We start from the raw sequence: 144179 nt of genomic DNA on the forward strand, positions 1-144179 counted from the left end.
TGTGGAGAGAGGGTGTGGATGCACATGCAATTACAGAATGTGACAACATTGACCTCATTTCCTTTGCAAACAAGGGTAATACAGCAAAGGTGGAGTTTCTTCACACTATACATTCAAGACATATATCTACAGTCTTCAGATTAGATTGAGTCTGACTGTAGAGGCCCTGGCAGCCTTATCTAATTCTTCCCTAAGGGGACAGGGATGCTAGAGGCACATGGGTAACTGCTCCATGCTGTGGTGAATTACAACCCTACCTCAAGTATCTCTTCAGAGATTACTATGATAGATCTTTGTTCCAGTTCTCCTCAGTGTATGTAGATGAGCTTAGGAAGAGACTGTATGCTTTTAAAGGAACAGAATACTGGAATCAGGATTTAAGAGTATATTGTCTTAATGAAGAAACAGTCTGCTCAAATTAGTTTGAATCAGCCTAGACCTTCAAGAAGCTCCCTTTTCTTCATCTCTAATGCTGTAATTTTTTTCTGATGACATTACAGAGGAACTCAGAGCCCTATTAACAGAAAAATCCAAGTTTTATGGCTCCAGCGAGGGGATTTATTGCAGCCAACACATCTCTCTCCCTTGCTCCTTACAGCTCCATGTGGCCCTTCTGCCTGCTTCCCTCCTGTTCATTACAGTCTCCTTTGGCCCTTGAGAGCAGCTGCCAGTGCTCCCTTGGCCTCACGCTGGGGTGACACAAGCAATAACGCCGGCAGAAGCCAGAGTGGCACTGGGCATACTTGTCCGCATTCAGCAGCTGTCAGCGGCAGCTATTTGAAAGATGGATGGGGGTTTATATGGCTTTGTTTGTGCACGTGTGCCTCAGAATACGGCGCTGAACTAGAAGGAACATAATTCCACGAGCTTCACTGGGACTATTTGTATCCTTAATGCTATGCTCATGTTTTAGGGACTTCGCTGAATTGGGACCCGAATTTGGGAAATTTGTGTTGTGTGCACATTTGCCTGGAGTTCTCTGTGCTGCAGCTACCCATGCATGCTGTCGTTTCAGCTACTCCAGAGCTTGGTAGTACTATGTAACAGGAGGTACATTTCACACAGTCTGTTTTCAACTGATTTAAAGTGTAAGAAGAAAAAAAAGTTCATTAAAAATTGGTCTATAAAAAGATAACTGGGCAATTTTTTTTCAAGTGCTTTTCTCTGTGAAGCTCTATGAGGACACAATTAAGGTTTGAATTAGTTTTTCCAGATATTTATACTTTTGCTTATTGTTACACATGTAGGTGATGTATAAAAATAGATCTGGTGGAAGTCTTCAGAAAAAATTGTTAGCTCAGCCAAGGCAATGTGTTGGGGGGCAGCACTGCAGGTGCTGACAGTCCAAGTCAGGCTGGTCATGTAGGGCTGAAAGGTTTTTCTTTGATGCTGCAGTAGCAATGCTATAACTGTTTGAGCAGACAGGTACTGCTAAGTTCTTGCTTTCAAGATCTAACACCTACCTGAAAAGTTACCTTTTAGAAAGAAATTCAAGCATTTCTTCTCAGCCTAAGCCAGTTTAGAATGGACAGAATATAGAAAACAAGTGATTTTCACCCTAAAATTCTTTTTACAAGCAAACCCATTGTATATCCTGGATCCAGGATGTGAACATACATGTTGCACCAGATAATGTTTTTAAGAAAAATCTTATAGAAAAGATGAGCTAAAGATATGGGGTTCTTTCTTTCATATTTCATACCAATGAAAACTAACTTTATATAAGCAAATAAAAAATGTCACAGGTATGCTTGATTTTTAGGTATTAAAAAAACTCCAAAACCTCTCTGGGGATAAAAATATCTTATGCACTCTGCTCCTGATTTAAGAAAAATCTTCCCAAGCACAGAACAAACATGCCATAGGAGGTGCTCAACAGCGTTACAACTGAGTGCCCTGGGTGGTTACCCGCACAGGCGGATAGAAAAAGTTATTTAGAAACCAGGCCCTCACTTCAGTCCCTCTAATATGAAATTGAGCAGTGAATTGACTACCCTCCATAATGCACCCTGCAGCAAGAATCTAGGGTGTTTGACTAATCAGAACCAAAGGTATTGTCCTTCAGGAGTTTTTCTTCTTTGAGGATTTTTGATTCTCTACCGGTTGTGAGAATCACATCCTTACACACTTACAAAACAAAGCAGGATCACTGAACAGGCAATTTGTGAACTCTGCCCATCTAGGTTAGGAGCTGAATCCAAATCTGAACTAGATCCAGATGAAATATTTATGAGTATGCATAGATAGATATTTACAGAGAGAGACATGGATATAGACAAATTCAGATTATCTGTTTTTCTCCTGCATGATCAGACTGTTACTGGATAGCTTGCTTAGATATATTTTAAATGGCTTGCATTTATATTCATGGTGTTGCACATATCTGTGTTCTTGCTGTTTTAGATAGATTTTAAAATATCATACTGAAAGTTTATGGAGCCTGATAAAGTTGGATAGCAAACTTTCCTAAACAGAATAAAATTGGACTATCTAACATCATACCAGGTTATCCAAGATACTCTTTAGCTCCTTTAAATACAACATAGAGCATGCAGTTCTTTTTCTTTGACATTTTTTGAGCAATTTCTCTTCAAAAACCTCCATCATTTTTATCTGCAACTCAAGAATACATGCAATATTTCTTTCCAGCCTTGTTAATCAAGAGAATCTCAAGCAGGGGAAGCTATGGTGAGCCAAATTTTCCTGTGGTTTACATGGGGAAACTCACTGACCTCATGGAGACTCTTGTGATTTATACTACTCGAGCATGACTCCTCTGGTGTATCCACATGATGGAGATTAACAAAATGGACTTAAATTTTCAGCTGAGTATGTACTGTGGTACCATCAGCGTGAAAAACATTTTGCACTAGGAAAAAAAGGCTGAATTTTTTTGGTGACATTTTTACTCCATTGACTCCTGCATTCAGATAGGTAAATGTAGTAGTCTCTGGCTTTTTCCTTGCTTCTATTTCAGAGCCATTCATGGAAGAGAAATCCACCAATGGCTGTTGAAAACCAAACACTCTCTCTGGTTCAGAAAGTCTCTGAGATGACAATTTGTGGTTGCTAGGAGAGTATTTTTGGGAAATATCACTATGTGTTTTATTTATTCTCATACTTTTCTGTAGCCATCTGCCCTCCAATCTGCTGAAAAAAGTGTCTTGGGCTAGATGGCCCTTATATTGATTAGATTCAAAGAAGGTAGAAGCAAACCAGGTAAAATTCTCAAAGTGTCCTGTAAGCAGGAATGTCTGCTGATTCTCAGAGTGCTTTAGATTCTGATGATGACATTTTGCTCTTTTCTAATGATCAGGTTGGTCAAGCATAATTTATCTTTAGTGAATTCATTCTGTGCACAGATTTTCTGCTGTAACTCTGGAAGACAGAAGTGGGGAGCTTAAAGTGGTGACAGCAGCAAGGGGAAAAGAGTTTTATTCCTTTGAGAGCACTAAACATTAAATAAGAAACTAGAACTGTGTCTTTCTTTTTAATATATATATATATAATGTATGGTGGCTTTTCATAGCAGATGAAGTGAAGAAGAGCTTCTCCAGTGGATGCATAACAGGACTGAGATTCAGGACATGCAGCTTCAGTTTCCACTCTGTCCCAGCAACTTCTTGCATTTCTATAGGAGTCAATCTGTACTACTAAATGAATGAAGAACAAAGAAATGCACTCTTGGCCCCAGTTATGCATTCACTATATTGCCTTCCCACTGCTGGCTTTGCTTGGGATCACTGCAGGCAAGTCATTCACAGACAAGGCAGAGGTAGCTTCCTGGTTGGATTCACCCTCAGGTCTATTTCTGAAAGGCAGGATGGAGGATTTTGCACTCAGTTTTATAAAAACACTGCTCTAGTGAGCTGCAGCACAAGTTTCATATTAATCTAGTAGTTCAAACTGAAGAAATACACAGAGGAAGTCACGACTAAATCTAAGATTTGCAAAGATGCTACTTGGCCCTGAAGACACCCAGGTGCTGTGTGGCTGATCCGGAGAGAGATGAAAGGAGTATTTCTCCCTGAGAAATCTGAGTCAGCAGCCGTCTTTAACAAGATTTTTTAAGCAGCTAGATTAACACCTGGAAACTCTAAGCACTACTGTAAGCTTAGTAAATAATAAAAATGAGGCTAGCTTTTTGATAAAGTAGTTCTGGTAGGAAGGAACAAGATTTTCCATTATACTTCCTGAATGCGATGCCTTTGAAGGATGGCTCATCAGAAATGTATATAGCAATCCTGTTTCAAGACATTCTCAAGAATTCCCTTAATTAGCCATCCATGCTTGCTGTACTTATCCATCATAATATGTGCAGTGTTATATTTGCTATCTGTAATCTCTTTGTTGGTTTTGATTCTTCTGAAATGCCTTTTTACCCCTCCAATGAAAAATACCAAGAGAGCTTTCATTCAAGAAAATATGCTTGGCATCTGAAAGTTTGGGATCTGTAGGAGTCACATCCTTTTTGTACAGTTTCATTTAGTACAGTGGGCGTTTAACTCCTTGCTGTCTCTGTTAAAATGAAGTCAAGCTTAGGGAACTTGCAGTGTAAATGTTCAGTGCAGGGGGATCGTTTCAAGGGAAAGTCCAGCAGCAGCTGCTCTCCTGGAAAGAGGGCAGATGAAAGGGAAAGGGAAGAAGCTCTATTTGTGCTCACAGTGCTGTGTCCCAGAAAGGCAGAGCACCACTCCTACCACTGCAAAACAGCTGTACAGCAGCTATAATTTTGGTGCTGGATGGGGAAGACTCCCTGGAAGCACTTACCTTTCTGAGGCTGGAGGGCTCTGCAGGCTTAATAGGCTGCATGTTCAGTTGTTATAGATCTAAAGCCTAAGGCATGATATCTCCATGTTAAGTTTTTTGCACAGCTCCTCTTTTATTTTCCAGTACTCCTCTGACTCCATAGGTTAAAAGCTGTAAAAGCTGATGAGGAAGTATTGGGTATTTGGACTGGAATGAAAATAAATAACGTGATTTTGTTACCTTCTTAATTTTGGTCGATCTGGGTGCCACAGGGGCTCCTCCACTCCCTGCCATCTGTAGCTGTTCTGCTTTGACAACCTTGTGTTCTGGCTATGGTCTGTGCCACTACACACACTTTGCACATTAAACACATTTTCTCCCACTCACAAGCCACCATCTCCCTCTCTTCACTATATTTGTTCATCTGAGACTATATGGCGCCCAGTAAAAATGTAGGAAATGTTGATTCTGTGGCATGAGAAAACTGGCTTAGCATCCCACCAAGGTCTGGACTGCACATGAGCAAGAAAGCTATAATGTTCTCTAGTAGGGCCTCCGAGAACACTTGCCCTGTGGCAAAGACACAGCCATAGGGCTGATTTACTCTTTCTGCACCTGGGGAATTGCCAGAGATCTTTACAAGAGGGATATAAGAGAAGGCAGGATCTGGCTCACTGACAAAGAGATTTCAGGCCAAATGACTCACTTCTGGAGGAGTCAGACAGTTTTTCAGAGGACATGACTTACAAGGAAATTCAGTAGCTGAGATTTATTTATTTTTCAGGGCCTGTTGAGCTTTTTTTAGGTCTTAAACAGTAGATGTGCATACACAAAGAACACAGACTTCAGAGTCATGAGGTTTGAGGACAAACTTCATAAATGATCACTTGTTGTGACTCACCCACAAAGGCAGAGAAAGCAGGTTTTTAGCATCTTATTGTAGCCCAGATCATAAGACCCTGATGCTTGTTTATGTGAAGATGGCAAGCTGAGCATTTGCCGCTGGTTATAAACACATCATTTGTGAAAGCATCCATCCTGAAAGATAGAATTTTGCTTCTTATGAGAATTGTCTCTTTTTCCCCCTCAGGTCTCATTGAAGCTTTGCCAAAGAGTTCAAGTAGAGAGCAGTCTCACAAAATTGAGAGTCACCTAATGTACTGTAGTGTATTCCTTACTCTGACAGTTTCTAAATATACTGCCAGAGAAGGGCCAGGGTGTTCAGGAAAAGACCACACTGACAAAAGTATGAACATCCAGTACAAACAGCCAGACACAGACTAAGGTGTAATACAGTGGACTATCTGGAACATAACTCTATAAAGTTGCATTACCTTGAAATTCTTCATATTCTGTGCAATAGTTTATACCTTAAGTAGTTTTAGCATTTACTGCAGTATGAACTATGTGTGTCACATTAAACTCCCAACTTACTCTGGATATCACCAAAAACTAATTTTGTTAATTACGTTTGTTTGCCTGTCTGAAACTGGGAATATTATAATATGTGATAGTTCTAATGAAAAGTTTACTTTTGCCATAATAACTGGAAGTGATTATACTACACAATTCTCAAGAAGAACCTCACCAGTGAAATAAAAGGATAGGAAATGGCTTAAAATAAATTGATATTTATTTCCATTTGAGAAGTCATATAAAAATGTTGGTAGGCATTTTGTTATGTAACATTTCCATCTTCAGAACAACCACTCTTACATGGGACAGAAAATTATTTGATACCTTCTCATGATAAAATTAGGGTCTGCTTCACTAAAATATGACTTGAAAGTCTGAATTAAACTCTAAAAACAACAGTTCCAGATTGATAGCTTTTGGCTACTTTGCAAATCCATTTTTGATTGACCAATTTTGCTATAGATAACCGCAAACAAAACACATTTACAGAAAGCTTTTTGTGTGGTAGAATTTTAAATCTACCAGTTAAAACCTTGCCACAGCAGTGGATTAAAAAAAAAAAAAAGTGGCATTTTTTCTGTTACAGATATTAATTGGGGTTTCCTTGTCACAATGAAGGGTTATACAGAAGGCCATCTAAAGAATCTTCTTATCATACACCATCCCAGTGCTTACAGATGGCACTGATTTACTCATTTCACTAGGCTTGCTTAATATTACTATGTTTCTCTGGTGTAAAAGTGAACAACAGTCAGACATAATGTAGGAAGTCTCCTAATTAGAAAGAAAAACATAAGTAAGAGATTAAAAAAATATTTTACTAATGAACTGCAGCTGCATTTTACAATTACAAGGTATTGCAATGCCTTGATGAGATAAATCATGTAGCTTGTCTAAGCACAACAAAGTGAGCTGGAAAAATAAAATACAACCTCTTTCTGTAAATAGTTCTTGTACTGGGGCCAGATTTTGTACTCTACTACCAGGTAAAAATGGGAGCAGCAGTGGAGGTTTACTGGAGAGATGTGAGGAAGGTGCCACATTCCCAAGAAACTGAGGAATACACAAATGGTCCCTTTCCTGCCAGCAGCAGCATGCAGCATTTAAGCAGGCACCTATTCTGCCTGTGTCTAAAACCAACTCTACTCAGGGTGCTACAGCTTTGTCACAGCTAGAATTTCCAGCATTTATGGATTTGTAGACCTGAGGAAGGATTAAGATACCTTTTTTTAGAGTTGCAGACATGAGTTTTAGTGGTATTTTGCTTGCACTAAGCCTCCAGCTGCTGTTCCAGAAGTGTGGAAATTGTTCATAGACCTCTGCAGATGCCTTAGATTCCACAGAATATTTCAAATAGCACGAAGTGCCTATATTTAGGTAACTAAACTGGGACTTATGTGTCCACATGGAGATCACTAAAGGTGAACAAGATATCTAATCTTCCTTTGTAGCCTGTGGAGTTCTATTCTTTAAGGTCAACAGAGACCTGACTTTGTTCTCTGTGGTCCTTTGACAGTATTGACTAGGTCTCAAGTTACTGAGATGAGAGCTTACATACCTGCCTCCTACGCACCTTTATTTGGAGCTCAATCCCACTCTAAATTCTGGTTTAAATTCTGGTGTTTTTTTGTTCTCATTGAAACTGGACATTTTTTTATTGCTGTTTAAATTGTGATGATGTCTAAGACGTCTGCAGTCTGAGATTGAATAGGTCATTAATTAAGTCAACTTTAAAGTCTAGCTTGGTGGTGACAGAAGCAGCACATTCACCTGTGCCACACTGGCAGGATGGTAACAGTGTGAACAATTTACTACAGAAGACTACAGAGAGTAGGCTGTGAGGTAAATATGAGCATGCAGGTTCTCTTCCTGCTGATGTCTTCAGGGGACTGCTCTGGAGAGCAGCAAGTGTTTACTCTTCTTCATTGCAAGAGAGCAAGCTCCTCTCAGTCTAAAAGAAGACGGGACTACCAGAAGGTGTAGAAAATGTTATTTGCACTCAGTCATCTGTAAACAGCTCCAGCCAATTCTGTTTGTTCCTTAGCTCTATCAACACCAAAATGGACTAGAATTTTTTTAAAAAACCCTACATATCTGTCAAAAGTGAATTATTAAGGGATTTCTTAATTTCCTTCTGATGTCACACCTGAGAAGTCAAAAAGGAGGATGAGAAATAGTCTATTTCATCTAGATACTGACTATAGATTAGAGAAACAGCAGGAGGAAATAAAAAATAACTGAACTAGACTGAACGTAAGTGGTCTTGGCTGGATGAAGAAGAAATGTCCATGAACAAACTTGGAAAGCTCAAAGATGGTGTTCAATTTATCTAAGTAACTTTGTTCACTTGGATTTAGCTCACAAAGCTTGGTGCTTAAATAGGATATATAGTCTCAAATTTGGGTGCTGTAATGGGCAATTACCCTTGGGTGAATAAAAATGAAGCAGATTTTTTTCATCCTATTGTAAATACCTAAGTATGAAAAGTTGAGTTCTAAATATTTGCCTTCCTGACTCAGGACAACTATTAGACATTATATCTTAGGGATTGTGCTTTATGGCTTGCAAATAACAGTCATGTGTTTTAATGTATTTAATTTTACTGGCCTGACTTTCACATATTTTAAGAGCTCTCTACCTCTCCTTGGCAGCAGAAGAAATTTATCTTGCCAGAGGAATATAAAGGGCCTGTAAATGGAAATCAGGGCTCAGTTATTCTATTTCTGAACATCAAGGTCTCAGGTATTAGGCTGTTTGAGATTATTGTTACCTACCCAACCATAATGTGAAAGTGAAATCATGCAATGAAGAATGTTCTAGGATGAGTAAAATATTTCCCCCTTCTGTTGTTCTATTTTGTTTCTTTACAGTTAAGAGAAGCATAAAATGTGCAATTGAATCCTGTTTGCTTGATATTAAGATAATAATTTCATGCACATACCCACACAAACAATGCTGCAATGAAAACTGAATACATTCCTGCAGCCTATGAAAACCTGTAGTAAATGGCCTTACTCTAAATTAACTAATAAAACTTTCCTAATTATGCATAGTAAAAGGGTAAAGGAGAATGATAGCAGGAAATTCCTTTTGCCTCATGCTACGGGTTTGGAAATGCAGTGACATCATTCCTATTGCCAGGCACTGGAGGAGATCATAATGGGGTATAATTGTTGCTTGCTCATTTGATTGAACTCCAAAACTATATCAAATAACACTTAATTATGCAGTAGAATACCATTACAGAAGAGAACTCAGAATTGAGGGCTCAGTGCAAGCAGAAGCATTTAATAATTACACAACTCCTGTAGAAGCAAAGGGATAACTTGCTGCTAATTAGTCTGGAATTTTACGCTCACAATATCCTAAGTAAATCTAGTGAAAATTAGTTGGGAGCCTGAACATACAGTTTTACTATAGCTCCATCTGGTACATGCCCTCCAATTACCCAGCACGTTGGCTGGTTGTTTGAGGGACACATTTGATATCTGGCCAAGTTTAAAGGTCTGCTGGAGGTAAAACAATGCCCACCCTTTTACAAGGGGATCATTGTTGCTCAACAATAATGCTCTCTGGCTTATTTGAATGTCAACAATTCAGAAAAGTTGATGTTTGGAGCCATCAAATAAAATGTTTTTGTGAAACAGTTTATTATTTCAGTGGTAATTATTTGAATCATTCATGGTAAAGGATGTTTGCTAATGAGAGCTTGGCTGCTGTAAATTCCAGGGAGACTGAATGCTCTTTGTGCTGACAAAAAGGCCCAAATCACTGGAGAGCGACTGACTGGACAAATCATTCATCTATGCAAATGCCAGCCGAAATGGTCAGATGCATTTATTACCCTGCTCATTATAGTAAACAAGGCAGAAATCGTGACTGGCAGTTATCAACTTGCCCTGAAGTGTGATTTGTTCTCCTACCACTATTTAAATGAGAGGAAGAAAGGCATGCCACCAGGGACTTTGTCGGTTTATAAAAGAGTAAATGTCACATAGCCCAGTGCTTAAAGACTTTTGATTGACAAATGTTTTATTTGACATATCAAACAATAATGGTTTTTATACCAAATAGTCCATATTTGTTAGCACAAATTTAACCCCTGGAAGAGTGAGAACTGATTTTTCAGAATGCTCTGAATCCAGATGGAAAGTTAGAAGTAAAAAACAACTCTCTAACTGGGTGGACTGGAATGAGAGTAGTGTGGAAAGATGTTTTTCACTCAGACTTCAAACGAACTGCTGTCTCAGTTGCTTCAAGAAAGCATCTCACATTGGCAAGGCTAATAGCACGTAACAGAAGGAAATAAAAAAGTGATTTATTGCTTTTTTTCTTAAAGGAAATACAAGAGCCATTTGGGAGTTCTAAACAGGACCTGCCTCATCCTCAAACTATGTTCCTAGAGCACTTATGCTTGTAATAGGATGGGATATAGCCTGACTTGTTTGAAGAATGTATGGGTTTGATAACCAGAAATTTTACTGGAAAAAATAAAAACAAACAAAACAGAAGGAGATGAACATAGATCGGAATTCTTATTTGTATTATGAGTGTGTGATTGCTGCTACCTTTTATTTTAACAAGCACAGGCTTGCACAGGTGAGCTGTCATTATTGAATATGAACCAACTTTGATACAGGTGGTTCTAAGACCCTGTAAAAATATTTACAAAATTCTAAGTCCCCCGGTAAAAAACAAGAACGAAATGACACATGATGCTTCATATCATTTGCTGATGATGTATTTTCATGTTTGTTAGCCAGTGCAAGGGTCACATGGAAAAGCATACATACTCTATCCAAATGTGGACTTACACTGTTTGAGAACGACCTCTTTCAGATTTATAGGAGGACAAATTCTGAGCCAGATTCTTGAAACACTTTCCATCCAGAAAAGTAAACTGGATCTCAAGAATGAGATCCTGAAACTGAAGAAAAATCAGGGATCATTAGGTACTGTAAGAGGAGAATAAAGCCCTTTGATTGTGACTCTCAGAGAAAGGGGGGATGGGGACACACACACGATCCTACCTGCCTGTATCTTCTAACCAATGCATATTGTTGAGCTGAGATTCTGCAACCCAGGTAGCCTGAAAGAGAAATGCTAAGTGGAAAAGAAGCAAGAAAAAGGGTATCAGAAAGATGCTTTGGGTTATCTGGGAAATATAATGTGATTTTAATAATAGTATGAATATGAAAAATACTACCTATTAGCCAGAATGATAGACGGAGGAATTAAAAACAGTGTCTATATAATGCTTTACGGCTCTTGTGAATCAAACATTAACCAATTCATTCTCTCATTAGCTCTGTGAAGTAACATCATTAATCCTCCTTTGTGAAGGGGGAGCATCTGCATACATAGATAAGTGATAGATATTTAAGGTCACTCAGCTGGCTGCAGAGCTGGGTAACACCTGGGTGTTACTACCTAGAGCATTTGATTTCCACGTGCGTGCCTAGCTATGACTGTAAGCAGGAGTTTGTAAGGGACATTTCCTATGTGCTGAAAATGGGTCACACAGCATTAACTTGCACTGCACACCTCTGCTATCAACATTTAAAGGTTCCTGCTTTCTAACATCAAAAAAAAAACACTTATCGTGGTTATCACTACTGTCATTAGAAACACAGGATTTTTCATGCCAACCTGAAATACTGATTTTTATTCCCAGTATCCAGTGTGTGTGGAGGTAGGCTGGCCTGGTGCTTGACAGTAATACCCTTGGCTAGTCAGGCTGTGATGCCTTGCACATGGAAGGAAAAATCATCCATAGATATCCTGAAACCACAAGGACATCTGTTGAGATATACCTTGCAGACAGAGGACTACAAAGAGTCTTGCTGATCACAATCCAAGAGCAGTATTTGATTTTGAAACATCATGCAAAGATGACTGTCAGAAGATAATTATTGCAAATACAGGGAAGAAAATATTCCAATTTTTTTTCTAACATGGCTTCTATTATTAGGGCTAAGTGTTCTCTCTCACTCTGATTGTAATACATTCTGGACACACATATTAAAAAATTAAAAGTAATTTGTTACCAGCATCTGCTTTGCAGGCATTTTGTCATTACCCTCCTGTCTTGGGATACATCCAGCTCTTATTCATGGGAGCCCCTGCTCCTCCTCCCTCCTGTGCCTTCATGTTCCCTTTTGATCATCCTCATTCCCCTGATTTCTGACTTAGTCTCTCAGAAGCTGCTGTGTTTAAATGCTCCCATTGGTCCCCCATTCCAGCTGCCATCCATCTCCTTCAGACCTGCCACGTCATTCCAGAGTCGTTGCTTCTGCTTGTCTTGAGGGTGCTGTCACAAGGGGCTGATTTAACACAGTGCAAGAGGCAGACAAATGGTTAGCTGCAGACATAGGACAGGCCAAGGGAGCTTTTCAAAAGCAATAAATAGCCTTCTTCGGTTTGAGGATTTTGCAGCTGAAGAAGGCAAGGTGCTAATAAGGCAGGGAGGAGCACCTGCTCTTCCATGACATTGCTGCTTCCACCTTCTCCACTGGAGAAAAAGTTAAAGGAGTTGATTAATATAGTTCAGGAAGGTTTCAGGATTAATTTTCAGGAATGTGAAGTAATCAACATTTTTCTCAAGCAGTTAGTAGGTTCAGTCAATAACAATGCCACTGTCAGAACTAACTATGTGCCCAGAATAAGTGATTATCAGGAAGCCAGGGACAGGACAACACTCAAAGGGTTATAATAATAGAAGAGGAAAGAATTTCATAAACAATGCTAAATATGTTTCATTAATGAGAACTGGAAGCTAACAGCAGGCGGCAAAAAAAACCCCGTTTAATTTTGCTGGTTATTCCAAATAACTTCTTGTCCTCTGTGTGGAGGTGAGTGGGCTGCTTGCACATAAGCAGTTTTCTGTGCATCCCAAACCTGTGCAGGAGCTGCAGATGTCATTGCAGCTTCAGGCTTGGACTGATGATCCCTAGCTATGTTCTCCAAACAGTAAGGAAACCTTTTGATGCAGGAACAGAGAAATCAACAGATTAAAAAAAAACCCAAACCAACAGATTCAAACCAAACACCACTCTGGTAAAAACTAAGAATAAAATCACTCTGCCCTGAAAAACATATTCCACTGTTCTTAGCAACTGCACATTGTTACCCTGTTTTTGGATAAACTAATTAATTGCATTACCAGTAACTCACTGACAAATTTCATGATGTGCTGGAGGAAAAACCTCCAGGAAGAACTGACCTACCTAAGATCTTCCTTATGCTATTTTATAATGGGTTAATTCCAGTCACTTCAAAGTGTAAAAATCAGTACAGAAGCAGGCCAACTCTTTTATATACACTTGTAGTCAAAAACTATAGAACAGTCATAATTAGGTGAAGTCATTGGCACATGTCCCTAATAGCCTGAAACTGAAGGGACAATGGGACAATTAAAAGAGTGAAGACATTTCTACATTAAAAAATTATTCCTTACACAGTCTGAGCTGTGTCCAATAGAAAGCTATTAATATCAGTCTTTTCATTATTCAGAATTCTTTCAACAATTGCATCCAAATTAACATAACCATCTATTTCCATGAGAGCACAAATTCATGCTAATTGTATATTAATTCCCAGGATGAATAATTGAAGTATCAGATGCAACAGCTCAAAAAACTATATCTTATTTAGTGCTTAAGTTACAAGTTATAAGCCTTACGTTGATCAAGAAAATTGTACCTAGATCTTCATTAACATACCAGGAATCAACCTACAGCTGACAAAATCAGAGACCATGTAGGTTTAACAGTGTGTGACTCTGCTGTGTTTGACTCAGCCTGAACATACCTGAGTCTTTAAAGTTTGTCAGTGCAGGTAATTTTATAGCCAGGAACCATCACCTCCCATTACTCCATAAGACCTCTCCAAAGCAATAACACTGTGTGCATGTAGAAAAGGAATTATTTGAAAATGATGCCTAGTTTTTCTTGCTTGGGATCAGCTAGCATTTACTCCCACTTTCCAGCATTTCTCTCAGGCAATGCTGATCGGAGAACTTATATGTAGATGTTCTGCCCATTACGATTCCTCTGTGTACTAATAGGACACTGCGTTGCTTGATATTGCCTCCCATTAACCTTCTCTTTATAAATATTACCTAGATCATGAACCTACTTTATTAATTAGGGAAACCAGCCAAATTCTTGCAAGAAAATATGACAATTTCAAAAGCTAAAATGTTGCAAAATAGAAGGAGATAGCTAAATAAACTAAGACAATTTACTAACAACTAACAGCTTGCTTCTTTCTGAATAGCTGTAAAACAGAAATAGAGCATCCAGCTCACTAAGGTAGAAAATTCCAGTATAATTATTAGCCAAGAATGAGAAAACCCCAGACCCACGGCTTTTATATTCTGGTCATTTGAATGCCAACATGGTACCATGCATATTTCAGAAGTGACTTAGTCCAGTTGTTTCTATTGCTGTAGGAAGTTCATTACTAAGCAGAGAATGCTTGGGTCAGACATCTGACTGTGCTATTTTATATTTGTACCATATCCATACTTCAGGGACTTTCACAAATTAAGGAGTTCAGAAGTGTTTCCTGAGTGTGTGTGTCTATGCATATGGAATTTACAAGCACACATACACAGTGTACCTTTTAGCTGTTGGTATAGCAGGGAAAAGAAGGTGGATACAAGCTTCTAGTTAGAAGCTGAAGCTCATTAAGTCTTTCCTGAAATTGGCTGCTAAAAGCTTATCTATTTAGGGAAGTGTCAGTTTCTTTACTTACACATTATCTGCTCAAAACAAAAAGGACAAAGATCAAAACTAGAGAAATCTTGCCAGCTTTAAACACCTGCCCTAGCAACATGAGCCCTCTTTCTCAATCCATTTCCCTAGTTTGCTCTACAGTCTGGAAGAATGCTTGAATGACAAGCTCAGATGGACAACCAGAAACCATTTATCCTCAACTCTGAGAGGACTGAATTTCTGCTGGCAAACTGACCCTATCTCTTTGAGAAGATAGCTTCCGTTTTTGTGCCCTTGCTTGCTGAAGAGGACTCATTAGGTTAACCAAGAGGTCATGAGGTCATTAACTGCCCAAGTTGTGGTAGATTTCCCATGACTTTTTAAAGCTTGCATACATTTAGAGCGTCCAGACTTTCCTTCACTAAAATTCAGGAATAATTTTGTTTTAGAAGAAGGCAACAAAATAGGATGCTGAATTCTAATATATATTCTGAAATATTCCATCACAAAAGAAGCTTTTCAAAGTGCTTTGTATATTTCTGCTCCTCCTTTTTTTAACAAAACACAGCAAGCACTATAACATCCTTAACTTTTTATAGATATATTTTCTTATTTTGCCTTTTAATATATCAATTTTACTTTTCATACTTGTGTGATATCTCTAGCAATGGAGAAAGGTACTAAATAAGCATATGGTTTTACTGTTGGCATATTTATATGGCTGAAAACAGCTTTGCTGCATCAGTGGATGCACATGCTATTTCTGAAAGAAAACTTTTGCCCATCTGATCTATCATATCGGAAGCCTAAGACATCATCTGAAAAGCACCACCACCAGCTTCTCCACTCAGTGCTGCTGATAACAATGCTAACATTGATCCAGTTGGAACAGCAGTAAGAACTTCACGTACTTTTCAATGCTTTCCAGGTTTCTAAGCCCTGGGTGGAATCATCTCACTGTTTAGCATCTGTAACTCTTCAGTTCTGCTGAGTTCTGATTTGACTGATCATGTCATTGTGAAAGGTGGCAGCAGTGGATGAGCCACAGTCCATTTTGTAGCCATGGAACACAGCTGACCTACAAAAATATCTCTGGTCATATGAAGGTATTGTATAGAGTTTAAAATAGTTATGTGATGCTTGATGAGAGGATGACAATGTCTTTTTGTGAGGCTAAATGACATATCTCTATTGAGATCAATATGGCTCAGATGTGCAAACACTGAAGTCCTACACTGCAGCTGTATCTATTCCCCTGGTTTTTGTCCTAAAAAACTCACAGTATGGACATTATACACATCTATCTCAAAACTACCCATCCCCTGCTCCTTGTTGCCAGACATTTCATACAGCCATTCCACATTAAAATATGAAAACACTGATAAATTTCTAAAGAAAAAGTAATGGCATGATAAATGACACTTGAGCTGATTAACAGTTATTCCCAATCAATATCATAAGTCTGATAAAACACTAATTGTCCTTCTAACTGTTAGAACTTTCTTTTCATTGTCATTTTCATGAAATTACAATGAGACCTTGTTTAAATGTGTGTTACAGCTCTCTTGCTATAAAGAGGGAATCAGTTGTCCCTGTTCCTTCAGTGTACCTGCCTGTGATATCTCTCTGCACTCCTAGCAGGCTGCAAGGAAAGCCTAGACTAGAAACAGCCAAGCACTGCATCAGGAGCACTTAGTTTTAGAAATCTGACATTCAGAAGGTTAAAGCAGCAGGTCTGGTTTGAAGAAAGTAGGTGCTTTGCCAGAATTGCCTCTGGGAAAATTTTTATGGCACAGACACCTAGGGCATTTACTTGTCTGCTGGAAGAGAAAAATGGTGGTAGCCCAAGGGCTGAGGGAATTTCCTACTTATTCTTTCAATTGTTATTCAGGTTTCAATGTTACTGTATATCTTACTAAAATGTTATATAGGTTTTACAGTCCTGCTCTTAAATTTCAATAGAATGCCGTAACAAGCTGTGCAGTGTCAACACAAAAGCTTAATAAGATTGTATCTATCGCTGTCTCTTTAGATCCCTATATGAAGCCTATTGCTGGTTAAAATTAGCACATTATCCTTACTGGATCCTACTGTTGCTGACAAAGGATTCTGGTCTAAAACTTGTCTGAAGATTCTTGCACAACAACCTCCTTGTATACGGTAGATTTTCCTATCTCAGATTCCCTAATCCTCATCAAAAATCTCACAAAGACTTCAGTCAGCACATCCTTTCCAGGCTTCAGGATTACTGCTCATATTTCTGCAGAAAGACAAAAAGGAAAGAAGAAAGATGTTTAACCATGACATGTCCAGGTAATACTGTATTTTCATAAATCAGGATTTTCTCACTCTTTATGCTTTTTTTTTAAGCTTAATTACATATCATGCGGAGTGTTTACACAGTACAGGCAGTGCTTAGCCATTCAAATGCTGAATCTGTTACTCTCATATAATTTATAAATTATATATATATGAAATCATGTATACTAGGGATTTTACAGAAGGCAAAGGAAGACATCACCCTTGCTCTATGAGTCTATAGCCTAAATTTTATGTGATCTACCAAGAACTAGTAACAAGAAGCAGAGACACAGATGAAACACAGCAGTTGTTTAATAGCATATAAAATTTAAGCACATACTTGTACTGTGGCACATTCTTCTCTTTTATCTTTTGATAAAAATAAAAGAAAATAAAGATAAAATGCAGTAAATATGATCAACCACACAATACAGAATTTTCATAAAGCATAGCAGAGATAGAGAGAATGCTACACAAAATATTGTTACATGGGAAAAAACCTCACAGGGAATAAAAAATTTCCTTTCGAAAAGATTTCAAGCTAACATAAAAGCCAAAGAATTGTTAGGCCTGGCTCATGGAAACACCTACAAACTTACTCAGTCTCATTGACTTAGTATACTTTCTCTTCCATTTCAAAGAACATATGTAATTTCACATATCAAAAAGCAGTAATGCCGGTCCAAAAGGCAGTGAGATGTTTTCCATGCTGGGTTAATATCCTGGGATGCAGAGGAAGCCAGAAAGAACAACTCACACCAGTGGCAATGGTGTTATGCATACGCACTCAGAGCTGCTTTGCAGTTAGCAGTTGGCTAAGTTTGTTGTATTAAAAATAACTCACTGATTAAAATGATTTCATTATTTTTAGGGTTCGATATAACACTTTAACATACAAAGATTTGCGAAGTGGTAATAAAATTCAGATTAGTTTCCTGCTGGGAGCAGGACCTGGTGACTTAAAAGTCAGCTAGTTTCCTGCATGAATTGTTTACTTACAAAACATTTTCTCAAACGATAAGTTAGAAATAGCAACACAAGCCTCCTTTGTTTGCAAACTTAACTAAAGTGTTATCCTATTTTCAGTAGGAGCTGTCTCTTAAGGCTTTACACAAGGCTCAGGCAAGCCTCACTGCTTCATCAGGAGATCCTTTGTCCTCACTATAAATCCCTTTGCTACATATACTTTCAACAATCACTTTGCCTGGTAAAGTGGATCTGGATATCTTTTGTGAGTGCAGAATATAAATGAGCCTTGGACTTCCAACAGCCAATAGCTGATGTGTGGGATCTTTACCTCCTCCTGTGGAAAGTTTCTCTCTTGACATTTTCATCGGTTGTAGCAATGGTGCCTTGGGATGAGTTAAAGTACCTGACTGTGGACCCAAGACCTAGTGACCTGTCTTGGGTGTCAAAAGTAATTGAAATATCACCTGCCATATCACTCCTTTATGTGCCTTTGGTATAGACACAGACATAACTTACTCGCATTTATCTGTGCCACTTACATGGCCTTTCCATGCTCTATACCTATTTTTGAAATAACAATATTCCTATTGCCTGCAGTAAGATTTCCCCTCATGAGCAAGACATACCACTGCTTATAATAATGAGCAAAACCTGAAGGAGAAGCAGGATGCAATTAAGACATGAATTTGGTGATTACAAAGTTTGATTAACACACAGAACCCAAGTTTCATTCTTATTTTACAAACAGAAGGTTTCCTGTACTGCTCTACCAGTGTATTTCCTTTCAACACAGTGGACTATTTCTGGGACATATTCTATGCCTAATTTTACTGCTGATGTGGATATAGAAATATGTATAAAGTGTTCATGTGCCATAGCTCACTGGAAATTATCTGTCGGCTCCAGATGTGGATAACTGTTGAATAAAAACAGATCATCAATTGATTTTTGCAAAGGCTGTGGAATGACAATTTGACAGTAATTTAGAGCACATATTGAATGCACATAGCGTGACTTTGAGACAGCAGCCTAGACAAAAAGGACACTGTCACCCAATGTCCCCTATCCCCTTCAATAAATACTAGTCTCTCTGCAGTTTTAAAATACTACATGCCATTGGGCAGCCTCTGTGAATAATGATGGCGTTGGTTTTGTAATTTCTCTAGCTTGTTAAGGATGTGTTCACACAGCACATGCTATTTGCTGTCTGAAAGCTTGAGGATGGTCTGCTCTAAGTGAAGAGAGATGTACTCCAGTGACACCTTCCGTGCCCTTAGACACCTACCATAGGAATGGGATTTGCTGGATCACCTGGAGGTATCCATGTCTCCCCATGATTTACAGAATAAGCCCAGCAGACTAGACCAAATATAGAACTTTGACAATGGTAATTTTAAAAGCAATCTGTTCCAGACTCTGTGAGCTGGTAGATGAATGAACTGTGAGAAAAACTTTTCTTATCCATCTACCTTTTGCACTGATAGAGAATTCAACCTCCATACAGTATTAAAATAAACACAGGATAGGAATGATTTGGCCAAACATAGACCTCTGTACAAATGTATTGTCTCTTGCTTTCTCTTTATAGCAGACAATAGACAGAAATAGAAACTTTTGGGTTCTTGTTCTTAGGCGATAGATTGAATGCTAATATAGAAGTCTTAAATGGGTTAGATAAATTGTGCCTTCCAAGTATTCCCTCTCTCTTCATTTAATTTGAAAAGGGAGGATAGCATGAAAGGTATAAAACCTGAAATGAAAACAATAACATAAACAAAATAAACTACAAAAATTCATCTTCATGCCTAACCTATTTTCTGACTCATCAAACTTATTCATAGTCTTGTTTCCAATTTAATTTTGTACAGAAAATTCAAACTTTGAGCTGGACACTTCCTGGGAAGGTGGTTCTTGAAAGCACCTTTATAAATACTCTAGTAGCTTGCATCCAATTGTAGGACTGAGGTGAGGATAAATGATGCCAAAAGGCACTTTATACTGCTGTCACTGAAACCTGAAGAGTCTAGCTTCCTCTTCCATAGAAGCAGTGCCTTAAAATTTGGGGCTCAAATTGTTATTTTAAAAATAGTACAGTGGTGTCTGAGGCACATAAAACATGTGTGTATATATGTGCATTTCTGCATGTGTGCACACAGGTGCATGCAGGTGTATGAATCACCCATAAGCTGGTCATCCTGGCATGTCTCTTGTGGAAAGCAGGGTTATGTGGTGGCTTGTCTGCCACTGCGGTTAGCAACCGAGAGGTACTCTATACTAAACTTATAGATTTCTATATCTGCAATTCATTATAAATGCATAGAATTTATATTAAAGCATTATACAAAAAGCACCTTAGATAGCAAGCATTTGCATATTTTCTGGGTTTTTAGATTTGTATTTGACCACCTAATACAAGTCAGCAACTCTATTTTCTACTGTAACTGAATGATCCCAGGTACCATCTAACACAAAGCATTGCTGGAGACCTGAGGAGACCAGATGTAGTAACAGCAATTTTGGCAATCATTGCCGAAGCTCTGACTGGAAGGGGTGTTTGGGAGAGAAAGCACAAGTGCTTGGACACACGTACCAAATTAAATTGTATGGACACAAACCATGACACTTCCTTTGCAATACACCAGGTAAGTACCCAACAGGCACTGCAGTATGCTGGAGCAAGCATTAAGATCACTTAAAAACAGGGCTGCCCTTATGGCATGCTGGGGACTCAAACATGACTTTGAAAGCATAACCCCATTGGGCTGAGGCTGGGACAAGACTTACATGCTGCCTGGTAAAAAGTGCTGGGACAAACCAAACTGGGGCATGTCACGGGCAGGTGGGCTCATGGCACCCACCTCACCACAGCCTTTGTGTCTGCAGAGGCAACACGACACAAGGCAGAGCAGGCCTGAGTCACAAACCACAACACAGCAATAACTTGGCACCCTGGAGGGAAGGGATGTCATCCAGAGGGACCCTGACATGCTTGAGAGGTGGGCCTCTGTGAAGCTCATGAAGATCAATGGACTCAAGTCCAAGGTCCTGCACTTGGATTGTGGCAATCTGCAAATTGTAGGGACACACCTACATGGTGGGTGGAGAAGAGACAGAACCACACTGTGGAGAAAGACTTGGGTGTGATGGCTGATGAAAAACTCAACATGAGCTGGCAATGTGCTCTCACAACCCAGAAAACCAATGGAGTCCTGGGCTGCATCACAAGCAGTGTGGCCAGCAGAGTGAGGGAGGTGATTCTCCCCCTCTACTCTGCTCTGGTGAGATCCCACCTGGAGTTCTGTGTACAGTTCTGGTGTCCCCAGCATAAGGCGGACATGAAAGTATTGGTGCAAGTCCAGGCTAGAGCACCTCCCCTACGAATGCTGAGCAAGTTGGGGCTGTTCAGCACGGACGACAGAAGGTGGCGTGGACACCTCATGGCATCCTTCCAGTATCTGAAGGGGCCTACTGGGAAGCTGGAGAGGGACTCGCATCACGAACTGTAGTGATAGGACAAGAAGTAATGGGTACAAACGGAAAGAGGGGAAATTTATGTTAGACATTAGGAAGAAATTCTTAACCATGAGGATGGTGAGACACAGGAACAGATCACCCAAAGAAATCGTGGATGCCCCATCCCTGGCATTGTTCAAGGCCAGGTTGGATGGAGCTTTGAGCAACTTGGTCCAGTGGAAGGTGTCCCTACCCATGGCAGTGGGGTCGGGGCTAGATGCTCTTTAAGGGCCCTTCCAACCCGTATAATTCCGTGAGTCTGCTATCCCATAACCAACCCTCCGCGCCCGCCGCCCGCCGGGACCGCGCGGGCCCGCCCCGCGCCGGGGCTCGGGCAGGCGCAGCCGGCGGCCCCGCCCCCGCCGCGCCGCTTCCCCCGGTTCCCGCCCCCGCCGCCCTCCGTGCGCGGCGCTTCCGGCGGCGCCCGGCGCGGCGGCGGCTCCGGCGGCCCGGGCGGCTCCGCCCTCCGGACGGGGTAGGGTGGCGGCTCCGGCGGCGGCGGCGGCGCCGGGCGGGCGCGGGGGGGCCGCAGTGCCGGGCCCTGAAGCAGCCCCGGTGCGGGGCCGGCCCTGGGCGGCCGGTGCGGGCGGCCGCGGGTGTGCGCTCCCTGCCCGCCCGCCCGCGGGAGGCTGCGGGGCCGGGCCGGGCCCGGCTGGGCTGGTGGTGCTGTCGGGGAAGGGACGCGGAAGGCAGCGGCGGCACTGGGCAGTCCTGCCTGTCTCTGCTCGCCGCTGCCCCTGGGCCTCGGCAGGAGCTGCCCCCGGGCAGGGGAACTGCCCCTGTCGGTAGAGAGCGCGGGCGCCCAGGGAGTGGGAAGTGGTAGGGATGGGATATGGGATGGAGCAGGGAGGGGAAGCAGTGCTGGGACCAGACAAAGCGGGCAGGGCTGGGCACGGGTTGTACTCCTCTCTCCTGCGGGTCCTCCGCAGCTGCTCGGTCCCTGCGGTGTTACACACTTACACGGCTTCACCCAGTTGCCCGATCACAACACAACAGAAAGCAAGACAGGAGTTGAACTAGCGATTTTATTTTATTTTATTTTATTTTATTTTATTTTATTTTATTTTATTTTATTTTATTTTATTTTATTTTATTTTATTTTTTGGGTGTGTACTTTGGGGTGCTTCACTTCTTGTGGATTGTTGTTTGCTACCAGTGTAGTCCGACAAATGGACATCAATTGGATGTGAATGGGCATGATTAGGACGAGAGAACACAATCTTAAGTTGTGCCAGGGAATATTTAGGTTGGCCATGAGGAAGAATTTCTTCACAGAAGGGGTGATTAGATATTGGAATGGGCTGCCCGGGGAGGTGATGGAGTCACTGTCCTTGGAGGTGTTTAAGGAAACATGGCACTTAGTGCCGTGGTCTAGATGACATGGTGGTTTTAGGTCCTAGGTTGGACTTGATTATCTCAGAGGCCTTTTCCAACCCAATTGATTCAGTGATTCTGTGACAGTGGAAGGTAACAACTACATGGCCTAGTAGCTGCAATCCGTGCAGTGAGGAAGCAGCTGACCAACAAGTAAATGCTATACAGAGTATGCCTGCATGGAGAGGCAGTATGATATCTCAAGAGAAAAGTGAAAAGACGAGTCAGACAAATGCATGCAAATTCCCTTTTAAAAGTACTACAGTGAATTTAAAAAATTATTTTTGACATGAAGAGGAGAGTTTCACCACACCTGGAAGACTATTAATGCTGGTAACTTTAGACTTTGAATAGAAGGGGCTACCTGATGATTTACCCATGTTGAGAAACAATTTCTTTTGTCTGGGAAAGCCGCCTCCATAAGACAGGGTGGCCACTTGGAACGTGTAATAGATACCAAAGTAACTTTTGTCTCCATTATATCTCAATGGTAAACCACATGATGAGTCTGGTCCTGGCAGGAAGGCAGTCAGTGAAGTGGTCTGAAATTCTTGTATTTTGCATGTTTTGGTGCTCATGAAGGCAACACAAGATTTTTAGATAGATAAAATTGCCATATATGCCAATTTTTTTCAAACAGTAAAATTATAAGTTAGAAACGTATAAAATGACTCATTTTAGTGCCAGAATATATTGTGGGAAGAAAGACAGCAAATGAGGCCTGAGTTTAAAGTATACTGTAAGATCTTATTAATTTCTAATTAATAATAGTTTCTAGTTTCAACAAGTTGAGTGTAGATGTTGGTATAATCTAGGTAATTAACAGCAAGAGTTGCTAACCTGTGGTAAAAGTACTCTGAGACTGTAATGTAAGGATCCAGTATTCCCGCTGTGCATTCATGTACAAAGATAATTAAGAGGTTTCCCATTTACCATCTTTTATCTAAGACACACATATTAAATAGCATTAATCTTTCTTGAGAGATAGGACAATCCATTGTTTTTGTCATTTATACATTCTTTGTAATTTGTCAATGTTGCTGTTTCTTTTATAGTCAAATGAAAGAAAACCCTGCTCAGTGCTCCCAAATGTGAGATTAGCCAAGCTGGTGTAAACAGGAATTATTACTTCACTGGCTTTAAAAATCAAACCTGGTGAATGCATGACTTGCATGTACAACATTTGCTTCTCTTGAAATAGTACAAACTCTTGCCTATCATGTGCTTTTCCAGGGATGGCTCAGGGATGAAATGTGCCATATTTCTTTTTTTTTTTTTTTTTTCTAAATCTAGTATCTGTTACTTGTTATGTTTTCACACACATCCTTCATTTCACAGCCCGTTGAAATCTCAAGTATTTTTCTGTGTATTTCCCACCTTTCCTCAGCAGTCTGGTTGGTGAATAACTCTGTCCTGTTTCTGCTTGTATGGGATAAAATTGTGATTATTGAGGAGTTGTATTTGCCAAAACAACCAAAATGAAGAGGTAGAACCATAGAATATCCTGAGTTGGAAGGGACCCTTTGGAATCATACGGTCCAACTCCTGGCCCTGCACAGGACACTTCAACAATCACACCATGTGCCTGAGAGCATTGTGCAAATGCCTCTTGAACTCAGACAGGATTGGTGTTGTCACCACTTCTCTGGGGAGCCTGTTCCAGTGCCCAGCCACCCTCTGGGTGGAAAACATTTTCCTCATATCCAGCTTAAACCTGCCCTGACTTAGCTTCATGCTGTTTTTTCAAGTACAATAATCATTAATTGGATGGGTTGCTTCAAAGCTGGAAAATAGATTTGTATACAAAAACTCCTTGTAAAAAGAGGCAAAATAGACTGAAGAGATCTAGTGCTTTTGAATGCTTTAACTTAATTAGTGTGTTTTCCCTTGAAATCTCTACAGAAACTGTAAGACATTTTACTTTATCAAGGTTTGCTGTGCTTGGAAGAAGGAAATAGTGAATTACAGTCTTGGAAACCTTTCTGTATGTATAGCACAAAGAGAAGAAGGGTTATTTGGAGAATAGAGAAAGGGAGTTTGCCCATATAATTGAAATAGTCAATTAAATAATAGTCTGGGTAGGAGACACTGTAAATAATATGATGGACTCTAATGTATTTTGAAAGAAAATATCTCTTAAAAAAATTTTATTCCAGGTCTAGTCCCAGGTGGTTTCCTGGAGTTTTGTCTAACGTGTAAAAGTAAAGATAACATTTTGGTAGCCCTCTGAGCCGGTCTGACTTGGGGACTGTGCACTCTTTCCCCCCCCTCAAGCCAGCACTAACTTCTTGTGTTGGTTTGGGGAGAAGAACAGACTGAAAACTACACTTGCTTGCAGGAGTGTTTCATGTCTGGCTGGGCAAGCCCTAAGGCTTATCTCTCTGGCCCTCCAGCAGTGCCGGCTGGAAAGGTGGCTGTGAAGCAGAGAGGGGTGGGCTGCGTGGTGCACGGGATGGGAGGACAGGGCTCATGCAGCCCCAGAGAGAGGCTGGGAATTGGATTCAGCCTCAAAGGCAAGATGGACACGTAGGCACAGGATAGTAGTTCACAATGTCACTGTGTGTTCATAGCGTATTGTTTTTTGTTTCTAACCAAATTGTTGGTACCTTCTGTGCTAGTCTCTGGTGGCTGCTGAAGGTTCTGGTATTTAATAGCACAGTTTCAGTCCATTTAATGGAATAGACAGAAAAAATCATGATATGAAAGAAACAAAAGATGTAGAAGGCTGCTGCTTGGGAGGAGGATAAAAAGACACACTTATATGAAACCTTTATTAGGCTTTACTTTGGCATAATTATGCCTGTACAAAAAAAAATTAATAATATACAACAGGCCAAAGACACAGCCAGAGATTGAAAGGCATAGTTGCATCGGCCTAAGTGGATCTTTTAAAAATAATCAAGGAGTTGGAGGGAGGGGGGAGTTTTTGACATAAACTTTGCATGTACATGAACTCCAGACCTGTTTATCTTGATGCTTTGCATAGACCTGAGTCTGCAGTTTTAATTTTTTTTTGCAAAGTTAAATCTTTTTAATTAGAAATCAGCTTGACTTCTGGTCGTTCCTGAAAAAATCTCTTTGTATCATCTGGCCCTACTGATCTGTATTTAATGTAATTCTTGCACTAGCTTATTATCCTTTAACCTCTGGAGCAATTTTTCATTCGTCTTTTTAACTCCACACAATTCTTTTTAAATGCCAGAAGAAGAATTCCTATTTGTATTTAGTCCTAACACTTATTTAATCCTTCTTTTATAATAGTTTTCTGTTTTGTCTTACTTGTAATAAACTACTAAATCCGATATTGTTCTGAACTCTTTAAAACAAATTTGCCTCCACTTGTATTGTTTAGACTAATATATTTTCATGAAAGCTTTCTTTGCCTGCTTACTTACTTTTGACCCTGTTGACCAATGCCAGCCAAAATTGACAAAATTGTGTCAGTGTAAAGGATATGAAATTTTTAAAGGTTTTGTGAAATCATCAAGTTGCTAGAGGGGGAATGACCCAAATTAACATTACTGCTAATGGAAAATCTTCAGCATGATTTCAGGTTATTTCCTCTGTTAGACCTGGCTTGAACTGGCCAGCTACCTGATGTACAGCTCTGAACCACTGGATGGTTTTGCTGGTCTTGGACAAGCTTAGATAAGGAGCACTGCTGGGTTTTACAGCAGCACCACAAGAGCTGCAGGCTGTGGCCAGAGGAGACCTGGAGTTTGCAGTGCAGATGTGAAGTTGTGTAGGTTGCATATGTGAGATAAGTGATTCCCACCTCACCTTGAAGTACCACAGCTGATTGATTCTTAAAATTGAGATCTGTAAAGCCGTAATTTCCATGGAGCAGGCTTCAAATCATGTTAATCAGTAAAATTTTGAATTTGAAGGTGGTGTATATGCTGATCTACCCATGATTCCAGGGCTTGATAGCAGTACATTTGTTGAAGTTTAATGTCTGTTGGCATATTCTTTAAATAGATCTTTCTTTCTAAGAGGGGAAAAATCCAGAAGGAGAATGTTTTTGTAATCTTTACTTACATCTTATAGCATCTCTGCTTTGAAAAAATAAAATAATGATTTTCAGACTGGAGTTGTTTATTTTTAAATTTTTTTTATTTTGAGGAGAGGTTCAGGGTTGTGCTACGTTTTTTACCAGTGTCTTTTCTAAAAGGTGGCTCAGGTTGTTTGGGGGAAATGTGACATTACTGGTTGTTGGCATTCTAGGGGATCTGGTAGTAAATCAAGCATATTGTCTTATACATTCCCTTCTGCACTGAGTATCAGGAGTAATTCATGTTGTTGACAGCTGCATCACGTGAAACTAAACAAAAAGCCAATAATAGAAGAGGCAAGAAAGTGAGAATTGAGCACCTCGTTAGTAAACTTTCTTTCTGTCATGATAAGAGGGGCAAATAGTGCAGCCTGTCCTTATCTGTTACCACAAGTGCCTTCTTGCTGAAAACGTTGAGGCGAAAGAGAGCTGTTTGTACATATGTGTGTTTGTGAATATGGGAGCAAGTGACTGACCCAAAAATCATACACTGTGGATTTGTGTAGAGACTTTAAAAAGTTTCCATTTGTTTAATTAGTTGCCCTACTTTAAGCTTATGCTTCCAAAAATGCTATAATATGGTCTCACTTGTACCCACTGCAAACATTAAATACATGGTTTGTCTGCCTAGAAGTGTGAGACATTGTGTTAGTTGTTACTTGAGGTGTCTTCTGCAATAGAAGGGTCACATCTGTTGATTCAGAGATTACCACAGTGTGTATCCTGCGGTAAACTAAGCAGCAGCTCCAGCACGGGCTGTTGAAGAAACATTTATTCTATTTTGAGACATTCTTAGTCATCCCTGTTTTGGTCTCTAACGGGTTACAGGCATTACTCCTTATTCTAGTCTAGTAAAGCTGATGGACAAGTTAATGAGAAGGCCACTTTGTCAGGAACAGTTTGTGGTGCTGGAGGATGTGAATTCATAGCCCGAGTGTGTTGTAGTGCCAGCGGAAATTGGAGAATATGCTCCACATTTTGTTGTGTGTTGGTAAAACTCACAGTTTACATCACACAGGTATGGAGCAGCTGCTCAATATGGGACAAGCATATGTAAGAGGATCTTTATTAGTAGGGAATATGATACAGCCCTCCTGTGTCCTGTAGAGAACATTCAGCTATAAATGTTTCTTCACTGTTGTAAATAGAAAACTTTAGTAAAGTAACTTAGCTTTAATTTAGCTTTTTCTAACTGTTAAACCTGCTTATTTGATTGTTTTACTTGTGTTGGTGTAGGCTGTGTGAAACACAAAGATATCCTTAATTAATAGGATATTTTGTCTTGGGTTTTTTAGGTATGCAGGTCTAGTACATTTTGTGTTTAACTGACTTGTTACTTCAATGAAAATATTTTCTCTTGTTCAGAATTAAAATGCTTTCTGTGGGGACTTCTGATGCCAGGACTCTTTTGAAGACCTTGTTTGTTGCATGGTTTAAAGGAAGATGATGATGTTAGTGAATTTGGAGCATCCTTCAGGAGGCTGGTGACCCTTCTGTCAGTGTGTGTGCTGTCATGGACAACTTCAAAAGGTAAAGGCGGTATTTTTGTGACTCTTTCAAATTAGCACTCTCATGGAAGAAGCACTGGGTTAAGTTCAGATTAACACTCCGAAAGCTCATTCTTTTCACTCTTAAAACCATTTACAATATTATTTTAAGAAAGTAAAACCATTTAGAACGGTTTTAAGAAGCTGTATCTTCACAGTGGGAGGGTGTATCTTCAGATATGCTTTCAAAGTTGTTTACAGCAAGAGCCAAATTTCATTTCATACTTGAATTCATTTCCCTGAGTCAGTGCAATTTTTTTTTCTCTTAATAAATCTCTGAAGATAATGCTTATTTTGACCATTAGTTTTTTTGTTGCTTGAGGGCTGGTTTTGGCTAATATTTCTTCATAGTCTTCTCTTTTTTTAAACAAAAAATAAAGGGGAAGTAAGGTGAAAAGTAAGTGCGAAGCCATGCTTAGTAGCTTCCAACTAAACAATTGTCTTACAATAAAATACAATAATTTATTAATATTTTAGTAGCAGTACTTTGTTTAAGAGGATATTTAAAAGTGCACAATTTGCTTTCTAAGAATGCTGTATCTGCTCATCTGTGTTTATTCATTCTGTTTTATCAGCTCTTTTTCAAAACACCACAGGCAGTTAATGCACCTTATAAAGGACTCCTGACTTTTTACATCTTCCTAAGTCCTATCTAGATGTCACCAGTGTTTCCCATGTTAACAGTTCTGAGCATGTTTTACTACATGTGCCTTCGGCGCCGAGCTAGGACAGCGACAAGAGGAGAAATGAACAGTCGGAGGGCTATTGAATCGAACACCCGAGCCTTACCTATCAATGTTGAAATAGTTCAGTATGCCAAAGAAGTGTTGGATTTCAGCTCTCACTATGGCAGTGAAAACAGCATGTCGTATACCATGTGGAATTTAGCAGGTATTCCCAACGTGTACCCTAGTTCTGGTGACTTTACCCAGACTGCTGTCTTTCGAACTTACGGGACCTGGTGGGATCATTGCCCAAGCGCTCGGCTGCCTTTCAAGAGGACACCGTCCACCTTCTGTAGCCAAGACTATGTGGAACTTGCTTTTGAAGAACCAGTTTATCCCACTGCAGTGCACATTCTGGAAACCTATCATCCTGGAGCTGTAGTCAGGATTTTGGCATGCTCTGCAAATCCCTACTCACAAAATCCACCAGCTGAAGTAAGGTAATTTTTTTCTCCTTTATGCTTTCCTGTAAGATGTTAAATGCCACAAATAGGGCTGTTTAGTGAACCTTACTTCCTAGTATTTATCATAGTTTTGTATCTGACCCACTAAAATTTTCTTTATTTTTTCATGTTTTTAGAACTGTGGTGGCTCGTTTTGATAGCAACTTCAGAGATGTGGATGTTTTGTAGGAATTAATGCATCCCCTAATATCAAATTTAATTTGTGTAATGATAGTTTTGGTGTTGGAATTTTTATGGGCAATAATTACTATGTCTGTATAAAGCACTACTTTTGAAATGGTAGGTCTGAGCTCTTCCTCCAGTACGAAGAGGAAATTGTGTAAAAGAGGCTGAGGATTTATGGTTGCTGTATCATCCTGCTTCAAGTAGCCATAGACTCTTTCTTCTCTGCATGCTTTACCTTGCATGTATAGTACAATCAGGCACTGTAACTATTTGTATGGAAATGAAGCTGAAACCAGAAGCACAGAACACTCAGACAAAAGGTGCCATTTGTCTGATCTTTATTTTTTGGTCTGATCAAAGGGTGTGAGCTGCACTTTCTTTTTACACTCACTTCAGCTAAAAGAAGCAGATTTGATGCTCTTGGTTTTCCTTATACTAGGAAGTCTTGATGAAATTCCAGTTGCAGGATCAGGAGTGTGGTAACCTGGGGAATGGTAAGATAGTAAAGAAAAAACACTGTGTATGAGGTAAGAAGCTCTTAGTGTGGAGGTGATGAAATAGAAATGGAAGGAGAAAGAGAGCAGGTCAAAGCACATGGCGGGGAAAACTGGGAAAAACTGCCAGTGTATGCAACTGAAATATTCCATATCAAAAAGAGATTAAATGATACCAAAGATATAAAGGAAGGCAGAGCTGATAGAAGAAATACTTAACAAAATGTATCCTGCAAAAATTAGTATGCGAACAAATACTATATTGCTATGATATACACACTTTGGTGGTATAAACAGTGCTAGTATGGATGTTGGGTGATTTTTTTTTTTCCAGACTTACCTTTGACAGATGCAGCTAAAAAAGTGTATTTTTGAGTCTAACTTAGTATCCCTTTCTTCCTAATACTAGGCCATTGATGTTCATTCAAAAACCCTTGGAAAATCAGGTGTCATGGTTTATTTTCAAAATTCCCGACTAATATATTTTGTATGATTCTGTCATCTACTGTGGTTCAGTGCAGTTGCTTGTTTTACAGGTCAAATGAGAATATGTTGTATAGCTCTAAAGTAAACATCTGAATTCAAGGAACAGTGATAGGTCAAAGTAATAATGATAGGCCACCTAACTTTAGAAGTATGAGAGTATTTGGCACTGTAATACAGAACTTATTTACAGAATGGTATGTGGTGAAGGCAGCTTTAGGACTTTTAAATTCAAAACCTAATGTGAATTGACTTTTGGGCAATTACTCTGTGAACTTTCATTTTTCTTTTTTATTTTATCATATAGATTTTACTTCTTTATGATGGAGCACAGAAAGGAGCAAAGGTCAAGAAATGTTAAGTGAAGGACCTATTTAAATAAGTGCACAAAAAAAGTTGTTCAGAGAATTAAAAGGAGATGAAGTGAAAATACTAATATAAAACTTTGGGGTATGTGCTTTATGACTTCTCTTGGGGTGTGGTCTGAGTGAAAGCTCAGATGCCCTTCCTCGTAATAGAAGATTAAGTTTCTGTAGAATATGGCTTTTTAGTTTGCAGGCAAGAATCCCTTCTGTCCTGCCTACATAGGTTAACAGCATTTCTGGTTAGAAAAAGGTTGTCTCAGGCATCCTTGGAAACAGTTGTCTGTGCTGCCTCTTCCGTACTTATTAGTCTTGATGCTAGAGAAGTGTTAGAGCGACCTGTTTTTTTTCTGTTGGCTTACCTTTCCTCAGCAAGACTTGTCTGTTAAGAGCTGCACATTTGGTTTGTTTCCTTTCTTCTAAAGGAGGCAAATGTCTTATGTATGGTGTCTTGAAGGGAAGATGTAGGAAGCCTTTCTCCACATGAGCTACACAATATTTTTTCTCTGTTCATTTGCTCACCTTTATAGGGGAATCTGAAGAGTTGCAGGAGTGCAGTCTCTTTTCTGCTTTTGTTCGTGGTCCCTTGTTTTGACTTGCAAAAATTCTCTGAGATACCAGCCAAGAATTCTTTTTTTAAAGATGAAATGCTGTTATAATCTCAGGTGATTCCTCGTTTAACTGATGTTTTGGTCTTGAAGCACTGCCATGCTATTTTCTTCTGTTAAAAAAGGCCATGACCTACTTACTGAAAAGGCACTTAGAACCTTGTTTTTCTCTTCTGACTATTTTGATACTTGGTTTTCAATCACCTTATTACCAAAGAAACCTTTCAGTGCTGCTTTGTTTTATCAGCTGTATCTGTTTCTGAACACCAGTGTAGAAAGGGCAGGTCGTCAGCAAAGTTCTTTTTCACCAGTTCTTACTTTTGATATACAAAGAAGGCCAAACTAGCAGTGAAGTCAAAACTGTTAAGAGGAAAAAGTCTGTTCAGACTTGCTTAAATGTTATGTTTAGTTGATTATATTGCTCCAACTAGGTAATTTTTTTTTTTTTGGCTAGTATTTAAAACAGCTCATTCAAAACTTTGCTGTGTGCAAAAACTTCTAGGCTACAAGAGTCTCTGTAAGGAGCCTAGTGTATCAGAGTTCTTGCTCAAGAGAATTTTATGTATTCTTAAAAAATGGCTAACATTCACATATTTAGTCAATATATTACTCACTTTATGCTTCAGTTGCATGAAAGAACAACTCATGCAGGTGTTCAGAAAATGGTCTTTGGTCATGTTCCTTCGTTGCTGGTGCACGGAGTACTGCTGTCAGCTTTGTATGATGCTGGTGATCTTTATTCAGAGTGTCTTTAGAGGTGGGGTCAGATCTTCATGGAATGGGAATAAGCATTTACTTCTCAGAGGGCATGTGATTGTTTCTAAGTAATCCTAATGCTTAGAACACAACAGTTAGTTTGAAAGTTTTTTTCCTTATGGTTTAACCAGCATCCAGCAACTGGAGGATCCTCTGTTCTCTCATATCTTTTGCTGCTTTAAACACAGAAGGCATTATATCACTTTTCTCCACATTAAACAATTTTTAAAAATCATAAATATCAGAGAAACTGCTGTTCTACAGCACATGGAAATCTTTTGTGGTTTTGTGCCTGTCATACCTTGGCTGGTGAGAAGTGTTGGTAATTCCTTAAACTATACTAACATTCCATGTACAGATCTGTTGCATGAATTACCTGAGTGCAGAAAACCCAAGAAAAAATTAATAGTCTGAGATTAAGGAAATATTGTAACATAAAGTCTCAGTTTTTATATGGTGAAGAAATCAATCCCTATTCTTGATTGTGTTGTGTTATGATTATTATACTAGTGTGGCCCTGGGACTTTGTACTGTAGTGCACATTCTGTGTTTGTAGGGTTTGGTGACAATGCTGAGTTGTCACCAAGCTTCAGCCACTGGAAGAGGCAGAGCTCTACACACATGTGGTGGGGACAAATGCAGCTGATAGTTCAGCATGAGCTGAACCCAACCAAGAGAGTTTTCTTTGTTTCTCATAGTGTCTTAAATTGATGGGTAAGATACAGCTAGCTTCTGTGTTGAGAAAAATGTTTGCTTTCCTTTTTTTCCCCCCTTTTTTACCTAGAAGTCTTACTCTTGGTGATTCCCTAATGGCTTCTTCGGTGTCAGCCCTTTTGAAAACATTTTGATATTCTTAATAGTTAGCTGTTGTTAGTCTTTGTTTAAATGGGAGTCACCAAGTAAAAAATAATTTTTTCAGAAGTTTTTCAACTTTTTCCTTTTATAAAAATAACTCTGGTTTTTAAGTTTGGAATAGGAAAGAAAAAAATGGTCCCTATTGTCCTGTTGTGGTCTTTTTAAACTTAATTTGATAGTTGTTTTTAAATCATATTAGTCATAGTGACACTGTATATTCATGTGCTTTTACAAAGGCTCAAAATCAGAGATTCCTAACTAGTCTGGAATATGTGGCTATACTTGGGGTGGTATTTCATAGCATATGTCCATACTGCTGTGCAATGATTGCTTCTTCAATAATTAAAGATTATCTTGTGATTAATTTTTTTTGTTTTCTACAGATAAAGTGTGACACTGATTAGGTTTTTTCTCACGGGTGAGATACCATGATCATTTGTCTGGGACCACTTCCATTGTGCCTTGTGTATTCCTGTTGTTTATTTCTATTTAATTTGTTTAGAATCATGTCATTTAGAATTTTGCTAGAAAATTAAGCGTGGCTCAGTATTTCCAAGCTTTGCTGTGTTTGCTGTGTACAAAGTTTCTTTCTGTTTCTGAAAGTCTTAAATCCTGTAGAGGCAGAAGCTGCTACAAACCAGAGGATCAGGCTAATGAAGATGACAAAATAAAATGCTCCCTCTCCTTCCAATGGGAAGATTATTGTATTTAAGCAGCCAGGAGGGATCAAAATGTTGATTAAAAAAAAAAAATCCCCCTTTTAAAAAAAGGGAGTGAAACCAGAAAGGCAGTGTGCTGAATGTAAAATATCATGAGTTCTTGTAGAGAGTGGCATTCAGATGGTTCTTTCACTCTACCTTTTATTCCCTGTGAATCTCAGATGAAAACACCCAAAACACTGCTGATACCATCAACACATTCGAGTGTGATAAGGAACCTTCAGGCCTGTATCTCACCTATGTGTAACACGCAAGTTCTAGACATTTGCATCCTTACTTAAAACTTGTTTTGACATCTTCAGGCAAGCAGCTTTTTCTTGTTCTGATGTCCGTCACAGAAAAATGAATTCTGGATTCATGGAATACAGTCATTTTTGAGAAATGCCTAAAAAGCTCATGTAGACAGAACAGTTACTTGAAGTCCATTCTTCTATTTTAAGTGTCCTGAGCATTCTTGGAGTCCTGTCTGCTGTCTCTGGTATTTCAGAATTGATCTCTTGGTAGAAATTAAAATTTGCTGTGTATTTTCCCACAATAATTAGACTGCCGTGAGCTCTGCTTATTAGCTTAATCTGAATGATTCTTAAATTGTGCTTATGATCTTCCCAGTCTTCCCTGCCTTTATGAGCTCACAGCTGAGGTCAGTGGTACACTTTCCAGGTTGGGTTGAACTAGTGTGCTGAAGCATCCCTGGCGTGTTTGCAGGCAGGAGATGTTTTCCTGTAGGTAATCTACAGATTGTTGCTCTTTGCAGTGCAGTTGCTTGGCTAAGAGCAGCATATAATTGTTGCAGAAGCTGCATTTTCATCAAAGGTGCTGCATTTTCATCAAGGTGCATTTCCATCAAATATTCTCTGAGCTTCCTTATGTTCTCCTTGTTTGTCTATCTGGAACTCTCCCTTCTTTTGGCTTTTAACTCAGCTATTAGTGTCTTGAGACAAGGCATTTATTGAATTCCTTGCAGTGTTTTTTTTTACTTTCTACACCTATCTTGATTTGACAATACAAGAAACCTCAGCAATTGCAAGCAAAGTTTAATCTTGTATTGCTGGAGAGAAATCTGATTACTTTTCCTAGAAGCCCTTTTTCCAAAGACTGTCTTATTACATATATTTCTTCAGAAGTAACCAGGTCTTCATCTTAGCCATTAAAAACCTTTCCAACAGCATTAGGTCAAAAAAAAAAATTAAGCAAGCATTAACTATATGCTCTCGTTTGACACAGACCTTACCAGTATGATTCTCAGCCTAGAAATCACTAGACTGTATTTTCTTTCATGGTGAAGGAAAGGAAATGGGATTTTTTTTTTTTTTAACCACATAGGTGTACGGAGTCTTTAGTATCAGAGAAAATTGAGTTTCTGTCTGTCTTCATGAGACAGAAATTTAATAGGAAAACTGAGTCCATTAAGGCTGAATGGAGAAACTCACTTAATGTCCTCTTTTTCTTCAATGACTAGAGAAAATAATGCAGGCATTGCTGACTCTTATTCAGGCTTTGCCTGGCACTCCTTGTTGGAAATACTGAGGCTTTCTAGCACATTGCTGATGAAACCTTCTTAGCAAAGTGTTCTCATTGTGACATCTTTGATCAGCTGTTACTGTATATCTGCAAGACTGGAGGACAAATAATGTACAACCTGCATTCATTTGATTCTACTTGATTTTTTGAGAGCTACCTAATTAACTTGGGATATGGGGCAGGCAGAAACCTTTTGACTTCTTTAAAGGTTTATTAGGGTTCAGTTTCTCTTTGTTTTGGGTTAAATAGTTTATTGGGCATCGTAAGCTTGGAACAAATGGCAGGCAACCTTATTTGGGAAACTGATTTTGATATATATCCCCAAACCAGGACTGACTGCAATAATGCCTTTCTTAGGAAAGATTTTTAAATGGATTACCGTAATAAAAGAATGTTCCAGAACAGAATGAAGTTCCTGCTGAAGCCTCTTGGAAATTTAGACTTTTTAGATCCCATTGTGAATTCTTCACTCCCATTCAGATTACATGCAGCCCATTTAAGTATCACAGTGGTGATCGTAGAGGAGGAGATGACTTCCATTTGCAGCTATGGGTTAAGAGCAAGCCTACACATGGGAAGGATTTACCAGCCCTGACACAGAGCAATTGCTATTGTCTGTTCTTGTGTGTGGTGCCACCACAGCAGAGAACGTCATCAAATCAACCTGGCAGACTTGAGGTTTTCCAGACAAACCAAGAGCTAATTCCTTTGAAGTTTGGTGGGCTGTTGATAAAAAATAGACAGTATGACAGGGACAGTGGAAAATTGTCACCAATTTTGTTGTTCATCAGCATTTGGTATGTAATGTGGAGTTTCACAAGATTGTGAAGTCATGCTCCATGTCTTCCAGTTTCTCTAGTTCATTACAAAGACTGGAAACTGGATACTGCTTGCTAGAGTTGGTTGTTGCACTGCAATTGGATGAACCCAGATCTCCAGATGCATTATTTTTTTCCAGAGCTCTGCTGCTGCTAGATAATCCTCTCTCCAGGGTACAAAAGGAGAAGTCAATAACAGACACATTCTGCTAGAAGTTGATGGTCCAATATGTGTCAGATTAATGATAAAATAGCCTTGAGTTCCCTAAGGATACTTGAGCGGGTATATGGAAGTGTCTAAGCAAAATGTCAGATGGTGATCTGGATGTGTTCAAGGAAGGTCATGTGCATTGCCAGCATTAAGTATTTGCTTAGAGAATCGACCTATGTGAGAGGGTGTGACAGTGGGACTACAGCTGTTACTTTGCCATGAGTTGGCATTCATTTTGTAAATTAATGAAATCTTTCCTTAATATTATGTCTCTCTTATGAAAACTGTTAATTTTAGGCTAGAGCTGTCCACTCTCCTACGTTAGTACTTTGATATGCCATATGCCCACTAGTCTTGTATGTTTGTTTTTAGTTCATTACTTTTTTTTTTCTCCTTTGGACATAAGAGTTCTGCAAGTCTCCCATTCCACTATAAGGTACTTGGAGAGCAGCATGATGTAGGATAGGAAAATTTATCTGTGCATACCTGAAAATGTCTGTTGTGAAATGGAAGTTTCAGCCTATATGGATTAATTTTCTTGATTTTCCTACTAGCAAATATCAAACTTCTCAACCTTACTTATGCTGTGTGCAGTGTTTTAATGAAAATCCCTACATTTGTTTTACTTTCTGTTATGATGGAAAAAGTTTAAGCATTTGGTTCTGAAAGTAAAGCATGACTGATTTTATTTTTTTATTAATATTTCCCCTCTTATCCCCACAAGTGTTCTGCAGTAGGTACCAGTGTCGAGCAATACTTGTAAGTTCAAAGTAGTGGTATCTAGTAGGGAAAGCCAAGATGCTGAGGTACTGAGGAGCAGATAGAGTGCTTCTGAGATTCATGTGACAGGACAAGTACTCTGAGAGAAAACCTTGAAGCTGGGACTAGGGTGATCAGAAGGAGATGGAGCACATGTGGAAGTATCTGGATTAGTATTGAGGTAAGCATATTGCCAAAGGGAATAGCAGTAGTAACTGCTGGAGGCTTTCTTCCTTAAGAATTAACTGGACTTGAAGGAGGAAAAATATGGGCATCAGTGACAGAGGGATCTCCATTCACTGCATGAGGACCCATGCAGATGTAAACAGCATGTTTCTGTTTTGAGGCCTTTAGGCAGGTTTGGGAGTGCTGAAGATCTAAGGAATGTAAGATTTGGTTCTTCCAGATTACTCAGTTGGCAGCAAGTTTCCCTGTCACTTACTGGAGGAGATTTGAGGTGTGTCTGTGAAAGTAAGGATGTACATATGGTAGTTCTGTGCATGCCCTGGACTTCTGTCACTGGACCAAAGAGGAGAAAGTTTGGAAATTCTGATGTCTTTTGCGAAGGACCCTTTCAAAAATGACTTGAAGATTCTACTTTCTTTGCTAATTTGTCAGTGAATGACTTGTAAAAGGAACATTTTGCTTCCCATGACAGATAAGCAAAGTAAAATTTAATTTTTTTTTAGTGACTTGTAATACTGTAATTTGGACAGGCTTGATGTTAAAGAGTCTGAGCAGTGGGGTTTTTCTCTTTTGTTTTGTAGGAAATGAGAGGTCAGATGACTCTGTTTGGGTTACATGGCAAGACTGTTCCTTGTGTACTTAAACTAACATTGTGAAGACATCAGTAATCCATTTGTTTCGATTACCTTACCTGTGAGATGTGAGAAAAGCTTGAGCACAGATAACACTAACACAAGTGACTATGAGTCTACAGCTTGTTTTGTTATTTAACAATGCGAAGAAAATATGCTAAGGTCATGAATTAGTGTGTCCTGTTAAATTCATCCCTAAATTCATCCATTTATCAAATCTAGGGAAAACACAGATTTCATAAATCATCTTTTCAGCCATGTTTCTTGCCCGTTAAATACTTCTGACAGAAGATGCTGCTGTCTTACTGTGCTCAGGAATTGCTTTAGTAACTTGATTTTAATTCCTGTACTGTATGTGTGTCCTTTTTTTTTTCACAGATGGGAAATACTTTGGTCTGAGGCACCTACAAAGGTGAATGGTCCTCAGGCTCGGCAGTTCACACCTTGTATCAAACAGATAAACTTTCCCACAAACTTAATCCGACTGGAAGTGAACAGCTCTCTTCTGGACTATTACACTGAATTGGATGCAGTAGTACTACATGGTGTGAAAGAGAGGCCTGTGCTTTCACTTAAGACTTCAATGATTGATATGAATGATATAGATGAAGATGAGGATGAAGAAAAGTTTGGCTGTGGAATGGACACCCTTAATAAACAGTTCAGCATTGTTACCCTCAGGGAATGGCCAACTAATGGATATTTTGATAAACTGCCTTATGAGGTAAGAAAAGGATGTTTATGCTCATTAATTGTAATTGTCAAAATTACAAAATGTAATCACAATTGTCTTGATCATTAAGGGTGCAAAGGTGCTTTACAGGGTTTTGGTCAGGATAGTTGCTTTTTCTCAGTTCCTTGCATTCCTTGTGAATCTCCTGCACTTACTGTTTAGGTATGCCTGAATTCTGTAAGTCTGTTTGCTTACGTGGGTGGATGTTAGGTATTTGCATAGTTATTGCACTCTTCTCAAGAATCTGTGCATTCACACACAGTTTTTACACCAGTTATTCTAGCTCTTGAACTTAGAAGCTTTTAGCAGTTTCCCGATAGGATTTTAGTCCTCATGCTTGACAAAGAAAATATACAGAAGATATATGAAAAGATTCAGTCAACACCTGGAAGTGGAAATAGTTTGTAATAGGCTAAAAGTTTGTTTTCCTGTTCCCTGTCTTACAAAACTTACAGAGCTTTGTTCTTGAAAGTTCCATAATATTTTTATATTATTATTAAATGAGCCTTTTCCATCCAGCTAAGTTGTGAACTGTGGTGCAGGTAAAGTATCGTATAGCTGGACTTCTGCACACTGTCTTCTTTTTATGCTTGCTACTTTCTGTTCTATCATTAGCAGAGAAAACAGTTGTGAATAAACTCCTTTCAGATCCCCTGACAGTTGCAAGTGTGCTCAGAGTCTGTAGATCAGTATTTTCTTTCCTCTAATTTCCAGTATAATGAAGTTGTGGAATATGATTGTTGAATACCATGTGCCAGCCAGGCAATTCTCAGTGGGCTGTAGCTGTTTATGGAGGCTGGTACCTTGATTGGAGTAAGAATTGAGAGATGAAACAATTACCTTCACCTCTCCTGAAACAAACTGCTGGCACATAGTAGAAAGGAGCCTTTACTTACTGGTCAGACCTTTGGACTTGGTCAGAGACAAGATTGTTCCTGCTCTTCAGTGTGCTGCAGTCTGGCAGAGGCAGCAAGTGTTCATTTCCTGTGGTAACTCAGCAAATATTCAGAGTGCTTGTGGCTTTAACCAGACTTGCTTTGGAAAGGGAAGGGAGTGTGGTGAGGTGCTGCCACTGATGGAAGGGTGCCTGCAGAAATACCTGATCTAATCAAATAGTATTTTGGTCTTACCACATCTTTTGACTCAAGTACCCCAGTTTGACACATGAAGGCCATGGCTGGGTGACCATGTACCCTAGTAGCCTGCAGAAATTTTCTGTGCTTGTAAAGAGGAAAGAGTGAGGAAGAGAATGTAACATTTCTTACCTGTCTTCTCTTGAAACTTCTCTTGAAACCAAACCTCTTGAGTTTGGTTTGGGATTTTTTTGTTGTTGATGCAGTGGAATAATAAATGAGGTAGTGGTGGGGTGTTTTTGTTTGTTTGGTTGGTTTTTTTGGGTTTTTTTGATTGTTTGTTTGGTTTTTCCCTGGAGTCCACATAGTGTTTAATATATTTTACTGTTGGTGCTTACATAGCAGTACTGAAGTAAAGAAAGTACTTTGCATATTTGTTTGAAAGTTTGAAAACATGTTGGTCTAAGTAATTCAAAGAAATTATTGTAGATAAAGCTTTATTTAAATACAGGAATTTTTCTTGTTTGAAAAGGCCGGATAAATTGACTTCTAGTATAGTAGAATATCAGGGGGATTAATCAATCTCTTTTCTGTTCCATGTGATCACAGAATCATGAAGGTTGGAAAAGACCTCCAAGATCATTGAATCCAACCATAAATGGTTGATTACACATACTAAAATTTTAATTTAGAAAGTATTTGTGTAGTCTTGTTATTCCTATGAACTTCTGTCTCCATGTACTTTATTGTGTTTTTCTGCTCTCCTGTTTGTCTACCAGCTTCCTTTTTTATCCATTTTTTAGCATGTTTGGGTTCATGAATAAATTTACATGGTCTGTCAATACCAAGAACATTTTTTTTCTTCTGCTTTGATTTAAAGAAACTAAAAATATGGGTGGAATATTCATCAGAGAACTATAAAAGACTATTTCTGGACTGGTTTTGTGACAGCAGAAGTCCCAGTTTCCTACTTTGTAGTCCAGCTGGAAGGGTTGGGCATCAGAACAACAAAAATGTTTTCCTTGGTACTGTGACAGTTTTTTATCACACTGGATATGGGAGCAGTACTCTGCATGCTGTATTTAAGGCTGACAAATGTCAGATTTTTATGGGAAGTGTTCAAACTATGGATGAAGTAAGGCGATTGCCGACTCCTTCCAGTTTTGATTGATATATTACATGAAAAATTGTATCTTTTCTGTAGGTGTATATTGATTGTCAATGTGTAACTGTCCTAAGTCTTCGTGCACATGCCTATTCCTTATTTGAGCTGTTTGAAGCTTTTTCATACTACCCTCTGTAATTCACAAAATACACAAGCTGAATTGGTTGTGCTAAGTAGACAGTAGTTCCTCCAGCCTTTTTTTTTTGCCATTGTTGTCTTTCTGAAACTTCCATAGACTATCCTTTCATAGAGTCTAATGTTCTTGAAAATGGCATTAGGAATGGCTTGCTGCATTCTGAGCTCTAAAGACATTGTAAAATTGCTTCTGTCTAAAAAAGAGAAAAATGCTCAACTTCCCAGGGTACAGACTTCTGTAGAAGAAAGTGTAAATTTTTGAATGACCTAGGTGAGAGAGTTTTCCTTCCCTAATCTTGGATGGTGTTAACCAGCCCTTAGTAGCCGTGAAGTACTTGTACTATCTCTTCTCCAGAACTACCTTAAAACTGAGGAAGGATTTTAGAGGAGACACTTCATGTCCTTGTCTTTCTTCCCAGTTCATTGACTAGCTCGTGCTGCTTGTAAAGTGGTAGGAGTAAGGCCTTAGTCTTAGTTGGCTTTGCAGGAATACTTGAGGCCTGAAGAAATTCAAAGCTTTTGGGAAAGCTGAGGAATACCTGCCACAGCATACATGTTGTGCAGTTTGAGACTCACCAAGATGTGCTGGCTACTAAAAACCCAGCTTATTTTTCTCCAGAAAGGAGAGTCAGGACACTCTGCATGCTCCAGTCCAAAGTATAGATTTTATAAAAAATTTGGTATAGAAAGATATGAATGACATCTTTGTCATTCCTTGAAGCTGATTTTTCAAAAACTGCCTACAAGATTTATGAGCTGTTGGTGTCTACTGGTGTTCACATGCACTATCAAATGTGTGTGCATTTGCTGGTGCAAGTCACGCTGTTGTAGAACCAGAGATGTGTGTTTTCTTAAACTATGGTGAGAAATGTCAAAAGCCCTAGAATACCTTCTTTCTGCCTTCTCTCTTTGCCTCTTTGTGCACATATCCTTCGTCCTTTACCTGAGCATGTTTTAATATCAGTTCTAATTAAATGGATTCTAAGCTGTAGCTCCTCTAGCTGCAGAGTAAAAAAATTGCAAGTCGTTCATTTGTTTGTTTCTGAATGAGTGGTTTGCATAGGCCAGTGTATTTTTTTATTGGAAAACAATTTCATCTTCATGTGCAAGAACTGAAAAAGGGAATTTGTAGAAAGTACAGCTATTGTAGGTTTGACCAGCATCCACGCATTCTTTTCTGAGCAAACCAAGTTGTGCATTATTGTGCTCTACCATAAGTAGTGTTTTATTAGGTACAAATGGTTGTTCCTTGCTGTTACTCAGCAAAAAAGCTTAAAAAAGTTAGATAAACTTTTGGTTCAATAAGTATTATTAGAAACTACACCATTGGTAAAGTTTTGCCCCCTCTACTGAAGAGTGGAAATTCTTTCTGGTCTTATAAGCAAACTTTGCAGTGGGTGAGATGCTTTTTGTTTGTTTGTTTGTTTTTTCTTTTTTTTAAGATGTTATATTTTTTAGTTGTTAGTTCAAAAAATATGCATGTATGTGAGATGCTGTAATCAGGGACTACCATGATCTTAAAAATATGGACTGGGTATGAATCAGGATCCTTTTTGTGCTCAGCGCACAATGATTTTGTGTACTATTGCTTGTTGAGTTGTGGGGAATTATGATTTGGAAACCTTTGGTTTTGGAGGTGTTCATTGCAGTTGGCATTGATCTTGCCACATGTTTAAGGCTGGCATGTGCCATGTTTGCCCTGGAAATGGGAGAGGGAGTACTTTTGTACTTTTAGTCCATCATAGCCTAAAAAGGCAATCAGTGTTGTAAATTATATTTTGTTTTCCTCTTTCTATTGGTTTTTCTAATTAACTTTGTTTTTACTGATTGATTTATAAGAAAGTGTGAAATAATAATGATTGTCATAATTTTTCATAAAAGCACAGTAAAAACTGTTGTTTGTGAGAAACTGCATAATGAAATTAGCTTTCAAAGAGGATACTCAGTTCTGTAGCATTCTTGGAATCACCACAAGCACAGCATAGCTGTGTACAGCACATCATGTCACATACTCATTATGGTGTCAAATTGTACTTTATGCTAGGATACATAGACATAAAAAGCATGTTCCTGACAGACACCACACTCCAGGCTAATGGTGATTAATGGTTATTAGCCTGCATGTTTTGAACTTGTTATTTTTGTTTAACCAAAAGCCAGGAAAAAAGCACTTTATAATACAATGTCATAGGAGTGACATTTTGTTGTGTGTTTTCATTCTAGGTATTATGAAGTAATATAATTTCAGTAAAAAATAAAGATGGATTTTTTTGATTGAGACATAAGAGATTTCACCTCAGGTGTGGAAAGACATCCTGCGTGTTACAAAACACTCACTGAAGTCATCAATTAGTGTAAAGGCACATTGTTCAGTCATTTATAGTTTCATTCACCATTCTCTGTATTGCTCAGAAGTTACAAAATAACTTTTTTCTCATTGAAAGAAATTTGTGTTACTTTGCTTTTATCAGATGTTATTATGTTACATTAATTGTAGACATAAATTCTGCTGATTGTGCAGCCTCTGCTGAGCTTTCAGCTCTAGAAAGCTTAGTAAGTAACCATGGGAGAAAAATCGGAGGGAAAAGGCATTAATAAATTAGATATTTAGCTGACTTATGTAGTGTGGATTAGCTGAAAGTTTGCAAAATAGTTTGAAGCTGTCTTTCAGAATATCGAAAATTATTTCAAGTGGACTCAGATACAGAAATGGCCTCAGAAAAATAGGTATATGTTTAGGTATCTGCTATTAGAATGACAAACAAAACTGTTTTAGACAAGTTTAAAGCTTAATTATGGGACTGAGCTGAGCAAAAATCAAGCTACTAACTTGGGATTATGTCTTTGTTAGCTCCTAGTTATTTTGGATATTCTAGGTTCCAAAATGTCAACAAGTTCTTAAATGTCAGTTGGGTGCAAACTTTTCTGATTATAATATAACTGCAGTTATTATATTTGTGCGTGTGTATATATATATAATTATATAATGCTGTTACATTGAAATGTCTGTGCAGGTCCTCTGCATCAATCTGAGTAAGAGTTCCAGACACCTGCAGAGACAAAAGCCTGGGCTATTTTTAGGGAAAAGGACAAGCAAGAAGAGGAGAACACGAAAGGCTTGAAATCAAGCAGGAAAAAAGCTGGAGTGTATCAAACACTGTATTTTTGCATTGCAGTTGAACTAAAAGTTTTTAAGAGACGTAGATCTTGTTGGAAATCTAAATACTAAATCTGGAGCTGAGTAGGAAGTAACATTCTCCATTTTGCAGGAAGTTGAATTGTTTTGTTGTTCCAAAAATGAAGGGGGGAGGTGGAAAGTAGCTGCATAATAAACTGGTGCATTGGAAGTACAATCTGTTTGGATCTCAAAAAAGCTCCATTTTCATTTTACGTCACAGATTTTATTCTGATTTTTGGCGGATTTGTCTTATGAATCCTTCTAAGACATTAAAATGAAACATGTTGGTATTTGTGAAGGTCCACAGGATTCTCTTCAGTTTAAGTTGATTTGTGAGTTGTTGTGGTTTTGTAATTTACACTGATTGATTTCAGCGAGTTACTGTTTCCCACTCTGCTTGAAAACAGTCAATTTTAGTTATATAACTTGAGTGCAGGTACTTATATCTGCTAGAGACAGCTCTGGTAAAGTAAACATTAATTTTTAGATTTCACTTTTCGTGTGCATTTTCTCTCAGTTCCTAAGCCAAAGGAAATTTATTTATTTTGTTGGGCATTTTTGTTATTTCCTAAAGCGAGTATTTATGTCTGTGTGCATGTTGATCTTTCCTTAGAAAGGAAAACAGAGTGTGATAGGAAGGAAGGAATATTTCTTACCTTCAGAGTGTGACATAAGTCATTACAAAAGCATTTACAGTGATGGCAGTCAGAAAGGCTGGTGATTATTCTGAAGCTGAGATGATTCAACTGATACAGTTAAAAAGGGGTTTTTGCCTTTCAGATTTGACTCTGGTGTAGAACAAAAATGCTCTCGAGGTATTACAGCAATGAAGAGGTTGTAAAAGGAGATCTCATCATGTTGAATTTTTTACCTGGTTGCATAGTCCAGAGGAGAGGATATAATATGGAAGACAAAACAGTAATTTTTAAAGCAGAGAGAAGAGGAATAAATCTGAAATTGGTTCAGGGTGTGGGAAAACTGGGACATGGTATGGTTTTTTCATGTACTTTGCAAATATTTCCCATCTTAAAAACCAAATATGGAGAGGAAGGAGGATGCCAGTTCTGTTTTCTGCTCAGTGAAAGAGCAGACTTAGTGAAAGGACATATATAAACAGAGTGTTTACATATATATCACTGTTTAAATTAGCATGGGTAAAGAAATTTCTAATTTGAAAGCTTCCTGTCCCTTTCATATGCTGGTCTGCTTTTTCCTTTCTTGTTTAGCATGTTGTCAAATTGAGAAGCCAGTGCAGTTCTATTTAATAGTTAACTTCTCAAATAAATCATTGATTACTTTTACTTAAAAGGTTTTACTTTCTTTGAAGTTAGAACATATTTTCTTATTCCTTTGCAGTTTTCCCTTAATGTTTTAAGTGCCATATGACCATCTGTGACTTTTTTTTCCTGTTTTTAATGTAGCTCATCCAGTTGATTTTGAGTCACCTTACAGTACCAGACCTGTGTAGACTAGCACAAACTTGTAAGCTACTGTATCAACACTGCTGTGATCCTCTACAATACATTCATCTCAGTTTACAACCTTACTGGGCGAGGATTAATGACACATCCCTGGAGTACCTACAGTCTCGCTGCACTCTCATCCAGTGGCTGAATTTATCTTGGACTGGAAACAGGGGAGCCATCTCTGTTTCTGGATTTAGCAGGTCAGTGTTAAATGTACAGAAATGTTTTGACAAGCTCTGTTTGCAGAGCTGCTGCATGGTAGTTTCACTAAGTATTTGAAACTTTGTTAAAAGGCAAGAAATGTCTTGGATTTACTATAAAGGGTGTGATTGCTATGACGTAGAGAAAAGGAGCAGCTAAAACAGTAAGAGATACTAAGTATAGCAGCAGAAGTCCATTGCAATCTGTACAGTCTGCATGTTACAAGCTGCTTGTGACTGAAAGACTTCTTCCAGGGGGAGCAGTGTTTTGCTTTCTTCTGGGCTTCTGAAACACTCCGCTAGAACTGAGCTGTCAAAAATCCATCTCGCAAGGAAAATGTTTGTGGTTGTTCTTTGTACAGATGAGTCATCAGTAGGACTGTATTAGAATGGCTGCAGTAATAAACTGATTGCATGCTCACATGGTATGAGCAGAGTAATCACTGGAGTCCAATGTAAATGCAAATATTTTCATAAAAATGATTTAAAACATTAGCCCTGTTGGAAAACAGGGGGGTTGCATGTGCATATTCCAATGAGCTGAAAATATGGCTGTGCTGTAGGTCATTAAAATAGCAAATTTGCAGGGATTCTTCTCTGTATAACAGCCATGTTCTCTGCTTTCTTAAGATATCATTTCTTGCTTCTTTGCTCATTTGCATTAGTTAAACAGCTTCTATCAATGCATTTCATTTAAGCAAAAGTTGCTGCTTCAACTAAAGGGTAATCAGCAATGGCAAGTGAAAGCAGAAACTGACTGATAAGAAACAGAAATGTTTAATATATCTGAAAAAGTTGTCTTAACTCTCATTTGTTTTCTGAATAAAAAGTTTAAATCAAGTGTGCAGACATTTTCTTTCCTTTCATGCCTAAATTCCTTACCTGAGGAAGTAAAATATTTTGAAGAAATACGTTGTCAAGATGGGAATGTCACTTCTGTTTTTCCAGACCCTCCAGTATAATGCAATAACCCTATGCTTATTTGTGCTTATTGGTAGAAAGAGAAAATAGACATTGGCTAGTTGTTGAATTGGGTACAAAAATTTCTCCTAAATTTGGATTTCATGTTAGATACGTTATGCAGAGGATAAATGCACATGCTTTAATTGAGAATTCAGCTCTGAAATCATGAAGTGCCTTGTTTTCTGATGCTTAGCTATTAAGTCTGTCTTTTGAAAACGTAACATACGTGCATCTTTGTGGCAACTTTCTTTCATTTCCATTAATTCTTTTTTTTCTAGCATCCAGTACTGCTAAAAATCCTTTTAGTCTTGGAAGAAATTAATGCCAAATTCAGACTTATAAACTTTACGGTTCTGGCATTTCTGAATTCCACTTAGTTGAAAATGACTTTATTATTACTAATTTTTTTTTGCTTCAGTGCTGAACTACAAGTAACATTTATATGTATACAGCATTTTTAAATAATAAATATTCATTTTTTGACTATTAATAATCTGTGAGTAAATATTTTCAGTGTATATTTGTTTTAAGGGATTATATTTCTTTGTAACAAAGGGGAAAAAAGTTTTTTGACACTGATGCAATTCTGAAGTTATCTTAGTTTTAGGAAAAAATATTTCTCGGAAGAGATGAATGCAGTCTGGGAATGGGAGATGCAGTTCAGTTGTAAATTTTAGAAGCAAAGTTATAAGCTAAATAATTTTCATGTCTAAACTGTGCTTATTTTCCCTTCTGACACAAAAGTTCTCCACTGTAACTAGGTCTGGCTTTAAACATTTTTCTACTGCAGAAAAAATTTTGCAACTCTTTGTTCTGTAAAAGTCTTTTATAGTAAAATTTCCCCAACACTTTTTCTTTTGACAATCTTTACCAGCATATTTGTCAAATTTGCTGGCCTCCAGGAGAGGAAAATTTGCTGCTCATTTGCTATGAAAGTATCTACTAATAGAGGAGACTTACTAGAACAAGAGTTTCTTTTCAAAAGCATTAATCTAACTCTTGTTGAAAAAGGAGCTTCCTGGTAAGAGAGATTTGTTCCTTGACAGAAAAATCTGTCAATAAATGCTTTAGTTCTGTTGCCCTGGTTGTCATTAAGATACCACCAGCCTGGGGATATTACAGCATCCAGGACACATAATCAAGAATTCACACCATTTTTCCTTTGTCCAAAACCAGGACACTTATATTTTTGCATTTTTCTCAGCATTTGGAGTTATTTGGCACTGTTGAATTCAAAACTGGATTTGGTTTAATTCTTACAGTTGTACAGTTTTAAGTTATGATTTTTACAAGTTGGGGTATGTTTAAATGATACTCATGCTTAAATCTTATTTTGGAAAATATCTTTCAAAAATGTTTTTATCTGTAGTTTCTTAAGACAGTCTTAAAACTTAGTAGCTTGTGTAAATTTGTTATTTTACAATGTTCGTATGTGCATGAAATTATTGAAAATAGTAAGAAATTATTGGAAATATATATTTTCTTTTAAAATGTATTAAAGTGAAAAAAATTAAGAGTAATTTAAGAAATGTGACTGGAGCAAATACTGTATTTCATGAGAAGGCAGAATGCTTCAGGCATATGAACATCCTGAGGCAAAGCTGAAGGTATTTTAACTTATTGATAACATCTACTCCTTAGGGCTAGAAATTACTATAATAAATTTTTCATTTCAGCATATAATATAAATTAACTAAACTTTATATTAGATTGGACTAAAAGTGTACAAAAAAGTGAAAGGAGTATCTGAGCAGTTTCGGGAGTCTGAAATGCAAAATGACAGGGAATAAGCAAAGATTTCACAGCAAGCATTACATAAGCAGCACTGCATTTCTTGGCTGTAGAGGTCTGGTGAATCTCTTCATGCCAGGGGGGAATATCAGTGTGGGAGGATAGGACTTAAATAGGAAGAGTGAGGGGAGTTGATTGGAGGTGTACTAAATACTGAGGTGCTGAATAAATGCTCTGAGGTTTAAACAGCTCAAGGACAATGACAGTTTAAAAACAGAGTTCTGCATGCAGGTTTCCTTGGATCACTGGTAATGTCATTAACTTGTTTAAACTCTTCTGCTTTAAATATATGAGGAATTAGGATTTTTATTTATGTCTGACATTTTACACTGTGAAAAAGAATTAATAGTGTTTTATTTTCAGGCTAGTGATGCAGTATTTGCATATCAAGCACATCCAGGAATATTTCTTTAACAGTTTTGTTGTTCATGTTTGAAGGCTTTCATTGGCTTTAGTAGATGTGTGTTTTGACAATGTTCAATTTGGTGAGGCTTTGCTATGAGTCAAACTAGCAGGAAGGTCAGAGAAATTACTGAAATGTGCATCAAATAGTCACAGAAAATAGGAGTAATGTGTGACTTCACAGGGATTCTCAATTTAAAAATCAGGTCTGTCTCTTGCTTTAATTTCCAGAGGTTTTTAGTAAAATTAGGGTTGGCTGTAGCTGAGAGTAAGCTATAATGTTTGTTTTGCATGTTTTTCTTGAAATAGTTTAATCTGTGTTGAGAAAAACACAAGATCAGATACTTAATATTCTTCCTACTTACATGCCATGTTTTAGGATTCGCTTACCAAAAAGGTGTAATACATGCTAGAGTAGAAAATAACATTGTACCAATTAGAATAGCTAGAGCAAGGGAAAGTCACTTAATTTTAAAACCAAATTACCTCCAAAAGTCTCACTCTCAAGCATGAATACTTGCATGCACCAAGACAACCAAGATATGTGTCCAAATCAATTTGTCCAGCATGTGGTCTCACCATCCTGTGCTGCTCCTGTCTTCTATCTCCTAAGCCATGTGCCCTGAGAAACTGTGTGCACAAACGTTCATGATGTTGATGACCTGCTAATCTGACTTCCACCAACACACACCTCTCCACCAGCCCTCATATTGCCATTTGTTCTTTCTCCTGCTTCTACACCTCTGTGTACCCTGTTGTTCTTCACTCATACCAACCTTAACACTTTTGTTACAATTACCCATGCTAAATGCTGCTGCTGCTGTCGTCGTGTAATGTGGCAGTCTCGAAAGGAAAAGCATCACTGTGAATTTAAAAATACATGAACAAGAAGGATATTAAAATGTAATTCCACAAACCATTTTATTAAATGCAAGACTGTAATTGTAAAACAAAAAGTGCTCCGTGAGTGTGTGCAAGTAATCATATAGATAGAACTAAATAAGAAAGAGGGGACCTCAAGATCTTGGAAGTGAAATGAGAAAGAATGAAATCCAAGTAGATTTTGACATTTTTCTTGTCTGGTGGCAGGCTCTGGAAGCAGGAGACCTGAGTAACTGGAGGGAGCATGTAGTTGGCTTGAAGCAAACAGAAATGGTAGTTTTTATAAAATACTGATTCTAGGAGGCTGATACCAAGGAAGGCCTGGCAAATGGGGCAATGTTATATATCTCTCAAGTAGCAGAGGTAACATGCCTAGCGTGGATGCTGATGTTAGGTAACACTACAAGGGAAGGTGCTAAAGAAAAAGTTCTGTCCAACCCTGTGTTATTCACAAATGGAAGTTGCTTACCTTTTCCACCCTCCCCTTTGGATACCAAATTCAAATATATGTCAATGAGTACAAAATCAGTACTGAAGATTTTAACTGAAAAAAGATTTGGTAAAATCAGCATGATAGAAAGCTGTTGTGTTAATTGCACTGAAGGAATATAAAACTAGGTAGCTAATTGTGTTTGTGGAGGATGAATACACGAAAGAGAACAGGACTGTGATCCCTGCTTGTTGGAGAGTTTTCAGTAACTTTAAACTGGGGAGTATAGAGTAAGTGAGGATCATTAAGCTAACTGTGAAGTGTAGGTTCTGGGTCCAGTGCAGTTCCACCAGAAACCACTGAAGCAAATGTGATGTGTTCAGTATCTGCATAAGCACATGTCTAAAGGTATTTTGAGAATTTTGTTTGGGAGGTCTTACATTCTGACATGAAGAGTACTCTCTCTTGTACCTTAGATTTTAATTTTGTCTCATGAGATATGCTTATGATGCAGACATGAATTACAAGATTGGAAATTGTTAGTGGGCTAAGTGACCCTGTGATCATGACGGGTTTAACATCACCATGAGCAAATATCATCCTGCCTGCTAATAAATATGTTTGATGTTTCAGAAAAACTTTACTAGGACTTACTCATTGCCAAAAGCTGAAGGGGTTGAAAATAAGCAGCAGTTCTTGACAGTAGGCAGAAGGTAATGGAAAGTGAGATTCCTTACAACAATTCCCTCCCCCCAGGAAAATAAATCAGCCCCCCCAACCCAAAAACCAAAAAAAGCAAAACTGAATAACTAAAAAGGCTGAAATACTGTTGTCTAGAGTGAGGATAAACTTGAACAGAAAGGCCCAATCCAGTGTCTAGCAAAAGAAATGCACATTATTCTAGGTTGTTTAGTCATATTTTATAATAAACATGAAGGGATGAAGAGAAATCACTTTAGAAATGGTGTGTATAAAATATTGATAATAAAAGGAAAACTAAGCGGATGGATGACTGCAGAACAGAGGAGAGACTGAGAACAGGAACCAGTCAATCCTCAGTGATTAAAGGAGAGGTATGTGAAGAAGTTTTGATTTGGGTAGAAGGTGCTTTTTTGGGTGTTGTTTGTTTTCAAATTAGCTAAATCGAGCCAGTCATTCAGATACTGTTAAGTCTGAGAAGTATGAAGACCATGCCACATTTGTTTTGAAAGCGTGAGAACTCATATTCTACCTTGCCATATGGCTCTACGTGGAGATCCACGTAGAAAGTAGCAAAAACCTCTGTACTGAGCAGTCTGTTTAATGCAAAACAAAGATCACAGTGTCCCCATCATTCAGAGGACTGTGCACTTCTGCCTGATGCTTTCTGCCCTGTGCTGGTTGGTGACTTCCTCAGATTCCTACTTCTGTTCCTGTCCCTCTCTTTCTCATTCTTGTACCCTGCTGCATATACCTTATCCCCCCTTGTTTCTGTTTCATGTCACTTAAATAACCTTTTCCAACAAGGCAGCAAAGCCATGAAGGGCAATGCTTGTTGCTGTCACTGTGTTTGCTCTCTGCCTCTGTTTTTCAAGTGTAATGAGTTTAAATAAAATGTTATGAGGATAATAACTCCTCAAGCTGGTGAGCCTGGAGTTCTTCTCCAAGTCTCGGGGGTTAACTGAGTGTTTCCCTGACCTGGTAATGTTAACTTTTAATAGTCCTAGAAAGAGAAAAGTATTGATCTCTACTAACATTTATAACAGCCAAGCCCTGTTAAATTATATGGCAGTTAAACTAACATCCATTATTATAATGGAGTAATTCATAAAATATTTATTTGTTAGCAAATTAAAAGCTAGAGGTATAATAAGTGGTGACTGACAAAGTTTTATGGAAAATTACCATCATTCAAACAAACCTGATAATTTGTTGATGAAAGAAACTGTGTGAATGTATTGTTAAAGCACTCATTAAATAGAGGAATTGGCTAATTGGTAATCAGCAATGTATCCATATATCTTTACTCTGATTTCCAGGGGATTTCCATCCTGCATTTCTCCATAACAGTGTTGAACTCTATTGCTAGTCTGAAATAGCACTTAAATGTTTAAATACCCGATATTAATTGTTGTGAATTGTCATGTCATTTCAGCTCTGACATTCCCACAGGAAGGCTTTTACCAGTCTTTGTGAATTCACTGTATCCAGTATGGAAACTGCTTGGTGTTTGACTAAACTCTGACTTTAAAAGCTAAAATAGATTCTAGATAGAGACTGTAGAGTTAGAAAAAAACAGTGGAGGAGTAGACTTGAAGACCATACATGGCAGAACTCCTGCGGCTCTGGCGCTTATGTCTCCCCTTTCATGTCTCAGACCCTCTCTTTGTTTCTGTTTGCTTAGGCTCATAGAAATGTTGGATGTTAGGGACCTCTGAAGGTCGTCTACTCCAGGCTCCCACTTGAAGTGCCAGTGTCCCCAACGCTAGATCAGGTCAGTCAAGGTTTCAGGTGACTCTTGGAAACACCCAGGGATGGAGATACCACCCTGGAATCTCCTTTTCCCTCTGTATTACTTAGGATATGCATAATCACACTAAGGCCATGTAATATGCAAGATGAAAGGAATAAAGAAAGGTGATGATGAATGGCAAGTATGACTTGAGTGAGTAATGAAAAAATAAGGAAAGGAGGTGCTTGAAAACTTGGATCTTGAAAGATGGCTTTAAAGTCTTGAGCTACTGTTGGTGTCATTGAGGAATGCCTCCCTGAATGTGTCCTCTTCTAAGACCAGCAGCAGTTTCATCCTAAGCTTCAGCATGAACAAATGCTTGGGAAGGCTAATAACTCTTTCATTTTAGTAATAGGAATTTTTGTGCAAGCAGGAGCCTTGTGTCTGTGTGGCATTTCTATTACATGAGTTAAACCCAAGAAGTAATACTAACTTTGTGGTGGAAGTGTCAGAACCTGAAGCTGCTTTGTGTGCATGAATGTTTTTGTAGGTAGTAGAGCAGATTAGAATATTTATTATTGGAAACTAATTCATGCTCTTTGGCAAGTAGCTCCATTATTCTAGGAAGTAACATGGGAAACCCATTACAGCCCCTAGTTTAAGAAACTAGTTTTTCTACTGGAGAAACTACCAAAATATAACACAAGCATGGCAAATGTGTGCGGTTTTTTATCCTAATAAGTATCAAGCTTACGAGCCTAGTGATTAATTTATAGTTTGAAGGTTATCTTTGCAATGAAAAGGGACTAAGCTTATGTGGTTTTGGTTACAGCTTGGATTAGAGATAAAAGAGCTTGAGTTTCTGACACGAGATCTCTTGACAAGACAGCAAAATATAGAGACCATCAAAGTTTCTAAATTTCGGGTCTTTTGTCATCTCTTGTCTTAATTTTCTATAATTCCAATGAAAGTCAAATATTCCTTAGGAATTTGTGTTCTAGAACAGCTAGCAAGTGTTGATTCTGACTTGTTAATGAAAAGAGTGAGATCTTATTTTTCTGGAAGTCTTAAAACACTTCATCCATTTAAAAGTATTTGTTTAACCTAATTTTTACATTTGCAGATTTTTCTGAGAAAAATATGAAATTATTGGTGTAAATTTGCAGGCCATTGTCAAAATTGGCTTTCAGCTGTTTAAAAGCTTTTCAAACATGATCAGTGTTTTACTTTGCTCCATTGTCTCAGAGTTAATATTAAGAACAAAGCATTTTCTAACTTTTAAACCAAAACAGAGCTTTCAAGATTAGTGTCTTTTTTTTGTTGAAAGGAATTATTTCCTGGTTTACATGGTTAAGGTTTTGACAGTATGAAGACTCTCACCTGAAAGTATGTTAATTTTTCACTTTAAACATGGGATTCTTTTACAGGTTCTTGAAAGTCTGTGGCTCTGAACTAGTACGTCTTGAGTTGTCTTGTGGCCATTTCCTCAATGAAACATGCTTGGAGGTCATCACTGAAATGTGTCCAAATCTTCAGGAATTAAATCTCTCATCATGTGATAAAATACCACCTCAGGCTTTCAACCACATAGCCAAAGTGGGCAGCCTGAAGCGTCTCATTCTCTACAGAACAAAAGTGGAGGTAGGAACAACTATTTCTAAACTTTGCAATAAATATTTTCAATCCTGATAAAGTTGGTTTTAGGTTTTGGTTTTTTTTCCAATAATGAAGAAGTAAATTAGAATTTTGAGTGTAAATTCAGAGGTAAATCCAGAAAATCCAAAGGTCGTTTCAAAAAACTTAGGATGGTTTTTTATTTTTAAAATAGCTTTTGGCCTGCATGTTTTAACTTGCATGTTACATTGGTGACTTTTCACCAGCTGTTTTAAGCAGTGTGGTAAAATTACAAATTTAATGCTCTTCTCTTATTTTGAAGTGTACTCTAGACAAACTATATTTGGTAAATCTAATTGTAAAATTATAATATTTAGTAATTTTCTTTAATTCACAACATTCTCTCCTTTAAAATTACTTGCTAGCTACTAGATTCCTACAGTCTTTGTATATTAGCAGCATTTGAGACACAGAACACAAATTTTTTGTAAAACTTTTCATTTATGGTGTAAAAATTACTTCTTTATACAGTTACTTGACTGCCCAGTTCAGAGTTGTTACTGCTTGCTGCAACACATTTCCTTTCTAGGATGTAATAGGTTTGTGTGCTACAGCTGAGAAGTCTCTTGTAGTTTGCTACATTTTACACATGTTGTATCCTTGTAAATTCGGGATTTTGAATCAGAAGAATTCCATTCCCTCTCAGTAGCTCCATTACTCATATGTTACAACCTTACTACTGTGGTTTACTTGGAAGCTGTCATACATGTACTTCTGTTGCTGCAAAAGGTGCTCCAAAATGGGGAAAGCCCCATGTCTCTGCAGGCTTTTTCCTGACTTCTAATCCTAGATTAAACATTTTAAGAAGAGTTTGGTTGTGTGTGTTACTTGTGCTTGTGCTTTTCGTACACAGAAGCCAGGTTGTGACACTCGATTGTGTGGGGTCTTAATCTGTAGTGTAATAAAAGGAATGAAGCTGGAACAGTAGGTTCTGTCAACCAGATGTGCAAGGGACATCTGAAATTAAGAGTGCCACATTGCATTCATAAGCAGTTCCCACCTGACGTGTGTTAGACTCAGCTGGGTCTTGTTGTCCTTTATTTGGTGAATCCTCGGTACGTTTGTGCCCAAGGTCTAGCTAGGTGTCTGTAATGGTGAGTGATAACACAAGGTAGGTAGATTAAAGGGTAGACTACCTGGGATGATTGGTGCTTACTGTGGGGTTTGCAGTGGAGTGTGCAGTCACTGTGAAGCCAGTGCCCCTCAGTAACTTGTTACTTTGTGGTAGCTGCTCTCTGTATTGAAGCAATTATTATTTTCTTGAAGAAGCAAATTGGTGAGCCCTGCATTTTTTGAATAGAGCTGAATTGGTGCCTTGGGTGTATCTGTTCTGTTTCTACATTACTAGTCTTTCTGTTAATCTTGGATTAAGCTCCTTTATTTCATTTTGACCGTTGGCTCTTACTCACAAAGCTTTTTCAGATCCAGGAAAGATCATTGTATCAGAGGTAGTGGTTGTATAATTTTATTATTTTCTACTGTTGATTGATTGGAATCTTCTTGATTCTACTCAGGTAACTTCTGAAGTTTGAGACTTCATGCTTGTAATAGTGCAGCAGATGAGATGTACTCTGAAGTGATTGGTAGCTGTCATTCCTCTGCTATTGCTTTGCTGAGCAGAGCTTGAAATTAGATTGAATGTAGGTGGTAAAGATTTCCTGGCTTTGAAGCCATTAAATTGTGAAGATTCACTTCTGCCTTTCACGTGTATGGACATGCCTCTGCTTGTAGCTGACAAGAACATTCATTCATAATCAAGTTTATCTAAGATTGCGCTTCCATTTTATGCATAATTATGAGCAAAAGGCACTATTCCTAACAAACAGTGGAAGAGAAATTTCTGGAAATTTAAATAGGTAAATTGGAGATGATGCTTATGTGTTACTTGTTAATATGAAGCCACTTAACAATATACATTGTGCATCACAGGTCAAAAAAATAAAAGGAAAAGAATGAAGATATAGCATAGGATTTGAATTAGAGCATTAGAGCTGTGACAAAAGTCACAGATTTGGAGAAATAACATTATCTTTCTCAACATTAGCTTCTCTTAGTGCAAATCTTTGGTTATCTGTACAAATAGGCTGCCATTCCTTTCGTACTTTTCAGCTGGTACAGAAATGCTTGTTAGTAAGTGGTGGCTATATGCAGAAAAGGATAGATTGATCAAGCATGCTGTGAAGTGATTGAGACTTCTCTAAAACTTGTCAAGGAGTGGTAAGTGTTCGTGATTTTTGTGAAATTTGTACTGCAGTCTTCATTGTTGGAGCTTTTAAGGAGCAAACAGAGGAACAATGCTAATGATTAATCAAGAGCTTGGCATTGTATTGTTGCCAATGGATCTGCTCAGTGAAAAGAATCTGAGGCTGTGAATCCACTAAGAAAAAACTGCAAACTGATCACAAGTATGTGTTTATTACGAGAAAGTAAGGTGAGAAGAACAGAGCTGATATGGTGTTCTGTTAAAGTTCTGTCTCAAAACCCAGGAAGAAGAAACCAAAAGAAAAATCTGTTCACATCATTTAGCCTGTTTTCCTAAATAATTTGGTGGCTTGCTTTTTTTTCCTTAAACCAAGCAGTATTCAAAATAAACCACAAAATTTTCATGTGTTAGAGCACATCTGGGTGAATAGTACAACTTTTGCTTTTGGTAGTGGATTTGGACATGATTAAATAACATAGGAATAGATGAAGATCCTCCATGCTCTTTGTCAATATTTGATAATGCTGTTTCTGGTGTTGCTTTATGGTTAATAAAAAATACAGAATTAACATTTTAATAAAAGAAATGGTATTTCTCCCATACACACCCTCAAGTACCTACCCAGATACAGGATTTTGTTACGCAGTCTAAGTCTTGCTGTAGCCTTTCCCTTTACTTTTTTGCCTTTTAATACTAAAAAAGGAAAAACGTTCTTTCAGCATCTAAATTTAAAGTATTTGTTGTACTTTTTCCATGTATATGATTACTGTGACACTAATAGAGAAGTTCTAAGGAAGCGCTCTGCAGAAAATTGACTACTGTTAATGATTTTTTTAGATGCATAGGTTTTGAGGACAGTGGAAACTTAATAAAATTGATAATGTTATGTTGTCTGAGCAAGTGTAATTACAGTTTCTTCTTATTTTAGCTATTTTCTTTGAATAGGTTTTGTATTTAAAAATGTTGCCATTGTCTCTGTAATCAAAGCTCCAATTTTTAAGTATATATTTTTAGTGAAATGGGCAATGCTGGTGTTCTGCTACTTAGTGCACTGCTACTTTGGAAGATTGCTGTACCATCTGGAGGATGTTGTATTCTTTGGTCCTAACCCTGCTGATTCTTAAGGCCATATGTAATGTTATTTCCTTGACATATTGAGTGTGAGGTTGTGTGTATAAAATTGTTTTCAAACCTCTGAATTGAAGCTTCCAATGCCTTTGAATTATTTCAACCTTTCTGTTAGAAGAAGGGAAGTCCAGTGACTTCCAGTAACTCTTTAGTAACTAAAAATCTATATATAAAAGAAGTGTCCTGCCTGGCTATACTCCTCCCCACAAAATGTAGCTTATTTTTCCAGCACTATAAGTTCATTATTAAAGGTTGTTTGATTATGTATGTGCTTGAATAATTTGTATCTTGCTTTGAGAAACCAATCTCAACTTTTTATAAATGTAATTTCTTTGTCCTGAAGACCACTATTGTATTTGTGGGATTTTTGTGCTGGTGTTTTTGGTATTCACTAATACATAACTCCTTCATGTTTATTCATTGAGAATGTATTCTCAGCATAACTTAAGCCCTTGTTGGCATTGATAAATTTGAAAAATACAATAAACAGTGGTATTACTGTCTATGTCTGGCCCTGTGGGCTCACACGTGTGCCCGCACAAACGCACGGCTAGCTTCAGTATAAAGTCGGCAGCAAAGAGATGGGAAGGGTCTTTTGTGGGGGTTCCAACAGGAGCATTTATTGCTTCTACACTGACCAAGGTTACAGGGGCAAAAGCGAGAACAACGGCGAACTCAGGGGTTTTATCTGGGGGCGAGGAAAAGGCGGGACTAGGGAACGGGGACCAATGGAGAAGATCTGGGGGAGGGACAAGGGGTAGAGGCCGACAGCCAACCGGGGGAGCTAAACTGGGGTAGGTTACTGTAACAGGACGATGCATCCTGGCAGGAGCCTTTCTTCTGGTCACCCTAACCCTGAGCAGTAAGTCTCTGGCACCAGAGACTGTCTTACCAAGAGCTCTCTGTCCCCTGTGCCACAGGCCAATCGGCCACCGCACAGTGGAAGTATTATTGTATACAGTAATTGGCAATGCATATCTTTATCCTTAAGCATGGAATTGTCTTAATTTAATGCTTACTGTGAAGTATTTAGTCCCTATAAATAATGCAGCCAAAATTGTATTTTAAAGACACCAAAGCCACAATTACAGTAGGAGAACTTGTCAGTCTTCTTATTGATGGGTGTAAATTTTAATGTAAGATTATATATTTCATGTTGCATGACATTCTGAAATCTTTCTAATGTGTAAAGAAAAAGTTTTTAAAGTTTATATTTGAATTATATTTGAGATACAAAATCAACTAAATTCAAAACCAATTACAATGGACAAAGGATTTGGTTTTTCACACATTTTAAAGCAAGTTTTGTATTTATAGATTCTATCTCTGACAATTTTGACCAAAAACAAATGTGGAACTTGGGCAGCTGTGAGAGAGGACACTGGGAATCTTGGATACCAAAAAGAAGCAGAAGAATTGTAGCAGTAATTTTAGCTCTTATTTTCTTGTGCCATGAGCAATATAAGTTAATGCTGCCATAAAACTGTTCTACAGAGTTTTCAGAAATAACCTGTTATGGCTCATATCATACTTTTGAGAGCTATTGTTTAAAGGGTTTTCACTTTGGACAAAATTCCATTGGCTTAGGTATGAATCTTTAGGATGAAGAGTTGTAAGCAAATAGTGGGGAAAAAAAAAGTTGAAAGGCTCTAGCTGGAATGTGGATTCTTGGAATCAAGTTGAGTCAATGACAAATAATCATGTGATACAGGGCCTTGATGGTGCTTTTTGATTTCATGTCAGGCTGATAGGGTGGAATTTGGTTGTTTGAGCCTGTAACGTGAAGTGAGGGGGAAGAATGAAGGTGTAAAACAGATTTGCAGACATAAGGGAGGACATAATTTGACCAAATAAAGCAAAACCAGAATACAGTAATTTAATTAACTGCAGAGACTATTACTTTCATTGAATTAATTCAGTAATTGCTGTGTTGCTGTGTCCCAGTCTCTGCTGTGCCCCTGGCACTGCCAATTAGCTGTAGAGAACAAAAAGGTGCCCCTGTATATTCTGAATCCCAGTTTGCAAATTATACTGGGTCTGTTTCTGAGGAGCCAAGTTGTTCTGACTTTTGAAAGGCTACACCTGCATTCAGTAGTAAGTCTCATTCCGCCTTGTTCTTCTCTTACCTCATACTTATAAGTGTTCATATTGCAGCAGCTTTTTAAAACATGTTGTAAAGTTTTGGAGACAGAAGTTTTATCATTGTCTCAAAAATCATATCTCAAAAATGATCCTGTAATCCAAGTGCATTAGGGGAAGACAGGAAGCTGATTTTTAATAAATACATTTCAATTGTTTCCCTTTTCATCATGTTTCTTTCCATGTTGTATCTTGCAAGGTGATAGCTGATGGATGCTTGAGGGAGAATAGAATTCCTGTTCTAATGCCAGCTTTTACTGTGGAGGGAAATTATTTGCTGCCATGTTTATTTTGAATCTATAAATGAAAATTGTTTGCATTACTATAAGAAGGTATCACTCAAATACACTTGTGATTGTGGTATTTAAGGACAGGGTGGGGGGCTCATCCCAGAAAGGGACTGGGTCCTACATGTCTTGACAGCGTTTTTCAGTCAGGTTGGAGATGCCAGCTGAGCTGGAGCCAGGTGGTCTGGGCTAAACAGTTTCCAGAAGTTCCTTCCCACACTTAGCTCTTGTGTGATTCTCTGATTTAGTGCTGATGACACTAACTGAGGACTTAACCTGGGAGCTTTTTTCTCCTGATCTCTGACCGGGACCATGGCCAGTTACAAGGTGCACGGTTTCTGTATGCCACACTTCTTCCATCAGTAAAATTTGTGTAGTAGCAACTCACTCATTTTATAGCTGTGGTATGAGGATAAAGAAGGCTGAGATTCTCTGACATGTGTGGTACTATATAGGATACTCTGTACAGGGGTGTGTGTGAGGACTTGAAATACTGTACATAACAGGCTTTTCTAAGTTGCAGGAAGTTCAGTTTGTTACAAAGCTTTACCTTTTTTCCTCTGGAAAATTTGAGAAAAGGATTGTTAAAGCTTGCTTAAGAGGTATAATCATTTCTGGGCACAAAATGGTTGGATACTTGCAGTGGATATCTCTGTCTGGGACTACATAGGCATCTTGTTCTTCCAAAAGGCCACAAAAACTACCTTGTAAAGGGTGAGGTGATCACTTCTATTTGTTTGCTTATGAAATTGCTTGGGGAACTGAAGGACTTAAGCATTAAATAAATTTGGCCACCATTTAGTTCTAATTTGATATATGATTCCCTGCCAGTTTCTATAACTGACATTTTCTGTAACATTTCATTTAGCTGAAAATTAACATATAGAGAAGTGAAAGCAGACCAAAAGAAGGTGAACAATTTGACTAGCTGTGTAGACCTCTAGATCCAAGTTTAGTTTCAAGAAATGTTATATTATGTATTTTGTATGTTATTGAACGTTAGTGTACTATCCCCAGATGTGGGTTTTTTTCTGTAAAAAATAAGCTACTGAGAATAGGTATTTATCCTCAGAACTCAAAATCCTGGAAGTAGTCTAAAGATGGGTATTTTCTGGGCAACCAGCAGGTATGAAAACTTCTGAAAACTAAGGCTAGTACTTTATAATTATCTAAAACTAACTTTGTGGGTTTTTTTAACTGGTTAAACCACTGACTCTTACATGTTTATAAGCATGCATCTCATCTCTATAGATCTCTCACAGTACCTTGTATCTTTAGCATAATTGTTGTGAAGTATCATAAACCAACAAGTCCGTAAGTGAAGTTATCTTGATGCCTTAAAATAATGTGTGGGCAGGGAATGAATGGGAGAGGAAATAATCCTGGAATCATGTTTTACACTTTCTTTGTTGGAGCAGATTTAGATGAAAATTGTATTTCACCATTACTCTACATCTGGTTTTCTGCATTATTAATGTATTACATTCTTCTTTCTGTAAGAAAAAATTGCTTTTGGGGACTACTGCAGCATGATTGTAGGTTTTTAGATGCGGAGGTGTGATACCTTGAAATTCACTAAGTAGACCTTTTTTGTACTTACAGGCAATATTGGTTTGCCCTGTTGTACCTTCCAAAAGGCATAGTTTAATAGAAGTTTGCAGAATTCTGGCTTCGCATCCAAAGAGGTTTTTAATCGTTGTGGTAGAACAGCACATGCCAAGTAATTTCTGACTTAGTTCTTTCACAGACTGTGCCAAGAAAATCCCCTCACCCAAACAGTTGATTTTTGTCTTTCTTCTAGTGCTGTATAATGCCAAAGGGAGGAAAAAATAAGTATTGTGAATTTTTAATAGATTTTTAATTATTTTTGACAGTCTTGACAAGATCATCTTTTACATTTGCATGGGGTGTTTGTAATTACAAATATTTATAGCAATAGTGGCACTCAGATTGAAATAGAATTGGCTTCTTCTGAGGATTTCCTTGGTTGGTTGATAGTAAAAACTACCTTTTTACTACAGGTAGTTCTAGTACGCTAAAACTTTTTTTGGTGTGGTACCTATTGTTGGGGTTTTGGGAGTTCCCCTTCTGTTTTCTTTTTTTTTCTCTTGAGGAATTTTTCCCATATATGTTGCTGGGGTGACAAATTGCTGGGTGCTTGGGAGAAGCAAAAGACCTGGCCACAGAGGGAGGGGTCCAATGGGTTACTCTCTTTCACCTGGGCTTGTGGGCTGTGGTTCTCGGCGTTTGGACGGAGAGAGAGGCTGCCGTCATGGTGGAGAGAATTCATCAGCACTGCAGGCTTCTGCTTTTTCGGCTGCCTTCCTTCTACTGTGAGTGGAACTTGCTCACTGGAGTGGCTGTTGCACTGGGACCCTAACACCCCACCTTACTAAAAGAGGGACCTGTTCCCCATCTGCTCGGGTGCCTCAGGAAAAACCTCGGGGCTCCCAAGCCCACCTTTCCGTGCCCCGCTGGGAGCCGGGCTGCGGCCGCCCTGCCCCTGCCGTTGCTTTGAGCCTTCGCTACTCTGTAGCCCCGCACGCCCTGCCTGCCCAGACCTCTGGGGGGTTCCTGCTGCAGCTCTTGAGTTTGATACATCCTGTCTGCCACCCGGGATTTGTGCTCGTCCCTGCCATTCCAGTCTGCCATTCCAGCCTGCTGTTCCCGAGGGTCCGGCCGGACACCAGGATCGGCTGCCCAGGCGTTTGTGAGGCTTTTGTTCCATCCCTCCCCAGGATCCCAGGGCACCAGTGCCGCGTGCTCCCCGAGCTCGCTCCGGAGCGCCCCCTGCAGCCGCGGGGGAACCATCGCACCTGCCCTGCTCACCGGGAGCCGCCAGCGATCCCTGCCGGCTGCGAGCGGAACTGCACCTGAGGGGAAAGGGCCCGACAGCCGAGAAGGCTGGGACTGGGTTTGGGATTGTTTGCTGTTACTGCCATAGTTACTGCTGTTTGTTTGACTGGTTATACATTAGTAAAGAACTGATATTCCTATTCCTCATATCTTTGCCTGAAACCCCTTAATTTCAAAATTATAATAACTCAGCGGGAAGGGGGTTGCATATTTCATTTCAAGGGAGGCTTCTGCCTTCCTTGGCAGACACCTGTCTTTCAAACCAAGACACCTATGAAATACTACTTCACTGGCTCACTGCTTAAGATAGATTGATACATCAACTATTTGAAAATACAGTTTAATTTAAAAGCAGCAAGTAGCACTCATGGTGTGTGTGCTGAAGTCAGAGATGTTTTGAGCTAATCTGTTCCCACAGTTGTGTGTTTCTCTGGGTGAGTCAGCCAGTTCCAACATCCCATGCTGTAAATTTAAACCTTTTGGGAACAAAAGGGAAGCTTCTGCCCAGATCATGAACAGAGGAGCCTTTCTATACAGCTCTAAGAATGTTCTGATTTTTCTGCTAAAGAATCAGCTTCTGAGAATTATGGATGTGATTGGTGGGCTTGAGAGAGACAGAGATTTCATTGGCCTGGCCTTAGTCTGCAGTTCTCAAGTTCTTCTTTCTTTCAGTATCTCAGGTTCCAAGAATTTTAAGGAATTCATTCAAAAGTTATTGACTTAGATAGTTTTTAGGAAGACAGAATACTTAGAGCACCTTGCAGAGCTACCTCCTCATTACCACCACATTTACCTCTCCTTGTTGAGGCAGGGCTGTGGGGTGGGTATTGAAGGAAATACTTTCCACTTGTAACTTGGATTTTTAATGCTAAAAATACAAAATTAAATCCTGCATAATTCAATTTTTGCTTCAACAAAAAGGTTAACTGGAGAATTAGTAACTCTGATTAAAAGCAAGCAAGGGAAGGGAGGAAGCAGTCTTTAATTATCTTAAGATAGTCTTTAGATTCCTTTGTCTTAGCAGTAACTTCACTGAAAAACTTGAAGAAAAAATTGCAGTAGACTAAAAGTCTTGTAAAAGATTTAGGCTCTTGTTTTATTGAGGGGCTGGAAGAATTCCCAATTTATCTCAAAGTTCTTCTGAGAAGAGGAAAAAACAACCTGTTGTTTGTCTCCAGTAAAAAAGTAACAAATTTTAAAGTATCTTTAAAGATTTATCTATAGAAAGTTAATTAAAAGCTGCAGACTATTTCTTCCCTAACCCAACCCAAAGCAAAACTTTGTTGTTTTTCTTAAGCTCTTCCTTTAATCTTCCAGAGTCACACTGTGGTGCACTTATTTTCATACCTTGTATGGCAGTGCAGCTGTTACGTGATATTATAGTGCATAATTTGTATTTTTTTAACCCTTTTTATATTTTTTTTAATCTCTGACTGCTTGACAATGAAACTGCAATGAGTAAATAGTCAAATATTCAAAGTGCATCTTTCACAGGTGAGTCCCATCTGCCACAGACAGAAGGGCTTTCTGTTTGAACAGACATTGAGCTCAAGCTCAGTTGGATGCTTTCTTTATCATAGTAACATCAGAAATGATTTGTGCTTTCTGCTGGATCACGAATGTAAAAAAGTCCTGAAAAAAGTCAAGCAAGATTCAGTCTTACCAAGTGTAATCCTCTGGCATCAGTGTTTGGTTTCTCTGCTGGTGGGTTGTCTGTTCAAACCAGCAAGGCTTTTGCAACATCAAAGTCAAAACCTGTGTGATGGCCAAGGCCTTTACAAAGACAGGTAGGATACAATTTAGTCCAATATCACCTATTTATTTGAAGTATACACAGCACATAACTGTCTTCCAGTAGGTATTACTGTATGTATCCAGGCATGCATTACAGAGTGGAGGACTTTGATGTTTGGGCAGACCTGTCACCTGTCTTCTGTGGAGTAAAGTAGGATTTCAAGTGGTAATCTCATCTCTAGTTCAAGCCAGGATCAGCCCTGTTGATGTCCTTTTTGACAGACATTTGTTCTACCAGTATATAAAGATTTCAGAGAATCTTCAGACCATCTTCCCTTTTTCTGAGGTTTATGACTCACTACTATGCCCTAAAATATTTCTGAAATCTGCTCTGTAATGTTGTGTTTAGCAGCGCTGTCATATCCTTCTGATGAGTTTGACGTCAAAGTCTTCTCTCTGAAAGCAACTTCTTCACTGTATGTTTTCCTCATCTGAAAACATCTTTCCTGGGAATGGAGGATTGGGCAGACCATTTTATTCACCCACTTTGAACTCTTCCTGTTGTCTGTGGTGTCTTATAAAAATTGATTGTTTTGGTAGGTTTTGGTTTGGCTTGGATGGCATAAGAAATTCAGACTACTGAAGCCATGACTCCACAAAGCAAAAGTAAATCTTACCTAAAGTTTGTTTCCAGAGTGTTTCTTTGTTTTAGTGTATTTTCGGGTTTTTATAATCATCCACTCTTCTCTCAGTCACTGTAAAAGGGAGCATGTATGAAGCTAAACTTTGCCTTTGGTTCAGGGGAAACTCAAAAAATCTCCAAACTATACATGTCTTGGCTAGTAGGCTGAAGAATGTTGTTAGATGTCTTTGATGTTGTTAGACAGTCTTTGATTTGACTGTCTATGCTTGGCCAAGAAAGTGAAGTTAGACTCCAGGTTAAGGCTTGCTGATCCGGAGTTTAGGTGGCCTCTTAGCTCTTCCTGTGAAGCACTTTAACATTTGGAAGTTGGCCTGTGTTACAGCTCCAGGATTGTGTGATTGCCTTGCTGATCTCCTTTGCTTAAGTAGAGTGTTGTCGCTCATGTTGTTGTACTGACAGATGGCTCGACACAGACAGGTTATTACAATGATAGTCCTTCTATATGTAGTGCATATGGATTCTGTGAGCTGCCATTCTCTCCTGCTATTTTCATGTCTTTTGCCACCTGGGTTCTCAACTGACTGAGACACAGCTAGGCATGCACAAAGGGTTTTTTCTTCTTACATGACATATGCAAAGCCCACCTCAGTTACAGAAGAACAGACACTGCGTCTGAAGGAAATCTGGTTTGCTGTGTGTGGGCATGTATGCGCCCCAGAAGAGGAATTAATATAGCCAGTGAAATGAATGTTGAGTATGTAGTTGTTTACTCTTGAGCTTGACTTGGCATGATTTCTGATGGTATGACATGGTGTTCTACCAAGCTCCCTTCTATTACTCAGATTTCTAGTGGGTTTTTTTTAAGTTGTTTTGGTTTTTTAAATAATGATTTAAAATAATAGATTGTGAAAAGACCTTTGAAAATGTGGACTCGGTGCATGTCAGTACAGGAAGGAGTGTCTTAATAAAGAGAGGGACTAAAAGGTACTCCGAGAGCTCCATGACATTCCTGTTCATGTTAACACAAGGAGCTCAGTTGTCTATGAAGATAACTATGAATACTAGTCTTCCTCTCTATTTCACCCCTCTCTGAAGAAGCATGGAATTGATTCCACATCGTACAAGCTATTCAGAGTGACTGTTCACTTTTATACTGCTTGTGTCAATTAAGGAAAGAGATTGCTGTTTCCCATCCTTTCAAGCCAGTGTTTAAATTCCAGTCTGGAAACCATTACTAAAAAACTTGGTAGAATGCAGCAGTATATTCAGCTTTCCTGTGGAGTTATCTGAATACCTGCAGAAACCTTGTTTGGAGCTCTGTGTGCAGTCAGAGACTGATCTGTTTAGCTCCGATATGTAAGGTTTGCAGACAGCCGTTTGGGGATTTTGCTTTTAATTTGTGCGTCTGGGTAGGTTCTAAAGCTCATAGCTTTCACTGAGTTGGAAAGGAAAGACTATGTCTCATTCTCTTTGAGTTATTTGTTTATTCCTCTTTAATGATCCAAATGAACCATTTGCTTATTAAGGGCGCAATTTAAAATGAACTGGATATTTACACATTTACCAGCCTTAAAATATTCCTAATAACCTCTTTAGTAATGAATTTTTAATGCTTGTGTTTCATTCCCTAGCTACCTTTTCCTTTAAAAATGAAAGTCAAGCACTCATGGGGACAGTGAGTTTCTAGATTTCTACCAAGATACGTGTGAGGAAGGCTTACTCTTAGCATCTACTTTTAGGCTGCCTTTGGGAAATCAAATCTTAGAAGGCCAGGTTGGAATCGAGATTCCATACATGTCAAGTGTTGGGTGTTTATAATTGCTCCCTGGAGACACCTAAATTAAATGTCTGAAATGGTCTCTGTGAATACCCCATGCTGTGTCCCTGTTCCGTGTCTCCAGTGCAAGGAATCAGATGTTCTTGGCGATATGAAGGATCATATTTCTGCCAAGTTTCATTGGAATGTAACAAACTGAGGAAACTAAGTAAAGCATTTGACTATAAACTTTCTGAAAACAAGTAAATTTATATTTAAATAAACTATAAATTATACTACCCCTGCATACAAACATTGTTGACTAGTGTTCTTGTTGTAATTATACTTAACAGCAGTAGATTACTTTGTCACTTGTATATTGCTTGGGGGTTTCTTTCTGTTAGAAATTGTTGGATATCCTGTAGAAATCCACGTTTTTGTTGTTAATATGTGTGAAGCCTAGTCCTGTTTTAAAGTTCATGTAGATTACAAAGTCCTAATGAAGTGATGTTTTAAGTATGATGCACAGATATTTGGGATGTGAATCCCAGATTATGTTCTTTTTTTCACACTGTGTGTGTTTCCAACTACAAAGCAAAATATGGCTACGGACAATGCAGAAGGGTCTTTTCTGTATCTTAGAAACACAGGTAAAAATCTGTAAAGTTTCTTTTGTTGTGGAACAGACCAGCTGTGCACTTTATGTAAGGTGCGTCTGATGTTGCAGTCCAATTTCAGGCTGAGCAATGTGCAGTACTTTTGGCAAAGAATGGCCACATTAAATGACAGGAACAGGACTGTAAAATACACATTATATCTGTTTCAGTGTGTGTGATAGTAGTGACAAGTGCTCAATGGCTGTCAGCATCCTTGTCAGCACGGAGCCTCCTTTGACATTAAAGTCACCAGCCCAGCCCTAATGCTGTGCAGCTCTATTGGCAGTTCCATCAGGCTGCAGCTGATGGGTGAATGTCAGAGCCTGCCCTCTTCTCCTGGTATGTCCCCAGCCCTCTGTGTTTGCAGGCTGGCCTTGCCTGTTATTTGATCTTGCCACACTTCTTCATAAGCTCTCCTATGGGAAATGAGCAGATAGGTCAGTGGTGTGTGGGTATCTTCAGGGCAGCACAGAACCCCATCCAAAGTGACTTGCATAAAGGTTTGTAACGATTACCATTTCTTTAAGCCAATCAATGGGTGAAGTACCCAGAGACTCATTAGGTGGTATTTGAGGCATCTGTAAAAGAGTTTTGAGCTGTATTTCAGGAAATGCGGTGACAGCCTTTAATGTCTAATTGACCTCTTCTGTGTTTCACTTTCCATATTTCCTTCTGATATGTTCCCCCGTGGCAGCAAACAGCCCTGCTCAGTATTTTGAACTTCTGCTCGGAGCTGCAGCACCTCAGCCTGGGCAGCTGTGTCATGGTGAGTGACACCACCCATTCAGGGTGGGTGTGGGTGTGTGCACTCGCTTGCTTTGGAACTCAATCTGGGTTTATTTCACAAAGGTGTGTTAAATGTGAGGGTGATACAAGACTCTACTCTTTGGAAGGTTCAAGATGAATGCAGCTTGGTGATATACTTAAGGGTTATATACTGGTTTAGTAGGCCTAAAACATAGCTTGTAGGCTTTCTCAGAGTTCTTCAGCCTCTTTCTAAGTTTTTGCGCATTCTCTATATGCGTAATCACTTAATAAGTAGTTAATGAGACTTTCATAAGGAGATGTAGCAACTGATCAATGTAAAATGGAAGTAAGTAAATTCTTCAAGCATTCTTCAGTGGTTGCACTTTCTGTGGTCATAAAAGCTGTTGTAATCATCTTTTTAAGGGAAAACAACTGTGCAAAAAAAGTTTCTCCAAAGAAACAACTTTTGCTGCATTTTGATCCTCAGTATTGAGTGAATTTAAAAACACCTATATTTGGGGTTTATAGGAAATTTATTTTATTTTTGTCTTTTATAAAAGTAGATCTCACTGTACCATACAATGGACAATTCTCAGAGCTCTTTAGAAATGACAAATGCTTCAGACATCTGTTATGTGTGTTAGGAAGCAAACCTTGAAACACCTCTGTATATCTGGAACGATGCTACACATCACTGAGTGTTTGCTTTCCTTGCAGATTGAAGACTATGACCTTATAGCAAGCATGATGGGAGCAAAATGCAAAAAGCTTCGCAGTCTGGATTTGTGGAGATGTAAAAACATAACTGAAAGCGGGATTGCAGAATTGGCTTCAGGCTGCCAGCTTTTGGAAGAACTTGATCTTGGTTGGTGCCCTACGCTACAGAGCAGTACAGGCTGCTTCACAAACCTTGCACGTAAACTCCCCAATTTGCAGAAGCTCTTTCTCACGGCCAACAGGTCTGTGTGTGACACAGACATCGAGGAGCTGGCTGCCAACTGTACACACTTACGGCAGCTGGATATATTGGGTAAGAGGATGTAGGAATATTGGTGTTTGTTTTACTGTGTCTTGAAAGCCTTTCAGTTAAAGAGGAGTCATTAAGACAAAACTGTCTTCTAAACATAATTTTTTAAATAATTATTTCTTAAAATTATGGTTTAGCACATGGAAAAAAAAGAGGGATGTTTTACTCACTGCATGAATTCTGACTCAGAATCCAGTGGATTTATACCAGCCGTATAATTTGATTGCTGAGTATGAATTGCTTAAACTAGAATTTAAGTGCAAGATTTTTTCCAGTAACTTTTATTTTCATGACCATCAGTTTTTTTAACTGAAGCCTTTCTCTTTTGATTATCAGAAGATCCAATTTCTTATCATTCCTTCTGCATTTGTTTGTGGTTTTATTTCTGTGAAGTGTGATGAAGTATGTTTATAGCATGAGTCTCTGATCAATAAACAGATTTTGCTTTTGTGCAGTAAATACTTGTTATTTATATTATATAGGTTATATACTATGCAATACTGAACTTCATCATTTTTATCAGGAAGTGAATTTGAGTTAATAAAGATGAAAGGGTAATTAACAGCAAAACTTAAATAGACTTTCTAGTAAGGTGGGAAGGAAGTGATGAGGGTTAAAAAGCATAGCAAATCTGAAATTTCCAATCCTCTGCAACTTCCATAGTTGAAAGTATTTTTAGAAATCTAAAGTAAATATACTTTGAACTCTCAAGTAAGGACTTTGAGAAGTGTAGTTTTGTGTGATGCTGAATTTACTCTTTTATGGTGGCATATGAGGTTTTCTTTTTATAATAATGTAGGACAGCAGGGATGTTTGTGACATCAATGTGGGAGAAAATTCTTCGTGCTTTTACCAACTTATTTTCACAGGTTATCTGAAAAAGGAAGATTTAAATGGAAAGGAATAAAGTAGCTGCTCTGTGACACTGTTGGGGCTGCCTGAGGCAGCACAGTGTCCAGCTGCAGATGTCCTTGGCTTCTGCTGCTGCAGGCAGGGGTTGGCTGCAGCTTGCAGGGAAAGCTGGCTCCTTTGCAAGGAGCGAGCCCCAAACAATGGTGGTGTAAAAGCATCAGCAGAGGCAAAGGATGAGAGAGGAGTCTCTGTGCAGGTTCCAGCTGGTTTTTTGCCAGTGGAAGATCCAGGGACAAAGACCAGGAAAAGGGGGAAAGCACTGCATTTTATACAGGGGTGGAACAAAGGGAAAAAACCAATGGGAATTGACTGAGGAGGAGCAGACAGCAGGGGAATAACCAATGGTGATAACTTAGGGGAGGGAATTACATGAGTAGACTAATGGGGCATCAGGGAAGGGAGAACTTTCCAGAACTTATACATAAAACTGGGTGGGGAACTCCTGAACCAATAAACTTAAAACATGTAAACTGAGAACCGCTTGGAACATGGGAGCTCACTGTAACCAAGGTTAGAATCAGACCTCTGTATTCTGGAGGCCTGTCCATCAGTCCTCTGAATGCTCTGCTGTAGTGGCCACTGCCACGTGCACTGCAACAGCTCTGTGTACTTCTAACATTTAATAATTATAATGAAAATATTACATTTAGGTTGAGAGGGATACTGCAAAGAACTGAGAGATATCAATGTGAGTAATGTTGCAAGCAAGTTTAAGGCTATCAGCATTTATTATTGCAAAGTGTTTAGCATATGGCTTCAGATTGTGCCCACAGTACACTCTTCTGTCATGATAAAGAGTTATATTCACCTCTGACTGAGAAAGTTACCTTCTGACCAACATGGAGAAGGAGTATAAACAGAAAAAAACCTCCCCCTAGTACAAGTTGTAGAGCCTGTATGCCCACTGGGGTACTGTGTTTTGCATATCTTTAAGAGAGTCTGCTTTGTAGCGGAATTATCAGGGGCACATTGCCCTGTTCAGACACCAAAAGTTTCCAAGTGGTGTAGTGAATTAAGTCTTTCAGAAACAGTTATGTGCTCCTGACCACCCACTTCCATGTGTTTCTTATGCAATGACCTGGTGTCTGCCCACAAAGTGGTCAGACCTCCTTACTGCACCAGAGGCTCCCCAGGGAATAGTTTGGCTCTGTTAAGCCTGTGGATAGTCTGTTACTTCTGTTGCCTCTGACAGCAGTGAAGGCTTGTTGCCACTTTCTTTAGTGTTTGAATTCACATTTTAATTCAGTTTGACATCTTAATGTTTTGGGGTTTTTTTAAATACCATGTGAAGGTGGAAAAGGAGTTTGTTCTGTTCCCTGAGTGCTTACCAATATTCCTGAGTTAGGTGGATTTGTAGTCAAAGTTTTCTAGTGAGACTGCATGCTGGGTTCAGATAAATCCTCTCTAGGGGATAGCCAGTTGAATTATCTGCAAAATGAATAATCTGAAAAAAAATCTTACTTTCTTCCTTCAGAGACATACTTGGTAGGATGAAAAAAAGGTTGTCCTCTGCTGTAAACAAGTCAGTACAAGGTGATAAGATATATGTGAAGGACTTACCCTGCTTTTTTGGCAACAGCCAGGAAACTGTTGGTTTTTTTGTCTGAATATAGTAACCACTACAGTCTATGGTTAAAAGAAAGAGCTGTCAAGTAGAACCACATCGTGTCATCTGGAGGTAGAGATGCCAGGTGTTCCCATGTAAGTGCAGAAGTCTCTGTTGTCTGAACTAGAGAGTGAGACTCTCACTGTGCAGGAGTACCAAGAAAGTCATAAATGTCTGTTTGTGCTCTTACTTTATGCATGTGATACAGGGCCATCCTGTTACTTTAAGCTACATAAATGTGTAGTATGTTTTTGTCCTTTAGTAGAAGTGTGACAACAGGTCTGAAGCTGTAAGAGGCCAGAGGTCAGTACTCAGCTTTGCAAGAGTAACCTTGAACAGTGGGTCTTCTCTGTGATGTGAACGAATGAGAGGTGCTCTCATTATATCCTTTGTCATCTCCCAAGTACAGAAATGTCTGGCTTGTGTATGCATTGTGAAGGGTCTAGAGGTATTGCTGCTAGGTTAGCACTGTGTGCTGTAAAGGAACTTCTTTTGCTTCAACAAAGCTGTGTAAAAGCAAGGGTTTTTGCTGTATACAAGCACTTATCTAAGTAAGGGTCAGAGTGTCTTCACTGTAGTCACCAGTGTTGAAGATACTTTACTGGTGTCTCTCTGCAGCTGTTAGAACTTACAAACTCGTCAGAGAAAACTTCTTGTTTCAGTTATAGGTTATTTATCATCATAATAGCTTCAGGGGTGGAGGAGTCTAAGCTTCTGAAAGAAATCTTGTTGAGCTGTAAATGGTGCAAAATACGCATTATATATAGCCTGGATGCTGTTTTAAGGCGATAGGTCCTGGGCTTGCTACCCATCTGTCCTTTACCATAATTGTTTGGCAATTTCCTTGTTACAGAGTCAGAGAACTCTGTAGGAGATTAAAATTGCTGGTTTTCAAGGGCCCGTGTAAAGCATTGTTGGATGTCAGGCTGTGTTTGTGCTGTGTAAAACATAGAAAGTAAATTTCTGTTCAGAAAAGTCATGAGCTGGTCATATCTGCTGTATCATAAGTTTGGAAGAGGAAGCATGGTGCAAGTGTGTCACTGAGTGCACGACAATGTGCTTCTCTTGAACTTTTAGTTCTGAGCTTGCTTTTACCCACTACATCCTGAACTGGCTGCTTACAAGTATCATTTCCTTCCCAGCCCACATCTTTTCCACTGACTGACATGGCATATTTCCACCCTCTGTCAGAATGATCCAGTTATGATCATCTGACAGTTCTGTAGTGACGCAGTACATCAGCCAGTGCTATCAAAAGTTAAGTGGACACCTCTAGACCAGTAGTTAAAAAACTAGTCTTCAAACTGTGATCAGCATTGAGCAATGTGACAAGTCAGATGGCAACCTGAATTGACAGTGCCAAGAGCTTTTCTTGCACATCACATCAGCTGCTTAGTTCTCTTGCTGTGGGGTTCTCAGCTGCTGTCAAGGGTGAAGAGTAAATCATATTAACCTCGCTCCCCAAAAGTTCCAACTGCCTCTGTCCTGCACAAGAAGAGTAATGAAAAGTAGACACCCTCGTTACCACAAAATTCATGTATTCCTATCTACATTTCAACACCTCCCACACCTTCCTGAGCAACAGAAAACCCAACTGCCCCCTTGCCAGCTGTCAAACTTTTCAGCTTTATCTTGAGAACATCAACATGTAGTTAGTCAATTCAAACATGAAAATGTGTAGTACATTAAAATTTTGAATTTGAGTTGTGTGCAATGGATGGAATAAAATGTAAAGAATAAAAGGCTAGTCTGGCTGGTCTAGGGGAAGAAAGGAAAAAAAGTCAGAATATTTGAGGGAGGAGTGCTAGTTATTTTCAAGGTTGCTACTCTGAAATATTATTTTGTGTGTAGTAGTATCCCTTGCCCAAGAAATTTGGGTTCTGGCAGTTTTTGTAGCTGTTGTGCACAGGTCTCCTAAACTGCTATAGAATTTGAAGACTTCGATATATGATGGATATAAATTAAATTATTTACAGCTAATAAACATAATTGTTCTAGCAAAGAGATCATTACTCAGAGGTGATTTTTACAATGGTGATGCAAGAGAATTTTTTCAGAGAATTAGCTGAACAACAAAAGTAAATAGCAGATTTTAATGTTTTGGTTATGTATGTATTCTGAGAAATGGCTGATTAGTCCATGGAGGAGAAGTTGTAGTAAATAATAAAGATCCAAAAGCCTCCAAACACTAGAAGAAAAATGCACTATATAGGTAATTAACTAGCAGGCTATGTTGTCAGTCCTTCAAAAACAAAGGAAAATGTGCTGTATTAAAATTCTGAAATGCTTTTGAATGGACTTTTAAGATACATACCTTACTAACTGAACATTGTATAAATAAAAGTAAGACTACAGATGATGTTCACTTATCCTGTGATGTGAATAACCAAACCCCAACTGGATTGCTTTTAGAAGAAGGTATTTCCTAACATAAAATTTTGAGTCTGAGGAGGAAAAAAACCCAGGTGCAATAAAACATGCAATTTAGGATGACCTACTTAGTTGCAAATCTATTAAAAGTCTTAGATGAAATGGTAGGAGAACTATCAAAGTTCAGGTAGGAAGGAACGAAGAACATCCTACACAAAAAATCTGTGGCTAGGCATCTAAATCTAGCATTCTTGTAGAAACACACGTTTGGATCTTGAAGCATAAAAGCTGTGATGCATAAATGAGACTGGGTTTAGATGAAGGTGCTGATGTAGTAGCAATTTTAAGGCTTGGTGGAAAAAAAGATAAGTAACATAATGTGTTGTTCCTAGAGTTGCATTTGGAATGGTAGAGCAGGTCCTTATGGTAGAACAGTGATGCTGTGGTAAAGTTCATGGTCAAATGAAGTGAATAAATAAAGCATATTACAGAATTTCTATGTAAAGCCCTAGGGACTGTTGCATGAACCACCAGACAATTCTGATGATGGTGATTATATAATGATAAAGGAGTTAAAAATCACAATGATAATGACAAGCTTTGTCTCTGTGGAGGAGATAAAATTTGGGGACATGATAGCAAAGACTGTCCTTGGGTGATGTTCAGTAATGTCTTAAAGCAACTAATCTGAGAGCCTGACATAGGATAATTGAAGACCACATTTTGATATCCCCTTGTTTATGCAGAAGAGTACTGGAGACTACTGAAACCATCTGGAGCCTTTCTGAAATTGAATCCCGTTCAGAGAATGAAAATAGGAAGATGAACTCTAGATAAAGTGAAATGGAATCACAGTAAGGCAGTAAATATGAAGTATTTAGGAACCATTGGCTAGAGGTGAATGATCCTGTACTTCAGCTAGATGTGTTAGACACCTACAGGAGTGACTGAGCTTGGTAGATAGTCCAGATGTGAAGACTCACCCCTATACCAGGCTGTTGCAGGAGAACTGTTGTCTGTCCATTAGTGTTCATGGAGGAGGGGATCCAGCAGGCTTCTACATCAGAGCCATTCTTTCCTGGAGATTAGCCTGGAAAGCTGCCTTAAATTGGAATGCCAATACAGAAAGCTTTTGAACAAATCGATACATTGAATAATAATAAATTGTTAGGACTAAATGGTATTTATGCAGTGGTTCTAAATGAGCTCAAATACAGGGCTCTGGAAATCTTATTTCTGGTGTGATCTGTCTCCTAAATCAGCCTTGGTGCTAGAGTAATGCAGGGTTACAAACACGGCACAACCTTCTGTAAAGGGCTTGGGTTAGGAGCTACAAAACAGTAAGATCGTCTTTTGCTCTGTGTAAACCAGTGGCAGCCATGAGAAAGTCAGTCAGTGGACATACAGGGGACATTACCATATTTTGAAGGAGAGCTGCATCGCAGCAAGGATAGTATAGTTTTGCCTCTCCAGTCATTTAGAATTCCTTGGAGTTCTTGGTGAACGTGAGCACTAGTCCAATCCATAGAGCACTGGATTTTCAAAAGATTTAGCCAAGGTTGTGCTGCTTTTGTAACTTAGCTGTCTTCTGGATTTTGAGTGTTTTAGAGACAACAGAGGACAAGAATGTATCATCTCTTCACACTGAAGTTATGTCACTACTGTGGTCACCAAGGGTCTGCTAATCCAGGCAGAGGGGTGAATAATTCCAGAGGGTAACACACAGGTGTTCAGAGTTGAAAAATCTTAAACTGAAGAATTAACACTGAAAAACAGCAGCATGATCTTGTGATATTTATTAAAGAGGTGATAAAGCAGGAGGAAAGCATTGAATCAAATGCAAATCACATGAGGCAAAATAACATCAACTAAATATATAGGGGGCTAGGTTTGTATTAGCTACTGTTATGTAGGAAAGAGATCCTGTGGACAATTTTTGGAAAACATCAGCTCATTGCCCAGCATCATTCTAATGGGAATAGAGAAGATTAGGGAGACAAGAAATGGAGAAAATGCCATAAGACCGTATTATAAAATTACTGACTGTGTGCTCAGTGTACTGTATTATTCTGGTCATCCAGTTTCAAAAGTGCTAAATTAGTGCAGAAACAACACAACAAGGGTCATTTTGAGATGCAAGGGGGTCTGGAAAACAGATGGCCTTGAGGGAACAGAAGAGATGTGCATGGGAGTATGAATGATTTAGAAATAGTAAACTGGGAATGATCTCACTGCTTTTTTCCATTGTACCTTAATTATTGCAATTAATAGGCTGGAGTTTTTGGTTTTTCTCTTTTTTTTTTTTTTGACGTTATGTAGTTAAACTGTGGAACTTGTGAAGGGGCTGTAAGTATGAAGAAATTCAGAATAGTGGTAGAATTCATTAAAGATAACTTTAGAAAACCCTAAAATAATAAATTTTGGCAATTGAGAAGATTCACCAGTGAAAAGCTATTGCTATCCCGGGCTCTCTGCTTCTGTGCCGGAGCGCAGGGTGCAGCGATCTTCCAAAAGCATCTCCTTAGTGAAGCTGCTCAGCAGGATCAGCCACACTCTCACACACACGTGCACACACACACACACACACACGGATGGCTTCAGTGATATGGGTCAGCAGCAAAGAGGCAGGAAGGGTCTTTGCATGGAGTTCCACAGGAACAGTTTATTACTTCGACACTGTGAAGGACTCCAGAGGCAAAGACAAAAACAATGGAAAGCTCAGGTTTAAGTATGGGAGGGGGGCAAGCGCCAGGGCGTGATGGAGAAGCTCTGGGGGAGTGGTGAGGGGCAAAGGCCAATGGGGGGAACCTGGAGTGGAGAACTTTCTGGGATATGAAACATATCACGTAGCAAGGGAGTGGAGGGGCTACGGGCCAACCAGGGAAGCAGAACTGGGGTAGATTAACATAACAGAACAAAGCATCCTGGGAGAAGCCTTTCTGGTCACCCTAACCTGAGGAGGAGGTTCTTTTGGTACTAGGGACTTGTCCCACCAGCGGACTCTTTATCCCTTGTACCACAGGCTAACCGGCCACCACAAAAAGCTACTTCAAAACTCTGCTTCTTTTTTTGCAGGGGAGGTAGGGAGGGTGGGGAACATAATTGGCTGTGACATAGACAAGATCCTGAACTAGATGGCTTTTTGGGGTGCTAATTAGCTGAAGATGGAGCTGTGTGAGTTGAAGTGTCTGCCAGCAGTTTTCTGCAGTAGTGTTGGATATATAAACTCTCTAGATAAAAGTTGTGGTTTGGTGGCATTTTTTCCTGACACAGTATTAACAGCTTAAAACCTTCCACTATTCCTGGTAACTTTACAATTCTGTTTTGTTTTTGAACAGGAACAAGGATGGTGAGCCCTGCATCTTTAAGAAAATTGCTGGAGTCTTGTAAAGACCTTTCTTTACTCGATGTGTCCTTCTGTTCACAGATTGATAATAGAGTTGTGCTAGAACTGAATGCCAACTTTCCTAATGTGTTCATAAAAAAGAGTTTCACCCAGTGACTCCCTACATATGCTGCTGTGGAACTCGTTTGACAGAGTTGTTTTCCTGTAAATTTGTGCTGATTTTTTAAAAGAGAATATAAATCTGCTGTGAAATAGTGGAAACTATTAATTATCTACACAAATGGGTAAAATACATTTAAATGTATTATGTTTCTTAAAGTTGATATTGTACCTAAGAATTATTTCACTCTGTTAATTGGTGGCACTGCATGTTTTAAATACTAGCCATATGTCTGGCTTTAATGAGAAGCAAATGAATGTCTTCTTAAATGTCCCTTCACAGGGTGTTACACACAGTACACTGTTAATATCCAGGTGAAAGCAGAAGTTCAATATTTAGCACTAAGGAAAATATGGGTGCTTTCTTTTCATGTGCTCGTGTGTGTGTATATATAAATGTATACATATGTATTTGTATACACATACACAGATATTGTAGCATTCTAGTTTGGCCTGCAGCATAAGATTTTATGATCTGGCCTATAATTAGTTATTTGAAAGCCAGTTTAAGTGTGTATAAGAACAGATAGAAAAGGCACTTTGTCTTCTTTGAGTTTTCGCAGTGAGTTGTATCTGTTACATTTGTCTCCCTTCCTTCACCTGAAATAGATGTAGTGGTGTTTTACGGTCCAGCCTAAGTGACACAACAGATAAATGCAAGAACCCGGACCACCTGAACTTAGAGCAGAAATGAAAGATAAAATTAACAGCTGCTCCTTGGTATTGAGATACAAAGTTTAAGCCAGGTACTTAATGTTGTAACTGGTAATGTGTAGAAAACTCTGGAGTAGTTTTCTTTTTTAAATTTTTGTCATGGTCAAGACTTGATTTGTGATACATCTGGATGCAGAGTACCATGAAAAGTAGAACTTAGGGTAATGCATTAGCAACTGTCCCTTTCACTGGCATCAAATCTACTGTCAGGTGTAAAAACAAGCATCTTTGTTCAGTAAAACAGCAATGAAAATATAATGGGTTTGAAACAAGGGCAATACGATTTGATGATTTTATGATCACTAAACCTTAGTACTGGATTTGTTTTGTTTGGGGTTTTTGTTTTGTTTTTCCAAGAGGAAATTAGCTCAAAGTACTATTGCACTTTCTCTTTAAGACTGCTTAGCCTCTGGAGAAGGTAAACTGTGTTGATGGACAATTTCTGGAAGTTTCTTCCTTTAGCACTTTCTTGGATGAAGCATTTCTCTTTATTTTTTCCCCTCAAATACCACTGCTAGAGTATGTTGCTATGTATAGCTTTGGTTTAGAATTTTACCTTTTTAACCATTGTTGATGAATATGGACCATAAAATATAGGCTGTCCTTTGATACTGGTTCTGTTATTCTTGTACTGATGGCACTTATTACCTACTGGAATGAGAAGAAAAAGACTTTGTCTGCAAGAAGTACAGTGTTGTTCTGAAGATCAGCGACAAAGAACACTTCAGTTCATGCAGTAAATAACGAACTGCTACTAGAGGACTGCTGCAGATCATTAAAAATCTGACAATCTCTGTGACTCCTGAATGACTGCTTTGAACTTTTTGTGCTGGTGCCAATACTTTATAAACCATGTCATGAAACAGCTACAAAACATTTACCGGATTTTATTGAAAGACCCAGTTCTTCAGATTTTTAAAATTTGCTGAATCTCTGGGGAATTCCAGATCCAAAGAAGGGCATGCACAGTTGGATTTTTGATTTTTTTCCTCCACACAGATGGCACTAAGGGATTTCCAACTAGATTATGCCATTCCATTTTTTTCTTAAGAAATCTGGGCATTGTCAGAGAACTTAAGATTGATTTACTTTTTTTTTCCACACTGAAAGATGTCAGCTTTGGTATGATTCTCCGTGAGACCTCATGTCTCTCAATCAATTTGGGGTTTGTTTATTTTTCTGGGAACTTCTAACTTTTTTAGTCTATATTTTTCATTGTAATTGAGTATTAAACATTATTATTCTAGTTACAGGAGAACACAGGTTCAGATAATGGCAGTTTACAAAGAACAGAATTTCAAAACAAATGTTTTTGTTGTAAAATTTCACTTCTCAGGGGTTGTTCTGTGTGTATCTCCTTTTTTTTTTCTGTAAAGATCCTTTGTGTTTGTTTTTCACTGTAAATAGAATGGGATGTGGATGAAGTGATAGCCATTGTGCCTTCAAACTGGTAAACTTGGTAGATAATAGAGTTTAACTTCTCATCAGTGAATCAAATGAGTGTTTTTTGTAATCATGTACATGTAATGAATTTCATTCTCTGTTGCTTTTTAGGTAGCGTAAAGAAAGTTTAAATTGAATTTTTTTTCGTACTGAAGGTTTTTTCTTTCTTATATTGCATCTTCTGTTTGAAATTGTTTTTTTCAGGAATTCTCTTGTTACTTGGAAGATAAATTGAAGTTGACTTTTTATTTGGATTGTTTAAAACGTAGCTACTGCCAATATATAATTAACTCAAAGAGCTGAGAAATTATTGGGAATGGCTTCCATCTGTAGTTGTAGACTTCAACTTTCAGTCAGAGAGTAAGAAGCTCTTTTAGCTATGGCCTTATAAGTCCAAGAAGTCTTCCAGCAAAATGAAGTTAGACCAGACTTGACATTTGTAATACTTGTAGGATAAAGAAAACAACCTGCTTTTAGACCTTATACATCACAAAGAAGCAAGAGTAGGTCGCTGTCTCTTTAGCTCCACTAACTTCTACTTAAGTGTGTTTATTTATTTATACATATATATGCATAAATTATATACATACACACATATCTTTGTGTGTATGTATGAATTTTTTGGATGTGTGTACAAACTTAAACGTGTATAACTTTTTAAGTTTTTCATGTAGGAATTACTTTTATGAAGTGAGTGTGATAGCAAAAGATGTTTCATAGCAGTTCTGCTTTCAGCTGTTGCTTTACTGTACCTGGAGCCTGAGTTCCTCTCCAGCCATGCAGCAGGAAAAGCCTGGACAGGAGATGTGCTGGGTTTCCAGTGTTGCTTTGCCAAAGTGCCTTTTGGTTTGTCTACTCCTGAAAGGTGTTACAGGGTATGAAGAGCGAATGCCAAGTCCGATAACTACTGTGGACTGTCTCCTTGCAAAGCAGTTGTGTAGAGGGAAACATATTCTAGTTTCATGTAATCCAAAATTAATTATGTCAATTCCTCCATTGGAGGAATTTAATTACTCTTGAATTGGGTTGTTATCTCCATCACTAGACTGTCCCTCAGTCATGCTATCTAAATTCTGCTGTTAAGGATATTCCTTTTTTTAATCCTGTTGTTTGATTATCTGTCTTTCTGAAGCTTTGTAAAATATGTGCTTTGGCAACAAATGTTAAAAAACTATGGCTAATGTGTCCACAAAAAGAGGTTTGCTCCAATCTGCTCCTGTTCGTAAACTAAAGGGGGGCTTCCATATCCTCTTGTAGGAAATTGATCTGGGATGGCCTGTAGGTAAAGATATAGTTCCTTGGGTAGTTTTAAAAACTAGTATGATAACTGTACCATTTAAAGCATCTTCTCAACTCTTCAAGGCTTTAATTCAGTAGTGTACTTACTTATATTCATAATTTTGAGCTGTCTGGCTACATAGCTCTATGGAAATGGATGGGGTTTCTGCTCTTTAAATAATATACCTGATTAAGTTCATTAGTGAGCATGACTTATATAGAACAGTTTTGCATAGGAGTTTGGACCTTATAATTCCCCATGTACTTGGAGGTTCAAGTTTCTCACAAAAACCCCGAAACAAACAACAAAACCTACCAAACCCCTTGTATTTCCTTCGAGCTCTTATGCTAAGTTTTCTGGATACAAGATGTGCAGTAATGGTGGTACACAATGAGTAGAATTCATCTCACTGAATGTTAGTTCTCTGAAAGTTAGACATCTACTTCAAGGGAGGAATCTGGGCACCTCTAGGGAGTTATTAATCTCCTAAGACAGACATTTAAGGAAAGTAGAATGAATCATGTTCTAGAGAACCTCTCTGGAGACTCTGGAAGCTGTGATTTAGCTCAGGTTAGATACAAAACTGAGATTAATTCCATCCAGTGCTGTACTACCTGTCTTGAAAAATAAGGCTCAAACAACATCCATCCTTAAACCTTAAACCCCCCTCCAAATTCCATCCAGAGAGAAGCAAATAAAATAATTCTGACAACTTGAGAAGTTTTCTTAATGCCAGGATCTGCTTCTGCCCCTTGCCAATGCCTTTTGTATGTAATTTGTTTTATTTTGTTAGTTTGTTTGGGTTTTGGTTTTGGGCTTTTTTGGAAATGCATCCCTTTTCTCTGTTCTAAAATGTTGTGTACCTAACTGGCTGTATGTATAGTTCTGTAAATGTATGAAATGAACAGACAAACATAATTAATGTATTGCCACTATTTTGATAATTTTTCATATTGCTATAATTAAGACTGAGTAGTTTAACTGCTCTACTTCATCAGAAGTGTCACCCACTGTGCATTTGCAAAAATTGTGTGCTGGGTCCTGGTTCTTACTGTGTGTACTTATTGCATCTTACAGGATATATTTCCCATGTCACATCTGCAGGACTGCTAAATTTACAAAAACTAGATAAAATGTAGCATTTTATTGTGAGGACTATGGGAGTGACTTTATATATATGATTTACATGTTCATTATTGCTCTTTTACAATGATTCTGTAAGTTGTAGCTTTTGAAATTGCTAGACTAAAAATTCCTGGTTTAATGCATCTGCACATGCTGTGTCAGATGCAGTCAACATTTTTTCCCAGATGAAGGCATTAGTCCTTCACTGAGATGATGATTTCTGTGACTTTTAGATTTCTGACTTGATAATGAAATGCAAGAAGGTGCTCTTTGTTAAATGTTACCAGGCACAGGACAAGTTGTGGTAACTGACGTTTGGAAGGGCTGAGAAATGAATGTTGTATGTTACAGATCCTCATGAGCTTCAGAGAAGGGCATCAGCAGGAGGAGTCTCTTTAAGAAGATTCAGCCTCTGTAATAGGAGGCAGTGGTGAGATTTTCCTTTTCAGCTAATGGAGTAAATACTGTTACTTCTGTTTGAGTTACATAGCTCTGGTTTCTCCTTGTCTTGTTTTCATTTAAGGATGGTAAATGGCGCAGTTAGGACAGACGTCCTAAATTGAAGGGGATCCATTGTGAGGAATGAAGTTTTGCTCTTGCATGTTTTGTTCACCTTTTATAAAAATAAAAAAAAAATAAAAATACCTTCAACTATTTGAAAATGCATTTTCCTTGGATTCTGAAGAAATGCAAATGTCAAGAAGGTTGAGAACAGAAAAAATGGGGACTTATCCAGCTTTATCTGGAAACTCATAGAAGGGTAACCAGAGCTACTTATAGATGTGAGGAAAGTAAGTGCCTTGCTCTAGATCAGCTGTTATCTTTCCCAGAAACATAGCTTTCCACATAATATCACATGCTCATGCTTCTAAATCAAGATTTACCATTTAGGTGCTCTTAATATTGACCTTTTGCACACGTTTGTGCAGTAAGTCATGACGTCTCTTTGTTTCATTTTTATCAACTACATAAATTTTTTTTTTCTTTGCCTACCACTGTGAAGCCATGTTTTTTGTTATTTAATGTAACTATTTCGTGCATGTACACACAGGTGCATGTAAGACTTAAGTGCTCAGGTTTTTTGCAAGTGGTCCTTTTCTGAGGACAAATAAACTGCAGTTTGGGAGTAAAAATGGTAAAGTTTCTGGAGAAGGTTCAAGGGAAATGTAATTGATGTATAGGAATATCTGATGGATATAAGAATGAAGTAGAGGGAGCCAAATTCTCAGTGATGCCCATGGTCAGGACAAGAGGCAGTGGGCACAAGCTGAAGCACACAAGATGACACTTTTTATGGCACAGGTTGCCTGCAGAGCTTGTGGAGTCTCCATGCTTGGAGATACTCATCGTCCTGGGCAACTGACTGGGTGGCCCTGCTTGAGCAGGTGAAGACTGGACCAAGTGACCTCCAGAGGTCCCTTTCCAAACTCATCCATTCTTTGTTCTATGATCTGGGATATGCCTGTGGTTGGTTTCTTTGTTTCAGTGTACTGATTGCTGAAGAAGGTAGGGAGAGGGGATGCTGGAGAAGGTAGGGAGAAGGGAAAGAAAGAATACCTATCATAATGAACTTGTGATGTTGAGAACAGACATGAGAATCTTGCACATTTCCTTTTTTTGTTATTTTAGAAGTAACATTTCTCTCAGTTTAAGTTAGCAGGAAAATCGAAATGCAACTTACTGAAATAAAATTTTGGTAACGTTTTCAACATGCAGTTTTGTAACATGCAAAACACACAATTGGTTTATGGGAGTATGGTTGTCACTCCAAAGTCTGAGAGCTACACCAATGACTAAGAAAAGTAACGCTGTTCTTGGACACTGGCAATAGTTTCTGATTAGAAACTGAGTTGTCTGTAATACACTAGGAACAGTTTAGTTGGTGTATCTTTAGTATTTGCTTACATAGACCTTACGCTGAATCGAGATTGCCATGGTGTAGGTGCCAGTTATTCCTGCTTACTCTGTTGGAAGCCGAGTACAGGAGTTACCTGTTCATAGTGTCAAACACAAACGTTTGAATTCAGGTGAAAAAGAGGACCAAGTTTACAAAACACTGAGATGTCTGAGTGTTTTAGGGAGATACCATGTATAATTGTGGTGAATTCCCATCTTTTGAATATTTACTATTTTGCCATTGTCAAGAGTTGTCTCTGCTCACCATCAGAAGATGGATTCCCTTTTATCAGACCTTGGTTTCTCTAGATTTTTCTTTAGGGCGATGCCACAGATTTCTGCACATACCCATTGTTTTGAAACGAACAGAAGTGAATTAAAAATAGCTGGTTTGGTTGTAATTTGGAAACTAATGGCTAGTCTGTACTTGAAGTTACTTTGGAATAGTTACTGAAAATAAACTAAAATAACCAGGAATTGATGTGTTCACAGGGAGACCTTCCACTTTCTGATTTAACTTTGGCATACAGACAGTTACAGGTGCCCTTCAGCTGTCACAGTGAAGTCTATGTGATGGTGATCTTTCTGGATCTTGTTAGTGAACATAAAGCCACTGCATCTCTTCAGCATCTTTGTGGCATTTTGTGTTCATGTCCTTTGCCAGGCAGATGGTGGAATTGGGGGTTGTGGAGATTGGCCTGGTCTCTGCAAGTGAGGTGTGTGAATTGCCTGGGGAAATTTCCTGCTCACATTTATTCATATGTGCAGAGGAGAGGGAAGGGCATCTCCAGACTTTCACATTTAAATACCTAAACCCAGCACCTGGATTAATTTAAACATAGTAGGTCTCTCCCTGCCCCCCATCACATAACCAGCAACAAAATACTTGCATTGTATTTATTATTTAATAGTATGCTCCATTTTCTGCCACAACAATAGGAGTTTGAGTAATGTAACAAGAAACTCCTACTGTGTTACCTTTTAAAGAAACTAATTTCTATAAAGGTGGAAGAGCAGGAATAGAGAGAATAGTTCCAGACACTATCTGTAAATATCTGTGCTGTGCATGCAATGCCTGTAAGCACCAGAAGCAAGTTATGCCTTTTTGTAATAACAAGTTGAGAAGGACAAAAGGGATAATTGCCTCTAAGCACATTTTCTGTAGCTGGAGGATATTTATATCATTGAATTTTAAATATCTAGAGTAGATACTAAAGTTAGGAAACTAGCCTCCTAGGGTCCTGTCACTGGGTAGATAGGTTCTTCTAGAGGGTAATTCAGATCAGATTAGTCTTAAATTGAGGTCTTGAATTGACCTTTGGAAAAGCAGAGGTCTGTGTAGACCAAATAAAATTTCTGTTGGAAGCTAGCACGAGTGGATTCAGAGTAAGAGGTTGCTTACCCCTCAGTGCTCTCTATTAGTCCCCTAGCTTCACTTGCTTCCACCAAAGGCCACCGCTTGCTTTGCTCTGTTAGTTGAACTGGACTTGATTGTTCCCTACAAAATATCTTGGTTAAAACTAGAAAATTATGTTTTCGAGTAGTTGTCCTTTTGGTTGTTTGGGGTTTTTTTACCCTCCCAATTTGACTATTAAAGCCAGCAGAAGGAAGGGAGCATTTAACTTCAATTAAAAAAAAAAAAACAACAGCCAAGCAGCAGGTGGGAGCATGTTGGTTGTGCAAATGTTTTAATTCAAATTAACATAAATGAGGATAGCCACTCTAGATTGTGATCCAAAGCTTCTTAATTTTTACATAGTTCATCTCAGTACTGTGCCACAAAAATATCCAAAGTGAGGTTGTTTATTTGCACCTCATGATGGTGGCTCAAGCCCTAAAGTATAAAATGTTACTGTGAACATATGAGAACATTCAGGTCCTAACAGGCTTCAATAAATTCAACAAAGATCCTTCCTTCCAAACAGATGTTGGAAGGTTTCGATTAGAAAGGCTAATAAGAGTGTATTTAAAGTATGGTCAAGACAGTGGTTAGCCAAACCAAGCTGGAGGGAGGGGCAGCAGTTCTTGGATGTGTTTTTCAGAACTGTTTTCCTGATGTTAAGCTACACTGGCCCACAAAGCTAATATCCATCCACTCCTTTGCACCACTGCAGTCCTAAATATAGTCGGTATTCCAAGACCTCTTTCTGTATGTGCAGTCTTAGATCCCAAATCTGTTTTCTGTGTTGCTATTCAGTAATTAGCCCTACTTTTAGTTTTGTGCTCCTCTTAATATACTAGCAGTGTTTATCTTAACATCTGTATATTTGTTTTTAATATTCCTCTCTGAGACTCATGCTTTCCTTTTACACTTAGGCAAGTACTTGACTACATTTCAAAACAAGGTTTTTCCCCTGATCGGTGTTCTGCTTGAGTGAGAGTAAGTGGAAGATAATGTTATTGGTGTATTCCTTCTGTTCTGATTTGGCTACCGTATCTTCTATCTGTGTGTAAACCCAAAGGTGTCTGCATTTGCAGACACAGCTCAGGCATGGATACCTGGCTCCTCCTCATTTGAATACCTTTGCCTCATGCTTTTGGGGTATGAGGTCGGGGTTTACTTGAACACACACGTACACAAAAACCAGAGATGTTAGCCCTGTATTCATGAAGGATTTCAGTAATTACGGAGAAATTATCTAACGCCTTATGTTGCTAATTCAAAGATAAATTCTTCTTATCTTTAAAAGTTAACCAATGATTTCTATTTAGCAAATTAAGCTTGTTTTCTTCTGCTGTGTTGGAGCATTTAAAATGTCATAATACTGTGTTGTGCAGTTTATTCCATTACTACCAGTATAAAGAAGTTTAAATTAATGTTGTCCCTGAGTTGTCAGTGTCTGCTAATTCAGAGATGACAGAAATGTGTTAAAATATATTCAACCTGTAATATTTATCTTGCTTTGCACTTAATTTGTTTCCCTTTGACTCTGTTGCAAAATGCCAAGTGTACATAAAATAATGAACAAATAAAAAATAAATTATTTGTCTACATTCATTGACCTTTTGTGCATTCCTTTTAGAAAACAATGAAATACAACACAATATGATGCATTCTGAGGAACATTTTGGTAATATTTTTATCACTGTTCATTTTGAAATAAGACACCCTGGATGTTTTCTGGATATAAATTTGTAAGCTAGCTTTTTAAAAAATTATTATTATTAGAAAAGTGTATTATTGTTTAATGGTTAGCTTCCTCTAGTCCTATGAAAGCACATGGAACTAGGTGTGTTACACAAAATAGATGCTTCACTGCCTGAAACATTTTGTGGTACAGAGCAAGAGACAACAGATGTATGTAGACAGATGGGATATAAAGCAGAATATGGAGATTACAATGTACCAAGAGAGACCTCCAAGAAAAATATAATTGTTGAATTTCTTTCAAGAATAATTTCCTACTCTAGCACAAATTATGTTACCATAAGGTATTTCTTAATCCCTTTAATTATGTACGTACTGGTACAGTTGTTTTTTAATGTGGAACTTAAGTAACATGATAAACTCTGAATTTAGCAAAAATGTTAAGAGTTCTGCAGCTTTGAAAATGGGCACCAGAAGGGGACAGGTGATCAGCTGGACTGTACTTGTCAAGAACAACCCAAATGTTGAATTGAAAATGAGCAACTGCTTTGCTAGAATTTGTCCTCCTTTTGATGAATTATCTAAAGTGGTTTTGTGGGTTCCAAAGTTGATGTTGGCTTAATCAGTGCCCATTTTCTTCTAGACAAATTTTTCGAGTGTTAGTTTCTCCTGATAGTGTTAATTGTTCAAGGCAATTAACTAAACCAGATACAGAGCTTTGAGTTTTCTAACATCTCTAAAGAAACTCTTAATAAGACTTTTAATCTCCAGTACCTCCTAAAGGGTTCAGCTTTTGTATCACAGCTTTGCCTCAGGCCAGTATAATTTCAAATGTGCAAAAACTGTCTTCTAGCATCAACTTAGAGCTGCTGGTGCTTCCAGTTATCCAGAAGTATAAGAACAAGACTGGACCTGGGTTCTGTGCATTTGGACAAAACACAGCTGACTTTTGACACCTGCTAAATACAGTTTCAGACATCATTTCTGATGGCACTGTTTCTGCTGATACCTGTTTCACAGTATTGAAAATTCACACCAGAAAAATCTGAAATGTGTCAGGTATCTGTCTTCCTCTGTGTGGCACTTCTGGTAATGCAAACAGTTTTAAAACCCACATAGATAAAGTCAGATTTTAAAATATTTCAGGATTTGCAGACTTTAATGCCTGAGAGCCTGTAATACACTTCATTACATTATTATTTGGCAGATGTGCATTATTTGGGCAATTGAAAGGGGTTATGTGTTCTCCATAACCATACTTTAACCTGCTCTATGTCCAGACAGGTGAAGGAGAGCTTAGTGTTCTGTGAAAACATTAAAAAATGCAAACTTGTCTCTGTTACTTTGCAATGCAATTGGCAATCTTGATTGAAATTTAAACAGAATGCTGCAGATCTGATACCATGCATGCTGCAGTTTTTTATTCACTGGTAAAATCAAATGTCATTATATACAATGTAGGCATTTATTATTACAAACAGATTTTAACATAATGCTTTCCCTCACAGTTTTTTAGAGCTAGAAATAAAAATGCCCTGATGCCGTGACCAGGCAGTTTTGAACTGACAAATATCTTCAGAAGTTAAAGTAAATGCAGCAGCATTTTTGTAGCAAGGTCATGTCCGCCCCTCTGGATGCAAATGCACAAACAATTTCAGTTCAAACTTCAGGCCAATAGGTCTCTAAATGCAGTTGGAACCCCGTGATGCAGTCTGCATAGTTTCTTTGTGAAAAGGATGAATCATGCTTAGATGTAGCCTTGTTAACTGGCTACAAGCTCAGGGCTCAAGGTGCACCACAGGCAAAATATTAAAAAAAAAAAAAAAACAACAAAAAAAACTCTATTTAAGAACTATACTGATTGTGACAGAAAGATGTGACTGGCAATCTACTTAGGTTATCTTTTCTAGTACCAGTATCTAATAATAAATGTTAACATTACTGTAGCACAGAAGGCCTATCATAGAAGAATCTGGAAGAAAATTACTGTGTTTGGGATAAACTTCAGAGAACTTACTGTATGGTATCCCTGTTTATAGAATTTTTCATTGTGTTTTTGCCGTTGCTTCTGTTTAGTAATTGTAAAGGGGTTGAGTGCAAAATTATCTGGTTCATTGAAGGTGATGATACGCTATTTTCAACATTTTTTTTTTTCCATATCATTCATTGATAGACATGATAGGATGATTTGCAGGAATTTTCATTGCCCCAGCAGATATCTTTTCTAGAACCACTACATAGTGCTGAATATAAGATGCTCCTCTTTTGTAAGTGATTGTGGAAGGGAAAAGAAATGGTGGGACATAGCCTTCAGGTGCCCTGGACTATGTTTTTATCAGTGCTATGGCTGCTGCTTGACCTGGGGAAGAGTTTTTAAGAAGTTCTGATTCACTTTTCATTTGTGTGTCACCGGGTAGTATTTACTGTGTCTGTTACTGCTGAGACTCCTGGAGAACTTAAATGTTATGCAAGAATAAATCACTATCTTTGAATTGGCTAAGAGAAAGGACTTGTAGGATCAAAATACTGTGGGGACTGATCAAACAGAGATCTACAATGCTGCTCTGATTTTTTTTATATATATCCTTTTAAATAATTCAGTCTTTTCAGAGAATTATGGCAGTTTTCAAGTAAAAATATTGATCCGTGGGCATTCTGCTGCTCTCCAAAAGGTGCAGAGGCTTTCACGTCTGTGTCTCCTCTGCTCAAAGTGGCAGATCTTCGTAAAGGAGGTACGGATTAAGGATCTCCAGCTAAAGATTGAGTGCTGTCTGTCACCTGAGAGGAAGAAGTCAGTTGTGGGGGTGTGGGGTTACAACCCCTCTTTTTGCCTTTTCCTAAATATATAGTCCTTAGGCAGTTTTTGCACCTTTCAATTCCCTTAAATATTTAGGAGACTAAATGAACACAGACCCTCTCCTCTCTCTTTGCGAGAAAGTACATGTACTGCCTTGCTCCCTAGCATATCTTTTTCCTCAGAACAGCACTGTCTCCTTATAAAAAACACTTTTCCCCTGGAGTCTCCTAAGATAATGAGCTTAAATTTGGAAGAGTGAAGGAGTTCTAGCTTCTTGCATCTTTCTATCTGCTACTGAACCCTTTATTGTGGCTCTGTTCACACACAATAGCAGGATCTGTCCAGAGAAGGCAGAGGCTGTTCCCTCTGGCTGAGAAATAGCAGTGCTGTATCTTGTCTTAAAACAGATATGAGAAAATGGCCCATATTCCCTTGGGATGCTCTTCTGTATTGGGTAACAGGTTGGAATTGTAACATTTCAATGAGGCTGTTACTCGTGTTTTACAACACTCACAGCTGCTGCAGCTGCTGCTTCTAAGGACTCCTGCAAACTCCACAGTGTGTCCTTCTTACCCCAGACACTCTGGTCACTGCTGAATTTTACCTTAACTAGAAGCCACTCAGCACATATAAATGATGGGGCTTTCCCCTGCCTGTAACAGCCTGTGGCCATGTAGGCTGCGTGTTTAGGAGTAGCAGGAGCCTACTGCAGCTAGCCTGATTTCCTCTGGTGAGAGTTAGGTCCAAGTCTGGCAGTAGAGCAGTGCTAGAATGTGGGAAGCCTTGGATTCAGGCCAAGGGGAATTAACTGAAGGTTCAGCTGAGGCTTAGCCACCGGGTTATGTGTGTGTTCTTGGGGTGAGCCCCTTTCTGCCCTTTCACTAGAGATGTAGAAGCAGGAGGGCAAGAGTCACGGTGCCGAGCCAGGCAGGGGAGAGGGAGATTGATTTCAGCCTTGTGGGTAGAGCCTGTGGGAAGTGAAGGGGAGGGAAATCTAACCTATAGATGCGAAACCTCATGCAGCCTGGCTGCCACTGTGGTTGGGCCTGTATTTCTGAATGGTCAGCTGGAGAGGCCGAATGGACTGAAGGCCTCTCTGCAGGTCCTCCGAAACACTCACCTCTCTTGGCTAGCTGCACAAGGCATGTGGGCAGGCTGGGTTGGCTGTCCCCTTTCTTGCCCAATTCAGAGCCAGACTTGCATGATTAAATGAGGGACTGCTTTAAGCTAAAGGCCTCGATTGCACCCAAAATTAAAAACATCTGGTTTGGGATATGATTTATATACTGAGCATGTATGCAAAATTAGTATGCAAAAGGCCAATGCTCTCCAGCTCCTCAGACCTATTAGCAAATAAATCAATCCTTACTTATCAGCTGGTTTAGGAAGGGTCCCTGGAACAAAGCCAGCTTTTCCCTTAAGAGGTTGAACCTTTGTTACAGCTTTTTGCCTACTGTGAACAGAGCTATCTCCACAGGTAGGACGGACACAGGCTTGGTCTGTAGTTGAAGATGTAGCCATGGCTTACCTTTCCAAGTCCTGCTGTGCCACAGCATCTCGTTTCTGTTATCTGAACAAGTCCAGCATTGATGTTCAGCTGGAAAACAGATTATTTTCTCCCATGTCTGTTCAGTGTTGCAGTATTGGCTGCCTGTAGTGTGATTAGCTCTGTGCAGAATGCTTATTTCTTTCTAAAACTTAATCTGTCTTGGGTGTTTTGTTTTATTTTGTTTCAGCACAATTTTCTTGTTGAGTTAACAAGAGACTCTGAGATCGTGATATGTCACGTATCAGTTTTCAGTGCAATGAAGTCTGCTGTAGCAGAATGTCTGAATGTCTTGGGTTCTTGATATTCACAATATTTTAACATTTTCAGCACCTACATACACAGCGTGGCAAGTGGTAGTTACAAACCGGCAGCACTGAAATAAACACAAGATGTAAACCTGTGTGGTCGTACCAGCCCGTGCTGCTGCAGGGTCTGGGCCCATACAGATCCGAACTCCTGACAGCTCTCAGATGGCCTGGGGAGGCTGTCGTGAGCTTGGGTGTAGAAAGAGAGCACCTAGCCAGCATCAAAAAGGCTCTGTGAGAGACCAGGGCTGTCCCCGGATCTCTGTTTTTGGGAAGTGGGCGGTTCTTCCACTGGAGGAGAGTTTTGGGGTTGTTGAGGTTTTTTTGGAGCGTTTGGTGACACCAGTCTGGAATGTGGGGTGGTTTGGCCTCAGCAAGAACAGAAGCCATTTGGTGAAATGGAGGGATTTGAGCCCATTGCCTTCCCAGAAAAAAAGGAGCCCTGTGGGAAGGCGCTGGCAGAGGTGTGCTCAGGGCCCCGGGACCTGTTCCACTCCCGCTGCCCCGGCTGTGCCCTCGCTTGTCGGGGGATGTGCGGCGGGCAGGGAACAGCTCCCGGCGGCTGCGGGATGCCTGGCGCTGGGCTCGCACCTCCCTGCAAGCTTGAGGGCAGGAGCAGGAGCAACACCCCGCCCACGCAGCGTGGTCAGGACAGCCGAGCCCCACAGGTGTCCCCCTCCATGGGACCACGCGGGTCTGCTTCTGCGCCACGGAGAAGTGACAGAGTTTTTTCCTGCTATCCAACACGCAGGAAGAGGGATTGCCAGTCTGAGGGACTGCACAACTCCCCAGCGGGAGAAGGAGGGGAGGCAAATAGCATCTTCTCCCAGTTGTCGGGGGCTTGCAAATAAACCACGGGTGGTGGTTTTTATTGGTTTTTTTTTTTTAAATCCCATCCAGACGACAGGACAAGAAACACTTTTAACGTGAGATTTAGATGTTGCTGTGTGTATATTTAAGAAAAAAAAAAACAACCAAAAATAAAACCCCCCAAAAAACTCAAACCAAAACCAAACCACCAAAAAAAAAAAAAAAAGAAGGAAGGGAAGACAACGAGCGTACTCACGACTTTGTCATCCCCCGCCCAGAGGCACCACGGGCTCCAGCGACCTTTCCGACGGATGTCCCTGAGGCCAGCCCCGTCGTCCTTGTGCGCAAGGAGAGCGAGGGGGCCGGGATCGGGGAGGGGGATGCGGGATGCTGCCCTGCCCTTCCCGGGGGAGCCCCCGCGGCGGCGGCGGCGGCCGCTGGGGGGCGCCCGCACTCCACGCGCGGCCCCGGCCCCGCTCCCGGCCCCGCTCCCGGCCCCAATCCCGGCCCCAATCCCGGCCCCAATCCCGGCCCCGGGCCCGTGGCGCCTTCCTCGGATCGCAGCCCTGCCAGCGCTGAGCCCGGTTCACGGAGAGGGGCGAGACCATGCTCCGCGGGAAGGAGAAACAGGACCCCCACCTACAAACACCCCCCAAAGCCCAGCGCTGCCTGTCCCCCGCCAACGTCGACCCTGGGGGAAAGTCGGTCCCCAGCCACACCAGCGGCGGAGTCGTTTGTCAGAGGCAGTGGGAAGCCGTCTCACCCCTTTGTGCATCTTGCGGGATTTCTCCTCGCACAGGCAATTGGCAAAGGTTAGGAAGGCGTCTTTAGATCCTCTATGATCCCAGTTTAAATATTAAAAGTATAAGCAGCCTAGGCCCAGTATTTACCTATGTAACTCTATAGATTTCCCTCCAGACCTGGACTTCTAAGAATTTAAGGGATGGTTTGCGTTTCTTCCTTTTTTTTTTCCCCCTTCTTTATTTTTCCCCCATCCCTTCGTATTTATTTAACAAACTAACGTGAAGAGGAAGGGGGAAACGCCAACAAAATAGCAGTATTTTTATAACCGAGAAATAGCCAGTCTCCCTGTCTGTAACGTGAAAGGAAGGCGAGATTCCATCCTCGCCTCCCGCTTTGTCACCGTCTGGGTTTAAGTGGCCGCCACATCAACACAAAAGGCCAACACACACACACACACATTCCAAAACTCGACACGAAACCTCAATTGGCTCAAAAGCGAAGATGGGTATTTTGATAACGAAATAACCTCCCTGTTCAGGTGGGGTCTGGGTTCCGCTTGGTACCCCCACCGTGCTTCAAGCAGCAACCGCCAAGGAAAAGGGGGGAAAAATCCCTCAAGAAAGTGTTTAAGATAAAACTAAGTCTCAAACGGGATTAAGGTTTTAATTACAATTCCCTATCGAAGTAACATGTTTGATGAACTGATCCTATCAATTAATAGTAACCTTAATTTAAAACTTATCAAATAGCTTTACGTGAAGTATATGTCAGACTCTTTTTTTTCTCTTTTTAAGAAAAAAAAATATAAAGGTTAATGCTACAACAACAAAGTACTAAAGCACTAGCAGAAGAAATTGTAAAGAAGAAACGTGCTGCTTTGGCTAGAAATAATTACTTGTGAACGCTTTGGGGGTGTTCTATCTGGTGTGGGGGGAGTATAATAAAATTGAAGTTCTTTTAAAAAGGGAAAATAGATGGATTTTTCTACCCGCCAACGATATCATTTCATAATAATTTTGGCCCACGCTGTATTAAAGAGAAAAACAAGGTAATTGGAACATGCATCAACAGTTTTCCATGAAATAAGAGTTAAAAGAAGTAATAGAACTAATCACTGTCTCCTCAAATCAAGTAGAAAACATTTCAATGCACTAATTAGAGTAATTAGAATAATAAGACTGCCTATATGTGGTAAGACAATGTGTACAAACAACTTTATTTAATGTATACTGGTAATCAGCGATGCGTGCGTGCTTGAATGCTTACTGCAATAAAATTCACCCCCGTCCGCCCAAACAATCAAATACAAATTAGTTTAATGATTGTGCCTGCTTGAACGTCTTAGAAATCCACAGGCAGAGGGAAATAAATAGCACCATCCTTGTTTGTACGTCTCCCCTACTGACCAAGGAGCTGATGCCTCCATGGACTTGGCAATGAATGACTGTAGACATGAATGAATCAAGGAGGGAAAGAGAATTAATGAATGAGTCAGGCTGGCTAAAAACAAGTCCTAACTTTTAGACGAGCGCCTCTTAAACTCCCGGGACGGGAGGAGACGGGACGGGGAAGAGGAGGGGGAGAGTGGTCTCGTCATCACTTTTACGAGCTACCTCTGCCTGCCAGGATTTACCGTCGTGCAAGGAGGGGGGGTGTGGGGGGGGAACACCGGCCGCCAGCTTCCTACCGGCCTGCTCTTTTTAATCCTTAAAAATGTCATCTGTGCGGACAGGCCCAGGGACACAGGGAGCGGTACAGCTCAGCCCGGCCGGGCGGGACGGTGCGAGACCGCCGGGAGAGCTGCAGCCGGGCGGGAGCTGGAGCCCGGCGCTGGGACGGCCCTGCCGTAGAAGCGATGGGGTTCCCCGGGCGGCCCCACGCCCTTTATCCCCACTCGCGGAGGGAGGCAGAGCTCCTGCTCTGGGCCGGCAGCGGCTGTGCCCCAGCAGGGGCACGGACGGGGCCAGGCAGACACGGGCCCATCCCGCCGCCTCCGTGGGGCAGAAGGGTCCCGGACCCCCTCCCCCGCCGCCCGGGCCCCGGCCGGGGAGCAGCGCCCGCCGCCGACTCGCCGCTCCTCCCGGCAACGCTGGCAGAGTTTCGGCCGCTCCGTTGCCGCTGTCCTTGCCTCATCCCTCTCTCTCTTTGCCTGCCGACAGGAGGGCAGGATGGGACGCCTGCGTCCCGCGGGGATGCTCGGGTCTGGCGGCGCTGGCGCTGGGCCGCTGCGGAGCCGGGGTTGCGGGGGAAGGGTCTCCGCGCCGGCACAGGCGGCCTTCCCGGCCCCGGGGGCCCTGCGCGAAATCCCGGCATACTCCGGACACTTGGCCGAGTTTCGGAGGTATTTACAGGGAGTTGGCAGGGAGAGATAAGCTCTTCGAAGGAAGAGACCCACAGCGTGGGCCAGGCCACGGGCTGAGGCCGACTGGGGCGTGAGAATCCACGCGCTGCAGCTGGGACTCGCCTGCCGAAAAGCCCACTTGTTTGGTTTATAGTTTGATGAGAAGTCGGGTCTGAGGACGAGTCCTTGCTATTTGTTTTACTATTTCTGCTAAAGCACGCTTTGCCTTTGCTCTAACTAATTTTCCCCGGAGAAGTGCCCACTCCCCCAGCATCGCCCGTGCGAGCCGGGGGCAAACTCACTTCCGCGGAGCATCTTCCTACATCCCCGACGGCAGCCCGAGCACAGAGTGCCAACTTAGCCTCTGCAACTCTGAAAATTTGTTTTTTTATCTTTTCCGTCTCGAGATTTAAAGCCAGAGAGGCAGCCCAGGCTGCGTCCCTTCTGAAACGCACAGTAAATAGACAGCCGCCCGCAGGAGCAGGGCAGGCGGGAGAGCCACGATCCCCAGGACAGACCCCTACGCCCAGCCTCCGTTCTGAAGGCAGCAGAAGGCCGCCGCTGCCCCATCCACTGCCAAGAGGCCGCGGGCAATTTCCTTCCTTCCCCATCCCCACTCTCTGCTCCGCAAGCTCGGGCTGGGGGGACTCTCCGTGCTCGCCACCCTCCGCCAGTGCTGTACCTAAGCCCAGTTCTCCCGCCCGCCGGTGACCGCTCTCCCCCACGCCTCATCACCCACCGGAGGCCGTCGCCTCCCCTCGCCGGCCGGGACATTCGTCCTCTTTCCCCCTCACCGACGGCACCGCAACAAAGAGCCACTAAACCAACAACGCGTCTTGGGACAACCCCGAGGCCTGGGGCCGCCTGGCAAGCAGGGGTAGGCAGCGGGGGGAGAGGATTTTCCCCCCCATCGGATCAGCCGGAGGGCAGGGATCAGCCCCAGGCTGGGGCTGAGGCCGGAGACCAGGAAGGCGCAGCCAGCCGGGACAGTCCCGCCGTACCCCCGCGGCCCCGCGACAGCCACAAGCGTTCTCGGAAGCCGGGGCACTGGTGAAGGGGGCACAGGGGGAACCCCGAACTGCCGCCAACAAAGCCCGACGGAGAGAGACACGGCGGGGCGGAGCCGGGGCCAACCGGAGCCTCTGGCCCCGCCGGGGCTCTCACAAGCTGCCCGGCCCGAGAGATCACCTGGCCAGACACCATCCCGTCTTGCCCCGCAGCCTGGGGGATTTGTGGGATTATTTCTCCTTCCTCCGCTTCTCTCTTTTCAAACCCCGGCCCCCACTGCCCACCCTCAAGAGAGACGGCGCAGCTGGGCGGCGGCGGGAGCTCCCCGGGTCGGGCAGCACCGACTACTGCCTCTCGCCCCTGCGGGGCTGGCCACACTGGGGGTAATAATCAAGACTGGAAGACTTGAGGATATGCAGTCTCACTTCGCCTTCCAGTTTCGGCCTCCACCAGAAAGAGAGCGAACCGAGGAAATAGGGCTTTTGTTGTTGACATCTGACCTACGACAGTGTCCCCACTGGAAATGAGAGCCAGGGAGCCCGAGAAGCTGCCGCGCACCCTGACAGCCACCTGCAGAAGGAGCATCCTATAGCTGCTCCTTTCTCCCTCTCCTTTCTCTTAAAAGGGAAACCGAAGGAGATAAAAAGAATGACCCCCGAACCAGCCGGCCTCCCCACAACCAGTCCGAAAGGACGAGCGAAGTCGCTCCCCTAAGCTCAGTCTCTTGCTGGGCAAAGAGCCCCGGAGGAACAGCCCAGGGACCCCCGCCGGGGACGGCCCGGCCCCGAACAGCGGCCGGCCGCGCCACCCCGCCACTGGCTGAGGCGGCCATCCCCGCGGCGCCGGGCCTGCCCCGCCGAGCGAGGCACCATCCATCCGAGTCATCTCCTGTCCACCCGACACGAGAACGCTCCCCGAGAAGGGGGCCCTGTCGTCAAAGGCGAAATATTCCCTGGGCGCCCACCCGAGTGTCCTGCAGAGGGCAGAGGCTGCTCGCTTTCCGCAGCCCGTTCCGCGGGCTATTGACCAAGGACTTTTAAATCCATACCCAGCTTCAACATTTTACCCGTCAGCACGTCTGCGGTCACAAAACACTTCTTCTTTCTGTCACTTCTCTTCGAAACTATTGATAAGATCATTTAGCTGAATCTGTTCGGGATGAGTGTAATATTGACTAGAAGTTAGAAAAGATGATTAAATCTAATAAGCCCAGAAACTATCGTGAAGGAGGGGAACGGGGGAGAAGAGCAGGATATCGCACTTAGGAAACCGAGCCAGCCACGAAGGACCTGAACACACCGCCGCGTGTGCGAACACTGCGCAGTTGGATGTCGCTTGTCAGCGCGCCAGCCCCGCGGGTGCCCAGCCGGTACCCGGCCGGGAAAACCGACCGGCTCGTCACACGCACGGAGCCGCAGACGCCTAACGTGAAACCGGGGCCACAGCCGCTGGCCCCGGGGCCCGGCCCGGCCCGGGGGTGCGCAGCCCCGCTGGGCAGCCGCATTCTTCCTTCCTTCTGCAAACGGTACTCCCATCATTAAGCCCCGCCTTTTTGTTTTGCTTTTTTTCTTTCTCTCTCTCGCTCTTTTTTTTTTTTTTTTTAAGGAGTCAGATGTTAAATTATAAAAAGAGACCGAGAAGACTCGAATCCCTTCTCCCCCATGCCTTCCGCCAGAACATGCAACAAACTTGAGGAGCAGATCTCCCCACCAGCATCAAAGGCAGGACAGCCCTACCCGCACAGAAATCAATGCTCCAAAACACACGGCTGTGGTTCATCTGCAGAGAGACACAATGAACACAGCTCCCGAGGCTCTCCTTCAAGACCCTGAAAGTTATGAGCGTGGAACCTCTCGGTATAGGCATCAAATTTATTCCAAAAATTCCACGAAATATAAAGGAACGGTGGTTCTTTTACACAGAACTCAACTCAGTATAAGTCTTCTCCCTCCAAATCTTAAGAACTATGCAAATCTGTGCTATCTCTAAAAATAAAATAACGATATTTCAATAATTAGAAGAAACTATGAAGGTATTGTGCATTTCTGTTTTATGTAGATAATAAAATATTACTTTAACATAAATATATAAGGATCTCTGCGTTTTTATTTTTCCCCACAAGCACATCCAAATGTACCAAAACAAAGTATTTTTAAAGAGACTGAACCAAAAAAAAAATTACATCCCATATAGATTTTGTTCACCTACTCATTTAAAGCTACAGAAAAACAGTTTCCAGAACCTGTTTGCTTTAAAAGAAATAAATATACATTGAGGCAGGCCACTTAAAAATGATATGAAAATATTTCCCTGGGTAGCATTTAAAAAAAAAAAAAAAGAAAAATAGACAAAGAAAACATTGAAACTATTTCTGCATTTCAAAGGACAAATATTAAACATATATACATAGTGGTAAGGTTTGCGTGGTAACTTTTTTTTAAGTAAACCTATTTGGAGTTTGAGGCTTTTTCAAACACCCTCTCGACTCCGTTTTCTGACCTTACACACATATTAATAAGTGTCTGAAAGTTCATTTCCTCCCTTTACCACTGGATCTGCCCTGATCTGATTCACTTCACTAGGCGCTAGTCCTCAACACTTTAAATAACAAGCAGCTCAACACATAAACAAACAAACAAACAAAAAAAAAAACCAAACACCCCCCCCCCCAAAAAAAAAAAAAGAAAGAAAAGAGAAAAGCTTGGTGCCCGTATCTTTTTAACAATTGTTGGAAAACCAGGAAAAAGGCTAATGCATGTGCCTCTTAGAAATCATCAACTGTCTTACCAAGAAGAAAGAAAGAAAGAAAGCAAGCAAGAAAGAAAGGGAGAAAGAAAGAAGGAAAGAAAACCCAGTGTCACAGGCATTTTAAAAGACAATGAGAAACATATTCTAAAGCCTTAGCTACTGAATGCAATATTTATAGGAGAGTTCTGCGAGAGAATGCTTCACTGTTTTTTCTCCATAATTGTCCAACACTCAACTAAGTAAACTTTTAGATTATAAAAATGCTTTGTCTCTATAGCACCCGTTTGTGCTGACTAAATGATCCCTTTATGAATTTATAACTATCATAAAGTTCCTCTAATGTATATGCATAGCTGCGTGTGTGCACAAGTACACAAACACACACGCAGACACACGCACATACATGCGCTGCTCCGAGGTCCCGCTCCTCTGCTTCCCTTCAGAGCTTTTTGTTTTCCTTTTTGTTTTCCTTTTTTTTTCCTTTTTGTCCCCGTGGGTTTTTCTCTTTTTTTTATTTTGGAAAGTTAACCATTTCTCATCAAGATAAAGTCACGAAATGCACTTTAAAACTATTAGCAAAGGGGGGGGGCGGAAACACGGATTGAAAAATGGCATTTTTTCCCACTTCATTTCATTCCCCAGTGAAAGACACAAGGCTGCCCAAGTTAAAACTGGTCCTTTCCTTCAATAAATTATACCGCAATCTGACCAAAGGACAAGGGGAGGATGGGGAGGGAGAGGGGCTGGATACAAATAGAAAATAAAATAAATATGAAAAGTAAAGTGAAAAACAAATGCACACGGTCTCTGTGGAGAGGAGGGGACAGCGAGTGTTTACAGGCAGGTGTAAGCACCCGACCCCCACCTCGGGCCCAGCAGCTCCTCAGGCTCTCCCTGGCTCTGCCTTGATGTAAAACTTCTCAATAAAAGAAAGTTTGGAGGCTGATATCGGCCTGGGCGACAGACCGGGGATGCCAAAGGCACGCAGGGGAGCCGCGAGGGGAGGAGGGGAAGGAAAGGGCGCTGAGGGGGTGGTGGTGGGGAAACTAAATAATCCCCTTTCCCTCTCAAGGAAATGCCACTTTCTCTGGGAAAACTCTGGAAACATGTTGTTCCCTCTCCGCCTTCTCCACACCAGGCCTTGCTTGCCCGCACTGACACAAGCTGGAAGGGCTGCACATATTTTTTTCCTCCCCCTTTGGTTGCGCCTCGACCCCCAGACACACTGCCTGAAAATGAAGTTTACTTTGTTGATTTGCATTATTCTCCCTTCTCCAAACTCGACTCTTGCCATTGAAGGCATATATTAAACAATTACCAGAGTCACATCTCTGGAGAATGGAAGCTGAGGTGCATATATATGTGTATATAGAGAGATTATATATACGTGTACGTATGTATGTCTACGCATGCATGCATATGTATACATACATACACATATACTAATCCTTTTTGCTATGGTAAAAGGAGAAAATAAGCGTTACACGTATTTAAGAATACTTGTTTATAACAAAAGTTCACATATACACATAAAGCAAAGGCTAGAACACAGTAACATATTGTAGACCGGTCACTGGTTGACTAACGCTCACTGTGGAAAATGCAAGTCATTTGCAAAATTAAGGTCGGAAAGGAAGAGGGAAAAAAAGAAAAAATAAACATTTTGCTTATGTAAACTTCGATTTTCTTGCAGTGCAAATTGGTACGGTTAAATACTGTCTACATCAAAAGGGATAGCTTTTCGGTTTTCTTCCTTTTTTTTTTTTTTTTTTTTTTTAACATATATTCATACAGGGGATCCACAGAAAATAAACACAGCAGCATGTGCCAACACCGAGCGACATTCCACAATGCAATCTGCCTTTGTGTGGCGGGAGGGGGCTGCGGAGAGGACCCGCGGTGGCTGTGCCCCCCTTTTCCTCCGCCCCCTCTCCGGCAGGGCAGCGCCGTATGTTTTGGCCAGAGAGCGAGGGAGTTTTGTGCGAACCGCTTCGCCCTGCGCCTGCCCTGCCGGTGCCGGCCGCTGCCCTGCCGGTGCCTGCCGCTGCCCTGCCGGTGCCCGCCTGCCTGCCCGTGCGCGGTACCCACTCCACTCCCGTGCACGGGCACTCGCCTGGAAAGGTCAAAATACAGCATCACACCTCCTACCGTCTATGGGACAGTGTGGTGCAGGTGCTTTGTCTGTCTGTCTGTCCGCTGTGATTCGCGCTTGCCCTCTCGCTCGCTCGCTTTTTGTTTTCTTTTCTTTTTTTCGCGTTTGTTCGTTTTTTTGATTTTTTGTCTTTTTTTTTTAAGATAGGAGAAAATAAAATTAAAAAAAAAAAGAAATAAAAAAGAAAAAAAGGAGGACAATCAAAAGTTGGGGAAGGAGAGGAGGAGGAGGAGGAGGAGAGGAGGAGGAGGGGCCGGGCGCCCCCGCCGCGAGTTCACTGCACGGGGGTCTGCACCCCGTGGTGCGGCGGCGTGTCCCTGCTGGCCCCGTACACGTCCTCGGCGCCCGGCAGCGTCCCTCCCGGGGGAGTCATGCGCTTCTCTTTCTGTCTCCTGTTACAAAACCACACTCTCACCACCTCCTTCTCCAGCTGTAGGCTGTCCGCGAGCGAGGTGATCTCCTGGGCGGAGGGCTTGGGGCACTTGAGGAAGTGGCTCTCCAGCGCGCCCTTGACGCTCACCTCGATGGAGGTGCGCTTTTTCCGCTTGCGGCCCTGCGCCGCGATCTTGTCTATGCTGGTGGGGCTGCCCGAGGAGGAGTCCGCCTCCTCCAACCACTTGTTCAACAAAGGCTTCAGCTTGCACATGTTCTTGAAGCTGAGCTGCAGGGCCTCGAAGCGGCAGATGGTGGTCTGCGAGAAGACGTTGCCGTAGAGGGTGCCCAGCGCCAGCCCCACGTCCGCTTGGGTAAATCCCAGTTTGATGCGCCGCTGCTTGAACTGCTTGGCGAACTGCTCCAGGTCGTCCGAGGTCGGCGTGTCCTCGTCGGAGTGCGGGTCGTGGTGCGGCGGCGGCCCGGGGGGCGCGGCGGCGGCGGCGGACGGTGCCGGCCCGGCCGCCCCGGGGTGGGGGCCGTGGGGCGGCGGCGGGTGCTCGGGGCCGTGGTGCGGCGGCCCCGGCGGCGGCTCTTCGTGGGCGTCGCGCAGGCCATGGTGGTGCAGCCCCGGCTGCCCGGCGCCCAGCATCCCGTTGACGGTGAAGCCGGGCGGCTGCGAGTAGAGCAGCCCCGCCTGCGCGCCGTTGGCCGCGGCCATGCCGGGCGGCAGGTGCGCCGCGCCGCCCGCCCGCCACGCCGCCGCCGCCGCCGCCGCCGCCGCCGCCGCGTGGTGCCCTCCGCCGCCGCCGCCGTGGTGCACCAGGTGCGGCGCCCGCCCCGGCGGCGGGTGCTGCGGCGGCGGCGGCAGCTCGTCGCCGCGCCCGCCCGCCTGCACCACCGCCGGCTTGATGTCGGGCTGGCCCAGCGCGCCCGCCGACCAAGGCGCCTCGCCGCCGCCGCCGCCGCCGCCGCCCCCGCCGCCGCCGCCGCCGCCGCCACCGCCGGGGCCGCCGTGGGACAGCGCCGCGATCCACTGGTGAGCGTGGCTCAGCGGGTGCCCGTTGCTCTGCAGCGCGTAGTCCGCCTGCACCAGGGCGCCGGCGTCGCGGTAGCCGCCGCCGGGCTGCATGCCGCCGGGCGGCTCGGCGTGCACCATGGGGGAGCCGGAGGCGAGCAGGCTGTAGTGGTTGGAGGCTGCGGTCGCCATGACTCGCCGAGCCGCACTGATCGCGCCGGTTAAAGGCGCCGCGCATTTGACAGCTACTTTTTCGCCTCGGGCGCCGCGCGGCGCCCGCGCCCCCCCGGCCCGCGCGGCGGGGCCCACTGCGAAGGCACGCGCGGCCGCCCCGCCCCGCCGCCGCTCGCCATTGGCTCCCCGCGCCCTGACGGACGCCGGCGCTCCCGGCGACCGCCGCCGCCGCCGGCCGCCATTGGCGCTCCCCGCCGGCCGCGCCCCGCCCCCGGCCCCGCCCCCGACCCGCCCCCGCTGGAACCCAACTCCGAGGGGGAACGGGGCGCGGGGGAGCGGCGGCCGCGGGGCGGGGGGAGCGCAGGGGCGCGCCGCCGCCGCCGGCCCCGCCCCGGCCCGCCCCGCACCACCGGCGGGAGGATGCTGCTGCCGCTGCTGCCGCCGCCGGTCCGCCCGCCGGCTCCTGTTGCTCGCGCCCCGACGCGCGTCTCTGCGCGGAGCGCGGCCGCGCCGCCCCGAAGTGGGTGCTGCGGGCCGGGGGGGTGCCCGCCTGCCCGCCCCCAACTTTCTCAGCGCCGCCTCGCAGCCAGCCCCGCCGGAGCGGCCGGGGAGCGCCGCGCCCCCGGGGGCGGGGAGCGGGCGGCCCCCTGCCTGTTCGCCGGCTCTGCCCTTCTCCCGGCGCCCGGTGGTCGCCGGAGCACACCGCTCCTCCGGGGATGTCGGGGCTTCGCACCTCGGCACTGCGGAGGTGGTTTTTTTCCGCTTGTCCCGTCCCGTGGGGACGGGATGCCTGCGGGACCGCCTGAGCGGCGCTGGCGACTCTGCACGGATGCGGAAAATGGGGATGAGAGGGTGGTGGAGAAAGGAAAAAAAAAATAGAGAAAAAGAGGGGGATAGGGAAAAAGAAAGAAGTTGCGGCCCGGACAGGAAGGAAAGAGACCCTGGAACTGGATTCGGATTTCCTAGGAATGAGCAGCGCCAGCCTGGCCGACGCGAAAAGAGTTCGCTGCCCATTTTTGAGCTGAAAGCCTCATAGCTTTGTCTCGAAAATAAACTGCTCACGGGGGTAGGTGTGCGTCGCAGGCTCCCGCTATCTTCATCGAAATAACACAATAGGGCGGACCGGGGAATTTATTACTACTAACAAGAAACCGCTTTCTTCAGCGAGTTGTTTATAAATCATCGTATTTAACGTGAGCGCTGGAAAGGCTCCTTGCCTAGAAATATTCCTCTGCGTGGGGGTGTGGAGGAGCGGGGGATGGGCTCCTGCACATAAACATATACACAGCAGCAGCATAAACAGGATATCCAGTGCCCTGAGACAAGAGGCGCAGCAGGAGTTACCTCGTTTCGTTAGTTTAGCGGCGTATCAAGAGCTCCTTCTGCCGGGGGGTGGGGAGGGGAGGGAGAGAGGAGGAGGAGGAGGAGGAGGAGGAGGAGGAAAAGGAGAGGAGGAGGGGAGGGCGCAAACTTTGTCCATGAAAGAGTGGAGATTCTTCCTAAGGTTTGTTTTATTTTTTTTCCCCCATTTCTTCGAGGTGCAGGCGAAGGGAAGAACAATACTGCCTGTTCTGCGAGGGTTGCGGAGAGGGAAGTCAGTGCCTGTGAAGTGAAGCTCTGCCTTTTGTTTCCCGTGTGTAAACAACTGGGCACCCAGGAATTTTATAATTTGATGCTCATTTTCTCGTCTCTCTCCTCCCAATTAGGTGTAGACCAGTGAATTGAAACAAAACAACAGGGCAAGTCCGCAGCAGGCTTCTGCAAAGGCATCGCGGGGACCGTCCTGGGAGAGCCGCCCCGCTCTCTGCGCCCGGGCCAGCCCTCCCGCCCCGTTCCTGGGGCCACCGAAGTTCTGCTGGGGGCGGCTTTCCAGCCAGCCCGCCTCCAGATCCGCTGCCAAAAGTTCGTGCGTGGACGAGACACGACGGGCCACGCCACGCGTCATTTTCAGAGCGAGGTTTTCGCGCGGGCGCCTCCAGCTCGCCGAGCACGGACCTACCCCGGTGGTCGTCAGAGGGACCTCCCTTGTGCCCCGGCCGCACGGCGTGTGCTGGGCACGGGCAGCTGGTCCCCGTGGAGTGCCGACGGCACCGCGCTCCCCGCGGCTTGCCGCGACCAGGAAAAGGGACACGGGGTCAGCGAGATTCAACCAACACTTCTCTGGGGGGAAAAACCCCTCCAGGCCTGCTCCAGCCTGCCCAGTCGTGTATTTCCTGACCCCCTCCCCAGCCGTCTCTGTCCCGCCCGGCCCTCTGGCAGGTGCTGCCTACTACGGGCACCGTCCTGTGTGCCTCTCACCCCCGCCGCCCCAGCGGCAGATCTCACGGCCTAACGGTAATCACAGTTACCGAAGTAGCACCGCGGCCTTAGGAGGCGGACAAAACCCCGTCTCCCCGGCAGAGCCCCCCGCCGTCCCTCCTGCCCCCTCCCCGGCGGAGCGCACGCCTATGGAGGCGCAGCTGGGAGCAGCGAGGAGCGCGGCCGGTGCATTCAGAGCCGCCGCAGACTCCACCTCCTCGTCCTCCCCATCATTGTTAGCCCTGTCATTAATACCGCTCCTTAAGCATCCTCCGCTCCTATCTCCCCCCGTGGAGAGGAGCGCCGGGGAGCGGGGAGCGAGCGCCCGACCGCCGGTCTTGTCGCCTCGCCGCTGTCCGCCGCGGGCTCCGGCTCTGGTCGCCGCTCAGGTCCGGGCCACTCGGGATGTAAAAGAGACAGTCATGTGGCCCCTTTCTGGCGGAGCTGACCCCGCGGGATTAGAGGTCTCACCAGCCTTTCTTTCCTTTTCTCTGCTCGCATAAAAGCAGGTTGAAGGTGATGCGGTGTCTTGGGCAGACACTGCAGTGTTTTGATTCAGCTCAGCCCTTTTCACTGTTCAAAGCAGCTGTTCAAATACTAGGGCTGCTTACTTTGACGTGAAGAAGATTTTCAAACAACCCCAAAAGCTTTGAACTGACAGGCCTCCTTGATATCTCCTTCATTGCAGTGCAGCTACTCGAGAATATTCGCTATAAAATACATAGAGCGCCACTTAACTGGAGCTGACTCCTGGCTGGGAGGCGAGGTGCTGCATACACATCAGGTGCATCCAGAAGGACGCGGGCGGGTTGCGGGAGTCCTCTGGCCGCCCCCCGCTGGCCCCCCAGCTCCCCACCTAGGGGTCCCCTGCCCGCCACCCGCCCCCAGCTGCCGCGGCGGGCTCCGGCTGACGAGATGTTGGGCTCCCTGTTGTTTCAACTCCGTGCGTGCCGGAGAGAAAGCTGCATTTCCAGCAACAAAACGAGCACGGCTCGTTCCTAGCGAGCCTCGGCTTCCAGCCGCCGCTCGTCAGCCTCCCCGGCTCGGGGGGCTGGGGGAATGGTCCCCAAACGCGCGCTCCTATGTGCGTTTGGATGCGTGCGGCTCTAGGGTGGGGAATATATATTTGCATATGCCTGTTGTGTTTAGAGGTGAAAAGCTTTTTTTTTTTTTTTTTAAACTCTGCTCTCCAAACCTTGAGATAGACTCACGCAGCTAAAAGGAAAGGAGGAGGGGGAGAAATCCCCGCGCCTCCTTTCTGCGTGTCTATTATCTACCCATTAGATGTTGTTTTAGGAGGAAATGCGGCAGGAGTGCAAAGACGCGGAGAGTCGCTCAGAGAATTGCTGGGTGCAATAAACCTGAGACTCCTGGTGCTCGCTTTAAAGGCCAACTTGGAAGATTTGTGCTTATTGCTGGGGCGCATTTAATGCACCTTTTGTGAGATGGGATTGTTTTGATCTCTGCTTCCTTTTTAACCTTTCTCTATGAGGTATTCAAGCCTGTGCTTTCGTGTGGCTCTTTCCAGTGCTGCTCCGAGGAGTCTGATTCGGCGGAGAGACCCAAGACATGAATGAAACTTCAACTTTAAGGGCCTGCGGAGAGACAAAACTGAGGCCGGGGCTTCACAAGTGATTGCTTTAAAAAAATCCAGTCTACACAAAGAGGCAGCTGGCTGCTTTAATGAAAACTGCTTAAAGCGGCAAGAACTGCAGCCTCAGGGATGTATTTATAAGATGACTCAAAAGCTACACTTTCAAGTTGCTTCTCCTCGGGGTAGATATAACAAACACATTTAACTAAGAAATCTAAACAAAAAGGACAGAAATTGATAACTTTGATTGCACAAGCTCACATTACCCATTGAAATTAAAATCTGCCATCTAAATAGATTTCTCCGCCTATCTCTAGAGAAAATAAAATCTCTCCCCCTGCATATATAGATATACATACGTGTACATGTAATATCATGCACATTTTGCCCTGCTAGAATACTGATTATCTCAGAAGACAGAACGTAGAAAGGTGTAGAATTAAAAAAAAAAAAAAAAAAGTTCCTGTAAAGTTTGTATTAATGTTCATTTCCAACATTCCCCACAACTCTATTCTTCCGGCCGCTTCATTCATCTGAGAATCTGGTATTTTATCTGCATCAGTGTTTAAACTAGTGGGATATAATGTTCTAAGTTCAGTATTTGAAATTAAATTATTTGAATTCACGGATATTAATCTTTTCCCTTCATCCTCCAGTTCTGAATCTTGTCATTAAAAATGATCCACCCTTTGTAGTCCGCAAGTGAATATTTTATAGACAGATACCGCTATGAAGACTTCTAACGCAACGTCAACCAGTCAGACTTAGCTGTTGCAGGGATTACTTTGAGTAATTTATCAAAGGCAGGCTGCTAAATTTTGAGTGGTGAATATGAGGCCTTGGGGGAAAAAGAAGCAGAAGAAGCAAAAGGAAAAAAAAAAAAAAGACGAATTCCATCAGTCTACGAGATAAATTCTGGTTGGAGTTAATACAGCTTGTTTATTGAATTCTCGAAGACAGACCCAGATGCGATTGGTGCAACGGAGTTTGCAATTTAGTGTTCAAAAGCCTGGCTGGGAAATGACCGCCCCGTGCTGGAGCTGGAAGGGCGTTTCTGTTGGCGTGAAAAGCAGGTGAATTGGAAGGAGAGGGGAGGCGATTCAGCCTCTCTGGCTCGGGAAAGCGGTCTCACAAAGGTCTTTCCAAAGCCTGCTCTGTTCAGAGAGTTGTGCAGGACGAAACACAGCAACAGATTTTAAAAAAGAAAAAAAAAAAAAAAAGAAAAGAGAAGAAAATAAAAGGGAAAAAAAAAAAAAAGAAAAGTGCCCGGCTTTCTCTGACAAATCTAACAGTTGCTTTTTTGTTTGTTTTGTCAGTGCTCACGCCGGATGGAGACAAGCAGACATCCCCGGGAAGAGCTCAGATAAATGGTGCCCCGGCTTTACCGGGCGACGTGATCCTCCCTCCCTTCTTACAACTTTCGGGGCACTTTTGGGCACGACTCCCGCTCCTCACTCTGAGAAGCGCCTTCTTAGAAGGCTCTCGGTCGCCACTGCCTCGCTCCGTCCCCCCGGTGCGGAGCGCTCCAGACTGGGGGATGCTGTTTTTCTCCAGAAAAGAGGCGAACCCAGGAGCCGGGAGCTGAGCCCCGCTGGGGCAGCGGGCAGCACCGCTCCGGCCCGGGCCGCACACGGGCGCGGGGCTGGCAGTGGCTCAGGGGCGTTCTGCCAGCCCGCTGTCAAGGCGGGTTGGGGAATCGGGGCCCCGGCTGGGGGGCGACTTCTGTGTCCTCCCGCCCTCAGCCTCCCACGTGGGGGTCGGCACGGTCCCGGAGGGGCTGAGCGGGATTTGCACAGGAGCCTGCCTCGGGAGGAGAGGCGAGAACGGGCCGGGGGGGCTGGAAACTTTCTTTTGCTTGGCGAGGAAGAAGAGGAGCGAGGCGAGCAGGAAGGCTGGGCCATTGTCCACAGAGGGTGCATTTTTGTCAGGCTGGCGTTGGTTGCTATAGTGAGGAGGGAAGGGGAGAGAGAGAGGAGGGAGAGGGAAAGAAAAAAATACCCGACCCTAAACCAAACAGAGGAGCACAGTTCGGCTCCCTTCGCTCTCCCGGCTCTCCCGGCAGCGCTGCCCGCTCCCAACCAAAATAAGAGTGGGCCGCAGACCGACCCGGGCTCCCGGTGGGGCTCGGAGCCTTGGCGGCCCCGGCCCCGGCCCCGCGGGGCGGCCGCCTCGCCCCGCCCCGCCCCGCGCCCGCCGCCGCGCACTCTCCGCCGCCCGGCCGCGGGGAGCGGCGGCCCGGCCCGGCGAGGTCCGAGCGCTGCTGGCTGCGGAGCAGCAACCTGCCAGCGCGGCGGGATGCCCCGAGTCGCACAGCCCAACAGCACACCTGATCCAGCGCCTACCCACTTGGTCACTGTGGCTTCGCACCCCGCAGAGCATCCGTGACACTGATCCTGACACGGACTGCGGGAGGCTTTGTGGGGTGTCCTTAATTTTCTTTTTCTTTTTCTTTTTTTTTTTTTTTTTGTGCCTAAATAATTCAATGCAGGGGAAAAATAACTTCTTCCGATGCAAATGAGCAGCTCTTTAATTTTAAAAGAGACTCTTATTTTGCAGCAGTGTTTTTTGTTGCCTTGCTATTGAACTTTGAAAATAGTGTGGCGGGGGAAGGCAATAATGAAGGGTCTCGAAGGCTTAAGATTTAGTTAAGTGAGTGACTCAAGATTGCACAAAGAAAGTTAGTTACTTAGTTAATTGAGAATTATTCACCTTCTGAGATCGGCGCAGCAGTTTGTTCAGATGACAGTGCGAACTTGGGGCGGGGGGAGGCAGGAGGCCGACAGGGGAGGAGGCAGGTCTCACTTGTGAGATTTTCTTTTTTTTTTTTTTTTTTTTTTTTTTTTTTTTTTCTCCCCAGGACAAGTTAAATTGCAGCTGAAGGAGAGAGGTCAGTATCTTTTCAAATCAATCTCCCTGTCTGTCTGCCTGTGTCCCCATCTATCCCCTGTAAAGGGAAAAGCTCCAACTTTGTGCCTCCATCTGTTCTGTATCATCTGCAATCGACAGTTCTTTAGATTGCATGCACTTTTGCTCCCGATGAAGTGAAACTTTTAAGGTGTATAGTCACTTATCTGAAATAGGGAAAAAAGGGAAGTCGTCTTTTCCAATCTTAGAGGAGAATTGTTTTCTTTCCGTGCAACTGTTAATTCTCTCTCCTTTCTTTCTTCCTTTCTTTCTTTTTCTCTCTCTTTCTCACTTTTTCTTCTTTTCTAATTTTCGAATTGTAGTTGACAAGTTTTATTTTAAAAAACACTTTATAAGCCACCACTTAATGCATTATTCACATTTTTTTAAAAATGCTTGAGAGAAATCACGTTAATGAAGAGAACATTTGTAGTAATTTGGTGATAATTATCAGAATCACCAAATATTCGCAAAGGCTTTAACATTACGTGTTGGAAGAAAAGCAAAACACATTACTTTAATAGTCTGATATGCAAACTATGGACCATTCAATTACATGGCTTAATAATGCATACATGATGTGATCTTGTTATTGGGATAGGAAGGGCTCCAGTAATTCACTCCAAAGACCAAGTGTGCTCTTACATTCAGTAAAATCCATTGCCATGGATCAGGGGGCCCTGCCAAACTACATTTAAGAGAATAAAAATTAATGACTGAGAATTTGAGCGTTAAATTAACATTAATTATATGACCTGCCTGCTGGAAAGATTAAATTTCTTACGCCCTAATTAGATAACGTCTCCTCATACATCAAACAATTTCCATTTCCAGATTTCAGGATTAAAATGCAGGCTGGGGAGACCGGACTTGTTCGGTCGCCGGCACCCGGCGGCCTCACAGAGGGCTCCCGGCCCCGTCCCACTCCTCCCGAACCCCGGGGGCTCACCGCGGACTGGGACCGGAGCCGGGGAGCAGCTCTGGGTCAGCCCTTTTTAAACTTGAATTTCCCTCACCCACCGCCCCGGATGTGGTGGCGAGCGAGGCCGGGCGGGGCGGGGGAGAGCCGAGGGTGCGCGGGTGCGGAGGGAGATGCGGGGGCGCCTCGCCCGCCGCCCGGGAATGCTCTGAGGAGCACCCACACTGCCCCAGGGGCTGCCCCCGTCGGCCGCCCCGAGGAGAAAGGCCAGAGAGATGGGGCTATCTTTCCACCTCGTGAGTGCAACTAATTTGAGTTTAATTGCTTCTTTCAAGAATAAAACCTCAGCGGTTCTCCCTCCCCCCTCCACGCAGGCACACGGGATCCTGCCTTTTCCTGCCCATGAGAAACCCTCTCTCCCTTGCTCCTTCACCCCTCCAGCCCCACGGTCACCCACGCATAACCCACGGGTCACGGTCACCCCGGGCAGCAGCCTGCTGCTTGCGCTAGCCCGCGCCCCCGTCCCCTCCCAACTCCCCCGCCTCCCTTCCCATCCCGACGGCGCCCGGGCCACGCAGCGGACACGGGCGTGTGTGACGGGGCCGTGCCACCGGCGGGGCCAAGCAGCTCGGTTTCACGGCTTCGGGTTTCAGGGTTTTACCCTCGACTTCTGCAGGGGAAAAATAAATAGAAGAAAAAAAAAAAAGGGGGGGGGGTGTATAGCACGTGGGGGGCGGATGCGTGGGTGCTCACCCGCGGGGCGGAGGATGCCGGGGGCAGGTGACCCTGTCGGCTCCGTTGTCTCGGCAGCATCCCCGGCCTGGTGGTGGGATGCTGGTTGTGCCTCGATGGTTCCTCGTTGTGTCTGCCTTTGTACTGAGCCTCCAGGAAAGCTCCTGAAGAAAAGTCTGAGGAAGCCCGACTAGGACAAACGTTACTACCCAGAGGCTGTTTTGGGAGAGCAACTGGGCAGCAGAGATGAGGTGGCCTTTGGTAGCCTCATAGTTAAATGCAAAACTCATAGCTACCCCCTCTCCACCTCGAAAAACTGTGAGGAAGAGGACTCATAACATCATAAAATGTTTCCTTGTTCTCACTTCATTCTATAGTACCAGATAATTGGTTTTTCAACTCAATTGAAACTCAGTTTCTGTTATTGCAGTGTTACTGCTCCTCCATGAGCTTCAGTATTTGTCAAAAACATCAATTTCTTGTCTATTACTGTCTTGTGCCCACTTTCTGGACTGGATTGATAACCATTTATGTTTAATGCTATGTTAAGTAACAGCTTCCAGAAATGGAGTAGGTGAGGAGGCTGTGGAGGAGATAAGAGTTAATTGTCTTATTCTTCGGCCCTGATCTCCAGTAGCAGCTCTCCTTCAGGTCTGAAGCCTAGGCCAAGCAGTCAGACCAATGCTAAAAGCAAGTCATTATTCCCCAGGGAGTTAATCTTTCCAATAAATAACAAATACCTTTTATTTTAAATTTGATGGCAAATACAGTTGGATAGATGGGGGACGAGAGGCACTGAGGGCAGTAAAAGTTAGCTTGTAGCACACAAGCAGTCTGCAAACTTGAACAGCATCTCCAACAAAATATCCACACTCCAGTAACAAGAACCTCCACCAGAAACAGTTGAAAAACACATGTAACAGAAGCAGATCCAGAAACCACACAAAAGAATATTGTGGCACGCAGCTGAAAATGTAGCAGCCTGCAGTTTGCCACTCTTTCCAGCATTAGAACAACTGATTCTTTAGGAATGAACTTTCTGCCTCTGGTCAAGCTGATGTGTGTTCCTGCATATCCCTCCTGTCAGCTTCAGTGGCAGAGCTGAAGGGGCTGAAAAATCTGTTGAAGAGGGCAGAAGTGACTGGGTGGTAGTGGTCTTCAACTAAAACACACCAGCACTCTGGTTACCAAGTTATCACAGTGGGAGTGCAATAGCCTATTTGTTATAGCAATCTAGTAATTGGTCCAGACATTTCATATTGAGAGGAGGCTACAGCTGACATAACCATTTCTTCACTGAAAATACAGACATGGATGTGGTGGGATGCCCCTTTCTCTCTGCTGTGGTGAGTGACAGAACAAAGTTTAATTTTAAGTATTTGCAGTCCAACTTATTTTCTCACATTTGTGTGAATCCAGTGGTTTGAAACAAGCTAAATCACTCCCTTGCTCTGAGTGCAGGGTGGGCAGGGACCATGACTCAGGCACTGCTACAGGTGACGAGACAGTTGCACTTCTGCAGCTATGCTTGACTGTCTGGGGGTGCCGACACCAGTTGGAACAGCAGGGATTTCTCTGCTGCTCCCACACACGGCTCATGAAAGGCAATCAGTCTTCATAGGGAACAGCTCAAATAATTCATGTACCATAATAATTGTATATTCCCACTAAAGTGACACTGAACAGCCGATCCTTCAACAAAAAAGATTTGCCCATCACCATAGATGATTGCTAAAGTGTTACATTTCTAAAAAAATCCCTAAACCCCCATGATGATATGCAAGTACAGAAAAATTAGTGATGATAACTGAGCCTAGAGCTCCGTGGCTGAAATGGGAGTCTCTCTGCACGTGAGCTGGGTGGAAGAAATGAGCTTGCATTCCTTCCCTTTGCCTGCTAGACCCTTCACACTGTGAAGACTGGGTCCTACATCTCCCCCCTCCACTTTCTGCTGCGCAAACATATGGTTGGTGTTTTCTCAGTGGGGAGCCCCCAGCTGAGAGTGCACCTGTGGTATAGTCAACAGTAAACAGGACTAAAGAGAGTTAACCTACTTATGCACACTGAGAGGGGTGAGTTTATCCACTTTTATTTACTGCTACACTACCGGACTGCGCTTCAGCATAAATTGGTTCAAGGTGCCTTGTTTCAGCAGTCGTACAGAGAACAGGCTTCTTAGTTATTCTGTAACTCAAAGGTGTGCAAAATCACTGCCTAACTGGGAATAAAATTATCATAAGCACAATTATGCCTGTGCTGAAAGGACAAGGTCAGAAGAGAGAATCCAGAATGTCAACAAGACTAGTTCATGATGGATTGTCCCAGACAAAGCTGTCTGATGTTATATATCACAAAAAGTTAAAAGATGATGTAATTTATATGTTAGACTCATTGTCAATTCACACCCAAACCCGAGGAATGGCAAAATCCATTGTCGTATTTTCGGCCATATGGCAGGTTTTGGGCTGTGTGGTAAGGGTAGTTGGCAATACAGAATTTTTATCTTTGGCATGTCAGTAAAGCATTTTGTGAGCTGACAGTAGCTTCTGTGTTTGGCACCAGTAATCCTGGGGGACCCTGTGTCAGTGTGTTTTCCCTGCCATGGCTTCACGACAACTTGCTCTCTGCTCAAAATAAAAGATCTTCATGCTGCCAAAACAGTCTCTGATATAGTCCTTTTGCTCCAGAGTTTTGGCATTGCTGGTTCAAACCTTTTGGGATGGTGAGCCATGGTTAGGCTGGACTACTCAAGGGCGATTTGGGTGTAGTGTCATTCTACCAGCTCTCACAAATTTATTGCAGGGCTTCTTGTACTTTCCACCCCCCTCCGCCCCCTTATTTCCTTTCTTCATTTATTTTACAGGCATTTTTATATTATACCAACATATTTATCCAGTAACTATCCAGAAAAGCCTGGTCAACATCCAGTGCTCATGCATTATTTTGAAAGAGGTCCATATTCATGGCTGCTGAAAAAAATAAATGCATTCATTAAAAAATCTACCTGCTTTGGTTTTAAGGGTGGAAGATGAAGACCTCACTCTTTCTTTGCTTCCTATCTGAACGCATCCTGGTCCTTACAGGTGGGAATGAGAGAGCTGCTCCTTGTTATAGTTGTGTGATAATTCCAGTTACAAGTTTTTGGTTATAATGTTGCTAGATTGCATCAATAAGGCCCAGATCTTCTATCGCCACACAGCACTTTGGAAATGGGGACAAAAATTTTCATCTTGTAGATTTTAATCTACAGTGGGGCAAAGAAAAAAGTCTAAGGAACAGGGAACAGGTTGAGAGGGACTGGCTTCAGATGCAGTACGTAGCACAGCAGAACTAGCCCTTCCAGGCATGGCTGAGATCATCCAGCTTGATGCTATATGCCCTGGAGGAAGGCTGAAGGTGGAAACTGGGGCCACTTGGAAATTACATGCCTTCACATTCTAAGTGCATGGTTGACACAGTGAGTATGAATGGCCATTCCACTTTTCTAGGAGTGAAACTCTCCTGGACATTTCATTCGACTGTTTTTATTGTCTTAGATTAGCCTGCAAAAGACAAGACCACAGACACTGCTTCTTGATTTCAATGTAATATGTAGATAATGTGTTATATCCATAAAGAAAAAGGCACATCCTACATATAGGTCCAGTGTGATGTGGTAAAAGCAAAAGATAAACAGCTTAGGACACCCAGAAGCCCTCTTCCCTCCCTTGCGTTTGCTGAAGGTACAGAAGAGAGACTAGCAATGCACTTCAGGCTAGATACATAGAAGGGGTCTGAAACTCAGGGTTGCAATACCTAATTTTTAGATACCTGGCTTTCCAAGGGAATTCAGAGCCCGAAAGTGCACTCCACGTTATCACAATTACAATCCTGATAAGCGGGCACCTTGAAAAGGGCAGGCTGGCTGGCCTGAGCCTGCTGACAGGAAATGGTAAGGAGAGACAGTCACTTGTCTCTTAGCAGGAATTGCTCTCTTCTCTTCCCTGGGTAGCTCTGGAGAGAAGGATGCAGGCAGTGAGGGTGACAATAATGTGGCCTAACTTCAGATGTCTGCAGTGCAGGGGCCATTGGCAGCCAAGGGGAGGCACAGCTCATTTGCTGTGCTTCTGTGTCTGCTCTGGGAGGAAGTGCAGTGCCTAGGGTAACTCACTCAGATACAGCTGACTATGCCACCGATGTAAAGTTAAACAAAATTAATGTGACACCCTAGTTAAAAAGCTGGGCATTTCCAGTGATAAATAACAAGCTTTGAGGATGTAAATTTTGAGCATGTTTGTCTCCAGGGATGAATCAGTGCCCAGCCATGTGTATCTAGAAAGTTGAGCCAGTGTAGTTCTCCTTCATGTCTGGTGCTGTTGATGTAAAAGATCAGAGATCCTATTTGTGTTTTTATTGTGTTTCTGCATTTGAATCAGGGTTGCTAGCAACCTTAGCTGCACTTTCAAAAAGCTTGAATCAGGAAGTGAGTCCAGGTTTTTTTGAGTAATGTTTTTGAATTCAAGCACCAGAGAAAAGTGGCAGTTTTCTAGGGGTTCATCTTCAGTGAGGCAGGAGGAAACTACCTCTTTTGCTATTAACTGGTTTGAATGGGGTCTTGCAAACTATCTTATGAAAGATAGTGTTCACATGCTTGGGATAGTTAGAAGGGATTTTGATGAGTGGTAAAGGAAGGAATATGTATCCAAATACATAGGAATATGTCTCCTACACCCGTGGTATTTTTCGCTATTAGTTATGGGTGAGATGTCTTTTCTGCTTGACATTGCTATCACTTCACAACATTTTTGGGCAATGGGTCTGTGAGGCATACAGATAAAAAAAAAATCCCAAAAACCTTTTACAGCTAAATTAAGTGTTGGCATCTCTCTCAGGACTTTATTGCAATTTTTTTCCTCCTTAAATCTCCTACTCTTGGATTTATGTAATTAAATGACAATCTCAGCTCTTGTGAAAAATAATAAATATGGTTTCTATACATCATGATTCTAGAGGGATGTTTTAAAAAGTGATTTGAAAGTACCCTGAATGTGCAGAAACCAACAGAGAAATAAAATGAAAATCACATTTATTATTAGGAAAAATCTTAAAACTTTTAACCATACTTGTCATTTTTAAAGTTGACTTATGATTTAGATTAGACATTAAGAACATCTTTCTATCTTTCAGTTGGAAAGCACAAGAATAGATTGCCTAGAGTGACAGTGGGAGGATTTTGAAAACAGATTGGACAAATGTCTGCTGGGAATGGTTTAGCTACACTTGATCCAGCCCAGTGCCAAAGGATGCACAAGTGACCTCTAATTCTTCTGAGCTGCAGCACATTTATGGTCCCTCAGTGCTGGCAGTGCCCCTCTGCCGGCACCGGCACCGGAGCCTGGCTGGGTTATGCTGAGGTGCCGTGGTTGGCACGTGCAGGTGGCCAGACCCCTGTTCTTCCCAGGACATGTGCAGAGCTGGGGAGTGCCAGTGCTCATGGGAGGGCTGTCATGGCTGGGATTCACCTCTCGCCCTGCCTGACCTTTCTGCTTGACTTCTCTGAGCGTACTTCTGGTTATAAGCAGTTCCTCTGGGCAGCCAGGAGCGAGGTAGGGAGTCACCTTCTCTGCAAATGTTATACACGAATAAACACCTTCCCAGGCTTACTTAACCTCAGTTCACTGTGTGTCTGGTTCCCTGCTGACACACCATTAGCATCTGAAGCATCTATATTTCCTGAATCGCAACAGAGATAACTTATCATTCTCCAGCTGCTTATCTCAGACCTGCCCTGTGGATCTGGTGGAAAGATTTCTCCATTAGCACATAACAACAGGTGCCTGCTACTCACTTTGAAATGTTCCCCTTTTTTAAAAAATAAGAAGGCTTGGGATTCTTGCCTTCTACTTTTTGCATCTTTTTTTTTCCATCTCTATGCCCATGTAGCCCAGTTTATTATTGGAGTGTTGTCCCATATCTTGCTGACAGTACTATGAGTTCCACACAAATATGTCCCAGGAAGTTCTGGATATGTTAGCAGCATCCTTGCATTGCCATAGTCAGTGTGCTGTTTAAAAAGCTGTCAAGGGGTTAGGTACATATTCAGGAAGCTACAGGAATACAGAAGTACAGGAACAAGCATCCACTTAATTGCCTTTTCCATATCTATTTTTTCCTCTCAACAAATCCCCAGGGTATCAAGTCAGCACATACAGTGCTATGCATAGGTTCACTTTTTGGGAGAAGGGTCAGCAGAGGCAGAAGTGCCCACAGCAGCCAGTGTGATGGAGACTGGGACTGCAGAGGGGCATACCCAGGAGACATCCCTTTGTAGCCCCTCTTCCACTAAGTTTCACCCTGCTTCCCAGGGCAGCCAAGTGTGATATATCTGGAAGCAGCTTTTACAGCAAGCTCTTTAGCATCCTTTCTTGCAAACGTGGTAGGCAGGTGTGCTTCTTCTCCCCACTGTAGCCTGGGGTGCTAGGGAGCTCCTGGAGTGCTTGGGGCTGCACACAGATGTGCTCACTGATGCACACATCTATGTGGAGCCTTGCCCCAAAAGAGTCTGACCCTCTCAGGCATTGCTCATGTAAGCTGTTGCCTCAGCCACGGTCCCCTGTGCTTGAATGGGACTTGTTAGGGTTGCTGCTGGTTTAGAAATGGTAGAGCTCTTTTTTATTATGGCTTTAGGTAAAAAAATAGACATGATTCAAGGAAAGAAGAAGATCAGGGCAAGAAGCTGAACTCTCTTCTTACTGTACTGAGTACTGCTACCCCTAAATCACTTGTTTTGTCATGCAGTGAAATCTCATCCAAATCACTGGAAAGGAGCACATAACTAACCACATAGTTGAGATTCATTGGCTGGAATTTTATCATAAGAGATACGAGGAGCGTGATAGACACACTGGTGATATCACCTATAGATATGTTCCTTGATGCTTTTCATCACAAAATTCTGCTTCCTCTTGCTTGTATAGTTGTGCCATCTGTCTTGATTTGAGTGTTTCGGTGCTTGATGTTTTCATCCAGATCAAGATCCAGGAGACAAGTGAAAATATAAGCAGCCTATCTTTCATTTAAAATGAAAAGCTTCTTGAGTTTGCAAAGTTGCAAAGTTTGCAAGGGCAGCCTTGCAAATGCAATGAGAAAGCTAAAGTACCTCAATGGCAGGTGTCTGCTTCTACTGCTATTAAAAAAACCCCAAACAATTCTCACTTTTACAGCTAATCTATGAGGCTTTTTGTGCATAGCCTGATTTGTACTTTCTTAATGCTCAGGACTGGCAGTATTGTTTATAGCTCTTTCAAACTTATAAAAATTAAAGAGCTTTTTTTGGCTAATCTCTGACTCAAGGCAAACTAACCTGGAAGCAGCCAGTTTCATGGTTCTATGGTTTCAGAGAACGAAATTAAGGGAAACTGATACACTTGAACATCCTAAAAAAAATCACTATTATTTCATTGTGGAAGTCTAGCACAAGATTTGGTACAGAAGTGCAGAATTTTGCAGTGCCTTTTACCAAACTCTGATATTCCTGAAAATGAGAGTTTACAGCTGGTTGTTTATCCTGGGCCAGACACAGTCCTTGCAGGCTCTTTGTACCTTCATCAGACTGAAGCGTCTCCCCTGATCTGGTCATGACCAGGCTGTGGATGGAGAAAGAGAACTCCAGCCCAAAGGTTGGGGGAGGTCTTCCCTGCAACCCCTGTTTGTGATGACTTTATATTTCTGTGTTTCTGGGTAGGGGAACTGCCAGTAAGTGTCGCTCTCTTGTGATCTTATGTGTTTCATCTTCTGGCAGGAGGCTGGAGTACTGAGAGGGGGAGAACTACCAGAAGTGTGGAAAGATGGTGGGAGAATGGGGGTTCAGACAAGGGAAAAGAGGAGGAAGGTGGAAGATCAGGATACAAATAAGAGCGTGAGGGAAACATCAGGGCCCAAAGTAGGACGGAATATGATGCTGAAGGGGGATTGAGGGAAAGAGGCCAAAGGGCTTGTAGCTCCCTAAGGGATCCTCGGCAGGATCCAAGAGTGCCACCTCTCTGCATTTGTGTCCTGACTTGCAAGTAGCAGTGGATGCAGTAGTCTTGAAGATGCTTCTGTACACCCATGCTCTAATACCTCTGGTGAGCAGCACTTCAAAGATAACAGCCTGTTACTGCCATTATTTCAAGCAACGAATGATGTCACAGACTTAATTATGAGTGGAGGACTTAATTCTCCTACCCAGTGATACATTTATTTTAAAACAAGTCATAAAGTTTTCCTCCTCCTGAACTCCATCTGTTTGAGGGGTATGAAGGTTGAATAATTGAGCCTTCAAAAGTCACAGAATGTCAGAATTAAGTTTCTTCTCTTGTGTATATAAATTAAAATGTGCTTGTGCAATCACATATGTGGGCCCAGTTGACTAAGACTGGACATCCAAAGTGGAGTGGCCTCTTGGGAGGAATTGATCAAATGACCAAATTCTTTTTAGGTTTTAATTGTATATGGCAATGATAGATAATAACTATACCTTGTGTGTGTATTATTTTTATTCCAAAGCCTCCCTTATAATGTGAGTGGAACACTACTAGCCCTCATCAGGGTAGGAAATCTGACCTGTTATTTGCTGGAACACAAGCTCATTATACTCAATCTTGTGGCTGGAAGTGAAGAAACCCTCACCTTTTTAATTTGTTGCAGAGAATGGAGAACAGCATTGTGCAATGAGTTATCCTCATCAGGTATCCCAAATTTCTTAAGTGTAGATGAGCCATGGACACTGGTTAATACAATAGTGCTGCCTGCCATGATGGCTGGTGCTCACCCTGGCCATCCTGGTCCTCCAAGACATGAGGTTGCTGGAATAGGATGGAGAGAAGCTTCCAATGGTCCTACTTGTCCATGAGAACAGGCAAGGAGCAGCAGCAGGAGCCTCATAGCCAGGGCCCTGGTTTGACAGCTGTTTGTCTCCTCGATCACTTTTCAGTCAAGCTCCAAAATGACAGTTTGAGGTGGGCAGAGGGAATGTAACTCGTGGGAACAGAGATTTATTATTCTTCTGGCCTTACAAGCTTAATAATTTCCAGTGAGGGCACAGCAAAGACCAAAGTCTTGGTTGCACACTGAATATTCAACACTGTTCAGCATCTACTAATTTTTAAGTAGAGATGAACCATTGCTGCACCGAGGAAAATGAGGTTTGTCAGTTCATTCACACTTTAAAAACAATCTAATAAATCTGCATTCTCTCCATCCTACTTACTGCTCCTCTGTCTCCAACTTTGCACAGCACAAGCCCCAGGTTACCTGGGTGCCTGCAGTACACGCAGAACACATGGTGATCTGTTCAATTTTAATGAAGAGCATTTCCAAAATTAATTACCTAGAAACAAATAATAAATGACTATTCTGTAGAATGCAGGAAGAAGAATTATTGCAGGGAGGGAATGAAGGCTGTCATGAATGTTGCCGTTGTGCTCTGGGGTGCAGCCTCCACATACCTTCCCCAGCCCCCCCAAATGGCAATGTAATAGCAGTGAGAGCTGATCTGCTCTCAAGGTTTAGATGTGGGCCTGATTTCCAGCAGGTGGGTGATGCTGGTGATCCGATGTGCCCTGAATTAAGCACGTCTTTAAGGTGTTTTTCTTTTTTTTTCTTTCTGAATAGAGACTTCCAGTTCTGCTATACTGAGGCCAGCAGTGACTTCAATTAACTCTGGATGTGACTGCAGGACCTGGACCTCCTCAGCTCTCTGGCCCCATGCTTCCTCTCAGGCTTTGCCAAACTGCTGCAAACAAGTTTATTATCTCTTGCCCTGATGTTTTATATATCAGTTTGGGTAGGGATTCTATGTGTGAATCTAAAGAAAAAAAAAAAAAGAAAAAAAGAAATTACAAGAAAAATTGAAAGCCGTATGCTGACAGGTGTAGGTGGGCTTAGATAACAAGGATTACATTGCAAAATCTAATATGAAGATGGGTTATATCTAGCCCTTGCCAAAACTAAAAAAAGGAAATCTGATCAGCATGGTAGGCAGCTGAGTTTGACCCGAAGACTTATGGAATAAAGTGTCATTTGCATCCCTCTTCTGCAGTCTCAAAGAGGTAATAAATAGTGCAATAGAAAAGAAGTGACAGTGGAATACCTAATTTTAAAACTTTTTTATACTAATCTCCTTTCAAAAGGAATAAAATAAGAAACTGAAGGTAAACAGTTCTTTTTAATCTATTAAAAAAACACATAAAATGAGCTATAAGATTTATGTTTTTATGTTTATCTGTTTATACTTTGATGACAGTAGAGAAACATGAGAATGAAGATGCGACCTTCATTTTTTTTCTGCTGTGCATTTCATATGCATTTTTTTCCTAAGGAATCCTGGTGTCAGAAATCCCTTGCAATATACATGATCCAGGGATTTGCTCTGATACACAGTTTTACCAAATAACAGAGTATTTAGGAGACTGTATGTGCAGTAAATGGAACTCAAGTATTATATTATGTAGTTAAAAATAAGACAGGCTGTTTCCTTCTGGCTGTGGTGTTTGCCTTCCCAGCAAAATGCCTGGCTAACTTTGTGCCTGCCACACAGACCACAGGGAGCAGTGGCTGTCTGGACTGACTCTGCTGTGCTGTATCCCTCTTCCCTGGCACCTGGCATGGCCACCAAGGACAGGGGTTTAGAAGGGTTTGGCCAATGTCTTGGGACAGGTGTTTTAAAAGAATTTGACTTTATATATCTCACTCAGGGGCTGGGTATCCAGAAGAGCTTTGCTAGTGGACTCTGGGCTACTTGGAAATGCAGATGTTTCCTTTGGGTGCCTATACTTGAATAGACAGAGGCAGGCCTATGGAGAGCTGCAGTCCATGAAGTGATCTCTGTCCCGAGGGAACACTTCCAAAACAGCAGTCCCAGCCAGGATGGTACACACACATGAATGGTGCTGTGTGTCCTGCTGGCTGAGCTTCCTTTGGGCACCACTCAGAAATGCCAGTGGTTGTCAGAAAGAAGCGGAGCACTCAAAATACATTTAGGGTAGGACACCCACCCTGAGTGAAGGTCACAGGACTTTTGCTGCTAATTTGAAGGAAGGTGAGGCTTCTTCTGATGAAGAATCATTACTGAAAGCTTTGAATAAATCTTTGAGTGAAGCCTAATATGTTTGCAGTTACAGGCTAGTTCATCTGTCTACATACCATACTTATGTTCATATGTAAAATGATGAAAAAAGGGTGCTCATAAGGACACTTGTAGGCCGTACAACGCTGTGCTGAAGCTTTTATTACATTGATTCAAATGCTTTCTGCAGGTTATGTAAAGTAATCTTTCTGTATCTCACGGAATTTGCATCCTGGGAGTGATTGATACTCTCAGTGGGATGAAGCTGACTTCCATTCCCTACCACACAGGTGTGTGATGAATCCTGGTTTGAGGTGTGCTATTATTTACTGCCAAGGTTATTTCATAAATTCAGTTTCACACGTCTAATTCAGACTTGCATGCTTTCTGTGAGGAGGGCTCTTATTAAGTCATGATTTCCTGAGCAAACTAAACCAAACTAAAATGCACCAGTAACAGATTAGTTTTATTCCCCTCCATAAATGTGTGAAGTGTTGTTTTATTATGCGTTAAAAGTGTGACTAGGTGTGATGGCATCTTTGGACCATGTCAGTGGACAAGTGCCACTTTTCCTTAGTAGCTTTAAACTGTGTGTGGATCACTTTTAGTTTTCTAGAAGATTTGTTAATAAGATTGCAGAAACTAACACATAAACTGGAAAGGGAAAAAACAAATCTCTAAAACTGCCAAAGAGAATAGTATTAATTTTCAGACTATCTGAATATTGGTGTATATACATCACTTGCCAGTAAAAAGCCAACACTCTCATGAAGCAATTATTTTCCACTTTAGGAACAGGGAAACAGCAAAGCTTCTTAGAGAAGAATGCACTCGGGAGAGCATACACTGTTACTGTTGGCTATTCAACAGCAACCACTGGATCCCCTGTCTTTGCTTTACCACTGAAAAAGTATTTGTGGTTGGCCAGGTAGTTGCAGAATTCAGCCTTTATAACCTCTTCCAAGAAAAAACAGGGCAGAACTTCTGGAAACAGAAAGGATGTCTCGTCTTTTTTTAGCTTAGAAGCAGGTTATAGAGGATGAGAACACACTTGTGGGGCAGGCTCAGTCATGAAAAACTTTTTGCACATTACCCTTCAAACTCAGCTTGGAATAGCCTGCCTACCTATTTGTTCTTGACTGATTTGGAGTCTTTCAGACATCTAAAGAACAGAATCATCCCCATCTTCTTGTTCTCTGAGGTATAAATTATAGAGTATAGAATTTTTTTTTCTTTCAGACCTTTATTTAGAGGACTCGGAGTGTTTTGTGCCCTGGATCTGTGATCTGCAACAATTTCATTCCTGTATTCTTGTTCCTCATGTGGCTGTCTCTCTGGCTCTGTCTACATGTGAGACAGAAGAGCAACTACATAGCTCCAGCTGTGCTGTGTGAGTCGAGCAGACACTGGATAGGCTGGATGCTCAACACAGGAATAGACATGAAGTTTATAGGTGCTTTTGTCCTTCTGCTAAGTCTTGCCTCATGCAGCACAGTTTATACCTTGCTAAGTTGTTCTGGGTACAGTGACTTCTAGGTATATACTCCACAAAGTTTATTTGGATGCTTAAGCCTATTCTTCAAGTCCTTGTCAGAAAATTTTCCATGAAAAAATTTAGTCTCCTATTTTAAAAGATAAGACCAATTAAAATTTCAGTTGATCTTCTCTCTCTTTCTCTCTTACTGAATACTGCTTCAGGTGTGTATCCCTTTGAATGCATCTCACAATTTCCGTGCTACATTCCTAATACTGCCCCTGCCCGGCTCCGTGGGTCCCGCATCCCCCACAGGAGCGCGGGTGGGTTCAGTGTTACAGTCGGTAGCAAAGAGTCGAGAAGGGCCTTTGCCTGTGTTCCATCAGGAGCATTTATTGCTGCTACACTGTCCAAGGGTGCAGAGGCAAACGCCAACGTGATCCCTAAACTCACAGTTTTATCAGGGGGTGGGAAAAGGCGAGGCTAGGGAACAGAGACCAATGGGGAGCTCTGGAGGAGTGACAGGGGGTAGAGGCCAACAGCCAAATGGGGAATCCAAACTGGGATAGATTCACATAACAAAACAAGCGTCCTGGGAGAAGCCTTTCTGGTCACCCTAACCTGGAGTGTTGTGGTACTGGGGACTTGTCTGAAAACTCTCTGTCCCTTGTAATGTATGTTCACCGGCCACCACACATTCCCACTGTTTCCTTTCTGCACAAATGAAGGAAATGCGATTTCCAGCAGCAGTGGCTCAATAGGCATCTCTTCTCCATAGTCACTGTGTGAGTAACCTTTGTTAAGAGTTTCTGTCTTGGCAGCAGTAGTAGAACAGGCAAAATAGGGACTTGGCTGGAGCTGGGTGTGTAATGCACTGGCCCCTGCTGAACAGAATTGGTGGCAAGTTGTGAAAAACTAGGAAGCCACTGAGAAGGGAAAGATCTAAGCAGGAACTAATTGGCTCACCTCTGTCTTTTGCATTGAGAATTAAAATATGACTTTGTCATGGTCCTCTAGACCTGTATAATTAGCTTTCCAGCTGATGTGTGAACTGTATTTTCTTCTCTTGGCTTTTACTTTTGTAGGTTATTATCTGATGGTGTGCACATCTTACTTTAGTTTCCACCTTCTTGAGAAGGAATCAACCAGTGTCTGACTGCCCATTTGTCCTAATGACAGGGAAATTTGGCACAGCTCTCCAAAATAATCTTTGCAGTAGAGAAGCCTGAAGTGCAGAAGTGATTGTGGTGTGAGTCCAAACCAGCTTTTATTACAATAAATTATCATGTTCTATGTAAGTAAGTAGGAGTTTATTTTTCTTCTGGTTTGATGCATACCTTCAACAGTTCTTTCACATCTGTCTTCAGAAAGGATAATTTGTATGGGCAGTGAAGTAAGAGGTGGGCTCAGACACAGACATGAATCTTCTGCACAGGTAGTAGGAATCCACATGGAAAAATTAGTGCAAAGACCACTCATTCTGAAGATGTGAACATAGCTAATCTGCTGTCTATTTTACTCCTTTTAAAGTAAGAATATGTGTGGCACTTGATTAGAATAAACGCTTGGCATTGCTGTCAGAGTAAATCCATATACTTCCTTTATATTAGATCAGTGTTTTATTTCAAGAGTTACATGCATAAAGGATGACAGCAAGCTGATTTTCCAAATTGCTCTGCTTTGTCACTGTTAGCTCCTGGCATTAGGCCACCTAGATACTCTGTTCCTGGGGTGTGCTCTGCCAGTTCCAGAGCTGTCCCTCCAACCATATCACCTTTCCGAAGGTCACTTGTGCGTCTACAGTAAGTGCTACATTACATTTTTTCTTCTTTTTTTTTCTTTTCTTTTTCATAAATAGTATTTTTGTAGCACTAAAAAACACCCTCTCTCGCAAAATAGTGTTCTATTGAGAAACAACAGAAAATAACCTATCAAGGCACGGGGCTCATCATTGCCTCTAATTTCTTGACTCCTGTGAATATTGCCTACCAGAAGGATCCTATTAAAAAATGGAATTTTGAATAAAATACTTCTCAGAATCTTTTGGTTTTCAATATGACATGTCTGGCATAGCAGGAATTACGTATTAGGGTAAATATTTTCCAAGCAACACAGTGGAAGGATTGGAAGTGCTGAGGAGGCAGAAGTACCAAGGAGGGGAAAAATTTGGTTTCTGTTTTGCCAATAATTTCTTGCTGCCAATTTCCACATAGAGATGCAGATGTTACATGGGAGTGGAAACTTTCAGATAGTGTCACACAACTCATGAGATTCACTGCCACTGAAAATACAATTAGAGATCTGGTTATCCAGCTAGAGGTCAGAAAACCAGAGTTAATTGCTAACCTGTTTATCCTACTCAAGGGATAAAGCACATAAATACAGTTAGAAGCTGCTTAAAGCCTAAGAGACCTCTGCTGAAATCCTGCTGCAGGCTTAAGGTAGCAGTTTTGAAAGTGCCTGAGGGAATGAAAAATGTGGGATGGTGAGCAGGCCCCAGCACCCAGCCCGTGCCAGTACATCCAGCCCTGCACCAGCAGCCTGTGGAGGTCCTGCTGAGCCCACAGCCCCATTCACTGGCAGTCTTCCTCATCCCTCCTCCCCCACCAGCCCAGGCACAGTCCCTCTATTATCCAACATGGAAGGGGTAGATATCTCCTAAGTGAATTAAGAGGGGGAGGTCCTTTAGAAAACTAGACTTAGGTACCCTTGAAAAAAGGTGCCTCAGACTTTTGTTTAAGCAGCTGGGGTTTACAAGCCCAGTCCTCCAAAGCCTTACTTGTGTGAATAGTCCTTACCCTTCAGCCCAGCGTGGCTGAAATTAATGCCTCTTCACATGCCCCTTTCAGGCTTAAATGGCAGGAGCCACAAGTCACTTGTTTCCTGTCCTTTGACCACCTGATTTCTTACATTAAAACCCTCCCATCTATCTATTCTGAAGAGGCAGTGAAATCCCTTATGCGTGTACAATGCAATCCACTTTCAAATGGAAGATTTTTGTTACCCCTCATTCCTATTAAGGTAACTCCTGTGCATTAAAGACTTTGGTTATCAAGCCCACATAATGCAGCCAAAACTTAACAGGACTTCCATGGGGCTGGAGAAAGCCCCTCCACCACTCCCTAAGGGCAATGTTCTTCCCAAGTATCTTCTCTCTCATTAGGAATACTTCTACAAGGGATACGGCACTTGTAAGAACCCAGAAGAATTATTGTTATGTCAGGGAAATGCCATTTTATTTTTATTCTACTCATACTGGAAAAAACCTACTTTTTTAAATCAAAATTTTCAGAAACATTTTCCTCTAGTGCACGTTGAGCATGATATTCCTCTCCCCTCACTTTCACTACTGAAAAGCCAGCAGTCTGGCTCAAGACACTTGCCTGGGCTCCATCAGAAGCTATTGGGTATTCATGGCGGGAAGTGCTCTCTCTCCTGGGAGAAGCATTTAGGAGAAGGGAGCTCCCAGCATTGTGATGCATGGCAGGTAACAGGCCAGTTGCTAAGGTGAGTCTCACACAAACCACGTGGAGTAGGAGCAATTGTAAATTGGGAAGGTTTTGCTGGCTTAAAGGGTGGTCCTCAGCTGGGGCGATGCTTCTGCCCCTGCATTCAGGATAATACTTAGGTATATGACAAAATTTTAAGTAGCTGGTCACTGACACTAAAGAAGATTCAGAATGTGCCTTGGCTCTGCCCTCTTACTGACATGCTCAACCTAATACACCATCAGAGAGAGTATTAGTGCCTGTTGCTTAATACAAACATGATGGAGGCGTTGATTCATATTATTTAATAAGATGACTGACTGTTCTGCATTGTCTGTTTGCGTCTTAGGAGCAGTAAAATGAATCCATTAACTTATTAACTTTTATTTTGAAATCTTTCATGGAACTGTCATGTTATTTTGATTTGAGTAAGCGATTCATCTTTTTTAACAACTATTTTTTTGGTCCAGGGAGACTCATGTACTTCTGTTAATAGGTCAGAATTATGAGATGTATCACTCATGTTCAGAATCTTTTTGTAGTGTATAGCTTATTAATAATAGATTTGAATATCAAAAATAATGATATGCTGTTTCAGCATTTAATTTTGGGGAAACATTCAGAAGATTTCCCCCTTGTACTGGCACAGTCAGTGATGAAGATAGAGGGAGACGAACTGTACTGTAGGTGGGAGCAGAGACATTGCAGCAGCTAATGTGAGGTTGAGCTTTCAATTTTTATGACAATTCATAAACTATTTTTCTAGTCGAGACCCTGGCTAATCGCAGCCTTTCCCTGACAATTTCCTTGTTCTGATTCTCACGGATTTAATAGTGTTCGTGGGGGGTGAGCTGGGTGAGATAGCTCGCTCTTGTAAGCTGCTTAGGCTTGTGTACATTTTTCTTCAGGAATGTCATATCTTCAGCAAGCTGTTTGCAGGCGACTGATTTCTCTCCTCTTAATTCTTGTCTGTCTAATGGTTTTACTAGTAGAGGGTGGACATGTGAGTTCAAAGTGATGGCTCAGAAGCCTTTATTCTTGGCAAAATTCTACTAGGTTGTTATCTTGTACATCTGGTATCTCTCCGTGCCTCTTCTCTCATCTCCTTTCCACCCCCAGTCCCATCCCCTTGGGGTCCTCTCTAATGCTTGCTATATCTTCCTTTTCAGTTTTACACTGTGGGCACTGCCAAAACTCTTCTCATCTCCCATCTTGATTAATGTCATCTTTTCCTTTATACATCCACATAGCAACTCTCAACACTCAGCATCTCCTCACCTTGCCCTCCATCTAACTCTCCCACCCCTCAGGGAGAAAAAGAAGACACCAGAAATACAATTTATCTAGTCTGAAACTTTAATTTCCTCAGCTCTGATCTTGCCAGCAATAGCTCTTACAGTGCAGGTGAGGACTCCTTTTCTAACCCTTTCCACTGGTGGGGAGCTACTGGCAGCCTCCTAAGTCACTGCTCTTCCCTTTGGAGGGCAGAAAGGACCTTGCTCTGCACCACTGGAGCAGGGTCAGGTAACTCAAGGGCTTGCCCATTGTTAAGACAGTTGCTTGGATCTTTTTTGGCTTGATTTCTCCACTGCCAGCTCTACACTATCCTGGTACTGGTGCCCTGTGTGATGGTGGTGTTGGTTTGACATTGTTTTCCATACTGTGTGCCAGGAAGATGGACAAGATGGTGGAGCAGAACATGATTTTACAACGAATAGAGATTTTCTCCCTTGTGTGGTAAGAGTGACCTCTGCCTTTGGCCATGTATCCCAGTTATCCCTGTTAGGATCATCTTTCTGACGGGTCCTTCACATCACGTTTCTCCCTTTCACCTCACACCTTGAATCTCCACCAAAGCCCCACTCTCCACCTTATTGAATGCAACTTTCCTCTCCTCCGTAAGACAGAGAGCAGCTCCAATACCTTCCTGATCGCTGTTGTGCCTTACTTTAGCAGCTCCTGATTGCCAGTGTCAGCAGTCTGATGGTCCTGCCTCTGTGCAAGGGCAGTCCTTTCTGAGCCAGCTTGTTCAGCCACTGCCACCTCACCTCCACAATTCTCAATGCCATTTCAGCTGAAAAGCCGGCAAAAATTGCCACCTGCTTACAGCTAGGACCATTAAACAATTTAAAAATCTCTCTTCTGTGGATGTGCTTTCAAGAGATGTTTGGATATATCCCTGGCTAACTCTAGCCTCCAGAAGAGTCTCTCTAACCCCAGTTCCTGCAGCTCTTCCTTATATCATTCTCCCTCCCATAATTCAGGCTGCTTTGTTACACCTTTTAGCTGCAACCTGCATGAAACAGGTGTTTTTCCTCTCCACACGGGTGTCCCTCAACTACTCCATTTCAGGAAGTATGGACAATCTGGGGACTCACGGCTTGGCACGGGAAGGGAGCATGCTCCCACTGGCTCCTCCCAGTCTCCTCCTCCCCAGAGGTTAGGATGCACCTCCTCTTCAGCCAGACCAGACGCAGTGCATTCAATGCTAGGAGATGGATTTGGAGAAATCCCTCTTAAAATGCTGCAGAGTGGCACTGCTGGGGTGTGTCTGCCCGTCCTCCCACCTTCCACAGTGCCGAGAAGAGCAACCTTGTGGAAGGAGAGCACATTTACCCCAGGACACTGGCACTGGCAGCTGTCAATTGAAACAGCCAAATAATTGTGTTCCCAGTGCACACCTTGGACTCTGGTGTGCCCACTTTGTTGGAAGGCATCTGCAAGTTAAAACATCTCCCAGCTGGAGCAAAGGATTTTGGCATGGAGAAGGGTTTAGTTAGAAGCAAAACACATTAGTGCAGGGACTTTTAGTGAATTTGTGCTTCTAGTGAACTTAAGCTCCCACCATGGAGCTTCAGGTTTGATCGCTGTGTCGACTACACAGCATAAAACACACAAGAACAAAACCTTGATGTATGTATAAAGCCCATGTAATAAATGCTGCTGGCCCTGAGGTAACAGAGTGAAATTAGAGGCAGAGCAGAACTTGTCCTTACAGCTTTTTCTCTACTTGCTGCCCCTTTTCTCCCACTGCAGTTCTACCTGGTGAAGGTTTTGTGCCCAGATATTCTAAATGTTTTCCCTCCCCATGTTTTACATATATAACACATATGCCTTACATTAGTGAGAAGCTTTAAAATTTTTGTGTAGCTTACCTCACCCTCTCAACCAGGAATTTCATAAATAAATCACTGTCTTTCAAACCTTTTTTGCAGATTGCATCTGTCTAAAGTGTGTGCGCTTCAATAAGTGTGCCTGACAGAGAAATTAAAAAGAAAAATCATCTCCCAAACAGAAACTGTAAGAGGCATGTTGAGCTAAACACTCGCTGCACATTATTACAAGGGGAATATGATTTGAGAAAGAGTGTTTAGAAAGTAAAGGTGACATTTTGTTTCTCTGAGCTCAGTGGGCCAGAACTTCACCTGGGGTAAACTGACACAGGTTCATTGAAATCAGTAGCTGATTTGCCCTCACTGGGACCAATTCTGCTGTATTTTAGCCATTGGTTATTGAAGGGCTACTTTTTTGCCTAAGGAATGAAATATTCCTTCTTAAAATGTCTTGCTGTTGGTATTTATTCAGTTTTCTGTGAGTAATTCAAAGAGGTTGTTCATTGAGACTGTTTTTCATTAGAAACGTGGGCTCTTAACTAAAAAAAGATTTTTAGAAGCAAAACATAAGCTTTTCCTGGAAAAAACATTGCCAAGTAAGTAGATGTTTTGAAAAAAAAGGTATTATTTTTTATTAAGATTGAAAAAAGTTAAGCTGAAAGTGACCCCACATTTGATCTGGAAATGCTTTGCCAATGCCTGATGGGAAGTGTAGGAAGTTTGGGGGTGTAAAACCTCTACTTTCCCTCTGTTCCCTCTCTTTGAAGGGTCTGCACTCTGACCAGGACAGGAGCCTGTGAAGATCCTTGAGAGAGCACAGTCTGCAAGGCCAGCCCAGGAGGCACTGCTGTGCCCCTGAGGTTTTGGCCAATTTCCCTTCAGCTGAAGAGTCACTGACTTGAGAAACCCCAGAAAATTTGCCACGGTGTCCATTGCCATTCTCCGTGTAAGGAGCAGGCCTTTTTCTTACTTTAAAGTTGCCACCTGTGGTTCCTATAGCTGAGCAGTGATCGTGAGCCAAAGTGTATCTTCTGGCAAATAATAAACCGTTATGCCATACCTGTTTTCATTTGGAAGCACTGTGGATAATCTGAGTGATGTTTATTTGCCGTAACTCCACTTCACATCAGGACCTTAAAATGGCAAATACTAAATTCGCCCTCTCTTTAAGAATTTTTTTATTGCCAGAAGGTGTTAAAGTCCCTTCTGTTGAGAGGAGTAGAGATTATTTAATCCAAAGGCAGTTTTACTTAAAACCTGCAGGAAGATTATTTTTCTATGTTTTCCCAGACTTTTGTTGGCATTATGCTCAGAAATACCAGTATAAATACTAAATAGAAAGCCTTCTCTTTTTTCTCCTGTTAGACAACATGGGGTGGACCTGCCTGCTCCCTGCTGGACTCAGCATCCCTCTCTGCCTCTCACCTTGCTTCAGCTGTTTGTGAAAAACTCTGCTGCTGTGGCCTCGGGATCACCAGAAAAGCAGCATCGCTCAAAGAAGGAATGTTCATACTTAGAAGGAGCATTTATTTATTGCATATTAATTACCAGATCCCTAAACTTATAAATATACCCCAATGCTAAAAGCAAATTTGAACTTTTAACCTTGATTTTAAGGCCGCCTTTTCTTCCCTTTTCTTTGCCGAATTGTGAAAAAATACCCCAACAAAAGTCTGCATAGTGATTGTGTGCTGTAAGTTGCTGTGCTCTTTTGCATAAAAGATTTTCCATATTACAGCAGGGGGCCTTCCCCGGTATGTGAGGAAGAAGAAGAAAATTCATTTCCTACACCCGCCTGTCATTTGCCCTTTTATGACTGAACCGTACACCATCAGACAACCACAAAAGTGACAAAAGCTTTTGCAACTGAATACATCTGATAATTGCAGTGTTTGGCTAAATTTAGGACTACAGCAGTTGATACTGCAGTGTCCAAGAGAGAAAATAAAAAAAAAAAAAAAAAGAAGAAATGGTTTGTAATCCTATTTTACAGTCTGAGAGTTTAGTGATTACCTTACATGATCCATCACCTTAAATAGTGTTTCTATTTTGTTAATCTTCTAGACTTTAAGGAATCTTTTTTTTTTTTTTATTTTAAGGGATTTTATTATTATTGCTCTTTTAATACAAACCAAGACAGTAAACACTTCAGAGAAGCAGATACACAGGAGATAAGCTTTTATGTTTATGAATTGTGAGGTAAAAGTAATTCTCCTTTGCAGAGCCCCTGAAAAATATGTCCAGTCCTTGGAGTTCATGCATCATTGGGGCATGAGGGCTAAGGGATCTTCCCAAGAAACAAATTTGTTGTAGTGATACCGTAGGAGGCTTTGGAAAAGTCATGGAGGTTTGGCAAACAGAAGCCCCACATAGCATTTATCCTTTATATAAGGAGGAGAATGATTATGTGCTGGACTGTCCTGTGCAAACATTTTCCAGGTGCTTGAGTAAAACAAGAATTTTGTATTTATTCAAACAAACTGGAGACTGAGCAATAAATGAGTTTTAAGAACTAGGTGGGAACCATATGATCTAGATGATCCTTAAAGGTGCCTTCCAACCCAAACCAGTCTATGATTCTGTGGCCTGTTCCAAACCTTTTGGTATCATTGGGAAGATGAGACCAAGACTCTTTATTGAAAGGGTACCAGCTAAAAGTAGGCTCTGATTTTGACTTTGGTGCAATTGTGTTGAATTTTGAATTCTTAAAAATGTGAGAATAGTAGGAGAAATAGAATTGTAGAATAGTTCAAGGAAACATGCTCAAGATTTTGATGTAGTAATAAAATTATTTCAACCAATCAAGACACTTTAATCTATGGTAATCATTTCATGACTTGATTAAACATAATCCAGTGAAATATACACCATATGGGGGGCCCTGCTCTGCACCTTGCCCAGGCCAAAGCTCCTGTGAGGGGTTTTCATAAGCTGTGTAATGCTAAAGCTTTGAAAACTTCACCAGTCTGTAGTCTAACATGAATCGATATAACTAATAGTATTAGACTGATATTACAAACAAATAATTTTCTTCCAGAGCAGAAAAATCTTTCCATCAGACCATGAGAGGGTACTGAAGTGAGAAATGATTTTATATGAAGTTCTTTCCAATGCTTATCATTCTTATATGTAGCTATTTAGTGTTTTCCGAGAGTAGTTTGAAGTTCTTGTTATTGATTTGATGTATTTCAATGTATTTTCATGACCTTTCAAAACACAAAAAATACAGAATTGTTAAAAATTCTATATTTACTTTTTTGCTGTGTAAAGATGTTGCTATAATGAATATTTAACCCACATATCACCTTTCTGCCTTTCTTCCTCATCCACATCATATTCATAGCAGTCAGGAACACTGTCCTTTCCCATTCCTCCTGAATTGGAGAGAAACACTAGGATCTAAGAGGGGTGAAGTAAACAAGGAGAGGGGTGATGGAGGGGGTAGGCATCAGTCATGTTGGAGGAGGGTGCTTAAAAATATTTTTCAAGTTCCAGATGTAAGTTTCATGGCTATTAATTATCAGGAAACTTGGAGGACAGTGAAAACATGTATTTGTGTAGGATGGGGGAGAAGAAAATGGTGGATGGCTGAGTAATGGAGTTTTTCAGGCTTCTTTCAGTGGCACAAAGAAGGGACCAGGAGCAGCTTCAGGGTATGGGACCTGATGGGATATTGAAACTTTTACCCCTCCTCTAGAACTTGCAGCTTTTAGCTCCCTATGAAAAGAAATGATAAAGTGGATGATGAAGAAGAAGGAAATATAGGTCCTCGGTGCATTTGTCAGGATAAAGTTATTAATGGGACTGTAGCAGGGATATAAACCCAAGCCTTTGACTTTAATAATGGTTGATGATAATATTATTAATATGGGCGTTTCACACTCCATTTTTATTTCAGATTGTATATTTAAATATTTAAAATGGGCTTTAAAATATGGCTATTATTAGGACTTACCTCATGTTGTGCTAGATTGTCATGTCCTCTGGATATAGTACATACATACAGGAGCTGTGGCACACACTCCATCAAATATCCTCCCTGGAATTCAATATGCAAATTATGGGACACTAAGATTTGAACTATTATGTTTTTAATGTGGAGTATGTAAAAATTATTGTTTGGGCTGCTATGCAGCTTTAATGAAGGATGGACAATATTGGCTATTCCCATGTTACGATTTTGGTGTCTGGGATCTGGAAGGCTGAGGTGCCTCTGGTTTCTGATGGGGCTTGGTCATCCTTTGCATGCTCAGAGCTCTCCTACACGATGTACTGCAGCACAGGACAAGTCCCCATGGCCAAGTGCACAAGGGCTTTGCTGAACTGAAGTTTTAACCTTGCCAGAGGAGACGTGCAATGCAGAGTGGATTGATTCGCTCCCTTGGCTGTGGTTGAGTGCAAGCATTTGTATAAAGGAGCTATAGGCAAGGAGGGAGTGTGCAGTCCCAGCAGATGCAGAGAGCCTGTGGGGCTTCAGCAGCTGGAGAATGGGATGTGGAGCTGAGGGAAGAGGTGCAGTGGGGCCCAGGGGATCCCAGCTCAACCTTGCAGCAGTCATGCTATGCATAGTTTTGCACTCCTTGTGCTCCTGGGCTTGGGAAGTTGTTGGGAGCCTTACAGCCAGTTTGAATTTGTGGGGTGAGGGAACCCAGCCTCTACGAGCTGGCTGAAATGGGCCTTAATGTAGCTTGTCAACATCAAAGGGGTGACCAGCTGCTGTGGCTCTGACAAGCTAAACTCAAACTCAGCATCTCTGCACTAGAGTCTCTTCTGCTTGTCTTGCAGCCAGCCTGAGCCAGGCAGATGGAGGGCACGTGTCTTGCCAGAGGTCAGACAGTAAGTCAATAGCTTTACCAAGCTGAGATACCAGGACCTTTCATTTTCTCAAAACCATATGCTCCTCTCTTTTACATCTTCTGGGAGTGGCAGATGGGTAGAAGCCACCTCCTTTCAGAGCAAAGGTGGCCAGCGACAGCGTAAATGCCACTGCAGCCTCCCAGAGGGTGCTGTGTTTTCTGTGCCACTTAACACAATAGAGAGAGGCTTAGGGACGATGGGAGCAATTTTAACATCAGTTTAGCTTTTCTTCTAACCTTGCTAGTGCCATCCAGCCTAGCAGAATGCCACCTCTTGATTTTTACACAGTGAGGTTTTCTGAAGGGTTGGTTGAAATACACGGCTCAGTAAAACTAGGGGACACCAGCCACTCGTCTGGAAATCCTGATGGGTATTCATGGAGTAATCACAAGATTTTATACTGTCAGACCAACAATGTCTGGATGGACACAGTCTCTGCCCTTCTCTGGCTGACACTTAGCCCCCTTCCTGCAGCCACAGGATGCAGCAGCACTGGAAGATGGTTTCCCAGAAGTTCTGCCTGACTGGGAAGAGGAGTCTTCTCTTTGAATGAAAACTTTGTGCCTTACTGGGCTCACCTCCTCCACCCTTGAGGACCTGTGGGCTACCCTCTCCCTCTCTCTTCCCCAAATGTTTGCTCTATTTGCTACCACCCTCTGCCCTCTGCAGCCTCTACAGGGCTGCCACCACCCCTAGGCTTGCAAAGCCACTAGAGCCCTGGGGGCTGGCAAAGCTGCTGCAGTGACTGTCCCCAGCACAGTGTTTTAGAGACACCCAAGCTGAAGTGGGGCAGGAACTGACACAAATCATTTGCAGAGGGACCAGCAAGGGGGGCTTTGTGGTGTGACATAGCAGGGTGTCACACCTCTGAAGAAGCAGGAACCCTCTTGCCTCCTGAAAACTAACAGCAGCTTTCCCCGGGAGGTTCATATTTTACAGGAGGCATGTAAAGTTGCTGTCCTGATTATACAGCTGCTAGCCTAGTTCTGGGAAATGAGTGCATGAAAATGTGTGCAGGAAATGAGCCTTCTAATAAGGCTCAAAGACTTTGAACTTCCCCTATTGTCACCGTAGGTCTTCCCCTACTTGCTTAGCAGAGGGAGAACTATTCAGCTACAATCAAATAATGCAAATGACCTGAAGGAAATTCATCCTAGAGACACTTGCTGGATAAACTGCTAATATGGTTTCCTCTCTTTCACTATTCAACCAGAATCTAGGATGACCTTTCCAATGAAACATAAAACCTACAATGTGCACCCTTACTAATGTATTCTAATGCAATTAGTTCATACAAAAGGCTTGTTAAATTTGCAGTATCTGCTTTCACCTTTACAATAATTGCTAGTGATCCCAAACCATAAGTGTGTGTCATTCTACAAGGCTCCTGAACTGTAAATAAAATGGAAAGTTTATTTGATAACTCTCCTGCCTGTCTCCTAAATGGTGCTTCTTTTCTTACAGAGGTGTCTGCATGAAGCCTACCAGAGGCTTGAATCTGGCTCAAGAGAGAGGGTCAAAAGAAAAGGTGTATGATGTAGTGAGGCATTAGAGCAGGAGAGATACTGTCAGTAATTGTGCTTTTTGAGGGGCAAGAAAGGAAATGCTAAGGTTAATGAGAAATAAGGAGGCTTAGAATGATGCTGGGTGGTGACTCCATTTTGCTGGGGAATTAAAGGAGGGCACTCCTCCCTCAGTTGTGTTCCTCGAATTGCAATTCCTTCTAAATAGTTTTGTCACAGGGAAAAACCCGTGAATAATTACCTCCTTATAGCTCTTGAATTGTGCAGGAAAGCTGCCATCACGAATGAATGTCCACTGTTCCATTAAGCTGCTGTGTGACTGATTTCTAAGGGCTTCTGGAGACACTCAGGTGGGTGGGATGGTGCATAAGCAAGCCTGGTCCATTATCCAAAGCCAAATCATCAAGCTCACCAGGCTGAAGCCAGAATCACTGACTGAGACAAGCCAGGCTGGCTTCTCCCTGGTGGTGGAAAATCCACCCAGAGTGGGATGACAGTACTGCAAAGTACCCTGAGCATCTGGGTGCTTCAGAAGGGTTTGAGGCAATAATTTTGGCCCATAAAATGAATGAAAGCAATGTTAGTTCAGTAATTCTATCACAATTTCTCTTGTTAGTGAATGCTGCCTGAAGTGTCAGAACCAGAAACAGGTATGATCTTGCACTTTTGCTCTAAATTGTTACTGTTACATGAATTGCTGCTGTTATTTTGGTAAACCTTTCTTAGCCTGAATCGTTTTTTCTTCTCAAAATAACTTTGCTACAAACACAGTCACTGTGATGCACTGAAACAATGTTGCATTTCCATTCCCCCACTGCAGGCATGTAAAGTCACAGGAAGGGAGCTTTTCCAAGGGACTGCGATGAGGTCAGGGAGAAATAGTTCTTTTTTCAATCTAACAGCTCTGTGTGTTCGACTACAATGGAACAAGGGTCTCCCTCTGCCCTCCTGTGAGATTGATCTAGAGCTGCTTGAGGAATTCTTCAGTACTTTTCGGAGGTAGGAATTCTGAGAGGAGGTACCTAGCTCCAGGAGGGGACTCCCACAAAGGACATAAGGCCATACAAAGATGGTTCTCTGTGGCTGATTCTCTTCCCCTGCCTAGAATACTTCTTAAGGAGGAATTTGGAGTGTTTGCCCATTTGCCCAGGATTTCCAGCCACCTGGCAGCCCTACCCCTGCTATGGCTGCAAGCAGGCTGTGGGCACATACATGTGAACATAAGCATCCTCCGTGGCACAAGCTCAGGGAGTACAAACCAGACTGGATGATGGCCCTACAGAGTCCAAGTCCTGCCATGTGCACTGGAGACAGGCTCAGATGCTTCTTGCTCAGTTGTTTTTTTCTCCAGATACTGAAACTACCTTGTGCATGCTATGTGCTCTGCAGCCAAAGATCCATGCTTCCCACGCAGCAGGATGCCCAGGAATTTTGATGATGCAGGGCTTGAAAATGCTGCTAGTGTAGCTGGAAAAGGATTCACCTACAGTGAGTCACAGTCTCAAGTGAACTCTGAGGATGAGCGAGGAGCTGGGCTGAAATACTGCTAGAGCGGGCAAGTGGTTTTGTTAGTCCTACCTAGACTTGTCCTGCTGCAGCTATAGGAGCTGAGGAGCAGTTTTGTTGAGACAAGAACTGACTCAGTGTGCACCTTGTGTAAACCTTGCCCCTTTCCTTTGTGTTCCAGTAGGTTTGGCTGAAGAATTGGCAGATTACAGCTGATATCGAGGTATATGTTGTCCTTTTATCCCATTTGTTTGTATAGGTTCTCAGTTACAGAGAAAGAAATGAATGCTGTAAGCACACAAAGAAGAGTTTATCCTTCTTTGTTATGAGCTTTTTACTATTCACATTCTCATGTGTCCTGTGTTTTTCGATGCAAAGCCTTCTTACTGTCTAAACAGGGATGTGCTGGGATTTATTTATTTTTTAACATTAATATTTAATTGTGGGTGGTTCCTAATTATCTACTGCTAATTTAAAATGGGAAGATGAAGTCCTTGATTTGACAAACTGCCTTCTGAAGCCAAGAGAAATGTTGCTGTGCAATAATTGTGACCTGCACATGCTAAGAAATAGGTTTTATTTGCATTTTCCTTCAATGTAGTATCTGCAATGGCTGACTTGAAAATCCCTCCTCAAATATATTGTCAAACAACAGTAACACAAAAGTATTTGACCTGGTTTTCTTTGGTTGTTGTTATAAAAAGAGAGGGAGGAGCAGGTTTTCAGCAGGTATAAATGGATGAAATCAGTGCAGGAATACAGCTGGGGATCTGGTCCTTTGCTGTTTGGTGAGGAAGAAACTAACACTTTACGTTTTACTCCGGAGGCAGGTCAAGCACTGCCTGTTGCTACAACCTACATTGCTTTGGCAAGTTGTGCTGTTTGTTCAGGCACTGCTTTCCCAAACCTGTGTGTGCCCATGCAGGTGGTGGGAACTACAGGCATGCCATGGCCAGCTCCGTGCCTGAATTTCCTTGCTTGGCACTTCGATCAGCTCGCCCTAAACTAGAGCTGAGGTGTGAGGTGGCAGCACAGGGATCTGAGCACGAAGAAAAGCCGGAGCTTGCAGGACCACGTTGGTTGTGAAAGCATCTTTATTCTTGATCTGCAGGAGAGATTTCCTCGTGCTGTTTTCTGTGCAGAACAGATGGGATCGGGATCGCTGTGTGCCAGGTGACAAGGGAACCTGCCAGATCAGAGAGGACCCTAGGGTGAGGGGATTCCCAAGGGGGCTGAGAAGGGAGCGTGTACCACTGAAACAGCACACTTTGCTGGCTTCCACTGCTGGGAAGTCTGGGGCTGGCATCACTGCAGACACTCCCCACCAGTGGATGTTGCTGCAGGCACACCAGAATTTCTTAATGTAGTGAAGAAGAAAGGCAAAAGAGGACAGCAGGGAAGAGAAATCAGGGGAAAAATGTATAAAAAATTCACTACATAAATTAGCTGTGCTTCTTGCAGCAAAACTAACAGTTTCTTTTGAATGTGAATTCTGTTGCTTCTCTTAACTAAATGCCTAAAGGAATTGTATCACATAATATACAAGGGTAATTATTAAAAATGCATAAATAGTCTTGTAGGTACAAAAAGTTGCAACTTGTCTCCTGCAAAACATTAAAAGGTTTGCATATGTCAATGAATTACAGGCTGTTTGCTTTTAATCGCTGCTATTTTGGGAGTTCCTGTAAGGATGTTTTTAGAAGAAACACATTTGGTAATTGGAGGAGGCTGCCCCATTGTAATGGGCAGTTGAAACCCAAAGGAGGCCTAGTGGGGATTATTCAGGGTGTCTAACGGTTCTGGCTCTGGCTTTGGGTGTTAAGTATCGGCTAACATGTTTATGCCTGGCCTTCAGATGTCCAAACACAAAGGCTCTTTTCTTCTGCTCCTGGCAAGAATCCAGGCCAATCTTAGAATATTTGCCCATCCTCCTCTTCTGTATCCGACCCATCATTGAGGACAGTGTTTCTTTTGGAGTTTCATCTGAAAAACACTACAGCAAAGGAATGTTCACTGACCCAGAAGCCCAGTGACAAGAAGAGGGAATTATATGTGTATGAATGTCTGCCTTTCGGAAAAAAAAAGCACACGGAAAGAGAACTACAACAAATCCAAAGTTTCTTTCCAAATTGAGCCACCTGGATATTTTCTTTTTAAAAGTCAGTTCTGGTGGGATATGCTTGGATTTTTTTTTTAAAACAAAATGTTATGTTAAGACAGCCTGCTTAACATTACAGATCTGAGATGGGAGAAATGAAAAATGTACATTTGTGTTCAAGAGCACAGACATCAGTGCAGATTGATACTTGGAGATTATCTTGAGCTAGAATAATGTTTTTATGACTAAGGTCAAAGGGATTACCTACATGAATAAGACCTAGCTGGATCAGGCTCTGCTGCTTACAGCCAGCCAGGAATGGATAAAGTGATATGAAAACAAACCTTTTTTGATGTTTTTTTTCAAACGTATACATGTTTTTATCTCTGTGTTTGAAGCTATTAAAAGCATTTGCTGCAGTCCTTCATTTTGGTCAGTATTTTCTTTTAATTCAATATTTTTGACCCCATTCCTGTAGTTCCAGGCTATAGAAAAAGATGAGTGCTTCTTGCAAGCAAGAAGCCAGTTTCTAAGGACTTGTGTTGTTTGTAAGAGAAAGGATCACCAGCATGAACACTGTGATATCAGTCCCTGGGTTTGTTGTGAGAGTATTCCAACATTTATATTAGCAAAGATCAGGCAGAGAAAACCTGCATTCAGCTAAGTCCTCACGTTTCCCAGTAATGCAGCTATGCACACTATCTGCAACATATCTTCTTGGTTTAAAGTCCGAAGTGCTACAATGAATGGCGATGATAGGATACAATAAATGCATTTTACTGGCTAACAAGATGGGAAAGAAAATGAAAAGCATTCTTAAGTCTTAGTCATTGGCTTCTGTATTCAGGCTTTGTTTCAATAAGCACAATTCATCAGCTGCTTACAAGAAGTGTTTAGTTTTTGAGAGTATTTGCATGCTGTGTACATGTCCTTCTAATGCAGTTAATGAGTTTGTTTTTATTACAGAAGAACCCTGAATCTTTTGATGTTCATACAGCTCTGTCTCTGCTGAAAGAGCCTCTCCTTTCCTTAATCCAGATTACCAGTCAATGCATGAATTTCAGATTTTTAGCAAGGAAGAGCAATGGAAGAGAAGTTACCTGACAGAAAAAAAGCTGGAAGGCTGGTTGCTCTAATTACAGAGGTAGTGTTTCCAGCCCTGTTGTGTCTCCCATTAAACAGTGATTAGGATGGAAAGACTGAAGGGACAGCCATCATTAATACTCTTACAAAAGTTGCTCCTTCCCTTTCTGCTGCTGAAGCAAAGGCAAAATTTCCAACTGATTTCAAGAGGAGCAGGATTGGGCCCTTAGGCTGTACATAAATGTCTGTGTTGGAAAAGAGAATGTACAATGTTGGGTGCTTCTTCTAATATAAGATTAGATCAAATCCTTTCAGTGCCCTGAAGCACTTAATGCTGGGCTACCTGTGGCAGATAGCGAGTGAATGCCTGTCAGCATGGATCATCCTCTCAGTGTTCTCTAAAAATGTACAATTCTCGTTTTGCAGCATTTGAGATCTTTTAAAAAGTAGAGTCTAGGAGGAATAGACTGTAACATCAAGACAAGTAGATTCAATTTTTACCTGATCACTGGCATCATCAAAGAGTTTTGCATATGGAGATGCCTGACAACCAATCAATGGGCAGTCAGAAAACCAGTTAGTTGATAGTCTTTCTGTTGAGGTGTAAGAAAATTACATGTAGCTAATGTGAGTGAATGGTTCACCAGGCAAATAACTGGGTGTTTTCAGCAAAAGCAAAAGTATGCTGATCAGATGAAAGAAATTTCCCCTGTCCTATCTCTAACCTGCCTGGGAAGGAAACTTCTCCTTGTCTCACTAGCACTCAATGGCCACAGCTCTATAACATGTTCCCTTGCCATCAGTCTTCAGGCTGGGTGACAGACTCTGTACACCTGAGCTCCTGGGCAGGGGCAAGGACCCACAGCCATCCCAACTTCAGTGATGGCACAGCCATAGTAGGAAACTGGGAAATATGGTGATTCCATCTGATTAGAACAAATTAGAGGAGAGGAAAACATCTACATGCTAGCATGTGTTGTACGAGCCTCTCTGGAGTGTTTGGATGTACAAATCCTATTGACTTTGGACAGTTGACATGAGCTTCCCCTGGTGCACTTCTGTGTTTGAGGAGAGTGCTTTGCCTTTTGTTTTACACGCCATCTTCCCCCTCCTTGCCACACGGTAGGGACCTGAGACTCTCCAGAAAGCAGGCATGCCTTCATACCAAACCCCAGGCCAAAGCTGGTAGAGTGCAATGGGCTGGGATACGTGGCACAGGGTAGCTCAAGGGAGCTGCACTTTATGCTCCCCAAACCCAGGGTGCTTTCAGCTGTCTTCCTTTCATATCCCAGGCTGTCCCCAGGCACTGGGTGGGGAGTCTGCTGCTACTTGCAGAGCTGGACATTTTGTGCTTTGCCCCTGCCTAATTTGCAGGTACAGGCACTTCACAGAATGATGCTCAGATGCCCTCACCAACCCTTTGCTCTCTGACAGAGGAGACATCTGTGCAAGTC

The 144179-nt window shown here is 41.8% G+C and overlaps 2 protein-coding genes and 1 long non-coding RNA gene across 6 annotated transcripts; 1 reads left to right on the plus strand and 2 right to left on the minus strand.

Moving 5' to 3' along the window:
* Positions 1-10913: 10913 nt before the first annotated feature.
* LOC138107335 (uncharacterized) lies at positions 10914-12523 on the minus strand. The gene is made up of 4 exons (XR_011149418.1): positions 12430-12523; positions 11815-11946; positions 11196-11268; positions 10914-11092 (listed from the first exon to the last, which is right to left on the minus strand). It is a non-coding gene; the product is annotated as an uncharacterized lncRNA (long non-coding RNA).
* Positions 12524-22080: 9557 nt separating this feature from the next.
* Positions 22081-86590, plus strand: FBXL4 (F-box and leucine rich repeat protein 4). 4 transcript variants are annotated; one of them, XM_069011096.1, is made up of 9 exons: positions 22081-22140; positions 28456-28620; positions 29213-29802; positions 38774-39119; positions 46101-46345; positions 54672-54885; positions 69015-69086; positions 69785-70097; positions 78321-86590. In XM_069011096.1, the coding sequence occupies exons 3-9, from the start codon at positions 29294-29296 to the stop codon at positions 78482-78484; spliced, it is 1863 nt and encodes a 620-aa protein (XP_068867197.1). In that variant the 5' UTR covers positions 22081-22140; positions 28456-28620; positions 29213-29293; the 3' UTR covers positions 78485-86590. The 4 variants fall into 4 exon arrangements, with proteins under 4 accessions (XP_068867197.1, XP_068867199.1, XP_068867200.1 ...); XM_069011098.1 differs by having other exon boundaries at positions 22084-22140; positions 28492-28620; XM_069011099.1 differs by lacking the exon at positions 22081-22140 and adding an exon at positions 22430-22450 and having other exon boundaries at positions 28492-28620.
* Positions 86591-99460: 12870 nt separating this feature from the next.
* POU3F2 (POU class 3 homeobox 2) lies at positions 99461-104068 on the minus strand. Its single transcript, XM_069011100.1, has one exon. The coding sequence runs from the start codon at positions 104066-104068 to the stop codon at positions 102761-102763; it is 1308 nt and encodes a 435-aa protein (XP_068867201.1). The 3' UTR covers positions 99461-102760.
* Positions 104069-144179: the final 40111 nt, after the last annotated feature.

The sequence above is a fragment of the Aphelocoma coerulescens genome, chromosome 3, assembly GCF_041296385.1.
Source record: "Aphelocoma coerulescens isolate FSJ_1873_10779 chromosome 3, UR_Acoe_1.0, whole genome shotgun sequence".
NCBI classification, from domain to species: Eukaryota; Metazoa; Chordata; class Aves; order Passeriformes; family Corvidae; genus Aphelocoma; species Aphelocoma coerulescens.

Bases quoted from the DNA above. Each gene is read 5' to 3' on its own strand.
- POU3F2 (XM_069011100.1), bottom strand. From the start codon at position 104,068: ATGGCGACCGCAGCCTCCAACCACTACAGCCTGCTCGCCTCCGGCTCC.
- FBXL4 (XM_069011096.1), top strand. From the start codon at position 29,294: ATGTCACCAGTGTTTCCCATGTTAACAGTTCTGAGCATGTTTTACTAC. The intron at 29,803-38,773 runs GTAATTTTTTTC...TTTTTTTCACAG, and splicing joins AATCCACCAGCTGAAGTAAG to ATGGGAAATACTTTGGTCTG. The intron at 39,120-46,100 runs GTAAGAAAAGGA...TTTTTAATGTAG, and splicing joins TTGATAAACTGCCTTATGAG to CTCATCCAGTTGATTTTGAG.